Genomic DNA, 123175 nt, shown 5'->3' with positions numbered 1-123175 from the left:
CATTTACACAATTGCTGTATTTCTATCATTCAAAACAAGACTTTAAGTCAATTTCATAACCATATTATCCTCTGTATGTCCTTAGAATGTAAAAGCACAAGAAATAACCAAAGGGTTTTTCAGCTCAAAAATACAGGGCAGAAGAAGTCATCTAGATGGCACCTTACTGGTCCAATAACGTAACCAGCACAAACTTACTGACAATTCTTTCCTCAGAAAACCATTAACTCTTCTTAGTAAATCTACCTTTAAATAACGAGGTTTGCTATTGGCCCTGAGTGATACATACCTCTTTCTCTCTCCCTTTAGGATGTTATTTCTCTATTAACATTACATGGGACAGCAACATACGAACATGGAAGGGAGAAAAGAACCATGAAATAAGTTTTGGCCAACTATCATCTTTTCTGCTTCCTGGAAAGATCTTAAGATGTGATATAAGGTAACTTGTCAGCTCATGAATGGATCATGAGCCACAACTCATCTGTTCCAGCAGCATACACACCATTCTAATCATTCGAAGTGTGAAGGCATACAACTGACCATGTACTTAAGTTTAGAAAGCATCCGAAAAGGAGGAAGTAGCATCAAGGGGACTGATCATCTTTATTATGCAACAAAACAACAAACAGAAAATAAAATACTTTAATAGGAGAAAAAAATAGAAGGTACAATTCAAACATAATATATCATATTGAAACCATACACAATGCAACATGAACATGAAAACATTATTAAGCAGCAGTCTTCTAGTAAAGATTCCATGTTTCAAGTACAAGCATCACCCATCACAAATACACAGCTTTTTGTGCATGTCTGCATTTCAGTGAGAAAGATCATGACCAGCAGCAGCATACTTAAACAGATTGCTTCATTTTCATTAAACGCTTACCTAGTGAAAGTATTGGATGCAATCTCTTCATATGAAAAGTATAACATTTTAAGCAAGGCAGCACCTGCCAATACAGATTTTAATGTATGCAAATAGAGAGGATAAACATTTTGTAAGGTTTTTTATATTGCATTTATACACATTGGTTGCTTTAAAATGTGTATTCAAGTCTCTCAACACTTAGACATGACTAAAATGCTCAGCAACTATGCATCAAGTGACAACTAATTATTGCTATAGAAAAATTTGTTTCCCAGAGTTTTAAAATAGATGTCATTTCATTTGCAATTCTCAAGATATATTCAAGTAATGGAAGTAACTAGTTCCAGTGTCCATGAGGCATTCTGAATCTGTATTGGCTGTAGGCATTTATTGCCAGATCATATAAATATTTTATTGAATCTAAAAAAGTTAACTAAACTTACATGTAACTATTAAATTCCTTAAGAAATGTATGCAGTAATAAAATCACCACAGTATGTGTTTTAATTTTGAAAAGCTAAAACTTTAGCATCAGGCTACCTTGAAATCCCTTTCTGCCTAAGGGTGCTATTTCATAGTTGGCTTTATAGAGCAAAAGAGAGAGCAAAAATCCAAACAACCTTTTCAGTTGGATCAGTGAACCACTCCAAATCAGTATGTGGTCACACAAGCACTAGAGCTGAAAGATGAGTGAGAATACACAGACAAGAGTATGGGGGGCAAACAGGGAAGTTGGAGTACAAGATCAAGCATGGCCTCCTGTCAAAATACTGTATTAAGCCAGCAACAAAATGCAAGGCATGTTAAGTTGTATAAAAAGGATATAACCTTTAGACATCTCCGAAATAGCCAACTTTCTCTGTATTTTAGCAGGCTATGGCTTCAGTAATGTTTGACACTCTTAAAAAATATAAGGTAGAAATGTCAAGTTACAGTGTATAGTGTTTTAGTTCCAACACTCAACATACTAGCATGAAAATTCATTTCTGAAACCCATTACATTGCTGAATGAGGCATTTCAACCTTACCAGTTTTGGAATATGAAATATCCCAGAATTTAAAGAATAATCAAAGCTTCTATTTGGAGAGCAAATCGGAGCTAGGGCACGAGAAGCAGATTGTGCTTCGGCTGCAAAACTGATATTATTACACATAAATCACTAACTAGACTAGGAAAATTACAGGGGATGTTTTCCACCACATATACAATACCCATTACGAACAATAGTTTAACAATGGGTGATGGTGACACAGGATGAAGAGTCAGTCCTAAAAGGTATACATTCAGAACAGTCTCTATTTAAACCTCCAAAATGTAAGCTGTGCAGCTTTCTTTCCCCTTCTCCTCATTAGTAATGAATAAAAGACCTTAAAGTTCTTTTACAAATGGATTTTCCACTTAAATTCAAAATTGCTTTATTGCTCTGTTTTCTCTGATTTTAATGACGGACTTGCTGGGAACATGGAAATCTAGAACAGGAACTCTTAAAATGTGTTGGTAACTATTTTAGAGCAAGTTTTTCTTCTCAACTGGATGCAGGAGATGTCCAAGTTTTAAACAGTCTTACCAAAATAAACAAGTTCATTTCTGAGTGTTGGTAGGTCTGAAGCCAATTAGTTCTCTAGTTACACAGCCTTCCATGAAAGACAGGACAAACCAAAACTTGAATTCCAAATGCAACAACAAAAGTTCTTAAAAAGCTCCGACAAAATGAAAAACTAGCTGGTCAGTCATATACCAAAAAAGTATACCATTCACATGTCATCTTGAATTGCTCAGAAAGTATGTCCTTAGTAGTTGGGAGTACAGGGAAAACTCCTCACCCATTCATAAGCAAGCATCCTATTTCAGTTATGCTCCAAAAAGGGAAAAAAAATAGATGTAACTATTCCTAGGCAATGGCATCATACTTTCTCAATGAAAGGTGAAAAAAACTTGCTCTGCATTGTTGATCTATAGAAAACAAATATTTTTAAGTTGTTGTTATTTTCATTCACATAGTAATGGTAAAAAACAAATCACAGCATCAAATAAAACTTTGTCCTTGGGCAGGAGGAGAAAAACAATTATTCTCTCATAGATATCTTAGCAGAGGACAGCTGAACTTAAAGAAACTCAACAGTGCAACAGAGCATCTTTGCAAGTCTTTTTAAAGATACTTTCAAAGTTGGTTTTGCTGAATTTAAATATCTGACATTAATAAAAGAAACCATGTAATTAGCAGAGTAGTAAAAGTCAGAGAAAATCAAGACAACGGTTTGAGTTTCAGCAAAATCATTTATGAAAAGTGCTTATGAGCGCGGAAAAAAGTTAAACCTGCGAAGTGGTTACTGAATACCATTTTTATTAATATACACTTCAAATCACTAACAGAATTAATGTAATTTTTCTCTCAAATAATCAGCAAGATGAAGGGGTACTATACTTTAAAAGTTCACATGACAGGATTCTTGAACTGCATTTTGGTATTGGGCTTCTTCATCAAGCTGAAGATTCTAAACAAAATGAAAACATCATCAACATGGACAAATACTCAAGATGCACCATAGTCCTTAGTTTAATCATTCATTTTCCACATTTTTACATAGGAATTGGCACCTAGATGAAGACTTTCCATTTTTATGTGTACTAGACAATTGTTCATGTTGCACAGTATCTTTTATTTAACCAAGAGAGACATGAGACAGGAGAAGGATCAGATGAATGGGACAAGGCTCATTAAGCAGAAGGGTCCATCTTCTCTCCCTGGCTCAATTACATTACAGAATAGCCAGCTCAGAAAAGCTGACTGTGTCACACAAGTCTTGTAACAGGGCTTCCAACCAGCCATAACATCCTTCACTAATAAAACCAGAATGCGATCCCCAGACAATAGTAATCATAGATTGTTGAGAATGTACTGCTTAAAATGAGACAGCAAACACGCATCACAAAAGATGGGTGGTTAACCCTGCTACTTTTGAAGAGCTATCTTCCAAGTTGTTAATATGCCAGAGTATACGGCATGTTACACTTTTTTAGTGCAATTACACCGATTTAGTGCAATTTTTAGTACAATAATATACTTTTTTAGTGCAATTCTGGCAGCTTCCCCACATCAGAATTCCAATCACCAGTTTTACATCCTCAAACATGCAAGATGCACTCATGTTGAAGAACCCAATCCCCTGTATCAGTCTCCTAGCTCTTCAAGCCTTTGTCACAGATCACTCAACACAAGGAACAATATACATCATCTCTGACATCTTTAACCAGTGAGGCTGCCTATGCCTCAAATACTATGCTTGTCCCACACAAAGCTCAAGCAGTGTACCCCAAAGCCTGTCAAAACTCTGTAGAAACTACAATACAAACTCTCCAGCTCTCTGATCCCACATGCAGAACTAAGCTGGTTGGCTTCACTTATGCTTCACCCACTGACTACATCTGTGTATGTAGTCCTGCACGTACTCCAAGGTCATTTACTCAAAGTGAGCCTGAAAGAAGGCAACCAGAATGATGATGTAATGACGCATCTCTTTTTCCCATTGCAGACTCTCTTGCAACATACTGGAAGAGAGGCTGTAGCAGCAATATCAACTAGTCATGCTGCGCTTTGAGTCCTAAGAATTATGATTTAGCCATTTCTGCCTTAAAAGGTCAAAAATGTCAATAAAACAGAGTAGCATCTATTTTATTTCCCCCAGAAACAGCAGTAATAAACTGTTGTGAAGGAACAAATAGTTCAGATCGAGAACACCAAACTAAAGATTTAAGTCATCAGTTTGGAGCAGAGCTTAACAGTTGACAACGCCTATTCCCAGTAGCACTTCAAGCTGATGATGGAAAGTTTAAGAACAGATAGACCTACTTCTGAGTTCCGTACAGAGCAGAAACACAGCATGTCCAGAGCACAAACAAGTTTGGTACAATTTTTTTATTGGGCATTTTTATTTATAGAAAAAAGTTACCATTTATTCCCCTACACATCAAAGAAGAAAAAGCTTACCACAAATTCTCCGTAGTCAAACCGGTGTCTTAGATTTAGATGGCTAACAAGATTTCTAGTAACCTGGTTAGTATCTGCCCAAGGAAGAGATACACAAATAGGACAGATCTGAATTTGGAGGGGAAGGGGAAAGAGAGAGAATTAAAAAAGAGTTACTGGCAATACAGAATACATTAAAGACATGTTCTACAGGAATAACTAGTCTATTACTCATCCACTACCAAAATACAGTAGATATGTTCACATCAAATCATAGTTCTAAGTGTTCTTTTCCTCAGTTGTGTAACACTCAAAAATTACATTTCAACTTGCCTAATTTCTTGAGTGTTTCCCTTAGGAGTGGAGGATTATCATGTCTGTCTGGCACTCTTTTTGTCAATTTCTGTTGTTTAAAATTTAGAAAAGAAAGCAATTACTGCATCCTACTTATTTTTTGGAAGAATTTTCATACAACTGAGATGATCAAGTAAGCCGAAAGAAAAAAATAACACACCCTATGCAGATGAAAAGAATAGAAAACCAAACAGATTTTTCTCCTTCAGTCTGTTTGATCACCTTAGATTACTTTTCAAGCAACTGTAAGTTTCACATGAAACAATAGTTAGGTTACAAATGGGATTCTATATAAACAGATCTGAATTACTAAATGAAGAATAAGTGTCAGGCTCAAAAACTGACTTTGTTTCACATCAAGATAAATGGGACAGCTAAGTCAGAAATGCCTTCGAACCGACAAGAACCTGCACAAGAAACATTTTCACATGAAAGTCACTCCTCAAGTTAAATGCCCTGCATTAAGTATATTGTCTTTCTCAGTCCACAGTGATCTTCACAGATATAGAGTAGCTACTGCACATTTAAAATTGTTCACATAATTGTAATGAAAGTAGCTTAAGAAGCATACATAAGCAACTCTACTTACTACAGGAACTATCTGATAAAGATGTCTATTATTACAGTGATCCAGCAAGCGTTGTCTGGTAAAATTGGCTTCCTGACACAGGGGGCATTTGAAGGTTGGGTGTCCACTGTAAGCAGAAATACACAGTATTAAACAGAACAGAGAGGTTTGGAAACAGTGTTACAGAAAGCTTAATTCAACTGTTATCTTGTCATTATTTTCCCTTATTTTGGTAACAACAAAAAACCCCCACCCTCACTGACATAGTAGCGGATCTAATGGAGTTCCAGTGCTACTTCCAAATTGCAATTTTAAAGCACATTTATTATTTGTATGCCTAAATGCATTCTTCTGAGATTTGGACTTTAGAAAACTCTTCTGTTCCAATTGCAGCTGCACCCTGTTCTTACTTACTGGTAACATCTTTTAGTGCAAATCCTTCAGGAAAGTACTGAAAAAAACCCCGAATTCTAATGTATAGATGCAAATGTAGAAGAAATGACAGTGGGGTTTTTAATGCAACTTGTTGTAGGTGTTTGTGTGGTGTTTTGGTTTTTTTTAAAGTTAGTAGAAGCTTGCACTATGACTGCCTGGATCTATTTTAATAGTAACTATAGAAAAATAAGTAGCCTACCTTGTTTCTCCTTGAAGTATTTGATTATTAGCCATCTCGCCATTATCAGATATTGCATCATTCCTGCTACTTTAAATGAAGTCAAGGAAAAAAAAAAGAAAGAAAGAAATTTGAGATTATTTTATTCCACTTTCAAAAGTTTTAAAAGTTTAACAGTAACGGGGGGGGGGGGGGGGGGAGGAAATCCATTAAGTCCCATGAATTTCAAGGCAAAACATACAATGGCACATATTTTAACTCTCACAGCTTTTCCTTTGGATGCCTCAGTATTTAGTTACCATGGTGACCCTTGGTGGAATACTACACAACTTTATAGGAAAGTGGTATATAGTGCAACAAACATTTAGCCAACAAGAATGGTAATGGAGATTACAGCCAAGTAGCTCAAAAAGCATTATGAACTACGTGAATGTAAGACAGGTAGCACTTTCTAAGCTTTTTTACTTAGGACCATGTAAATAGGCATTTAACTGCCATGTGCTTACACAGATAATTTACAACTTTAAACTACAGCAAGATAAATTTTCTTACGCTGAGCACAAAATAAATTATTTCCTAAAGTGAGAGTGACAGACAGGAACATTTTAGAAAGTAAATTTAACCATATATGCACCTCTAGCTAAGCCAGATGAAACTGCTCAGACATGCCGATCATCCTAAGAACATGAATATTTACGGTCACAAATCTGGTCACAGCTCACTTTTTATACTTCTGTAATATTATAAACACAGGTATTCTACTGTGGCATAGTCAATAAACAGCGATATAACAACATCCAGACACTTCGGTGAAACTTTGCTGCAGCTGGTTCTGGTAACAGCTTAAAATTCCACTTTCAATATACTGATGGGTTGAAAACCAAACACAGAGAAGTTCAGACTGCTGAAAATAGATGTCAAAAGAATGTAAATAAAGGACAGGCTATATATAATAAAGCCCTATGAAACTAATATGTAAAAAAAGGTCTTCAAAAATAAGCAAAAATCCCCAACCAAACCAAATACATCAGTGAGAGGTATGAAAAAGAAAGTTCTTTAGCTTTACTGCCTGAAAACAAATGGTAAGTGTCATTTGTATTTTATGGTGTGTAACATACTGGAGTTTCTTATACGTTTTGTATGAGATCAGTTCAAAGAAATTCAATCAGAAAGCAAAAGCTTGCACAGCAATGTTTTGAAACAGGATACCCACTAAAACAGACTTAGGAAAGGGGAGGGGGGGGTATAAAAAGAGAAGGGAACTTCTCTGAGGCTAAATATTATGAAATATGTTACAAAGTAAACTGCTCAAATGCTGTCAAGGCAAGAAAAGCAAGCTACAAATACTATACACTTTTTAGGAGACTCCCTAGAAGACATTCCAAACCATTATGCAGAGAGGTTTTCTTCTGTATGCTAAAAGTAAAGAAAAAGACCTGGAAAAACTGTCATTTTTTTGAAGCACAAAAATATGGACAATGATTATTGCAAAAAGAAGGCATGCCCTGGAAAAAAAAAAAAAAAACCAAACAAAAAAAAAAACCAAACAACCCAAAACTTTCCTGGGGCGGGGAGAGGGAAGAAGAAGATGCATTGTTATACATAAAACACCCTGATTACCTGTTCCCTGTCGAATCCTGGGAAATCTGTAAGTTTGGAATAATAGAAGAAACACCATATTCATCCTGATACTTCTTACACGTTTTATAATGCTGTCTCATCCACGAAAATCTAACCTGTAAATGAAATGCCAAATTATTGAAATTATACTAAACAATCCAGGGATAGAAGGAAGAGATAATTCTGCCAACAGAAAGCAGTGCATGCAGGAATAATATAGGCATCATATGCAGCAGAAACCAGAACTTGTGTCTCCCCTTTCAGAATGAACACTTTCCTCCCCGACAGGAGATCTTCGATCGTTTTTCCATAGAGCCTCTGTCACTCTATGAGACTGGAGAACATTCCTGCTCCCCAAACCCCCAACATCCTGGCATCTGAGAGCTCTTTCAGGGGTGAAAGATGCAAGTAAACTCCATTTAACCAAAACAAAGTCACAGGAACTACACTTCCCATATCCAGGATCAATAACTGATGAGCTATGACAGAGACGGGCCATGAGGACGGGATAAGCACCACTGCTCCTTCAGTCTTCTCTGGCCTGCCATTACCTTGTGCAGAGCAAAATCTTTTTGCATTAGGTGTGTTCTGAGAATACATAACTTTTCTCTTTGGGGGTGGAGGCGGGGAAAAGGTGAATGAACACCAACTTAAGGCTGCCTATCCATCTTAAATGCAAGCTAAGACGATTGAGTTGCTCTAGATTTATCAGAAGACAGCTGTGCTGGACATGCCCTAAATCAGAATTTCAGGTCCAACAGCACTGTCAGAAAGTGCTCACAGGTTTAGAGGCTGAACAAGAACACATCTCACATGCCTGTGCTTAAATTCCATTAAAGTTCTTCTGGGGATCCATTTTGGTTCTTCCTTCCAGTTTACCAACTTGCTATTCTCTCTTTCTCTCAGCTTTTCATCCTAATGAATCACATGGAACAAAGCAAGCAGCTCAGCTTTCCACTAGCGCTAATCTTCACATTGGCAGAACTAAGTCCCAGGTGAAACGAAACAAACATGAAGACGACATGGATTTGATGCAATCTGATGTAAACAAAATGTGTGGCTGGAATCCTGCATTCATTTATATCAGAAGAGAGATTACTCTTGACTTCAGTGGGGGTCAAGATTTCACCCAATGTTCTGAAAATAACGACCCCTATACAAAGGGAATTAAGGGAACGTAAACAGACTGATGGGGTGTGTGGGGAAATTACCTATGATTGTATATACACTGAGAATTATCAACCCGTATTTTGGGGGTTTATATGAAATTTTACAGTAGCTCTAAGCACTTTCATTTCCATAGTGAAAGTTTCTGAGGTTTTCCATATATCTGCAACTTTCATTTTCAGTTGTCTAACTTTTCTTTTGCCAGTTTTATAGCTATATCCAGTTTTTGCATTGTTTTAGGGAAGAACTGGCACTTCACTTAAAAAGTCCTTATAGACAATACAAGATCCTCTTTCAGTTCACACATTAGGCATACCTAGCAGGCACGGCATGCCTAGTATATGCAGATGCCATACCAAGCTAAGTTCAAACTGCTATAGGCTCTTTAGCTCCAAGACAAGAATGACACACAGTAAAAGTGTGTGTGGTCAAAAATAAGAAAAATTTATCCAACTTCTTGTAAAGTTTTACTCTACCTGCTTCTCACAGCATCTACAGCCCCCAGAAGCTTTCTTCATACTGTTTTCAACATCTAGAGCCCTTTTGGGATATGTTCTTTCTTTTTTAGTCACGCTCCCCCGGCAGAGAGGACAATGCGTTCCACTTTCTCTGATAGCTGTCAAGAAGCACTTCCTGCAAAACCTAAATTAAAAAGTTACCACAAACATAGGTTAGCAAAGTGAAGCGAGTAAGATGCTTTGTCCTTGAAGAGAGCTGGGTGATTATTGGGAAAAAGAAGATATATATTGGAGTAATAGTCTACTGAATACAAATCTTTATAAATATAAGCAAAATGACATAATGGTGCTTACAAAGAAGTATACGGAAATTAAGGGAGCTTGGCAATGCACTTTAGGTAAAGATCTTACTATTTACTGACCAGCATTCCCGAGCTGTACACCGGATTGATCATTAATGAGATATTAAATGGTGCAGCAGGCACGTGACATTGGAAAATCTTATCAGGGTAATGCCTGTTTATTGTCCTTAAGCGGAGCCAAGAACACTGCAAAGCTTCATTTAGCACGCGTTTCCAAAGATCTTAGTTCATCAGCTTTTGCAGCTCGCTCTCTTTCTTCCCTCGTGCACCAGCCGCCAAAGCTATTTTGCTTTTCTGCAAAGTAGTACTTTGTAATTAAGCGTTCCTCCGAAAAAACGCAGAACGGATGAACTGCAAAGAGAGAACAGCTAGGCTATGGTCCTTGCTCGAAAACGAACAGGAAACTCTGAAGTTAAAAAACGCGGGTTAGGTTAGACGCGCAAGATGTCTTCACCGGCCGCCAAACTCCATCCGACAGCCGGGGGCTCGCTTCAAGCGGTGGCTTTTCCTAACTGACCGGTCCTCGCTCGCTACAAAAGAAAGAGGCGAGGGGAGGCTGGGGCAGCACTTCGCACGCAAGCAAGCCTTCACGCCGGCGCTCGGCGGCGGCTCCTCAGCCCCCGGGGCGGCGGGTGGTAGCGAGCTCCGCGGCTCCCGCTGCGCGGCCGGCTGCAGGCCGAGGGTCCGTGCGCTTTGCCGGGGGGGGGGGGTGGGGGGTGGTGGTGGTGTGTGTGTGTGTGGAGGAGTAGAAGGCAGAGAACCGGAGGAGGCGAGGGAAAGGCTTGTGAAGGGGGCGGCGGGGGGCTGGGGGGGGGGGGGGGGGGGGGCGCGGCGCGGCAGGGAGGAATACCCACACGTGCTGGCAGTTCGCGGTCCTCACGGGCGTCTTGAACACCTCCTGGCAGACGGGACAGTAAAAATCATCCTCGCTGAAGCACGCCGCCGCCGCCGCGGCTCCCTCGGCCATGGCAACACGTCAGGGCCTCTCCGTGAGGATCGCGGACGAGAAACAAGCCCCGCCCTGGCGAGCTGAGCTGAACTGAACTGAGCTGAGCCGAGCCGATCGGAGCTCCCCTCCGCTGCCGCGGGGGGCCGCCGGGCAGCCGCGGGACACGACGCGGGGCGGCGGGCGCCGGGGGTCCGGGAGAAGATGGCGGGCGGGCACCTGGCACCAGGTGGGCGGCCGGGCTGCGGCGGGGGAGCGGGCCCGGCCTGCGCGCCGCACGCCCCGCCCCGCCAGCCCCCCGCCCCCCTTCCTCCCCGGCCCGGGAAGCGCCCCCGCCCCGCGCTCTACCTGGCGGTGCTCGGGGCGGGAGCCGCCTCCCAGCGGCCCAGCCGCAGCTCCGGCCGGGCTCCCGGCGGCACCCACGCCCCACCGCCGCTCTCCCCGGGGGGCAGGGGCGGGACCGGGGCCCGGGTTTCCATGGCGATCGCCTCCCGGCCCGGCGGGGCCGCTATGACACGGCGGGGCCGGCCTCCGCTCCGCCCTGCCCAGGAGGACTTCCCCGCTCCGCCTACCGCTCTGCGCCCGCCCCACCGCCCTCCACGCCTGGGGCCCGCGGGTGCCGGCGCCGCGCACCTCCCCTTCCGCAGGCGCCGGGGGCCGCGGCGCCGCCGCCGCCGGGTGGGACCCAGGGCCCGGTGGCGGCGGGCGCTGGCCCGAGGTGGCGGCAGGCGGTCCCACCCCTCAGCGTGTGCCCGCTAGGGGGCGCCGCAGTGCCCGCCGGGGGCCGGCCCCAGGCCCAGGCCCGGCGTCGGGGGGAAGCGCTGGCAGCCGCCTTCTGCGCAAAAAGGGCAGTGGTGAAACCCTTTCTGCGCCGTTTTTCCCCTCTATTCATAGATCGGCTGAGGCTGGCGGTAATTTCACGCAGCCGTTTTAGTGGTATGAGTAATATTTGGGCCAGGATTTCTGCCTCCTGAACGATACTGACAAAATCTTAATTCAGCAGTACGACAACTGCGCGTTTCTTCCAGAACGAGGAATTATAAGAGTATCGTTGTAGAGAAATAGTAATGCCAACAAATTTCTCCGGGTAGAGAAGACTTCGGACCTGTCAAGCGCATCTAGCACTGACCTCTTTGAACATCACTCTCGGCAGGTAAACAACACACAAAATACTGGCTAGACTTTAAAAACAAATGGATTTACAGAGATTATATTTTTCCAGAATATATTAATCTGTGAAGATTATGTTAGTTCATAATAAAACCAAGATTCAGGCTAGGTGTGGTCTCTCACCCCATATGAAAGATGTGGGACGAGGGCTGAGGAGGAATGGGTCCTTCACCTTAATTTTCTCTGTCTCCTTGGGACTGCAGCTGTCAACACCATAGCTAGATGTTCAGAGGAGATCACTACTAGGTGGGGAGATCTCCGAGACCTGTGGTTCATCTGTGCCGTCAGCATTTCAAAACTATTTAGGCTTCAGTCGTCCATCAGAGCTGCCGCTCGTATCTGCCAGTGATCAGCAGCAAGAGGCAATGCCCACCCCACCATCTGGGCTCATGGTTTGGAGGGGAGAGGGAACTGCAGGAAACAAAGCTGAAGCTCAGGTCTCTTTTCAGGTGAGGGTAAGGGGAGAACCACCTTGTGATTCTGTGAAGGATGATGGCTCTGTTTACTTATTCGGGATCTATCGCAATTACTATTAGCTAAAAATGTTAGTAACTTCCTAAGCAAAAGCAGAGACAGCAGAGCAAAAGCCAATGACTGCCCTAAATACCTGTAGACCACACAGAGGCAAAATTTGAACGCCACTAAGTACCGGGAGATCTGAAACACTGAGGGGAAGCACATCCGAAGCGATGGGCCCAATGTAAGTGTTAAATCGCCAGGGCTGGGGCATTTAATGCCTATGCTTCAGGTCAGGAGAAAATCCAATGGAAAAGGCAGAACCCCCTGGGCAGGGATCTTCCAGGAGAGGAGAGGCCTGGGTTGTAAGGCATTGGTCTTGGAACTGTGGCTGTGCTAGCTCAGGAGGTTACTGCTCCCCTGTGCTCATCACTGCTGCTAGAGGCTGCTAAGGGTTAGCAGAGCTGTTCATGGGCTGGCAAAAAAACCCTACTATTTGAAGTGATTAACTGATTATCTTCTTCCCTGAAATGAAGTAGGAAGCCGGGCCGGTAGATCTGTGTAGGCACAATGGGTAGCGAGCGGCAGTTGGTGGCAGTAACCTCTTCAACAGTGCAAGTACAGCCAGAAGAGAAAGAACTACCCCTTAAATGGCGAATAGCCTGAAGAAGGGTTCTTGTGTGGTTTTGTGTCCATCAGGACTATATCACAGCTGTATAGCCAGCTTCAGGCGTGCCCTATTGATATCGTGACAGTACATTAAAACAATTACAGAAGCCTCACTCAGTTCAGATGCTACGCAGCCGCCTTGTGTTACTTGTTGGGAGAGAGGCAGTATGGCCTTCACCCTCAGCAGGCGAAAGGCTGGCAGAGATGAGCTTCCAAGTCTTTTCAGTCTTCCTGTATGACTTCAGCAAAGCATGTCCTTATGCCTCAATTTCTCAATCTGTAAAAGGGGAGTAGTTTTTAATCACCAAATGAGGCTGCTGTAAAGTTAAATTAATTACTGCAGGTAAAGAGGGTTACGTCCTTTGGAGACAGGTGTTAAACAAAAGCAAAGATTTATTACTAAAGGAACATGATAGGTCCATTTGAACTTTGTTCGGGGAGACCGCAGTATTTATCGATTAGTAGCTTTTGGCAGGGGGAGAAATTGTGCAGATGACCTTAGGGAAGTAAACTACAGGAAGGTGTGTGTGAAGGCATTCATGCTATTGCTAACATTATTGTAAATCTTGATCCTTTAATAAAGCTGTGACCTTGGAGTTGACAACCAGTACGCCACAGAGCAATATATAGCATGGCACCAGCCTTGTAAATCTTACGTAGTTTTTGCCATTGACATAGACAACATATAAAGAGAAATCAGGCAGCTGAAGTTTATGAAACACATTTATTTGAAGGAAAGCATTTTAAATCAGACTTTTTAGATGAAATGAAACCAATGGCCCTGCCAACTTTTTATTCCTCCTGATAAAATGTGTTTGTGAAATGAAGTCTCAACAGTGAAAACATGTAGAACTGCTCATAAAATTTTGCCATTTGCAGGGGGCAACTGCCACTGCTAGAATTTAGATCACCTTTGCGCAGCTATTGTACAACTACTTTTCGTACAACTATTATTTTGGTTGCTTTCTTGACAATGCTGCTGCTGCAAGAACAGCACATCTCTTTGCAATATGAAAAGCACAAGGTTTTGTTCTGTGGGAGCGATCAAAGATGGATGTGAGCAGAAGGGAAAAGAGAGAAAGCTGTGTAACTGCAGGGGGATCAGAAGCTGCGATGTACAAGGGGAAGGACATCTTTTGCTCTTACCAGGTGTATCTGTATCACTATCAACAAAGAACACTGGCAGTCACAGACAAAACTTAAGGACAACACTCCTACAGTGGTAGCTTATTTCATACAAATAAAGTTGTCTATACATTTTTCAGATGTGCAGGAAACCATAAATCCAATAACTTTTTCCCCATATTTTTGGCTACTTTGCTCTGGCAGACCAGATTATTTTAATTTTTTTTTTAGTTACTCAAATGTTCCTACAAATTCCACCCTTTGGAGCAACACTGCCCATCTTTCTGACTGAGGAGTTTTCATTTCCAAGGACAGTTCTCAAAGAGAAAGGAAAGCAACTTTCCCAGGCACATGAAACATTGAACGTTTCTCTTCCCCGAAAGGAGCCACTTTCTGATTCTAAGAAAAACTAGTGAAGACCTAAAGTCTATGGGGAGTTTCCTTGTTAACATGTTACCATGTCATTAAAGCTACTTTATTCATTGTACATGCTTCTATGGAAGAACATGAATTTTCATTTCTTACAGATCAACTGCATCTTTGAAAGGTACTATCTGATACTGTACATGTGAAAAACTGTACATACTTTTTTTAATTTACATAATAATAAGAATACAGGTTAGTTAAAAGACACTGTCAATCTCTTGAACAGGTTTCTATTTTTTTATTATAAACACCATATTCACTTGCTATCCTTTCAGGATGGCTTTCACTTAAAAATTTTGCTAATTTTGAGTCTCTTCCTGCACTGTAAATGGAAACTTGTGTGCAGTCCTTGACAGTAGGTAGTATGTCCGATACAGTTTTGAGGGGGGATTTGTTCCAATTTGTTTGGTCCTGTAGCATCTGAAGTGCTGTTGTCATCTACCTCCAGCATTGCATTGTCATCATCAATGTACACAAGACTGGCCTGCTCCTGGAAGGTAGCTGCAAACAAATAGGAGAGGCTGTTGTCAAAGCCAATGTATCTGTACACTGGACCAGCAGCGAGTTCAGGACCATTGTACTATAGGCAGAGAAACTGACAATACTTTCTTTTACCCTTGAAAAAATAAAAAATCCAACCAAACAACCACATTTTTTAATGAAACTGAAATTTAATTTAAAAAAAAAAATTTAAAACCAAAACAATGCTTAAGAAAAAAAAATTACATCCATGCAGGTTACTAACACTCCATTAATTGCAAAAGGCTAAATTTTAATGACCACATTCATCTACAGAACATGTTCTTCCACTCTTCTGCAGTAGTCTTTATGTGCTGTTTGGATGATTCACATGCACATATTCTAAGAATGACCTATCTAGAGCTCTTTCAGCAAGAACTGCAACAGTGTTTATGTCCTGAAAGAAAAAAAAAAAAAAGAGACAAGGATATTTTATTGAATATCAAGATAGTAATTAATGTGTTAATAGATTTAATTTTGACTGCTTGAGTTACCAGTTAACAAAGTGCTGGTTTCAGTGGGTTTAAATCCATGTTTAAAGTTTACTGCCTAACTTTCTATTCCTTAGTGGTAAACACTGCAACATAAAGCAAGAGAAATCATTGTGAAACTTGAAATAAATGAGAATGTCAAGTGGAGAAACAGATTAATTCAGTGATTATGCAAAATCAAACAATGTTAATGCTCTTTAATAAAAGAGTCCAATTTGGTGATGCATGTTATGTTATTGTGTATAGAAATAAATACTCAAGTCTTAACTATACTTTATGAAGCTACGTATGTGTGAGCTATCATTAAAGTGCTATCGTACATAAGTCTGTTTCCGCCATGTGTATGAATTATAGCTTCAAATTATTAAGATGGTTCTTCACCTCTGCCCTCCATTTAGACATCATTTTCTTTAGTGCTTTTTCACCATTTGAAAAAAATAATGTTTTATATCTTTCTTTGGGATTTTGTCTGGATGAGTACCAAACATAAATCTAGGAAAGCACTAACTAATATTCTTGAGAAATTCTAACAGCATGTTAATGCTTGTGCTGCATTTTTTATTTTACAGCCCACTCAGACAGCAAACAGCTGCAGCACCTTTCAGAAGTACAACTGTGTCATCTTAGGTTCTTATAGAATAAAAAAGGGTTGTTGAAACAACTTTCATTTAAAGTACATACGCTTTCATTTGAGGATCTCGAAGTCATTTATAAACATGAGTCAGATGCACCATACTTGTTAAGAAGTTAGTACCTTTCCCTTGTCCCACCATTAGGCAGCAACAAAACTGAGGACAGATCTCTAAGATGGCACCTCTGACTATGTTGTTTCTGTACGCATTGCCACACTTTGTGACTTCATGGTGCAGTTATCTGCTCAGTTCTTTTCATCACTTCTTGATTGTAAAAGGTGTGGAAGATACACATAAAGAAATCAAGTCATTACTAGTCTTCACAATTGAGTGTATGTCTGAGTTGAAAATGCCTTATAAAATTTCTGCTGAAATAGCTTGGCTCTCTCCCAGGTGTTAAACAAATAATTGAACACCACTATAAATAAATGGAAGGAAGTATTCAATTTTCATCTTGGAGGTCTTACAGAAGAAATATTATCAGAGTTTAAAAAAACAGAAACGTGAAATAACGGGATATGTTATGGCCAGCTGGCATTCCAAATGGATCCTCTTAGAAACTATGCTAAAGCACATGGAAAACAAGGAGGTGATTGGTAACAACCAACATAGCTGAACAAAGGGCAAATCATGCCTGACAAATTTGGTGGCCTTCTACGACAGGGTTACAGCATTGGTGGATAAGGGAAGAGCAACTGACGTCATCTACCTCAACTTGTGCAAATCATTCGACACTGTCCCACACAACCTCCTTGTCTCTAAATTAGAGAGACATGGATTTGACGGATGGACCACTCGGTGGATAAGGAATTGGCTGCATGGTCAAACTCAAAGAGTTGTGGTCAATGGCTCGATGTCTGAGTGGAGACCAGTAACAAGTGGTGTTCCTCAGAGGTCAGTATTGGGACTGGTGCTTTTTAACAGCTTTGCTGGCAACATGGACAGTGGGATCGAGTGCACCCTCAGCACATTTGCCACCAACACCAAGCTGTGTGGTGCAGTCAGCACACTGGAAGGAAGGGGCGCCATCCAGAGGGACCTCAACAGGCTTGAGAGGTGGGCCCCTAGTTCAACAAGGTGGGCCTCATGAAGTTCACCAAGGCAAAGTGCAAGGTCCTGCACATTGGTTGGGGCAAGCCCAAGCACAAATACAGGCTGGGCAGCGAGTAGATTGAGAGCAGACCTGCAGAGAAGGACTTGGGGGTGTTGACTGATGAGAAGCTCAACACGATCTGGCAACATGTGCTCACAGCCCAGAAAGCCAGCATATCCTGGGCTGCATCAGAAGCAGCATGACCAGCAGGTCGAGCAGGTGATTCTCACCCTCTACTCCACTCTCGTGAGACCCCACCTGCAGTACTGCGTTCAGCTCTGGGGCCCCCAACATAACAAGGAGATGGACCTGCTGGAGCAAGTCCAGAGGAGGGACACAAAGATGATCAGAGGGCTGGAGCACCTCTCCTATGAAGACAGGCTGAGAGAGCTGGGGTTGTTGAGCCTGGAGAAGAGAAGTCTCCGGGTAGACCTCATAGCAACCTTCCAGTACCTAAAGAAGGTAAAGGGCCTACAAGAAACCTGGAGAGGGACTTTTTACAAGGGCATGTAGTGGTAGGACAAGGGGTGATGGCTTTAAACTGAACGAGGGTAGATTTATGTAGGATGTAAGGTAGAAGTGCTTTACGGTGAGGGTGGTGAGGCACTGGAACAGGTTGCCCAGAGAGGTTGTGGCTGCCCCATCCCTGGAAGTGTTCCAGGCCAGGCTGGATGGGTCTGTGAGCAACCTGGTCTAGTGGAAGGTGTCCCTGCCCATGGCAGGCAGGTTGGAACTAGATGATCTTTAAGGTCCCTTCCAACTCAAACTATTCTATGATTATTTTAGCAAGACAAATACTGCTAGGCACAGAGCACTCTCAGATTAACTGTCAGTTATGCTAATCCCTGCTGTGTAATTCATGTCTGCAGACATCCCAAGGACTGTCAACCTATGTAGGTCTGATGGTTAAGATATTCTCTCCTACTAGCTACAAGAGAAGTCAGGCAAAAGCATTTGTTTTATCAAATAAAAAATGTGTTTATCATCCATACAATTCATGTATCCATTTTTTTTATCATTCAAAAAATAAACTAATAACAAATAATCAATTTGTTTATCATCCAAGCCACTGTTTGGATGATAAAGTGCTACAGGAAACACACAGGATTTCTCTGGTCATCAATAACAAATTAATTCATCTGTGTGCTTACAACAGAAGTGCCTAAACCACTTTATCAAAAGAAAAGCTGAATTACTTCCTGTGGGTTCTCTGTATAATATAAAAGTTGCAGTTGCTGCAACATTTATTTCTTCAAGCAATATCATGACAACACTGTGTGTATGCTAAAAAAGTGATTATCATGGAATACACCATGTGTGAATATACTATGCCTAGACTAAAAACAGCTTTATGACATGTTATGGTAGTGAACATTATGATACAACACACCAAAAAATCCTATGCCTTTCTTAGAACTAGAAGTCTGATGTGTTTATTCTAAGTCTGAAATAAAAAGGTGGAAACAGCTATGTCGAATCACTTTTTCAGGTGCTCCTGAAATCCTGAAACAGTTACTCCAAAGTTATTTCAGAATTAAAGGGAAGGGTCAGTGTGTCAGTAGCAAACAATGAAGTGCACCTCTCAGCATGTTCTCTCTCTTTGCTTTGTATTAACAATGTGGTGTCTACAGTTTATAAACCAGCTAAAGCAGTTATGAATCCAGCATGACTTAAAAGATCACATTTCATTTCCCTGCTTATACTTTTTACATTATTTGTAGGCAAATAGTTCTGAATATTGTTTTTTACATTAGGTTTCAAAGAAGTGTGCAACAGAGGCTGTACAATGCATATTACTCACAAGTCTCTCAGGATCAGCTTGTATATGCAACTCCGAATTGAGCAAAGGATTTAATAATTTTCTAAGTTTAAGGCTTAACTCTGCCCTAGAAGCTATACAATACAGCTATCAATTTGCTGAGTGAAAAAATAAGAGCTTATAGACTGATAGGTGTCATAAAAAATTATTGACAGTCATTTCAGTTGACCAAAGTAAATACAGAGTTTAATCTGAAAAATAAAAAATTGGCAAAATATTATATATTAAAGCATTAACTCAGATAAAAGTGAACATGGTATGCCCTCTGAGTGAATGCTTCCTTTAACTTACTCAGAGCTCTAGCTCCATGGTAACTTATTAATATGATCATGGTTAAAGTGATGAAAACTAACCTGCAATGCAAAAGGGAATGGAGCGGGTTTCCCCCATCGCACTCGCTGCGGGAAACAGCAGCGTTGGTTGATTTGTCTATAAGTCCTTCAGTCTGTAAGCTCTTGAAAACACCTCTTCTGCGAGATGCAAGAATCACAGTCTAAAATGCCTTGGCAAATAACAGTCAGGGAATAAGTTATGCTTGTCAAGATCTGAGTCTACACCCTATGGGCCTCAGTCCTACAAACAGGGTCACAGTAAGACCTCACAGCCTCCGTGGACTTTCAGAATGAAGCTTTATGTATTTTTTTGTGAAGTTATCTTAACTTAAAAAATAAAAATTAAAAACCCCACTATGACAGACTCCTACATAAGGCCACATATAAGCAGTTCTCAAATTATAACCTCAGAACCCAGATGAGAATACACAGCAAATGCTGCACATAAATCTGAGTTAGGGCAGTAGAGATAGCACATGTGGGATTTAAAAGCAGGCAAGTCACTGAACCTAATAATGCTCATTGGCTTGGCTGTAAGTAACTGTTTGTTGTATCCATCATAAGACTTCCTACACCATTTTCAGTGCTCCTGCCAGCAATGATAGGAGTGCTAATATTTTAAATATTATGTGCATACATGCTTGTCTGTGAGAGATGGTTAGAGGGAATGAATATAAGTATGTCTTTCCTCCACTGTCAAAACCAATTAAACAATTAATATATTTTCTCTTTGTCTATTCTATCAGTAATGCTTGCTAGAATTAATCAGTTTAACATGTGAATTCAGTAAAATATATACTTATGTACATTACCACTGCTCTCCTTTCTGATCTGTGGTAAGCGAAACAGTGGTCCATTAGCTCATCCTCATCTACTTCTCACTGGCAATAAGGACAGGAATATCTGGGAATAAGAGTTAGTATATTGTTAGTGAATGCAGCTATGACTGATACAGTTTTAGTACTACAAGCAATAAAAGAAGTATTTAGATTTCTTTGGCCAGATATCATTAGTAGCTTCTTTTGCCATAGCTAAAATGTGGCATGGGTGTATGACATGTACCTGGGTGTGATGTATGCTATGCTGGCTAAAGGTCAGCCTTGCTAACGGACACTGCAAGCACTGCACAGAACTGTGCCAGCATGTCAGGATATTGATCCAGAAAAGCACTCTTAACATAACTATGACCTTAGAGAAGAACAGATGAAAATACTGAACACTACAACTATAGACATTTGATAAAAGCATCACTTAATTGCTGTGATACACTTGGACCATGCGTGACCAAACTACCAATTCTCAGGAGCTCTCATTAAGTATCGACACTTCCTCACAGAGGATTCCTACTTAGTTTTCAGTACAGAGTATGGTCTTGTTGCATGGTGGAGACACTGTTTTCAGGTCAGTGTGATTTTCAGTTGTGTGTAGATAAATGTTCAAGTTTTTCTGAGCATCAGAAGAACAATAACTGATAAGGAGGTAAAGTCTTCTGAACAAGGAACCTGAGTAATATGTCATTTAGGAATTCAAATAGCAAAGAGTATAGGGACTTTAAATTACCTAAATAAAAAAGCATTTTAATAATGATATCAAAATAGCTCCTAATCATTAATGGACAAAACTAAAGGCCATTGGACTTCAAGACCTCAGTCATTCTAGAATTGGTACACACCTAATCAATTGCTCTAACAGGTCCTGCCCTGAAAGAGAATGAAAGGGACAAAGAATTTGAAATTTTGACATGTAACACACATTCTGTAAATATATATATTCTCTCTAAATACTGTAAGTATATAAATAAGAAAAGCTGTCAGTCTTCTTAATGCAAAACTATTTCTGAAGAACAAATTATTAGAAGAGAGGCAATTGCATTTAGATTATTATTAGTCTTACTCATTCGGTAAATAACCAACATTTTCAAGGAGTCTTATTTGAAAGTAAATATAATTCTCCCCCGAGAAAAATAGCAAAAACTGCTGACGTGTCAAAATACGGTTGCTTCTACAAAACAGGTCACATGGAGCTAAATTCTATCAAAATCATATTAACTGCAAGTAAAATACATTATTTTCTAGTCATACACAAAAAAATAATTAGCACCCATTTTAAGTACTATTTGAGTATTATGATTTTAAAAATATTAGTAAAGGATTCATGTTGAATTCTGTGAAACAGAAACAAGTTCCAATTAGGAAAAAAAAAAAAATCAGAGAATTCTTCTACCAGTTTGACTTTGCTATGTTGGGATAACAATTGCTATGTTGGGATAACAAACTCAAAAGTGTTTTTACAATGTCATCAACACTGAGGTTTACCTTGTTACAGCATCTCCAAGCTCCTGTACAGGTCCATATTTTTCTATATATTTTTCACAAGTTTTTAATGAGCCCTCATTTCACTCAGACATACCTAAGCAATGAGAAGCAGCAGCTTGTTATGTTTTATACCATGACACATTCACGCTAATAGACCACTCTGAATATTTTCTATTTCAAAGCCTTATTACAACATTGTGGCTATACCTAAGGAAGAATATGATTCTCCTTCAACTACTGGCTCAGTTCCTCAAGCATTTTGTTACTGCTGCAGTATTGCTTTAATACATTTTATAATAAAAAAATTCAGCTTAAGAAAGTAAAGTCAGTTTGAGTGAAATAATTATTGATTAGTGGTGATTTTATTTGTCCCTTACATTGGCCCTTAATATTTTGGAATGAAATTTGGGATGCAAAAGGGAAACATTTCTCTTTTGGTGAGGGGGACCCTCCCAGTTCATATCTTACTCTGTTTCTAATGGCAAAAATCTAGACTAACTCTGTTAAAAACAAAAATACTCCAACACGAGGGCCTGATTCTGATCTCAGTGAAGTCATCAGCAAAACTTTTTTATAGATTCATTAAGGATAAGAATTGAGTTTTATATTGCTGCTGCTACTGGCTGTCCTATTTCCTTTAACTCAGAACTTCTCAATTACAAACCTGGTGAAACACAGTCATGAAGTATTTTCTATGACGAGCAAGAATATGAAATTCTATGAAATCACCAAGTTGAGATATTAAAATATTATTTGCACAGAAACAGTGCAGAGATATTAGTATTACTTAAGGTTATTCTATATTCTTAACCTTTAAACACTGATGACTGGTTCTGGTGAATCTTGGTAAAGAAATTTAATATAACCCTGTCCCAGATGTCTGTGCCATGGCTCCACTACAAATGATCATCCTGAGTGCAGATGCAGTAGAATGAAACCTGCTCATGCCACAGTCACTTAATTGCAATTTCCACTCCCCCAGTGGAAACTGCAAATGCAATTAGGTTTATACTGACACAGTAATCCATGCATTGGCGTGACTGAGACACTGCAGGAGCACTTGCCAAGGGTAGTCTGCCAAATATCAGAAACAACATAGAAAGGTATCTTGATGCTATAATGCACTAAATGCACTCTCCTTTTCAACATACCTTAGTGGCCTCACTGATGGCTTTACACAAGAAATACACCCAACACTTTCTGCAGCCATAAGAAAGATTATAAACCCCTGCAAATATCCATAATCGGGTCACTTCTTGTGTTCTGCCACTGAACAGCAAAAAGCAGTACTTAAGCTCTACTAAGTATTGAGAAGCCTAGCTAAGACATACATAGCTCAGCACTTCTTAACATACCTGTTACAATTAGGTTCCTTCTGCAAAACCCAATTTAAAACAAATATTGAAATTAAATTCAGTATTTAGCTACTGTTAATATCAAGGTTTTGTGGTTCATGCATTTCATTGTTAGTTTTAAGCAGATCTTTCCCAAACAGAAAATCCACGGCAAAAAGGTAGAGAACCAAAAGCATTAATAACAAAAACTTTTTTGCTGCTTTTCTTATGTTCTCTGTAATTCTCTACAATCCTGAAATAGCAGTCTTTCTGAAGTTCACACATTTACTTGTTTGTTTACATTTTATGGCATTTTCACACTGCTGCTGCTAGACAAGAAAGATTTAAGGGTACTCTTTCGCAGTTAGCAAGACAGGAGAAATTATAAAAGCCAGATGTGAGTCTGTTCAGAGAAAAAATAACAGGGAGTCAGATCTAAGCTGTACAATCTCCTCCCACAAAACAACACAGGTATAAAAATATAAGGGGAGAGCAGGACTGAAGAGCATTATACAGAAAGAGGCGTAGAGTAAATATTGACAAACGTGGGAGAAAATACTTGGTTTTATACAAATTTTCAAGTAAACATATATTAATTCAGTCTTGGTTAACTGTTTTTCCTATTGATATATGCCCTGTCCTCCACCACAAAGTCCTGTTTACCTTTTGCTCTGTACCTTGTTTTGATGAAACATGATTAAGTGATTAACATGTTCCAGTTCAAACAGTAGCATTTAAAACTTTGTTTGCATGTAAGTAAGTGATGTTTCAAAGACTTTATTTAGATTTAAGGAAAAAAGCTCAGTTTAGGTAGCTTTACCAAAGAAGGGGGTGGGGTGTTTTAAAAAAATAAAATAAAATAAAAAAAAATCTTTGTCCTGTATTTTAACAGATGCAACTGTGGCCAGGATTTTTATCATTAGACAATCGTAGTATATATTTTTTAAAAAAAAGTGATTTGTCCTTTCTGCAGCCAAAGCCAACAGGAAGTCAAGAAGATTCAGCTCCCATAGGTTTAGGCTTGAGCTTAATATTTGCAATGGCACTATTTTAGAGCTCTTTTAGATATGGAACTTGATAAATCACAAAAATTTATTCTTCCATCATCATGCTGGTGGAGTTTCTCTGTTTAGACATGCCCTTAAAAAGGCATCATAATAGTGTTAGTTCTCGTGCATGGATACATCTCTGGAATTATTTAGTAGTTAGCGTTCAAGGCTGCAAACCTGCATTTCACATTCTGTGCAGTTTCAGTATGTGCTCTCCATCTTCTTGGCAATATCAGTGGCTGGAATTCCTTCAGAAGAAAGATAAGCACGGCAGTAAGGGCATGTCCACGCATTATTCTTTAAACTTGCAGAAATACAGGAATGACAGAATCTATACACAGAAAGAAACAAAACCAAATGTGATCATCCCCCCCAAACATGCTTCAAATAAGGCAGGGTACATAAAAAACAATCAAAATTTTGCACCACATCACATCTCTGGTGTAACATTGCAGGATATTTGTTGTTCTTAGGATATACTGTTAAGATTGTGGGTATTGTTCTGCAGCCCTACCTGTGTTAAGCAGAGCACTGAAAACAGACAAGCTGAGCTTCCTGGTAGCACTGAAACACATGTGAATGTGAGGACTCATTTCAGAGCAGAAGATTTGTAGTGCTGCTGCTGGACAATATCACAAATATGCATACTGATAGCTCACTGTAAGTCTTCCTGAGCCCATAAACAGAAGAATACTCCATGCTGCTCCTATGAGTGACAACCATCCCAGTTGTTAAAATGAGGGAATTTCTCCAATAGGTGATGACATCAGGAGTTGGAGAATTACACTGTGAAGGTTTTAGGCAGCAGTTGTGGGGGAAGCATTAGGCTGTTGTGTGGTAAATGGTGCTCTGATGTAGCCATCTCAGGGTCTGGATTAGGTAAAGGCATACGTACTTCTGGGAGTGTCTTAGCCGCTTCACTTCTCTGGTTTTAGTAATAAAAGCAGATTGGATTAGTGGTCACTGCAGCTGCTTTTGAAAGCTTTTTGTCAGTTATGGATATGATGGGTAAGCTTTGGTGAATCTTCCTGTAGTGATGCAAAATATTACTACCCTTCACTATCCGAGCAGCACTGCAAAGTCCCAGTGCTAATGGGACAGAAGAGGGCCTTTCTTTGCATCAGATTATTGCTCGTCATCATGTCAAGATAGGGGTCTGAAGGGTAGAGCGACAGCCTGGGGCTGCAAGGAAGGACAAAAGAAAGGATGCACACTGACTGACAGCCCCTCCGGCTTTGGAAGAGGTAGAAGCTGTTGTGCCAGACTGTAACCGGCAGCCAGCACATTGCTCAGCCTGGGTGAGCATACAGACAGCAAACACATAAGGATGAGGAGGTGGCAAGAGTCCTTGCTCCTCTACAATAAATTTGCATTTGTGGCCTTCCGCTAAGTCTCACAACCCTGCAGCAGAAGCATCAGGAGCAAACTTGTGTTTGCAATCCCAGCTGCCCGAATGCAAAATTTCACTTAAATAAACTGCTGACTTGGCACTCCAACAGCTAAAGATCAGGAATATCTCTTCTTTTGCTAGTTCTGCCTGGACTTAAATGCAGTAGCTTCTAGAAGAGAGGCACCTGAAACCAAAAATGACTGTGGTCAAACCAGCTAGTACTGGTGGTCATGCTGTGCCAATTTTGGATGTTGCCACTCGCACCCTCCTGTGCCGCCCCTCTGTTGATTACCCACCTTTCCTTCTGTCTCCTCTCCCAACCCTCCAGCCCAGCAGAAGGTATCACATGCTTATCTCTCAGATACTTCTCCTCAGTTTGGCATTTTAGTGCCAATCCACCCACTTTCCCAGCTGCTAAAATGCTAGCCTTTGCACCAGAGCTGCTAAGCCACGAGTCCACCTTGCCCCCACCAGCTCTGCTATGCAGATAGCAACTCCAGCAGAGGAGTGGAGTTGGAAGCTGAGGCAAAACCTTCTTAAGGCACTGTGAAACAACTTGCCAAGCCTCCCTTGCCAGTGCACACTCCAACAGCATTTCTAACACACCTTAACAGCCTGTGATCGACCTATAGGAGGACTTAAGATGTAAAGTCTTCTTTGGAAGCCTTCTTCATATATAGCTCCATGGAGCCATGTAAAATACAATCAAAACCTAAATCTGTCAGAAGGTGGTATTTTGCAGTTACTTCACAGAAGTATAAATGATTACACTAAGTGCAAAGAGAGTACAGCCAAGACCCAACATGCTCCTTGTCCAAGAATAAACTCCAAATTGTTACATATGGTTTGCCCTCGGGCAGGTTTAACTTAGATTATTCCTGTACTTTAGACAGGGTTGAAAGGGTTTCTTTGTTTCTCTGGCAAACAGAAGAGTCTCCTATAAAGAACCCCATACAAGGTTCACACATGCTGTCTGAGAGCTTCCCACTTTTAATGTCATAAAACATAAAATCAGATTGCCCTTTGCCAGTTTGTTTACCCTCCCCCTAAAACTCTCAGTGGCAGGGAAAAAAAAAAAAAAAGATAATATAAAGGATACAAGGATTGGTGAAATACAACTACACCCATGCATTGTATGCAAAGTCTTTTGCTATTAGTCAGTGATTCGTTCTATTGACTATAAAAACAATTTGCAAGACTTTCAGGTTCAACAACAAGCCCCCTCCCCTTAACTCAATTTATCACTCTGCTTTATTTGCTCAGTCCATACCTAAACAGGTAAACCAAACAAATACAACTTAAAAGAGTTCAGGTAGATAAAATAAATCCTAATCATCTTGGGATATTGACCTGACCTATAAACATTGCCAAAGCCCTACTTTTTTCCCCTTACATTTAGCGTCCAAACAACTGCCTCAAGTCTCTAATTAGAGGCTGCGTAACACCTCAAGTGAGGCAAAAGCCAATACATTAGTTCTTGGAGATACTGAGGGTGCTGTAAAACAGTTGCATTTTTAGACATACATACACGTATACAACTCAGCTCAGGAGCCCATCATTTTCTATGAACTGTGACTTGGAATAAACAATGAAAACAAGCCTTGCCAGGTGAATAGCAAAAAAGGCACAGTTGCTTAGCTGGATTTCTCTTGAGAAGGAACTCTGCAAAGTTGCCTACGGTTTCTGAGGCCAACAAGTGGTCCTGAAAACTAAGAAGGGGGTCAGAAACATGCTAGGAAGCCCTTTGTCCTCCCCCCGCCCCCCCCCTTTCTTTTTTTATTTTTCAAAAATTATTCCTAAACACTGGCTTCAGCCATACTTCCGACTGCTGTTATCACTAGAAAGATGCCACATCTGTAAAGGGAGTCACTGCAGACGGTTCTTGCATTTTACACCTGTATAGATCACCCTGACTCTATACTCTGATTATAGCTCATACTAAATTTGTGATGAAGACAACCACTTGGAATTTGAAACAGAAGCACATGCTCACTCTCAAACTGCCGCTGGCCCCGGGCACTTACACGCGTCCCCAGGCCGTCCTCCGGGGTGGTGCAGTACCTCCAGGCGGGCAGCGCACTCGAAGGAGGCCAAGGCCGGCTGCCGCCGCCCGGCCGCCCTGCGCTGAGCCCATGGTGCCGCCGTCCGGCAGGATGTCCTCGGCCCGGCACGGAGAGGGAACCCCGCAGCGCCTACGGCCCGCCTGAGCGCTGGGGCTGCGACCTGGGGGAGCGGCGGTGGGAGCCCCTTCTTCTCCACAGAGTTTTACTTCCCCGGGGAGTGGTGGGCAGGGAGGGGACTGAGGGCTTAAGTATCCAGGAGGTAGGCCTGACCTTGAGTTTTTCAAAGACTAAAGAGCTTTGAGTCAAAATCAGGTAATAACAGTGTGTTTGTTGTGACTCCCTGTGATGCATGCTTAGGAAATACCAATATTTTTAGTATTTTAGTATTTTTAATATTTTTAGGAGGCTGGCAGTGATGCTGTTTTAACTACCAAGGCGGGTAACTGTTGCGCACAGATGTAACGGACAAGGCACTTGAAGTAGCGGTAGGTTATCCTGAAGCAGGTAATTCAGTCAACGAACACTTTTTAAAATAAATTTTCATTAGCACTAGAGATAGCATTTTCTCAGATGTGGACCACAATGGCCCACATTCATTGTGCCAGTATGATGGACCGTCAACTACCACTGTCAAGGAAAATAGGGAAGGACATAACGGCTAAAAATTATAAGCAACAACAATAGATATTTGGGAGAAATTTCTTTTGTTCTCTCTATTTTGAGTCTCTGTTTCACCTGTTATCAGCCTCTTTCTTCTTCCCCCACTACTAGCTGCAATGGGGGTGTCTGTGGCAAATAACATGGGGCAACAAAAGGCACAAGGCATGTCCTTGTGTTGGCAGTGGACACAAACGTAGGTTAATTTTAGTGGATGTTAAGGTGCCCAAGGACTGTTGAGCTGTGGAAGCAAAGCTGTGGTTTTGTTTGACGGGTTCTCTCACATCGTGCATCCCCATGCACGGAGCTTCTCTGCCCGCAGTGGAAATGACTGCTGAGGCCAAGGGAGAATCCTGGAAGGAGCTGGACATGTACAAACATCACACAGTGGCCTTAATGCAGCTGTCAAAGCAACCTACCAAAGCAACTGTGGCGTTATTTTTGTCTGTCATGAATAAAAATAAAAGCAGATTCCTTCTAGGTGTTCCCAAGTATGTGAACACCCAAAGAACAGAGGTAGTATTCCCACTTATTTCTACAAGTACTGGAAACTTTACAATACAAGTAGTAATGCACGTAAGTGAATTGGGATCTGTCTGGGGTTTTCTCATTTGGCTAAAAGTTGTATCTGCTCTATTAGGTACAGTTGGAATAGCTTTCTCTATCTTTTGGGCAGTATATTTTTTATTATGACAGATTATTACTTTTTTCCTTTAATATTGAGGAAATCTGGATATAGAATCAGAAAAACTAATATCTGGGCATGTCTCAATATATGAATATATTTTTCAGTATCCAATGTATTTTCTGTAACTTAATATTTTTACAGAAGCAAAGTCAAGTATGACCCACTTCTGAGTAAGAAATGAAAAGGGAAATGCAGTAGGTTTGGCAACTCCAAGATGAAAGCATCAGCAAGTTCGGAATCTCTCAGTCTGCATCTGACCTGCAGTAAAACTAGTAATCTCCTTTCAAAGTGATTTTCTTGGAAATTTCCATGACAGATTTGGTTTTGGAGGAAGATATCACCATGTTCTAGGCCCAAACTGCAGTGATGATTATCTCATATAAACAGCTTTACAGTCATGTTACTGATGCCAAATCAAATAAGTAATGACAACATAAGGACAGCAATTTTTCCTGTTTACTATTTACTCATATGCTACCCCACTGATGAATAATGAAAGCAGATCTAAGAATTATATCTCATCTTAGGTAAAACCGACAAAAATTAGGACAGCACTATGCATTGTTACAGAAACTGCATGTTCCAGCATACGTGAAATCTTGTCAGTCAGAATCAAGTCAATGAATTTCTTCTGTCAGTTACTGGTTTTCTTTAGTATCAAATAAATCATGAGGAAAATAGTAATACCATGCCACTGGCTGAACTCTGATTTTGTCTATTGCTGCATTATGTTTGGTGTCACTTGGTTAAGATTTAGATTTCAGTTATACCCAAATTTAATTTCTTTGCCTATCATTGCATTAATAAAATAATGTGATAAAATGTCATTAGCCACCATAAGATAATTAAGCATAAATGTTACAAAAGAAAATCAATCAGGGACTAAAACTGTAGGTTTTTTGTCTGGTAAATCAGAGAGTCATTTAAAATCTGACTTAATGTAAGTATGAATAATGTATGGAAAACATTAAACCATGAAGGATAAAAGTAAAATGCTTTTTAAAAAAAGCATTAAAAAAAAACCCAAATAAGCCCTTAAGTCCCTATCAGTAACATGTAAAAATAAAAATGTCGTCATCATCATCATTGATGTATGGGGAATGGAAGTCTCACGCAGAAAGCAGTAAAACTGCATTAGAAATTTTAGGAATTTACTGACGATAATTTTCCAGTTCCGAGTAGGTGGCACACACAGAGACCAGACCATGGTGGGAAGGACTGGAAGGATCACAGGGCTGGAAGCTTGTGGTGGCATGAAGATCAGTGCTTACAACCAATTACATCAAATAAGGGCAGATAGAGTACAGACTCAGCCAAGATCTGTTACATGTTGTGGTGGGTTGACCCTGGTTGGATGCCAGGTGCCCACCAAAGCCGCTCTATCACTCCCCCTCCTCAGCTGGACGGGGGAGAGAAAATATAACAAAAGGCTCGTGGGTCAAGATAAGGGCGGTTTAATAAAATGATAGCAAAGGTTGCGCGCGAAAGCAAAGAAAAAACAAGTGATGTTACTCTACTTCCCGTCAGCAGGCAATGTCTGGCCACTTCCCGGGAAGCAGGGCTTCAGTACGCGTAGTGCTTGCTCCGGAAGACAAAAATGCCCCCCTTCCGTCTCCCTTCACTTAGCTTTTATATCTAAGCTGACGTCATATGGTGTGGAATATCTGTTTGGTTAGTTTAGGTCAGCTGTCCTGGTTATGTCCCCTCCCAAGATCTTGCCCTGCCCCAGCCTGCCATTGAGGGGGGGGGCAAAAATGTTGGAGAGCCAGCCTTGATGCTGTGCCAGCACTGCTCGGCAGTAGCCAAAACACTGGTGTGCTATCAACACCTTTCTAGCTACTGATGCAGAGCACAGCGCTATGAGGGCTGCTATGGGGAGTATTAACTCCATCTCAGCCAGACCCAATACACATGTGCACTTGTTTATGGCTGAGTAGGCATTTACAGATGTGTATGTATTTACTTAGATACACACATACAGATAAATTGTCTACACCTGCCTGATTAGTTTCCTAGAAAAAAAAAATTGTTAAGAAATAAGAAAATCTCAGAACGTATTAGAGAGGAAACTTAACAGTATTAATGAAAATCAGGGAGTGTATTAGAAGACTTCATTACATGGTAAGTGTTCCACAATATTTTAAATATTTAAATAAACAATTTTATTAAAACCCCTTTCTGGAAAAGGAAGGAAAGACAATAGTTAGAAGTAGATAGCAATCACAAATATGTCAATAGAAATTACCAAATGAAGCCAAAGAAAATTCAAGCCTAGTAAAACTAGGGACAATAGAAGAAAATCTAAAGTATAAACAAAAGAAGGTAAAACAGCAGCTAAGACTCAGTATGAGATTGGTAGGAGAGCACTAATGGTGCAGAGAAGCGTTCAACAGTTAGCTAGCTACAATATTTGGTAAGGAGCAAAAGGTTGTATTTATATCTGATCAGGGTATCGGAGAATTTGCCAGCCCATAATGACAATGTAAGTATCAAACCACATTAATTAGGAATAAATATTCTAAAAGGAAGGCAGAGAGAACCTTCACCCAATAATCCTAGAAGAGTTGGCTGAGGAGCGTTCTGCCTTGCTGTTAATTATTGTTAATAATTCTGAGCATACAGTGGAAGTCCTCCAGTGCTGGACTCAAGCGACATGGTTGACCTCATCAGTTATAAAATGTAAAAGATGAAGTTCAGTCAATAAAAGTATATTGATGCTCACTAACACGGTTTTAGAAATAGGACTTGGCAAGCAGAACTCATGTTGTACTCTGATGAACTTACAAATATAATTGGATTTTGTAACTGTGCTGATGTAATACACTTCTGTAGGGTATTTAACTTAGTCTTTCATGGCCTTCAAACTAAAACTAATTAACATTATATAATATGAATAAGATACACAGAAGATAAGAAATGCTGTATGACAAAGTAGCATCGAAACCATACATACCTGACCTTAGGTAATATTTTTATGAATAATCTGGAAACAAATATAAAACCACCAAGCAACTGTATTTGCAGATGCCAAGAGCACAGATGATGTGATAAATCATGATGGCAGCAGACATCGCACAGCGCAATGTGGATTCCAGCATAAATTGGGCCCATTCAAAGAAAGTGAATCCTAAAAAGTTGAGTGCAATCTCATATATTCAGGGGAAAAAAACATGTTCTATACTCTGGAAGAGTAACTAGTGGCTGAACACAAGCTAGCAGCAGGGTGGAGAAGCAGTGTGCGCTTCCCTAGGAGCACTGCTATCAATGAAGGCAGATGACTTCTGATGGGGATAATGACAGTAAAAGTTGAAAATGAGGATATTTATTGCAGCTAGCTGGTTTTATTAGCTCTGCTGACACCAGCAAGGGCTACCTAAGCCATGATATTTACAGAACACAGTCTGTTGAAGGGATACAAGCATAACCTTGAGAAAGAAGAGCTGGGAACAACAGTTTTTCCTTTTCAGCCCTTAATGTGGCTTCACTGCCCCTTCAATAAAGGCATTGCATACTTCAGATAACCCATGCCCACAGATAATCTGCACAAAATTGCATTAAGGAGATGGGGGTAATCAAAGGGGATGAGACACAGGGCAACAGCTCCTGAGCAGAGGCTCTGGGACACATTTCCCCTGGTGTAACCTGAGCGTGAATATAATCAATGCTGCTGCTGAACCACAGAGCATTTTCCCACCCACTCATAAGCCACGGTTTTACAACTGAAAATCCATGCTGAAGCACAACGGGTGTTTGTTGACTGCCCTGAAAAGAGCACACTGAGCTGCCTTTCCTCCTCGTTCCCTTGTCCTAATTAATGCTAAGATTGTAGAGGATTTCCTCGTATAAGTTTCCTGTCATTTATGCAAGTAAAAAAAGAGGCAAGTATTTCCCACTCCCAGAGGGGAGACACTAGAGCATGCACATATGTCAGGCAGCAGTGCTGTTGCCTTGAAATGTGAATTTCAATTTCAGTGAGCTTCCTTACATGATGACCCTTCATCTATTTACCTGATTTTAATGAAACTATTATATGAGAAAGTAATCTCTGACAATAATATTATTTGGTATAGCTTCCTAAAACCTTAATGTCTTAACCTTTGTTAGAGTGAGCCATGAAATTAACTAATTGGGTAAGGTCAATTGAAGTAGACACATGCTGCCTGGTGACAGCATGTGTTGCCAGGAAACTTTGAGGGACTATAGAGATCCCCCAGGGAAAACCCTTGTGAATTCAACTAAAAAGATAAGCCATATAAGCACAGATATCTTTAATGGTTAGCATTTTAAAGAGAAGTTTTAAAATCTTTTTGTTAATTTATGAAATTACTTAGCTTCCATGCTTCTTTGATGGAAAAGCAGCAATGAGAAAAAAACAGTGCCTGAAATTTATTTTTTGTTATCAACATATAGGGAAATAATCTATTTAAAGACAAATAATTCTAAAAAACTTCCTTGGTATTTTGATTTCCCTGTTCCTCATAATTGCCACCAGCTCCAATCCTATCTGTAGCTGTGGCTTCCAAACAGATTCACCGACTATCCCATAGCAGCCACAAGGACCTTCCCTCCTGTCTATCCTTCACTTACCCTCAGACTATTTGCTCTGTCCTCTTCAACTAAATGAAATTCAGGTCCAATGCTTTTTCCCTGCAGTATTGCGCTTCCAGGTCCAGCTTTGTAGACCAGTGTGTTTTTTTCAAATCCTAGAATCACAGAATGGTTTGAGTTGGAAGGGACCTTAAAGACCATCTAGTTCCAACCTGCCTGCCATGGGCAGGGACACCTTCCACTAGACCAGGTTGCTCACAGACCCATCCAGCCTGGCCTGGAACACTTCCAGGGATGGGGCAGCCACAACCTCTCTGGGCAACCTGTTCCAGTGCCTCACCACCCTCACTATAAAGAACTTCTTCCTTGCATTCTACATAAATCTACCCTCGTTCAGTTTAAAGCCATCACCCCTTGTCCTACCACTACATGCCCTTGTAAAAAGTCCCTCTCCAGGTTTCTTGTAGGCCCTTTACCTTCTTTAGGTACTGGAAGGTTGCTATGAGGTCTACCCGGAGACTTCTCTTCTCCAGGCTCAACAACCCCAGCTCTCTCAGCCTGTCTTCATAGGAGAGGTGCTCCAGCCCTCTGATCATCTTTGTGTCCCTCCTCTGGACTTGCTCCAGCGGGTCCATCTCCTTGTTATGTTGGGGGCCCCAGAGCTGAACGCAGTACTGCAGGTGGGGTCTCACGAGAGTGGAGTAGAGGGTGAGAATCACCTGCTCGACCTGCTGGTCATGCTGCTTCTGATGCAGCCCAGGATATGCTGGCTTTCTGGGCTGTGAGCACATGTTGCCAGATCGTGTTGAGCTTCTCATCAGTCAACACCCCCAAGTCCTTCTCTGCAGGTCTGCTCTCAATCTACTCGCTGCCCAGCCTGTATTTGTGCTTGGGCTTGCCCCAACCAATGTGCAGGACCTTGCACTTGGCCTTGGTGAACTTCATGAGGCCCACCTTGTTGAACTAGGGGCCCACCTCTCAAGCCTGTTGAGGTCCCTCTGGATGGCGTCCCTTCCTTCCAGTGTGCTGACTGCACCACACAGCTTGGTGTTGGTGGCAAATGTGCTGAGGGTGCACTCGATCCCACTGTCCATGTTGCCAGCAAAGCTGTTAAAAAGCGCCAGTCCCAATACTGACCTCTGAGGAACACCACTTGTTACTGGTCTCCACTCAGACATCGAGCCATTGACCACAACTCTTTGAGTTTGACCATGCAGCCAATTCCTTATCCACCGAGTGGTCCATCCGTCAAATCCATGTCTCTCTAATTTAGAGACAAGGAGGTTGTGTGGGACAGTGTCGAATGATTTGCACAAGTTGAGGTAGATGACGTCAGTTGCTCTTCCCTTATCCACCAATGCTGTAACCCTGTCATAGAAGGCCACCAAATATTTTCCCACAGTGTTTCTTTGCAGGCTAGTAACTCATGTCTTCTGGCTTAGCTTCCTAGATTTTTCTATTGCTTTTTCAGGTAGTATCGCCTAACTGGTAACACATGCTGCTTTCCTGATCAATTTGAAGTAGAAATTATTTGTAACGAGTAAATTGGATTTCTTTTTCTTTTTTTTTTTTTTCCATGCGAGAATGCATGCTTGTGTGAGTGTTCAATTTTCTGTGTACTTACACTGCATTTTCCTCTGAAAAAAATTCCCCTGGAAAGGGACTGGCAGCCCTGAGTTGGTGGCTAGCTGAGGGATCTAGACAGCTCACTCCACAAGGCTAGGCTTTTGCAAAGTGAACCAGAGCAAAAAGGAGTAGCATGAGCAGGTGGGACAGGGGAAGCAAACTATCACAAAGCCTTTAAATTATTTTAAAAGGGTGTAGCTGCACAGACCACTCTCAGATTAGAGGCACTACACCTCTTTGCCAGCCTCAGCTGAGAAGTATATGATGACTTTGATGAAGTATAGTATGCATAGATCTGACAGGTAATTTCTGTTCCTCAAGAAATTACCTCATTAATTTATTTAACCTTAAACTGGAACAAAAGCTGAAATTTTGAAATCTACCAACTGGCATTTTTTGGGGAGAAAAAACCTTTGTCTGAAGTAAGCTGGAATGTTTAATTTTAAAAAAAGCTTCTGTTTGACTTAGCAACATCATGCTTTTGCTGTGTAACCTATGCTGTAATGTAAAATACCTTTCTGAATTAAATCAAATTACTGAATGTAAAAATTTCATCACCTCCTGGGTGGTTTTGCAGATGGCTGAGGTCACTCACAGCCCAGGATTCCTTTGAAAGGGCTGGTCCCATCTCCTGCCCAGAGCCATGGTCCCTTTCTCCTGTTTCTGCAGCTTTGACCAAGTGGTAAGCTGGACTACTTCTTAAAAATAGGGTTAATTTTCAGATGGGTTAGTTCATTGCTGCAGGTGAATATGGGTCCACTTGAGAAAGACTTATGGAGGTGCAATGTGATAGCACAAAGTGGAGAGCAACTGGGGATGGTGGAAGTGCTTTTTTTTGCCAGTAATTGAGGCTTAAGTTGGCTTCAATTACTTGTGAAACAATTCTGTAAGTAGACATCCACATGATGGCTCCTAAGATAAATAGAAATGCCCAGGAGTTATTTTTATTGCTGATCCTATTCAGTGAGCACTAGGGTTGAAAGGATTATTAAACTGAGTAAAACTCACAGGTTTTACATGCTATTTGGACTGTTTCATCATTCCCTAAATTCTACAGACACACAGAATGAAAGGAACATGTAACTTGAAGAAATCTTTTCCAAGAGAATTTTTGATTGTGCCATTAGTAAAAAAAAAAACCTCTTGAGTAGTATTTCTTTTTTGCTTTTCTCCTGTTCTTCAGGGTGGGTTTTTTTTGCCAACCATGATAATGTACACCCACAGAGAGACTAAACAGGGTACTTCCTAAGAATACTGCAAATTCTGTTCATTAGAACCCAAATAACAAAATGCTGGTTTGGAAATATTAGTTCTCACACCTTTTTGCATTCAGTAAAGGCAGTTTTAAAAAAATCTTTCTACTCAATCAGACTGTGGTGTGATAGATGAATTGCATCTACTTGACTATTGCAACTGTTAAATTCTAGCAAGTTTGAGATGGCCTTTCTATGGCTGCTTAGTTGTTTCTAATGCATTGAAATACCTTTTGCAGTGTTGATTCCAAGACTGAATTTCTTGAAATGATGAGGAAAAGTTTATTTAGCCTTATTGCTCTGCTTGGTCTCCTAAATGTGGTAAAAGAAATCTGTTTGTGGAAATACAGAGAGGCGATTCTTATCATACAAAAGACAGGAAATCTCAGACTGATTTTATCCCCTGGAGTAATATCTGGTGAACAATGGAAAACTCTGATGTTATCATCCCAAGGCACTTTATTATTATTGTGTGACTTTGCACTTTATTTATGTAACTAAAAACCTGGGGAAAATATTCTTTGTGAACCAGAAAAATACTGGTTGCTAAATGAGAATCTACTGTTTAGCTCACTTTCATCCTTGTGTCTCCACGAGTAATTACTTAAATATGTTGAAAAGCAGAAGAGAAAATCGTTACGTACAACAATAATGTGCCACGATTCCCTTTTAAGAAAAAAAGATGAGAAAAATTTAGTATTAAGATGTCTTTGCAAGTCCCTCTGCATTAAGCACGTTGCCGTTTGACTCAAAATATTAAAATGTAACTGAATAGCAACAATTTGTAAATTCAGTGTCTCAGGTCTTTTAACAACACAGCTTGTGCAGGTAACTTGCAGCTTCTCTGAGGGCACGAGTAACAAAAATCCATATGCTAGAAATATTGCATCTGCTCTTAAACCACAATCAAACCCGACTGCTTTTAAAGTAACTCGAGGACATGACAGCTTCCCAATCCTGCCCTGCTGCTGTCTGTGCCAGCAGGCCGGGGCGGCGGGGGGCATCATGGCACGTGAGCCCCAGCATCGTGGTGCTGGTGGGGTGTGCTCGGCACATGCCTTGCAGTCGCTGGTAGGAAGGTTGGTTTTCATACATGGCACCGTATGGTCCAATTTACTGTAAATTTTTTGCAAACTAAACTGAAAAGGTAGCTTTGGATCAGGATCTATTTAGTGTTTTGGTATATAGTACGGTATAAAAAAGAGCGCTTTATGTTAGAGAGAAAATAGTGTTTATTTTCATGGCATAGCAAGAAAAAGCTTTTTTTTTTTTTTTCTTTAATTGAGAGGCTTTTCATGTGAATCCACCTCAGGGGAACAGATGTAGTATGTTCATGATTACATCATGAAAAGTTCTGAAATCACAAATCCACTTGACAATGCATTTTCACATCCCCAGCTGTCTCCCCATTTAAGTTCTCTAATTATTGTCCCAGTGATTTATTTTTTTTTCTTTTTTTTCTGTAGATTGCTTAAATTTAACATCACTCTGACAGCTAAGCTCAGTGAAATCAGAGCGGAACCTAAGGAACTGGTTTTAATTAACAGGTTTTAGTTCATACTTTCAGTTATTCGTCTACATTTCTGTGTACATATACTGTAACCAGAGCTTGCCTCACATCCACGTGATACGTACCTACTTGTTTTTGACCGCCTACAACTTGAAGCTGCGTGCTACCCATATACTAAGCCACATTATCTAGTATAGACATTGATATAGGGCCACATTATGTGTAGGGCTTTTGCATGTGACTAAGACTGCAAAAATAAAACTGGTTTGGGGACATTAGTTCAAATGCTGCCTACACACTAAGAATCAGTTTGTTAGTCAGTCCTTTTTTAATTTAGTGACTCAGTTTCATCAAGCGGGGGCAACATCCCCAGGAATTCCTCTGCAAAGAGTCCCCCAGAATCTGGAAGATTATCCAACTACAATTTAAAGGAGCGTACAGCAAGGATGACCGATTTAATCTGATTTAAGGTAGAAATCTCTTGAGATCATCAGGAAAAGAGAAGGAAGGTGTGAGAGAGAGGGTGTGTGAGAGAGAGGGAGCGAGCAAGCTTCACTTTTTCTTATGAGGAAAGTGAGAAGAATTATACCTGTCCCTAAATTTTGTGGTGAGTGGAGCCAAGGTGCTGAGTTTGGATCTGCTTGCTTTTCTTCCTTCCTTCTATTTCTGTCTCTCTCTTGTTATGTGCAGGCCTCATATTTATATGAAAAACTTACACTGATTCTTACTGAGTCTTTTTAGATTTACATCTGTTAATAAAAAGAGCCTCTTAAGCACTTTAGTGCAATACCGGCAAAGAATAAAAGATTGCTGTTAATCCTGGGCTGAGTCAGGGGAGTGGTAGATGGCTGCTCCTAGGGGGAACAAAAGAGAGGTTCTACAGAACTATTACCTTGGAATTCCCACTCAGAGCAGGATCATCAAGAGCTACCAGCTCTTCCTAGCTCTCTCTAGGTACCGGGAGTTGCTCACAGGAGGAGCTGTATTATCATCCCTGGAAGGAGAACTGCATGATCTGACCTCGCATTCCCATCCCATGCCCACCAAAGGCATTGGGATCCCCAAGCTGGCAGGGAGAGTGTCCCATTGATTCAAAAGAGCTGGGGATTGACCATCTACTACCATCCACTCCCCTTTATGACCCACATTGAGGCATGGGTGGGCAAACCTTACCATTTGAGCCTTGCAGCTTCAGATCTGACCCGCTTCAGCCAGTGAGTCAGAGGATTGCATGGGCCGTGTTCCAGCCGCCGTGGGCTTGGTACATACAGGCTTGGTACATGCTTGAGGCACCTGGCGCAGTTCTTACTGCCTTGCTGTGCAAAATCTTCCTTCAGAATTGTTTTTTTTGGTTGTCTTTTGGGAAAACGTGTGTTGATTCAGCACAGGATGAGCTCTTTCTTTTGTCCGTGTGTGTTGGTTTTTGTTCATCTTGTAAGCTGCAGAAGGGCATTTCAAGAGCTTTTCCTGATCTATGGAAGGCAGTGAAACTCAAGAGGGTTACTTGTGCATGGCAGACTGCAGGGGCCACAGCCTCAGACACCACAGCCTCACTCTGGCAGCAATTCATCTTCCACACCAGTGATGCTGGTCCAGCACAGCTAACACAATCACATTGTCCAGGAGGCTTGTGAAGGCCATAAGCAAATCCAAAAGCTGAGAAATTAGGGTTCTGGATTAATCTTGAGGAGTTACCACATGACAGCTATCTGGCTGTAAATCTTACACTGGTACCTAACTTGCAATGATTTGTTTGTGTATCAGTGTGGTTTATTAAAAAAACCTCAACCAACCCACTCCCCCCACTGATATGTAGCTTCTTGTGTGATTTTAGCTAAATCTTAAAATCTCATGTCAATTTATGCTGGAGTGAATTGCTGTGTAAAACACCACTTCTGTAACTCTGCAGAAGCTTGAACTGAGCAAAAAGCCATGTGCCCTTAAAGTTTCTAGGGAGCTGGGAGTCCACGATGTAAACTTTCAAGGATCTAGTTTAACCTGTAACTAACAGGGAAACAGGCACGTTCCATATTGGAATAACTGCAAATGATAGCATTGGATTCAACTTCAGATTGCAGCATTTACAATTCTGTATTCTTTTTTCTCTGTCTTAAACCTACACAATAATACAAATATTATTTTATTAACAAGTGAAAAAACCCTTTCAAATAAACTTCCTCAGCAGCAGCTCAGTACAGCAGAAAGCTCCCGCTCTCTGGCTCAGTGATTTGCATAAAGGAATCACAGAACTTCTAAGTTCAGGAAGCTTCCAGCCTGAGGGAGTGAAAAAGAACTCCTGGCAGCAGCAAGGGAGCAGCAGAGCGATAGAGGCTGAGCACTTGCAAGTCCAAATTTTACAGTCATGTTCTGTTTTTTATACAGTTGAAACAGTGGACATGTTTTTCTGTCTTGGTGATGTTTTTGTTCTGGTCTATTCAAGACACTTTATGACAGTTTGTTCTCCTCTTCTATTCCCTCCAGCTAGGCCTCCCCCGACCCACCCATAATACAAAAATCTCACTTCTGTTCACCTGCTTTTTCTTTTGAGCCATCCCTTCCTCTGTAAAAACCAGTATTTTCAGTTAAATAATTCAGACGGTTGAAGCATGGATCCATGACTTCGTATTATCCCTTTGTACTTCTGTCCGCTATGTGTCCTATCTACTTGTACACTGTCAGACTTTGAAAGCAAAACTTTGTGCACACATTGCTAGCCTTGGGAATGATACAAGTAATCAGCAAGGATATATTATATTCCTTCTAACGTGCCTTCTGCCTTGTAAATAAAGATAGTAGTATTTGAATCCTCTTTGACTACACCACTTTTAGCAAGAGATCTGGGATACACCCTGAGCTACTGCGTTCATTGAAGACGGGGTTGTTTATCCCTCCTTAGTAGGGCAGGCAAGTCAGAGGCTGCATCAAAGGTTCTCAGTCATGGGGAAACATTACCTTGTCTTAGGACAGCAAGGCCATGAGACGGCAGAGCTATAGGAAATCAGCATGACAGAACCGGTCCTTTGGACAGTGTCATACTGGGAGAGAAGGTAATGAGAGACGGAAATTCTAAGGACCAAATTCCTAATACTGGGTAAAAAGAATGCACATGTTTTCATACACAGAGAATAAATTTTGAGCACACAGATGCAGGTTTAGAATGCAGAGCTGCTCTAATTAAAAAACCCCAACGCATTTACAATAAAAATGAACGATTTCTCATTCTGTAATGGCTACGTGATTGCTAAGAGCCACACGAAATTTGAATCTCTGCCAGAAAGACATAATAATGATCAGACTTTTAAATTAATTCTAATGTCAAGTCATGCGTGAACCGGATTGGGATTTCTGATTCACTTCAATCTACCAGTTGTAATTCGTGTACTGTTCTGAAGAAAGCGCCCAAGAGGAGGTCGTACTTTAAAGTATCTGTGAAAACTTTATTTTGGAATAGCTCTGGGGAATTTCCAAACGTGGATAAGCCCTAAATATTTGCAGAATGTTGGCCTTCACCTTGTTCTAAAAATCTATCAAAGCCAAAATATTTTTTTTCTGCAATATTTAGTAGCTTTTGGATAACATTCCCAGGACACAGTCCTGAAAATTAGTGAGTTGTATGGCCTATTAGTTTTTTTCTTAGTGCCTACATTGAATTAATAACTAATTTTTCACTGACAGAGGAAATTGCTGACCCAATTGATGTAGATGAATGAGTTAACACTAATTTCCCAATTACTGAATTTGTTAGGAAAGACAATTAGATACTATTTTTCAAAGTTTTATTTGGTTTTCAATTAGGATGTATTAATCCTGTAATATCAACTATAAAAATACCCTCATTTTCCTTTTGCCTTTTTTTTAAGTGTTCTTATACATGAGGATTTACCGTGGACATTAGTTGCACATAAAGAAAACAGAAAAAATGAGGCTTGGCTTCTTATGCCTTTGTAAACCACGCATCTGAAAAATAACATGTGATCTCCCACGGAATCTAAGCGATAATAGCATCTCTGCCTCTGACATTTGCATTTAGGAAGGAATGATCTCATGTTTTAAGTCTTCCCTTGGAATAAGCTGTCTCCTGTACTTACCTGGCTCACTTCAGTAATTTGTAAAAGCTTCCTGCTTCTGACAGGCCCGTCAAATACTCAGACATTGCCTAATGATTTCCAAACCTTACTGTTGAAATCATGCTCTATTATGGAGCCTTGATTTCCAAAGACATAAGGGCTTTTTGGGGACGTTTACAAGCCGCGTCCTACAGAGCGTCCCTGACAGCATGCTGAACCCCAACCCTACACCAGTTCTCTGTATTTGTAAAGAACATACTCAAGATGACTCGCTCTTAATTGTCACTGGTCATCACAGCTGTCCCCCTCGCATGTCACTTCCTTACTCCGATTACAAATGCAAAAGCCGGGCTTTGTATAACGTCACGCTTTAATGGGCGAATCTCGGACACGAAGCTATTTTGCACGATTTTCATTTCGTGCGTACGACTGCGCAGTGACAGGTCCGCCAGGGAAACCCCAAACAACTCTTTACTTTTTAACCACTCCAGCTTTTTTTTCTTTTCTTTTTTTTTTTTTTTAAATAAAACCTCCAGCACTGTTTTTCTGCCGGTGTGTGTGTGTGCGTGTGTTAGTCCGCCCCGCCCCCCGCCCCGAACGACCGCCGCCCAGCGAGGCTCTGCAAAACCCCGCCTGATCCAACTTCCCGCCTCCTCCCGCACCTCCTTCAACAAGCAGTTGAAGCCTCCGCCGGACGAAGAGCCGGCCCCGGCGGCTGCGGGCGAAGCGAGCGGCCTGCCCGGCGGGCCCGGCGGGCGCGGAGCTCCCGAGCCGCGGCCCGGGCAGGCGGAGCGCAGCGCAGCGCAGCGCAGCGTAACGGCCGTGAGCGGGGCCGAGCCCCGCCCCCCGGCCTGCCGCCAACCAACTTCCTCCCCCTTCGCGGCCGCTTCCGCCCGTGGGCGCCCCGCCCCGCCCCGCCCCTTTCGGCCAATCACATGAGCGAGCGCGGGGGCCGCCGGGAGCGGGCGCTACCTGAGGGGCTCCGCTGAGGCGCAACATGGCGGCGCTGGCCGGTCGCTGAGCGGTCCGTTGGCCGCGGCGTCGGGGCTAGGCGGCCGGAGCGGGACCCGCGGGGAGGCGGAGGCGGCAGCAGCAGCAGCAGCAGCAGCAGCATCATCGGCGGGCGGGCGGACGGGGTGGGGAAGCCGGCGGGGCCGGGCGGAGAAGAGCGGAGGAAGGTGGCGGGGCCGGTTCGGGCCCCCGGGCGGCGGCGGCGATGGCCCAGTGCGTGCAGTCGGTGCAGGAGTTCATCCAGGACTCGTTCGTGCCCTTGGTGGCCGCGCTGTGCAGCGAGGAGGCGGAGAGGCTCACCCGCAAGAACAGCCTGAGCTTCGCCGAGCTGGTGAAGCCCTTCTGCCGCCTCACCTCGGAAGGTCGGTGCCGGGAGCGGGGCGGGCGGCTTGTTTACACGGGGCGGGGACGGCGGCGTCCCCCGTCCCCTTCCCGTCCGCCCGGCGGGCGAGGGGTCCCGCCCGGCCGGAGCGGCCGCCGCCGCGCCTCCTCTGCCCTGCTGCCCGGCGAGGCTGAGCCGAGCGGGGGCGGGAGGCGAGACCCCTTCCCCGGGGCCGCGGCCGCCGGGCCGGGCGTTCCCTGGAGCTGCGAGAGGCTCTGCGGAGGCACGCGTTTGCCGGGGTCGCCCCAGGTGGCTGCTCAGTCTAATTTCATTCGCTCTGTTCTTCTCTGTGGAACCCTGGAAGTTGGGCTTCTCCCGGAGACATCACAGAGCGAGCGGGCGGCTGAAGGGAGAGGTGCCTCTAGATCTAGCTCTTCCAAACGGATTTTTTCCTTTCTTCAAAACGACTTATCTGGCCAATACTTGTACCTGACTCTTGCTGTCGATCTTGGACTTCACGCTTGCGGTAGGGCTGTTATTAAAGTACCCAGTCGTTGCAAGTATGGTCAGTCTTTCAGAAACATTAATTCTAATTTCAGTTGCAAGTCTTTGCTTTTTCTCACCCGTGGTTTCATTGTATATGCTTTTTTTGTTGACGTTTCTGTGAGTAGAACCTGTGCAAAGAGAAGGTGGGAATTGAGCTGGTTATGTGGAATAGGTGAAATGAACACGTTAGGGTAGTGGGGAAACTTGAAATTGACCACTTAAGAGAAACAATAGGATTCTTCTACTGTAATGTTTTAGCTTACTATCTGGATTATTTTTTTTTTAATTTAACTGAGCTATGCTTTTCAAGCCACTGCTCATCAGAATAGCATGCAGGAGAGCAGTTGGAATAGAACTGCTCGTCAGGATAGCAATGCGGTGACATTTGTCAGATCTGGTTTCTGACAGACCCTTAGCTCAGACTTCAGTCTCCTCATGTCATGTGTTGAGGAAACAGTGCGAGAAGGTGTAGCTTGTACTGTCACTTGAGTTAGATTTCTGCATTGCTATTTAAAAAACGGCACCAATTTAAAAGCTAGTGCATGTTAAAAATCTGCCTTAATTCCGTGGCAAGTCTTAATAACTGTAACCAGAACTTGTTTATAGATGTTTTTCACTTTGTTTAGCGACATTCGTGAGCTATGTGAGAACACAGCAGAGATAAAAATAATAAATGCAGAAGCTCACGTCCTTGGAGTTCTGAAGTTACTTAAATATCTCTTTAGGTTTTTCGGTGAAAGGATTTCAAAATGCATCTAACAAACAAAACCAGGGAGACTATTCAAAATGAAGCATTCACTGTGAAGAATACTTAATTTTGTTATCACTTAGTTGTAACTATTATTGTTCCAACTATTGTAACAGTTAAGGAACTTGCAAACCTGAATTAACATCAGTGTTCTGGGTGTAAATACAGACCTTGGCAGTATGTCCGTGCTTATAAACCAAACTAGTCTTCATCCTCTTTTAATAAAGGAGTTAGTTATGGCTAAAGACTAGACTCCCTCCCTTAATGTAATGTAAGACTTTGAGCTTATTACTTGAGAGACTGACACTGGGTCGATTTCTGCACTTGTCTAAAAACTTGTGAAGGAAAGCTCCACTGTTTGATTTTCATAGTTTTGTATTGATATTTGATGTTTCTGTAACTGGTCTTCTGCAAGCTTTGTCACGTAATGTATAAATGAACGCCCTCATGAACTGCATCTAAATCCCTATGACAAGAGTTTTATTTTCCTAATTTTGCAGCTGTGGCCATTGCAATGAATCTTTGAGAAGGGGCATTCTTGCTGTTCTGTGTAGGCTGGCTAACTTTGACAGCCTGAACCATCCTGTTCAAAACCTGACCTGAGGTCAGATAACCAAGAAGCTGAAGCTTGGTACAGTGGGTTTTGTGACTGCACTACTCTCTGTGTATTCTGATTAAACAGGCCACAAGCCTGACTGCAGTTCTTTACTCCAAGTGTGACTTCCTCTTCTAGCTTCATGGAAGAAACATTACTGCATGCTGTATGTAACTTCTTATGGTGAAAGCCAGCATGCATGAGGGAAGGGAAAGCAGTACTAGGCATTTTCTTCAGGCAGAAGAGTAGTTCAGTGGAATAACACTTCCCATGAGTTTGTATAACGGTAAGCAATTTCTCTAGCTCCAAAACTTATGGAGCTCTATGGCAGGGAAACCTGCTTGTTGGAGTCTGTACAGACACTGTTGCATAGTGACACTGTTAACTGTACCCTGTGCACAAGGCCTGGAAACATAGGATAAGTTCTTAAATTGCTCTACCTTAATAGGTTTGACCAGACTTAGCAGTAAACCTTTTCCATGGTGCTTTTCATGTCCAATTAAGAGGACGAGAGGCATGATTAATGATCTGATCACGGTACTGCAGAATGTGTATATGTTTACATACCTCCACAACTGTGTGTTTTGCTGCATGAAATGTTGTCCTTTTTTTATTGATACTCCTGTCTACTTAGTGGCTATTTCATTGAATTTGTAATGTAAAAATGGGTTGATCAGTATTTAATCTCTTTAGAAGTAAGCTGTCCCTTGTACTTGTGCAAAACTTTGAAGTACGTGTGTTACCTCCTGAACTCTTCTGTAATTTGAAGAGCTCAGTCACTGATTTGCTACTGCATTTTTAGAGTCCTGTTACAATACAGATTTTTCTCTGAAGTTTAGGATTTACGTAGCTTAACAGCTCGCTGAAGGCTGCGTGTTCATCAGCTTTCTTGCTTAGAGAAGCAGTGTGGTTATGAAATGAATCTACCGATTTATGTGCCAAACAGTTTTGATACACAGAAGACAAAGCTGAGCTTTCTGCTGTGCATGTATCACTTGTCCTTCATGTGTCAACAGAGATGTGAAGCCCCAGACCACTGCTTGATTCTTCAAGTAGTGTTAAACCTCATGCTTCTTGTGGTTTTTCGGTCCAAGGAGACAAGATTATATCTAATTTCAGGTAGAACCCCACAAACGTGTATTTCTTAACTATGGTGTTTGTTGGTACCAATTGATGCCTAATTAGACACATGTATATATTGTATAGGTCAGTTTTCTTTAAAATAGCATCCTGCTTTTAAGAATTTTTAAAAATAACTTTCTGAATTAATACTGTCTTGGGAGGGAGACTTACAGTGTACACTTCAACTAGCAAGTGTAGGTTTTAAGAGTAACCAAGGCTATCTTAACCAAAGTGGTTTATGTCTTAAAAAAAAAAAAAAGGGGGGGTTGGGGTGGAAGCTTCCGATAACTGTATCTGATTCTAAGCCTTAAATATATGCTGAAAGCAAGAAGGTATAATGGGAACACTGCATTTATTTAATGAGCTTGGTTTGATGTTAGGAATTCCTTGTTCATGAGTACCTTAGTCAACATCTGAATATGCTCAACTTCTGATGAGAAAGATCTTGTGGTAGTAGTAGTAGTATATATTACAACTTCTGGCAAAATGCTTTCTGAAATGATCTTATGAACACTTTAAGGAAATGTATAACACTACAGATTTTTTTTTTATTGGGGATTAAGGCAAGAGTGTTGTGGGGCTCCAGGGGTGTCCTTTATGTCAGTCCTTAGTGTGGCACACATGCCAGAAATGTCATCTGCATCCTGTATGGAAATGTGTTTGCTCTTCATTATTATGGCTGTTGGTTATATTTTAGGAGAGACACCAAGTATGTGTTTTAGTGTTACAGCTGCACTGGTAAAGGCAAACTGGTTTCTTAGTTGTTAGTCCCTCCCTCTTCCCTTACATTTGATCTTTTCAGTAATCATGTGGCAGTAGGGTTGATAATTTACCTATATGATAAGATGGGGAAAAAAAACCCTCCCCCCTTCAGCTTTCTAGTAGAAATGCTGAACTGGCTGAGTTAAGCCAGCACAATTGCCCTCCTCTGTGTTGATACAGCCTTATGATGAGCTGGGTCAATCTGAAACTTGCAGCTGAAAAAAAACACCACAGATTTTTAGGTTGTTTTGAGCAGGATCAGTTCTCTAAACTGCTTCACTGTGTTTTTTCCATGTGCTCAGGTGTTGGCTGAAGGTTGGGAGTGAATGTGTGACTGAGGAGGGTAGAACTATGCCAGTCCAGACTTGAACTGCGATAGAAACCTTTAACAGCTAAGATGGACTGTAAACACATCTAGTGTGATCTGGCTTGGGTTAGTAGTTGCTACTTCCGAAAAGGCTTGTGGAAAAGGTATGGAGTGCTCTTCAGGCTGGAGGGGATTGAAGACTCAGTTTCAGAACTTCACGGTGTGAACTTTGTGGTTGGTTGCAAGATGAGGAGAACAAGAATTTTCACTTGTGCTGCCCTTTATATGCTATACAGTGATTTGTGAAAACAAAATGCAGAGGAGTCGAGGGCTGTACTGTGGGGCACGTGGTAGCACCAGGTGTCTTGGGTAGACAGACACACACTCAATGTGCCCTGACTGCACTTAGTCTGGCTTGTGTGGTGGTGCTTGTGATTTGAAATAGGGAAAACTATGTGAAAAATCAGAGCTGGCCCAAAATTTTAATGTCTGTTGAAAATGTCATGAATAATTTTTTTAAAAACCGATGGCTTAAGGGAGCAAGTTTCACAAAGATTCTACAGAAGGAGTTCTGCATTTACAAGTTGTGTGAAGCTCAAATTATTGCTTGTGGTAAAACGTAGCTTTAAGATACAAAAGAGATTTCAGCCCAATCAAATTTTAGTGAAAAGATCATAGACCTAGATCTTGCCTAGAAAGGCAGGCCAGTACACATAGGTGTAAAAAAAAAACCCCTTAGTTTTCCTGGGACTAATCACTTTTTTGCTTTTCAGGAGACAGACTTTTTTTGAAAAACAACAAAACCACCAAAACAAAACAAAAGCAGGAACTTGGGGAATAAAAGCAATCACCATTAAAGAAAAAAAGTGATATTTGTCAGCTAAACATAGAGCAAATAAGAGCATCCTGCATATAGCTGTCACAGTTACATGGAATTTCAACTTTAACTTTCAGTTAAATACCATTGTTCATTAATCATATTGCTGGACTTTGCCACGGTGTCCTTTAGGTTTGGTATTGACCCCTTTGCGTGGGCTTGGGACTCTTTCTTTGGTGGTATTTTCTGTCTGATGGCTTTCTTGGAGAAGTTGGTCTTAAAGGGGGGGGAGGGGGGATATTTTTTTGTATGTCATACAAAGCCAAAACAGCATAACTTACTGTGTGCTAATAACATAAGGCTGGTATCACCCTTTTAAAGGCTCATTTTAATAATGAATCTGTTTATTTTTTGGAATATTACTTTCATTGGCAACAGTCTGCATCACTTTTTCTAAATAAGCAACCTTTCCACACCACCAACTTACATGCTGTCATAAACACTAGGTCCAAGGATGCTTTCACTGCATTGTTGGGATTTTTTTTGAGGCTGCATGCAATAATCCACTATTTGTCAGGCAAAATTCTCATGCATAATTCTGAAATCAGTATTTAATACTCATAAGACTTTTTCTGGTTTTTAAAAGTGAATCAGGAATGCTGCTGTTATTAATGTTAACTTTTATTTTTAATTGATTAATTTTAACCAAAAGTTTGTCACTCAAGAAATAACTTCAATAACTCACTTTTAAGATAAATCAGTTGTATGATGCTGTTTAGAAAACAGGGGAGTTCTAAAACCATTTCTTAAAAAAACCCAAACAAACTTAAGATAATCACACTTTAGTATTAAAAATGAAAGCATATGTTCATTTTGCATGAACTAATACTATGCTATCCCTGTCAAGTTTCTTGAATGCTATTATGCTGTATTGGGGTTTTCTCGGAAACTGGTGACTCCTTGGAATGTGAGATGTTATGCGAAATCCATATGTGGTTACTATAGGCTTTCTGTGCAAGTTGAGTATGTTCCACAAGGAAGGGAGTGCAGCAGTGTAGGGCATGCATTTTGAGTACTTTGTTACTCTGTATATTCTCCTAAGCGAAGATCCTATGCTATGTTTTCATCAGTCTGCCTAGATGAACCTAATGTTGAACATGAAGTAATTTTTTGTTCTTGCCTTCCACTCCATTTTTGATACTGAAGTGTTATGAACTGAGAAAGTAATCTTTAAAGAAAAAAAAAAATCTGTTGGTGAAATACTAATTTATGGTAACTATTTTAACTGTTATACTCCTCAACAAAGACTTTTTTCTTCTTTTTTAGTTCACATGCGAGATCCTAATAATCAGCTTCACATAATTAAAAATTTGAAGATTGCTGTCAACAACATTATTACTCACCCACCCCAGCCTGGTGCCATTCGAAAACTTTTGAATGATGTTGTATCTGTCAGTCAGCCTGCTGAAGGACTAGTAGCTAATGTGATCACAGCTGGAGATTATGATCTCAACATTAGTGGTATGTAATGATATTGTATTTTTCATAACTTAAACTGGAATTTACTGTAAGGTTTCTAACCTTGATTTCAACTTCATCGCATGTATGAAAATTACTCTGAGAGTTGATCAGTTTTGAGTCATTGTTTTTACTGAAACTTCACATTTATCAAATAGTTTTGGTTTTATATAATGCTAAAAAGTGGCTAAACTTAGTAATTCTTAATTTAATATTTCCTAATGTTATGATTCTTCTGAACTTGTGTTAAATGATCACATTTTAATGTAGAAAATACTCATGCTTTGGTTGTGTTAATAGCTCATCAGATGAGAGGGGTTTTCTTGTTACAAAACTGATAAACTGATTTGTTATACTTGGCCGAATAAATATCAGAAAATATTTATAATGTTAGTACTAATGTGCAGCTTTATGTTGAAGTTAGTCTTCCTGACTTCTTCTGTTTTTACTTGATGCATAGAGTTTATAAAGTTGTCATAAAAGTTTAAGGAAAAAAGGTTTTGAGGAAAGGTTTGCGATTCCTTGTCCTTTTTTTTTTTTTGCCATGAAACTCAGTGCTTCATATTTTGCTGTCAAAATGGCTAGAATATTCTAAAAATGTTTTTTTTAGATCTCCAAGGGATAAGGCCTTCTGAATAATACTAAATGAGACCTGATGTGGAGAGCTGAGAAGATTAAACTCCTCCCAATTAAGACCCTAATCCATTAAAGCCTTTGAGTACATACTTAATTCAAAGCATGTATGCATTGCCCTGTTTAAACATGAGCGATTTATTGTACTTAAAGTTCAGCATGCAGTGAGGAATTTGGCTCTGCTATAGCAAAAGACTGACAAAACTCCATGAGGATTAGTAACTGATGTTGTCATAGTATGTTGATTTTTTTTTTTATGTTCATGATGAAAAACTTGAATAATTCTACATCTTTAATACCTAATTTACAAGCACATCCTCAACTTGATGTGAAATATTGATATTAAAGGAAAAGACTTGACCCTGGAAGTTCTAACTTTTAAGAGCTATTGGAAACTGCACCCTTTTTTAGTTTGTGGCCTTGTTTATCTGTGGAATTCGTGAATTGCCATTTTTTTGTGAAATTTTTTTTGGAGGGAAAGTCTGCTTCAATTCTAGAGACTGGAAGACCCTAAGAAAGCAGAATGATTTCAATGAAGAGACTTTTTCATAAGATTTCTAATGATCTCAATTTAGAATTGAGGTATTGGAAGAAGGGAAGAAAAATAGTGGCTATATCAAGCCATGCTTTGTAGTTGCAGAAGCAAGTAAATCTCCTTTTGTTTTCCTTATTTGCTGCTGGAGCCTCAGATGTACAAATTACCATACTTGACTATCTTCTGTCTCTCAGTGATTAGGTTCTTATTTCCATTCAGACTGGCTGTATGCTTATGTGACAGAGAGATGTGTAAGTTGTTTAAGATCATACAGAAGGACAAAATCATGTAACAACTTTGTAGTTTTGTGGTACTCCATTTTAGGGCTTTAGCACAAAACGCTGGCATTGTTCTTGATGATGAAACTTGGATCCCATTACATTGTAGGAGGATGTGAGGTAGTCCCTAGCTTGTCAGGTGGAGTTCCTTTTCTAATTGGAAAACTATGAGTATTTACTAAGAAACTTATTTTTTCCGACTTTGTTAGAGCGTTTTATTGAAAACCAATGGAAGCATTAATTCGTGGCAACAAAAAATAATCTTTTGGCATGGAAATGTGAAATACTCTAATCTGTTTTGTAATTAGCTCTTTCTTTTGGTGGATTAGTTTTCTAGGATAGCAATATTAAAACATATTTCCTTAATCTTTAATGATGATCAAGTGCAGTCCATGTTGAAGGAAGACACAAACATTGTTTAAGAAGCTCATGTATGAGTGTTTCTGGCAACTGGGATCATGATCATGCTCTTTTTAGAGAAGTTTTGGAACTGCTGTGGTGAATTGGTTGAATTGTTTGTAATCCTTCTTTGTTACACATGTTGTTTAATAGTCTCATACTTTCATAATCATCTTGTACTGAGAGACCTGGTTGATTGCTGGAAGGATGCTTATGTTCAGCCATGCCTGTTTCTCCCATGTCCTGGTACATGTGGAGAGTGAGGAAAAGTGATCCCACTAAAGACTTAAATTTTTTTTTCTCTCAAATAAGTTTTCAGCTGGATCACTTCCCTGGCTATGTTTGTTCAGGGCTGCATAATGCTAGTGCTGTCATGCAGCAATGCAGGAATATGATGGACATAAGGGAGAATGTTGGGGTAACCACTTTCAGCAATTAACATTTTCAGTTACTTTAACAGTAGTACTACAGGCTGGGAGATCTCAGAAATTAGTGTCTTACATTTATAGTATCTTCCAACTAGAAAAATAGAAATAATATCTAAATATAACTTAAATCTTTACTACTTTATAGATTTACATTTTTATTTAAGCCCAGAATTTGGGCCGAACCAGAAATGAATATTGAATTCTATTAAAGTACACTGTCAAATGTTGAGGATCCTGAAATGTTCATGATTAAGGTTAGCTGGAATCAAATGTCTTCAGTCCCTGATGGGACTGCATGGTATGGATTTTCTGCTTCATGCTACCAGAGCATAAAAGCCAATAGTGTGTTTGCACCTGACCCTTTTTAGTATAATAATACCATGTTTTTTCTATCAGATCGCTCAGTTAAAGCTAGTGTTCCTTGGTACAGTAATTGGAAAGAGACACTGATGGAACTGAACACATCCACGTTTTATTCAGGTATTTTTTGTGGTTGGTGCCAATTTGCCAAATTGCCCTTTATTCCTTTTCCATGTGCCCCATCCACCTTTCCTTATCATCTGCTACAACTGTTTAGCACTTTTCTTGGCGTAGATGTGTGTTCCTCCATTTTTTTCCCCCTAAATGAAAAACTGTTGGTGATGGTTGTTTAATTTTTCTTTTAGTCACTTTTCTACTCCTGTTAATCGAAATCACTTGGTCTTTCCATATAGTCCATAAACTCAGAGTGGTGGTGGGAAATGACCTGATGCTGTAAAAGCACTGTCTTGTTTGATCCTATGGAACTGTATACTGTCACTGTTCTGTATTTCAGATGTAAATACTTTCTGCTTCTCTATAGAAGTTCCTTCTCAGGGGATAGTAGCGCTTTTGAAATTGGAACTGAATTGCTGACTGTACTTAAAGCACATGTGCCTCTGCTATATTGATACTCTATCTGGAGTATGACTCAAAAAAAAAAACAACTTTCTAATACATTTTCACCTAGTTTATAAGACTTATTGCTACCAAAACGCATTGGTTATTGACTTCTCAACTTAGAGTGAAGCTCTGTGTTGTGGTCTGAGCCAGATCTTTATTATTTTCAGTTTTATATATTAACAGAGTTTATGCCTTTGGTTAGTAATAGCTATCCTTTCAGTAGTGTCTGTTCAGCTGCTGGTAAACGCCTTCCTTTCTGAATGTGCTAGAGTACCAGTTATCTGTGAAATTCATCTTGGTCAGTCAGGTAGCTGAAAAGTACAAGACTTCGTGAAGTAGACTTCTCATTCTTAAGCTGTTATGTATGAGCATTACTTATCTTTTCTTAACAATTTCTGAACACATTAACAAGTCTGCCTAAACTTCAGTTCTGCTTGTTTAGTATACTGGAAACATGTTACTGGAAAAATGCAAAACATACAGGTTTCTGTACCTAAATGACACAGTGTTGCTATGCACTGCTATAGTGTGTTATGAAATGTTATGTCTGTGAAAATTTTTTCAAATATTGCTTTTGTTTTGAATATGATGGATGTTTATTATTTTAAATATCTACTATAAATGATTACAGCCCTGTAAATGCTCGAGTGAATACTGTTAATATATGTTGTGGTTGTGTAGAGGAAATCCAGTTGCTTTTGTAGCCACTTCCAAGGTTCTTAATAGGCTGAATGAGAAAGCGGGAGGGGGGGAGGGAAACACCCCTCCTGTGTCAGATTTTAAAAACCTTTTTTTTGCTGTGGTTCAGCTGTGAAACAGAAATGGAAAACTGAAAATAGAGCTTGAAACTAATATGCAGTTGAAATTTCTGCCTTTAGTTTAATATTGTTTGGTTTGAACCCGAGTTACTATAAGGCTTTATAGTGTTATACTTGTGAAAAATATGCACAAGTCACTTTCTCATGGTTTGTTTTTAATAAGCTGTATTTTCCTCAATTTAAATAGTTTGCATATTTACATGTAGAACTTAATAAAGCCAAGAGCTTTTTATACCCTAGATGAATGCTCAGAGAGCAGTTGCTAGAAAGGCTATAATCAAAATTTAGAAGTTTACTTCCTATTGATCTTTATGTGAGTGAGATGTGCCGACTTCCAGGGTGAGTTCAGTTTTATAAAGTGTGACTACATGTGGCTTCTGTGTGGATGAAGCTGATGTAAGGTGGCCTGACAATGTAGGATTAAACAAAATGCATTAACTTAATGCACTAGAAGATAACTCCAACATAAGAATGAAACTCAATTTCTTAAAGTCAGCTAAGAAATCAAGGTGGTGGGTGGGGTTTTTTTGGGGGGGGAGAAGATGGGGGAGGTTTACAAAGTGTTAGAAATTCTTATGTTAGTTAAATCAAGGAATGTGTTTTCTTGGGGGCACATAAAGAAAATACATACCTTCAGGATTCCTTATAGTGCATGTTTTTCTGTACTAGTTATTGTTTTCTAGTTTGCAGGTGAGTTTACACTGGATTCCAGCTAGTTCCAGTGTGAAACCAGGTTACTGGGAATGGACTGATTTTGCTCTGGGGCCTTATTTCCACTCAAGGGAAGGAGTTGCAGAATTGAGATGGCATAAAACAGAAATAATACTTCATTGCTTGACTGATAGTTGGAGTGGAGAGAAACAGACAAGATTTTTAAGTTCACATGGTCTTTGGATGTCCCAGACATACTTGTTTTGTTACTCTTAGGAAAATGAAATCCCTATTGTAAAAGGGCATTTGAACATTGCAGGTTAACATTAAAAGGCATTAATGGCACAACTCAGAACTGAGCTTTTAGCTCTTTGGATCTCTGTTTTGCCAGCTGACAGCTGAACTGTTTATTTTAGCAGGGCAGAGGAAGGGGACTACTGTCAAGCCAAGTCATAACACTTGCAAAAGCTTTAGACAAGTTGGCAGGATAGGGTTCTGGTAATCCTTAGTTTCTCTACATACTCAAAAATTAATTTTGCATCTTGGTCAATTCTTATATTGCTAGCCAAGGCAAATTCAATGGCTGTTAGAAGAATTTTTGTTTTCTTTCCCATGTGTGTTTAAATGGGTGATAAGGAGTAGTTACCCTGACAAGGACTGAATACATGTGAGCCTACAATATTGAGGAAGTTCAGGATATTGAGGATATCTTATGCTTAAGATACTATTCAGTTTCACAGGATTTCATTCAAAGTGTTACTGTTTTTCCCACTTGTGTGTATTTTAGATGCTTTTTCCTTAGACTGTTCCTCCTTTCCCCTGCCATGCAAACCTTGTCAGAGTTAGCAAGCCTTGCTTTCAGGTGTAGTCTTTCATATTTCCTTTTCATAAATGAGTAAACACAAGTTTCACTGAATATTCTAATTTGTCCATCTTATTGTGTATTCCAGCTACTACTCCTTGGTTTGAGTCTTACAGAGAGTGCTTTCTTCAGTCCATGCCTGCATCAGATCATGAATTCTTAAACCACTATGTTGCTTGTATCCTTTGAGTGTTACAGACCTCTCTAGTGACTGCTGTTAGAGCTAGCTGCAGAAATGTAATGTAGGAGACTTTCAAATTTTGCAATAACTTTTTGCCATCTTTTTTCAATATGTCTAACTACACAGACTCATTTCATAAGGGGGTCAGAGTTTTATTTGTGGTTAGTGTGTTTTTTTTCTTTTTTTTAAAACCACACTTTTTTGTGTCAAACAACTCCTAAGTTAATACCTGTAAACTAGACTGCCTCATCCTAAACTGCTTTCTGCTGTAGCTCTTCAGGTATCTGCTGACTGTCCCTTATGTACAACAGAGGCTTGTGTGTTTGGGATGTACCTGCTGCTTTTTTAGCTTTTCCTAGCAGATGGAGGGGGGAGGTTGGGGGGCGTGTTTTGGAAAATTGGTGAACTTTGAGCTATTTTGGACAAAAAGAAGTCTGGAAAGATGCCTAAATGCTTTCACTTTTACCAAAACCTAGGCCTGATTTGCTTGTCTACAGGGAAAATAAAAATATGCACTGTTTCATGAGGTAGCTGCTGTTTAGCTTTACGATAATTATAATGCTGCAGGTTTCATAACACCTGCTCTGTTTCTAACTCTTTATTGTACTTTATAATTTCAGTATGGTGAAACAGTTATGTTAGTAGCCATTAGAGAGAACCACTTGTGCAGAATTAACTTGGTAAAATATTGATTCTGGCCTTTGACTTCTGAAATTTAGTAACATTTAAAGTAGAACTTGATTTCTGGCTTCTCTGAATTAATGTCTTCAATTTGGTGGATAGATGTAGCAGAGCAGGATATTCCTTAATGATTGTGTAGTTGCATTGAGGTAAAAATCTGAACACTTCTGCTTTTTAGTGAGAAGATGTTGCTGTGTATATGAATACTGGCTGTTACTGTTGCTCAGGTGATACTTTAAAGTCCCAACTCTCCTTGGAAGTTGAAGACTGAATTACACTGGGGGTGAATTGCAGTCATATGTTTTATATGTGAACAGTTGGTCTGTATCTAAAATCTTAAATGAACTATTAGCTATTAAGTATCAGCTTAAATTTGGATTCAGTGTCAGAACTGGAGCAAACTCCTGTTCATCTCATGTTACAGATGTTAATTAACTGACTGTTTAAATAGTGTTTTTTTTAATCGAGACTAAGACCAAATTCTGATTGCACATATTTTTGTGGTGGTGTGTTTTACAGGCTTAAACATTGTACTTACCTATCTTATTTCATACACTTCCTATTTTATGATCAGTGGTTGTTCCTGGGTTCTTTTGGTAAGTGTCCTTAACATGAATTCAGGTATGCTTGTAGTTTCTTCTAGTGAACCAGAGCCTGTGGAGCAATTTCTGAAGCTGTCTCAAGAACAACATCGAATTCAGCATAGTAGTGAATATTTATATCCCAAGTGGTTTATACCAAACACGCTTAAATACTATGTGTTACTGCACGACGTAAGCACAGGAGAAGAACAAAGGTGGGTCTTCTGCATTCAGTGAACTTAAAGATGAACTCTTTGACTGAAATGTTTGCATTTATAAATTATAGTGAGATTAGACATACAATAGGATCCATTAACTAGTATGCTGACTATTATCAAGGCAGATTTCCTTAAGTATTATTTTTAGATCTTCTTTTTGTGTTAATATAAAATGAAAGGATTAGTCCTAGCTTCTTGGGGTAGATGCTTTCTTTCCTGACTCGCTGAACTAATTCTCAAAGATTCTCAGTTTCACTCTTGCATAAAGGACTGCTTTAAAAATAGGAGAATTTTCCTTTTAATCCTTATGGATAATAGTCTAAAATAGTTTGTTGCTGTACACGCTTAGAATAGAATTGGTTTGATATCAAGACAATTTATTTTTTCAGAGCTGACTCCATTTATGAAGAGATGAAGCAGAGGTATGGAACTCAGGGTTGCTATTTGCTGAAAATAAATTCTCGGGTGTCTAATAGAGGAACGGATGAACAGATACCAGATCCTTGGAGTCAGTACCTTCAGAAAAACACTATCCAAAACCAGGTATTATAGTATTCTAAAAACAATATATAAGGTGCATATGAAAGCCCATTTTAGTTGTGTTAAATTTTGCCTTAGTATTATCTATGTGTTTTTACAGAATGGACTAATAGACACACTTCTGACATAGCCATGACTTTTTGTGAGGGTATAAGATGATTCTTCTTAAGAAACTGTCCTCTGTGCTACTTAAATTGACAGTAAGGAGCACTGAAATACTAGGCTGAAATAGACTGAAAGAGTAGAGTTGTGCTTTATGCACTGACAAGAGCAAGTAACCTCAGAAGTGTCCTATTCATAGTAACTTTCTACCTTCATTTTGATTAATTTTCTTCACTCTCAATGTTAGTGGGTTTTTGTATAGGTCTTCTGTATTTCACTAAACAGTGTGGGTGTGTTGTTCTGTGGGAGTACGTGTGGTTTTTCTGGTAACTTGCAGCCCAGTCTGGTCTGTCATCTGCTAAGATGGCAAATGATAGTGTGTGTTAGCTCTTGAGTTCAGTTTGCAATAAATGTCTGTATTTTTTTGGCTTCAGGACCAAAAATATTCCTTCTTGAGTTTGCTTTTGACTGACCTGCAGTTTTAACTGCATCTGATTAAAAGGGGTTTTTTGTGGAATCATAGTTCTTTACCAAATCTAGCTGGCACTGGAAAGTCAAAACCTCTCATGTTCTGTAAGCCAAGAGGACCAGTAAGTAATGTTCCACCATAAACTAATTAGATTTTTTCTTTTTTTCTGTCCCATGCCAACTGTCCAACATAGATGACTTTTTTGTATGAGCTTGTTCAAGAATTGCTTTAGGGAGCATATTTTCACTGCTGTAGGCATTGCTGTGTAAGTGTTGGAGCTGCTTGCGTTAGTTGACAGTAAAGCTATTTGAGCAAGCCAGAAGATACTTGCTTCATTTGGTGAATATAACTTTCATCTTTACAATAGGACAAGTTCTTAAAGCATCACAAACTACTTAAGAAATTAATATATATGAACAAACATGCTTTCTTAATAATTCAGTTAACTGTTAGTAAAGTTAACAACTACTGTTGACTGACTTGTGCATGTGCTCTAGTGTTCTTAAAATTCTGACCTTTTTTCCTTTTTTCTGGCAGGATGGCTGTGAAGATTGTCCTTATACTGTCATTTCAAACAAGAATACTGATCACTTGATATCAGATGGCTTAGACAGTGAAATTAAAGGTATTTTTATAGCTTCACAACATTGATGTAATAGCATTTATACAGCTGTCTCATGTCTTGGACAGTAATCACTTGAGTGGTCTGTTAGGGAATTCAAAGTACTAATTTTCTAAGTGCTCAAAGATAATGTAACCTGGTGTTCATGAAGCAAAATGCTGTGGTGCTGATCTACTGGATTGGTGGTAGTTGGTAGATGTATCCTTAATGAGATGGCTATTGATATAGAGGACTCATCTTTTGTAAGATTAAGCATATTGTCTGCAAACTCTGACAATTAATAAAAGGTAACATAGGATTAATGGTTAATTTTTATTATCCTAAAAATTCTGGTTAGTGTGCTGTAGCTTGGAAGCTGAGGGGTTTTTGTCATTGTTCTTGGCTTTAAATCTGGAAATGACTAGTGACTTACTTTGTAGATTGGCTGGAAGAACTTGCCTCCCAGTTGAGCTCATGGATAGCAGAAGACAGTAAATGAAATTGAGTGCAAATTAATGCATGGCCTTTTAAAATTTTTTTAAGCAGCTGTGTAGGATTCAGATGAGAAGCATCATCAGATAGGGAAGAAGTGGAGGTACCCCATGGTGTCTGGCCTGATTCAGCCCAGATCCTTCATACATGACTTGAAAGGCACAGGAATATCTAGTGTATATAGGAGAGCCTGCAGTTGCCTGAAAAAGTGGCTTTTGAGGTCCCTACAGCCCGGATGTAGTCTGCAAGCTGCTGTTTGAACTTTACGTACCCAGCTTTATACTTCATGAGTAATTAATCCATTACGGATTTGCTTTCACAGCTCAGCTTTGCTTGGTGCTACTTAGGGCCAGATAAAGCAAGCTGATTTTCTTATTAGAAAAAAGGGAATAATAAATAAGAGAACTATGTAAGTCTTGGAGTGAAATGGTGTCTTGGTCTAGTTCAGAAAGGTAGATGCGACAGTGGTCAGCAGCGCTTCTCAGTGAACTAAGAGGACTTCAGAGGAGTTTTTTTACATCATGATTGCTTGGAAGGACATGGAAAATTAGTTTTGTTTTTTTTTTAACCTTAAAACATAAACAGAAAAGAGTATATAGATCCAATGGAGCTGTTGTTGTAGTTGCTGCATTTCCACCTTTTGTGAATATTTGACTTTGATGTTAATGTTTTCATACTTTTCCTTCAATGTTGCTGATATTAGTCAGTGTACATGGGGTTTCTTTGCGCTGTAGTTGAGAACCAAAACCATACATATTTAGCCATGTTGTAAGTCCTGAGATTCCTTGAGCTTTCTGAAGAATTTCAGGAGTGATGTAACACTTGGGTAGGACTCTCCTGCTGTCTGCTCTGCATTGATCTGTAGTGCAGAATAACTTGTGAATAGCTTTGCTTAACAGAGTTCTGATTAAGGAAAACTTTAAAGTAGCTTAATAAAAATGACATTTAAAACCCAAAATGTTTAAGTAACTTTATACTTATTGGGGATTTTGTTTCAAATTTCATTAGATGGCCTGTCAAATAACTTTAAGACTCACCCCCTTCAACTGGATCATCCCAGCGGCAGTTTGGATAGCACTGATTACGTGAAGGCTACTGCATCATTGCAAGACTCAAAGAAATCAAATTCTGGAACGCCTCATGGTGCTTGTTTAACGCTCACAGATCACGATCGAATTAGACAGTTCATACAGGAATTCACATTTAGGGGACTTTTGCCACATATAGAGAAGACAATTCGGCAACTTAATGATCAGGTCAGTTTACTCTCAAAAACACTTTGTGCCGTAATAAGAAAAAACAGTTGGGGTATAAATCCAGTTATCCAAAAATCTGTTTTGAAATTATTACTTCCTTCTGCATCTTAATGATTTGATGATCTTATTGAAAACTGTAAGTAAATTTAAGAGAAATAGCTGAAGTTATCATTTTAACTCAATTTGTCTTTTAAAAAAACAAAAACCAATTTGTATCAACAGAGCATCAGTGCAAGGTGGCTTCTTGGTGAAAGCCTGTCTGAACTGTTATCAGCGATATCTGTCCTTGTTCCTAAGATCTTAATATTTTATGCTTCTGGACGATTCTGGCATGGGGAACAAAATGTACTTTTTGTGTTTCAACTTTAGAATGGTCTTAAACAGCTGGAGAGATGGATTGACTTACATTAATACAATCAAATTACTGTATTTAGCATTAGACTTGGACACAAATATCAGTCTGTTATCTGAACTCTGTATTTTGATTGAATTGTCTGTTCAGGTTATAGTTTTAAGTATGAGGGGTTTTGAGACTAAGAATCATGTCCTGTAAGGAGTACTCTCTCCCTGAATTGACTTGTGGAAGTTTGTATATGCTGACCATGTTTATGTTTGGAAAGTTTTATGAAGAAACAAAAAAAAGTGCATACATAAAGTGTAGCAAACAAGCTTACCATTAGGAATGTAGTACTACATTCCTAGTCACGGTAAGAAAAGCATGATGTTATGATTTTTAAAACTATCTTTAAAAAGAGATGTAGTTTGCCTTGGATCTTGAGAATGGTAATTCCCTGTGGAGGTTTCCTCGTTAGTGGAAATTATCTAAAAGAATAGAGTTGTGTAACCTTGCTTGCAGGTATGACTGGTACCCTTGACACTTGAAATCACTGTTCAAAATGTGGTAATGCTTTATGTGGGTGGTGATGGGGAGAATATTCTCTCTTGAAATATGTACTTAGTCTAGATTTTAGATTGGACTAATACCAGAAATTAAGACATTATGTTGGATTTCAAACAGATACATCAAATATTTCAGTTTTTAGGATTGAGATGTCTGCAGCTTACAGCAACAATAGTGAACCTCAGCTGTCTGAAATAGAATAAACAAATGAATTGCAACTTCTCAGTGTCTGTGATTCATTCTAAAGAAGTGTGCTTTTGGTTATTTTGTTGTTTTGATTTATTTCTGTTTTATGGGAAAAATAATCTAGGAAGCCTTAATGAAGCTTGGGTTTTTATATTGGTTTATATTAGTGTATCTTTTGCAATGTAGTGCTCTAATTCAGTGTCTTTTTGCAGTTAATATCCAGGAAAGGCTTGAGTCGATCACTGTTTTCTGCTACTAAAAAATGGTTTAGCGGCAGCAAGGTTCCAGAGAAAAGTATTAATGAACTGAAGAATACCTCTGGTTTGCTGTAAGTAATTTCAGTCTTACCTTTAGATCTAAACTGAAAATGTACATTTTTTTTTTGGGGGGGGGGGGGGGGGGGGGGAGGGAGGTGAAAGAAAGCCTGTGTTTATTTGATGGTGTTCTGCAAAGTGAACTACATGAGCAATATTGTAAAAGACTTTAATTGGAGAAATCGTGAAAAGTGCTATGCCTAAACATGTACAATAAAGGAGTAGCAGAACTTAAAGGAAAAAGGGTTAAAAGAAAGTGTTTACAGAGCCATCTTCCTGCTATACTTACAGTGAAGCTTTCTAAGTTACAAAGAATGTATATTTTTAAGAGTAATAGTAATAAAAAGTTTTGGTCTGCCATAGGGGATTTTTTAAATTAGTACAAGCCATTTCTTTTCTTATTTAAGCCAAACCGCATGTATAGGTGGGTTTTTTTATGTAACTATGTAGTTTACTGCAGTTAAGTATATTGCTTTTACAAGTGAGAGCTAAATTAAGGGGAATTTCATACCTTTTGCACCTGTATTTTACACTAAAACCAGCTTTTAAATTTTACCAGAATATTCATTCTGTATGCTTTGTAATTTTCCTCTATGAATGAGGATGTATAATCATGAAAAGCACTCTCTTCAACCGTCTTAGAAGTATAAATAGTTCTTGGACATTACCTAGCCAAAGTTAATGTCCCTGGACATTACATACCACTTTAAATTTGTGGGTTGTGTGTCTTTCGATTAATAATCAAAATGTTGTTAATTTTGGCTTTCTGCATTGAACTTGTAAGCATGGTTTGCTTCCTGCAAAGTTTGACTAACAAATGTTTGTGAAAATGTATTCTATCTTCACTGAGGTGATTTGTATATATTTGACTAACTGGAAGTTAAACTAATGCTTGCAGAGAAGAGGAATTTGCCCAGTGTTTTGGCATAAGGCATAGTTTTTTAGTGGGATTTTTCTTTCAAGAGAAATGGGGAGAAATAACTACAGCTAGGTGAACAAAGTCTTATTTTTTTCATTCTCATACAGCTCTGTTTAGCTCTGACAGTTAATCTTACTGAGCAGTTTGTGATAGCTGCATACTTTTTTCAGTATTTCTTGGCTAAGAGGAATGCTTGCTTTGAATGTTAGTGGAACAGTGAATCTTGTTAATCAGAAAGTAGGGTATGAAACCAAGTTACGTGCGGCAGAAAGGAAGCAGCTTCACTCTTCATAGCTATTTTTTGGGTAAGGCTGAAGCAATGCAGTTTTTATTCCTACTTTGTGAATAGAAATTAAGATGACAAGGGACAACATTATAGAGCATGTCTTGCTCTATTTATTAAAATTATGACTTTGAATTTAAATATTTGTATTTATAGGTATCCACCAGAAGCACCAGAGCTTCAAATCCGGAAAATGGCAGACTTGTGCTTTTTGGTGCAACACTATGAACTTGCATATAGCTGTTACCATACAGCAAAGAAAGACTTCTTAAATGATCAGGCAATGCTTTATGCAGCTGGAGCACTGGTTGGTACTTCACATAACATAAACATTTTGTGAACTTTCCTAATAATCTCTAATATTTGTCTGAAGGTAACAATGCGATCTCTTCCCTCCACCTCCAAATTTATAAGGGTCTTGCCAAATTTGCTGCATATCTTTAGCAAATCCTAAAGTGTTCTTGCATCTGTTGGCTGCTGTTTTATGAAGGGAATAAAGGTGTGAATAAAAATTGAAGAGTTAATTCCTAAAATGTGAAATATGGAAAGGACAATACCTAGAATGCAACCTCCAGCAAAATGGATCTTTAAACTTTTGGTCTGATAACTCAAACAGGTGTGAAATAATTTTATAGTATCTCTTTTAGACTTTAGCAAAATACTTATTTGACAGGAGGTCAAGACTATGTCACTATAAATATGGTATTGTACCACTTTTTTTTAGGACTCTTGAGGGATATAGTTTGAGTATGTCACTGCTGAATTTCACTTAAACACATATTCATTAATTTCTCTTGAGATTGAAGGTATATGTGACTAAAACAATTTTTAAGATAAATGGGAACACTGGGGAAAAACAAGTTTGTTTTAACAATTTTTAGAAGCTATGTTTTGTAGGCTTTAGTCTGGTTAACTTGCTAAAATTTGAAACTTTGTGGAGCTGTGGAAGAGTTCTTGTACACTGTCCCATCTTGATGTAAAACATTCATATAAATGTTTATTTTTGCAGTACAATTTTGCAGACAGTGGCTCTGCATTTGGATAACCTGAAAAGTTACCTTAATTTCTTAATGAACGGTTTGTGGAGCTCTTAATTATGAATTTTTGCAACCTACAAGTCTTAGCCTTTACTTATTGCAGAAAAACTTTGCTATCCTATCTTCACCCCATAAGGAAAGAAGTAAAATTTCAGAGTGTGTGTTTACTAGACTTTCCTTAGAAGCTGAGAATTTAAGCAAAACTTAGAAAACAGTCCTCATCTTAAAATAGATGTTAGTGCTGCTTTATTAGAAAGACTGTTCTTGCAATAGGAAACTATCTCTTGGACTTGTAAAGCAGTACTGAATCAATGTTTCTGTATATTGTCAGGGGTACCATCAACTGGAAACACTTCTGTGAGTGTGTATAATTCTCTTGCTGTTGTCTGGTTAATTACAAGCAGAGCCATAAATAGGCTATTGTATTAAACCTTTTATCAGTCACAGTGTGTTGGGTACGCTTTTATATGCTAGTAACCAATTAGATGAAGATCTTGAACTAGTAGCTGTTGAAACGTGTTTCTCAGCATTTTGAGCTTTATAATTTGTTGAAAATACTGCAGTGTCAGTAGTCGATTTCTCTTGTAGGAAATGGCAGCAGTATCAGCTTTTCTTCAGCCTGGAGCTCCTAGACCATACCCTGCTCATTATATGGAAACAGCAATTCAGACCTATCGAGATATCTGCAAGTATGTTGTTTACTTCAGTACTGATCCAATGAAAGTTGAAAGACCTAGTGGCTTAACTTTCTTCCCCTGCACAGTGTTAGTGGCAGCTGACTAAAAGATCACAGAATGATGGTAACTCTTTAGAGTAAGATACGTTAATTTATCTAGGATAACATGGAAGGGGATCTGTTCCATTCTTAACAGAGTGCTTATTAAACTTGTGTATTGGATTTACCTGGTAAGATTTTGGTAGTGGGGTGGCTGCAGGTTGTCTTCTGTGAGAAGACAGCAGGACCTGCCTGTGTTGGACAGAGCCAGTTTTCACCCAGCTCCAAAATGGATGTGCTGCTGCCCAAAGCTGAGTCTGTCAGCAATGCTGGTGGTGCCTCTCTGATAACATACTTAAAGGGTAAAAATCACTGAGCAGTAGCTGTGGGAGTGAGAAAATGAGAGAAACAGCCCTGCAGACACCAAGGTCAATGAGGGAGGAGGAGAGCGAGGAGGTGCTTCCCTGCAGCCTGTGGAGAAGACCATGGTGAAGCAGGTTGTCCCCCTGTAGCCCACGGAGGGCCACAGTGGAGCAGCCTGTGGAGGTCCCAGTGCCAGAGCAGGTGGATGTGCCCTGAGGGAAGCTGTAGCCTGTGGAAAGCCTATGCCAGAGCAGGTTCCTGGCAGGAGCTGTAAGCTGTGGGGAGCCCACACTGGGAACAGTCTGTTCCTGAAGGACTGTACCCCATGGAAGGCACCTATGCTGGAGCAATTCTTGATGAACTGTATCTGTGGGAGAGACTCCATGCCAGAGCAGGGGAAGAGCGTGAGGAGGAAGAGCAGCGGAGGCGAAATGTTATGAACTGACTGCAAATCCTTTTCCCTGTCCCCTTGCCCTGCTTGTGGGGAGGAGGATGTAGAAGAGTTGGGAATGAAGTTGAGCCTGGAAAGAAGCAGGAGTCAAGGGAAGGTGTTCTAATTTCGCTTTTATATATCACTAGCCTGTTCTGTTATTAATTGGCAATAAATTAATTTAATCTTCTCCAAACTAAGTCTGTTTTGCCCATGACTAATTGGTGAGTGATCTCCCTGTCTTTATCTCAGCATGTGAGCTTTTAGATCTAACTTTCTCCCATTGTCTTGCTGAGCAGGGGGTGGGATAGAGCAGCTTGGTGGGCACCTGATACCCACCAAGGTCAATCCAGCATAACTGTTTCTGGCTGTTGGACTACTTGTTTATCATTTAGGTGGATCATATTAGTTGGTATTTCTATAAATACAATACTGTCTTCAAAAATGCTTTCTAGCTTTGACTTTCAAGAAGCTGCTGTTACAGTAGGATAGGACACTTAATGTGTCAATCTGTATGTGGTTGTCTTGCAGGGGAATGAACTTAAATGTATTTTACTTTACAAAGGATAAGCAACAGAACACCAGTCTGATGTGATATGGAGAAAATGTCTCAGACTTGGGGTGAAAAGTTTTCCATGGTTTGTTTGAGAAATATTTATTAATTCACTTATGTTTTTGCTTTAGGAACATGGTTCTGGCCGAACGCTGTGTGCTGCTTAGTGCTGAAATCTTAAAAAGTCAAAGCAAATATTCAGAGGCGGCTGCTCTTCTGATTCGTTTAACCAGTGAGGTAAAACACTTAGTAGCTTTTCCCACTCTTGCCCTCCCCCCATTTGTTTACTTACCCAAGTGCTTCTAGGTTACATTCTAATTGTTGTCCTATGATATTTTCTAGACAAATCAGCCAGTATAAAGCATGAAGTGAAAAAAACTCTGTTCTAGTCAAGTGACTTGCTTGATTTCTTTAAATGTGCATTTGTTATCTTTGGCTTTATAACTAATTTTTGTTGACTACTGCTTAGCTCTTGTATGGCATAATTCCAGTTTAAAATCTCACGGGTTAAAAGTATTAGCATGGTTTGCCAGACCCATAATGGATACTATCCTGCATATGATCAGAAGTTCTCTAAGTAACTAAGGCATTACTGTAGCTCAGCTGTTATGAATCATTAGAGTCTTACTGTAAGTGAAACCTAGTCTGAACACTTCTGTAATATTAATTGGTGGAAATTAGGCATGGAATTAGCTTCTAACAGCCCAGAAAGTGTCTTGCTTGAAAAGTGAAACGAATGTAATACAGTAATAGTATAGCATTTTCTATGTAGCTTGGAGGAAAGTCTAACTGGCAGTTAGTTCTGGCTTTGTGGCTGGCTGCACCAAATATGATGCTTCTGAGACTTTTCCTGGGACAGATTAAGCATGGAACAAATTTGCTTAGTTCTGAAGTTTCGCTCTCAAGTGTCTTTGTAGCTTCATTCTTGCCCTTTCAACTTAAGCTTGCTACCAAAATTTGTGAGCAGTATAAATTAAAAAAGAAATTTAAATACTACTGGCTCTGCACAATCATTTTACGACTTAAAATTATATGTAATATGCTTGTGGTGCCTTTTGGCAGTTGCAAGGAAAATCTTCATAGGATACTGTATAGGTGTCTCAGTATATTTGTAGTCCAGATACATACTTGGACATCACTGATAGCATGGAGTTCAACTGTGGTAAAATCAAGTAGATTCTGTTCTGATTGGTTTAAGTAATATAATTGTGTCTTGGCATGAGAAGAACAGAGAGTAATAATAAGAAATTGTACGTTATTAACAAATCATTCTGGTTCTTGTGATACAAATTCACTAAGTTCCACTGCTCCCTCTATTTTCCCTTCATCCTGTTAAAGCTTTTGGTTTGTTTCTAGCCTTAATATTTGCAGGGGGAGGGAGGGGAAAAGGTAGCAGAGTACTTCAGAATTTATAGTAAGTGTTAGAAACTGTAGCCTGAGTAACTGAAAAAGCAGAAAATAAGTCTTCTGTCACTCATACTGAAACAGGTTGATATGTAAATCTCTCCACTGGAAAAAAATACCAGCGTGTTTGATATTGAACACTGTACATGTAAAAAAGTGAAAAATACTTGTAGTCTTATTTTCTTTTGTATGCACACATATACATACTGTGTTTGTATATTAAAAGCTTCAGCTTCACAGCACTGTTACAGCCTACTGTCCTTCTTAGCATTAAAACAAGGCCACTGTTATCTTTATGTTTGTATTCAACTTTGAGGCTAATTCTTCTTTTTACTTTTAAATAGGATTCAGATCTTCGCAGTGCACTTCTGTTGGAGCAGGCAGCCCATTGCTTTATAAACATGAAAAGTCCCATGGTTAGAAAGTTCGCATTTCATATGATATTGGCTGGCCATAGGTTTAGTAAAGCAGGCCAGGTAAGTATTACCTTTCTGCATGGAAAATATGTTTGATATTTGATACTCTGAAAAACATGTTAAATGTGTCATTAGTCTAGAAAAAGATGCTTGGCTTCTGACACTTTTGTGTTGGTCAGAAGTATTGATCTTCTGAACATGACTTCTGCATGGATCAGCTTAGTCTTTACTTCTGTATTTGAAGTAATGCTGAAGATGACTGACTTCTGGGTCTTGATTTTATGCACTGTGAAATAAAAGGCTTTTTATTTGGGTAAAGGAGTATTTTTATCTCAAAAGTGAGTTGCAGGAGTTAGGGGTTTGTTAAACTCTAAATTTGTTAGAGTAATAGCAAAACTTAGATCTCTGTTTTTCCTGGTCCCTTAACCAAATGCTTATTAGTGGAGGTGCAGGGTATGAACAGTTACTACAAGACAAACTAAAGCATCTCTTTATGGCTGCTTAGACTTAAGTAGCAATTAAACCAATACAAATCAGATTGGTTTTACTACCAGTCACATTCCTGTGCAGGTAGCTCTAACTGTGGTAAATAAAATTTGACACAACTTGTGTGCTTTATTTCTGCCTCAGTTGTGGGATAGACTCTCTAAATATAGATTGTGCTTGATTCTTGCTGACGTTAGCCATCTGAGTTCAGTTATGGGGCTGTCCTTGAATACAGTCAATATAAGTTTACTGCTAAGCTGCAAACCTGTGATACAAATTTATTTCTATTGCAAATCAATAATACAGGAGAACCCAGGCTTCAGAATTCTATTTGAAACAAAACCTTGTGGTCTTGGGAGGAGTTGTTCTCCTACCCCACCCAATCTTGTTTTTATCATCCTGGTAAGGACCAAGAAAGTATTGTTGTATTCTTGACTTTTGTTATTAAAATCACAGATGTGAAGAATAATAGGAGTATTTCCCCCTGCTCCTTGGTTTTCTTCATGCATTAGCTTCCCTGTCTGTTGTTATGACAATACACTACTGACAGGGAGCTATTGATCAGAGGTTTTTTATTTATTCTTTATTTCTCATTCCTTTCCCTGGAAAAGTGCATGCATTTTGTAAAGCTTTGACTTCTGTCTTCATGTAACAACTCTCTTGTCATCTGTGTCTAATTCTTACGTGGATTCTGGTTTCCAAGGAATGCTTTTTCAGTGTTACAGTAAATGTAGGTTGGGTTTTTTCCACATCCTTTGAGGCATTAAAATATTAAATGCTACTGAAGAGAAGTCAGCTTAGGCTGCTCAGCTGCATACTGTAATACTGTATTTTAAAGTCCCAGTAGTATCTGCTGATGTTAAGGACTATTGCTTGTACCCTGTCATCACCGTACGAATTTGAACATATCTTAGATTTTTCCCATTACTGCTGTAAATAAGGGAATGCTGTTCCATTTTTTTAGAAGCTGAGACTTGCCTGTACAGTGAATGCCTATGCAGATATTTAGTACCTAGACTTGGGATTGAATACCCAGGTCCTGATGTATCCACAGTAAAGGAACTGTGGAGCTGATTGGGAGCAGAGCATCTGTCTCCCAGTGGGTGATGTGATTGGTAATTTTGTCTTGTATGTACTGTAGGGCTGTTTTGTTGGTTTGCTTGGCACGGATTTTGTCCCAAGTGTGTCTACTGAACACCAATTGACTGGAAGTGTCACACTGAAAGTTCAGTTACAGAATTGAAATGAAATGTGTTGAATCTAGCCTATATCCTAAGGCTTGGCAGTAGAACTTTAGCAGTCAGTCCTAAAGCAACGCAGAACACTTTTAAAAGTAGTATTCTCTTGTTACTTTTTTAACTTACTGCCTGTTACACTAGTCTTTGAAAACATGAACTTAATCTGCAGGCTAGGCTCTGCACTGTAGGAACCAACACTTCTGTGCTTACATTAATGTTGACCAGATGCTATGAGGTATAGTTCTGCAGACATTCCACTTAACATAGTGGGGGTGGTGGTAGAAACTTCAGTAACTTTTCTGACTTACTGATCAATCTTCCTAATATTACAATTCCAACGAGTGGTTAATGGGACTATTTGAGAAGTTAACTTGGTTATTTTTTCTTGCAGAAAAAACATGCCTTACGCTGTTACTGTCAAGCCATGCAGGTTTACAAAGGGAAAGGCTGGTCTCTTGCAGAAGACCACATTAACTTCACTATTGGTCGCCAGTCCTTTACGCTTCGTCAGCTTGACAATGCTGTGTCTGCCTTCAGGCATATTTTGATCAATGATAGTAAACAACCTCCAGCTCAGCAAGGAGCTTTTTTAAGAGAATATCTTTATGTTTATAAGGTAAATGTATTTTCGTTTTCTTTATTCCTTGAATAATAAGTAATCTTATTACCAGTAATTTTCTATTAAGTCATTAAATGATTTTCTGTCATATCTGCTTTGTTCCAGGATTGGTTTTTTGTGTAGTTGATGCATTCATTTTCTACTTTAGGCTTCAAAAAAAACAAATATGCTGTATCTCATGTATGTATTAAGTGTACTTCCAGTGATGGATATTAGTGTGACTCTTTGTGTGTGTGTTTTATTATAGAAGATGAATGCTTCCTTTTGAGGGTCATGGCTGAATTGCAGCTTGTGATACCTCAGTTTCTTTTAGAGGAGGTGGACCTGTTTTGTTTTGATCAATTTATAGCGATTTTTGAGGCTTTTGTTAATAAACATTTAGTAAAGACTAGGTATTGCTGTCATCTTTTCTAGTACTATGAAGTACTCCCCATCCATGTTATAGTGAATTTTATTCTTTAATATGGGTTTTTATAGATCAAGTGACTCTGAGTTGGCTGTAAGTTAGTGAGTGATTCTGGGTTGTAGTATACCACTTACGTTCTGGGATGTTTAGTGCTGATATTGCCACACAACTTGCAGCTGTGTAGTTACTTGCTGTCTTTTAGTGCTTGTAAACAGAATTGCTGTGGTGTTTGCTAAGTTATGGTAGACCTTACCTGAGATTGCACAGCTCAGCTGTGGTGAGAGTCTTGTGTAATGGTGGTGGTGTAGTTAATGTGGTTTATCAAATTGTGAGTTAGAGAGTCAAGCTGTGCATCAAATAAAGCTTGTTAACAGCCATGCAGCCACAATAGTGATTAGAGTGCTGGATTAAAATCATCATTCTTTTTCCATAAAGATTTAATGAACTTTAAAAGTCTTAGTGAAGAAAAAATACTACTTCACACTGTCAAAGCAGAAGAAACTATCAAAACAGTTAATTGAAATTATTTTTTTCATCTTAAAAATACTACCTGTTCAAACATTGAGTGCTTAACTTGGCTTCCTTATCATTCAATCATTGGTAATGTACAGCATGGACATTCTGTATTTGCATAGTGGCATGACACTGTTTTCCTTCTTTGCTTCAGAACGTAACCCAGCTGTCACCTGATGGTCCCTTACCACAGCTTCCTTTACCATATATTAACAGCTCAGCAACCCGTGTTTTCTTTGGGCATGATCGAAGACCAGCAGAAGGTTAGACAATTTTATGTAAACAGATTGAAGTCCCTTATTTATGTAACCAAAATACATGCAAGAATTTGTCATTTAAAAAAACTCTTTCATTATGTACAACTAACGTGACAAGGTAACTTATTTAAGAAGACTTCAAAAGAAAAGCTTAAGTTTAGTATCTACTCACTTGATGTTTTCAGACTTCTTGTGTAAATATGAAAGCTGCATATGTGGATGTGCCGACTTCCACTATTTTTCACATTTTTCATAGCTGGAAAGATTAAATGCAAGTTTGTAATGAACTTAATGAAAGGGATAATTAATGCTTTAGCAAATGCTAGACACTAGTGCCAATGCTAGAAATTAGCTTTACAGTTAACTTTTCTTCGTGGATGAAATGTTTGTAACACTGTGATTTGTGAATGTAAAGTAAGCTGAGTGGACCAGGGCTGTACTGTGAAGCTGTAGGCTGTCATAAAGTAAAAATAATCTGTAAACTGAGTATACCATGTAGCATGCTAAAATCTTAAAATTCCACAATTTGCAAATAGAAGTATACTCAAATTATCCTCAGCATTGTCTTCCATGTATGTATTTCAAAATGTCTTGCAATTCACTGACTTAAATCAATTGTAACATAAAAATGACAGTGTCTGAGAACTTAAAATATTTTAACAACTTACCAAATTGCTAGGGCAGCCCTCCGTTGCAACTGTTGCATGCCACTGTTCTCATCTTCTAAGATTGTCTTACTCATACTAGGCGAAAAGCAGGCAGCTACGCATGTAAGTCTGGATCAGGAATATGACTCGGAATCATCACAACAGTGGAAGGAACTTGAGGAGCAGGTTGTTTCTGTGATAAATAAAGGAATAATACCTTCAAACTTTCAACCAACACAGTTCTGTTTAAATCGCTACTCAGATAACTCCAGATTTCCACTTGCTGTGATAGAAGGTAAAGTTAAGATTTATACATTTCAGAAATAAAGTGAGTTAGATAAACTTGTACAATTTTCCTGTGTTACCGTAGATTTAAACCAATGTTCTTGTGCAAGTTGTTTGCACAAGAATGCTTTGAGTTAATTGAACCTTCAGATTGTGATTGGGATAGCCTGTTGTCATTATTTTCTTGCATTTTTTTTAATAGAACCAGTAACTGTAGAAGTGTCCTTCCGAAACCCTCTGAAAGTTCCACTTCTTTTGACTGACCTTTCATTGCTGTGGAAGTTTCAACCTAAAGACTTCAATGCAAAGCATGATGGAGAAACAAAAGAGCTGGTAAGCAAAACATCATCCTTTTTCAACCCAAACCAAACAGTTACAGTTATGGAGTATATGTTAAGTCTTCAAACTTCTGTGGCATAAAAACAGCTGGTTTAAATGTAAATTTAAAAAAAGACAAAAAAAAAGCAGCTACAGAATTTCTTTATGCATAGTTTAAATTCTCCTAGATCCATAGGGCACAAAGCAGCGAAGCTAACAAATGTACTGTAGTGAGTATTCTACAACTTAATGCAAAGCAGAATACTTCCAACATTTCATTGTATGTGTAGTATGTCTATTTTGAGTAATGCTAGCCTTGACTAGCAGAAATGACTTGCAGTGTCAATAGTTACATTATCAAATACCTTTTTCTTACTTGAGCTTGGAATGTCACTACATCTTGAGTACGTAGTGAAATGTATGTTCTGAAAAACTGTGCTGATATGACATAGGAACATCTTTGTATCTCGATTAGAAGAATGAAAATTTATTGTATTAAAAATTAACGTTTTGAATACTTTAGATGAACTACTTAATACAGTTTAATTTAACACTTCAACTGATACTGCCAAAACTTCCCCCTGCGGGACTGTTCTCACATTCATATTTTTAAGGTTTTAACATGTTCTGATAGTGAATATTACAGTAAATTCCTTACTTTGGTTTCCTGGCCAAAAGCATTTGGAACATAGTGATCTCTAAAGGTGCTGTAAGTGTTTGCCAGAGTTATAAACATGGCTTCATATAAATAAGTCTCAAGGATTACCATACGCATTCCCTTCTGTTCTGGTCTGAACTGCTACTTTAATGATATGGTAAATACTTCTGTGAGTATCAGTGAAATTGATTGGGAGTGGTTCCAATTTATAGTGTTAAATCTTAAATTTCTCTCAAGTAAATGTTTACTGAGCTCTCTAGCTGCTTTAATTCAGAAAGCCTGAGAATCTGGGCATAGAGCACCTGCTGGTCCTAACTGTCTGCAGTTTGAAATTTCTATGTTTTTTTCTTGAACACTTTAGGAAAGGTGGGGGAAGTAATATTTATGGCACTTTTTCTGCCTAGGAATAATAGTATCTGAAAAGCTGTTTCTTCTTCTCAGGGAGCATGCAATGATGATATGATAGGAGCTGAAGCAATAGCAGAATTTTTAATTAATAGTGAGGAGACAAAAGTGGTAAGTATTATAGTTTGTTTTAAAAATGGTCTTTACAGTGTTGAACTTTAGGTTGAAGTTCAGACTTGTTATGATCTAAACTTAGTGCTAAACTTACAGAAGACATTAGTCGTATGAAGTGCTGGAACTTCTGAATCTTATCAATGTGTATAAATATCTGAAGGGAGGATGTGACAGGACAAGAGGCAGTGAGCACAAACTGAAACATAGGAGGCTCCATCTGGACATCAGGAAACAGTTGTGTGTGGTGTTTTGGTGTGGTGGTGGTGGTTTGTTTTTTTGTTTGTTTTTTTTGTTTAACTGGTATGGTGACTGAGTGCGGGCTGCCCAGAGAGATTTTGGAGTCTCCATCCTTGGAGACAGTAAAAGCCATTTGGATGTGGTCCTAGTCAGCTGGCTCTAGGTGGCCCTACTTGAGCAGGCAAGTTGGATACGTGACCTCCAGAGGTTCTTTCCAACTTCAACTGATCTGTGATTCTTCCTGTGTTAAAGTTCATTTCTGTTACAATTTAGGATTCTTTCCTAATGTAATGAGCATCTCTCAGCTGTGGACTGGCTTGATAAATTCTGTGTACATGAAATTAAATCAGTAAATGACTTGCTACTGCACACAATTACATCTGACACAACTATAAAGTAAACTTAGCTGTGAGTGTCTTTAGCAATTGGACATTTAAATGTAATAATACATTTTTTTCTAGTAGCAACAACAACAAAAATTTAACGTATTTCCACAGGCAAGACTAAAGCTCTTTCCCCATCAAACAGGGGAGCTACATATTCTGGGAGTCGTTTATAATCTTGGCACTGTTCAGGGTGCTGTCACGTTAGATGGGATAGATCCTTCTATTGGATTACAGACAGGTAAGTGTATTATTCCCCCAAGTTGTGTGTCTCTGACAGGGAGGAGACATGGCTTCTAGTGTTTAATGTTTGATTATCATGATGCAAGGCCTTCCCTCAGGTAAGGACGCAGAAATAAGGGAAACCACTGGAACAGGAAAAAAAAAGAATTGGCACCTGTAGGAAGGAATCCCATGATAAAGGAAGTAACCTCTGCCAAACCCATACTTTTCCTTTAAATATGTGGAAATTCTGAAGTCATTAAAAAAAAAATAATTAAATAATCCATTTATGCCATGTTGAATCTATAACAACTTTCACTGACTCTTTTGCCATTCATTTTTCTTCTGGGTCTCTTCTCTTTGTTAGTTTTCAACTTTTGTCTAAATGTTGCACTGAAGTTCTTTGCATAGATTCCCAAATTTAAATTTGGCTGGTATAATTTTTTTAGCATCTTGACTTTATTTTGGTTCGCTTTCCTTTATATTAACATATAAATGGCTTATTAATTGCTGTTTTGTTGAGTCATTCATCTGAAACTGTCTCTCATGGGGAAAACTTGGTTGTTGGAGGAAATGGGGATTAAAGCACATGTTTAAAAGAGTTCTAAAAGAAATAATGAAGCTTGTTTAGCTATCTACAAACTGGAAACCTTAGGAATAAAAAACATTTGGAGGGGGTGGCCTGTTTTTGAAGGAAAGAAGAATGTTTTGGGTGACTTTTCCAGCTTTGCAGAAATGGGGAGAGGAAATAAATACATCATCCTCATGCTCCATGCACCACCCTTCTCCCTGTAGTCAAACTGTTAAAGGGCAGAGTAAGTCCACAACAATGGGTAACGGGCTGTCTGAACTCACAATAGCAATGTGTAACGTTTGACAGTAAGGTTTGAATAGTTCTTTGTCAGTGATGTTGCTTGATCAATGAACACTGCATGTGTCCAATAACAGAAAAATCAAAGTGATTTTTGAGATTGGGTAGGGAGCTTTGGATCACTTCTCAGAAAAAAAGTTAGGAATTACTTTAAAAAAAAATCATACTTAAAAATCATTTCAGGAAAGTTTGTCTCCAATGGGTTATCTGTACGAGGACGACAAGATTTAGAAATACAAGGGCCTCGACTTAATAACACAAAAGAGGAAAAAACATCTATTAAATATGGACCTGATCGAAGATTAGATCCCATTATTACAGAAGAAATGCCTTTGTTGGAGGTATGTGGCTACTTTCTATTGGCAGTTTTGAGCAAATAGCTGAATCCAGAGCTTATAAATGTAGTTCTAACAATGAAGTTGTAGACTTTGTTAATGCCTAAATCTTTCCAGTTAATTTCTGATCTGTCATTGCCAAACTTCTGTGGGTTTTTTCAAGTGAAACTTGAAGGCTCCAAGTTGATATCCTTCTGCAATTATGTTATGAAATTATTATGAATTTTAGTTGGCAGCAGCTTTTGTAGCCAGTTTTCGAAGTGAAGGGGAACAGGCAAAGAAGCTTTTTTCTGTTTGCTTGCCATTCATCTAGAATAGTTCAAGTTGGTTAACTAAAACACAGTGATTTTCCTTACTAGGGTTATTAAAATGGTCTGACTAACTGGTTAATGACAACACTCTACAGAACAGAATATTTCAATTGAAAGGGACCTACAGTGATCATCTAGTCCAACTGCCTGACCAATTCAGGCTGGCCAAAAGTTAAAGCATGTTATTAAGGGTATTGTCCAAATGCCTCTTAAATGCTGATAGGCTTGGGGCATTAACCATCTCTTTAGGAAGCCTGTTGCAGTGTTTGGCCACTCTTTTGGTAAAGAAGTGTTTTCTAATGTCCAGTCTAAACCTCCCCTGGTGCAGCTTTAAACCATTCCCACCCATGTGTCCTGTCACTGGATACCAGGGAGAAGAGATCAGCACCTCCCTCTCCACCCCTCATCAGGAAGCCGTAGAGAGCAATATAGTTTTAAATATGTTGGTGGCTGTTTTCATGTGCATTTGTAACTTGGCTAAATGTTCAGGTATTTCTTTTCTCCTGTTCTGTCCCATACAGGTGTTCTTCATAAACTTTCCTACAGGGCTTCTTTGTGGAGAAATCAGAAAAGCATATGTAGAATTTGTGAACGTAAGCAAGTGTCCTCTTACCGCACTGAAGGTTGTGTCCAAGCATCCAGAATTTTTTACTTTTGGTGGAAATACTGCTGTTCTGACACCACTAAGTCCTTCAGCTTCTGAAAACTGTAGTGCTTACAAGACTGTTGTGACAGATCCTACCTCTGTGCGTACAGCACTGCTATCTTCAGCTTCTTCTGTAGACTTTGGGGTTGGCACGGGAGGTCAGCCTGAAGTAATACATGTCCCGCTTCCTGATGCTGTTCTTCTTCCTGGGGCTTCAGTGCAGCTCCCAATGTGGTTACGGGGACCGGATGAAGAAGGTGTTCACGAAATTAACTTTTTGTTTTACTATGAAAGTATTAAAAGACACTCAAAAATGTGGTAAGTTTTTATCTACCTTTTTCTGTCATACTTATCAGACACGTTATAAACATTGTAAACATCAGTGTAAATCTTACTGAATTTTTCTCAATTGCTTGATGTAGAAGTGTCCTGTTATCTGCTATTCTAAGCAATAATTTTTTCTACTATAAGATTTAACTTCCATATGAAACTATATAGCCTATAGTGCTTCCATCAAAGTGGCAATTATCAATTTAATGGAAGGAGGGTTAATGGTATCCTCTTAATACAAACTCTGTATTTAGTTTCTCTGTAAGCACATCTTCCTGAGGCATGGGGGGGAAAATTACTTCATTTGTTTCTGCATGTTATAGAATGAAGTCTTGTCTACTATGAAAAAAAGGTTTTGTTCTTAATTAAAATTGGGTTAGTAATTGTGTTATGGTGAAAGTTATTCTCTTTGGAGGGGTTAAATACCAGGTTTGACTTCCATGCTGTTTTATAGCTTGTTTTTGGACCATCTTGAGACAGTGGACAGTCAAGTTTGACACCACAAGCTAGCAAATAATGGTTTCTTTTACTTGAAAGGTAGCAAGTTGACTTTGTATGTCACTTATTCCCAAGTCCCACCTATGTCTGAGGCTAAGAAGGCTCAGGAGAACTTTTTTGAGAGACCTGTTCTGCAAAGATTCTGGGGTGAATAGGCCTTTGTTCACAAAGTGAAGAGATCAGCTTTCAGGAAGCCTTAGTGTACTACTCTAGCAAACAGCCCCAATCAGAAATGAAGAGAGTCTCTTTACCCACCTCTTTTACTGTTCTGCAAATACTGTTATTACATTGCTACCTTACAGCTGTTAGAGCTCATAGCTAGAGCTGAGAAAAAGTTGCAACAGACTTTATCTAGATTAAGTTTTTAGCCCACTAAGAGTACTGACCACAGATTTAATAAATGTTACTATTTAATTTTCTGGGAGACAAATTTATTATGGAGCTGGGTGTGCTGGATTTGTTTGTCTGGAGGATGTGTCTGTGCTCACCTTACGAAGCAGTGCAGACTAGGAGGAGTGGATCTGTAATCAGGGCTGGGGACCTGGTGTTGTGGTTTAACCCTAGCTGGCAACTAAGCACCACGCAGCTGCTCACTCACTCCCCCTGCAGTGGGATGGTGGAGAGAATTGGAAGGGTAAAAGTGAGAAAACCCACTTCTGAGTGGGTGGAGATAAGAACAGTTTAATAAGTAAAGCAAAAGCTGCACACGCAAGCAAAGCAAAACAGGGAATTTATCCACTACTTCCCATCTGCAGGCATCTCCAGGAGAGCAGGGCTCCATCCTGCATAATGGTGACTTGGGAAGACAAACGCCATCACTCTGAATGTCCCCTCCTTCCTCTTTCTTCTCCCAGCTTTATATGCTGAGCATGATGTCCTGTGGTCTGGAATACCCCTTTGGCCAGTTGGGGTTAGCTGTCCCAGCTGTGTCCCCTCCCAATTTCTTGTGCCCCCCCCCAGCTTCCTCGCTGGTGGGGTGGGGTGAGAAGCAGAGAAGTCCTTGATGCTGTGTCAGCACTGCTCAGCAGGGACGAAAGGATCCCAGAGTGATCACTGTTTTCAGAACAAATCCAAAATGTAGCCCCTTACCAGCTACTGTGAAGAACTGCTGCAGCCAAAACCAGCACACCTGCTCTCTGTACTGTACATATTCAGGATGATGGTGGGGAGCAGGGCTACTTCAGATGAGCTCTAGTCACATGGACTGAATGTCTGCTTGTGGCTTGAGCTTGTTTTCCTGGCTAGTTCTGAGAAAGAAACCAAGTTCATGTGCTGTGAGACTGCTCTGCAACGTAAACCAAAGGCAGAGTAACTTGAAGAAGGTCAAGAGAGCAGATCAGCAGTATGTTCTTGAAATCAAATTAAGCTGTGCAAATGCACCCTTTGTTTAGGTATTTTTGTAGCTTCTGAAATGCCAAAAATAACTTTTCATTTGGCTTTAAGCTAGTCTGTAGGTGTAGTGAATTTGTCCCCCTACAATGTAATTATTCTTTTTCTTCCCCTTTTTTTTAAAGAACAGAATTCATTTCTCGAGAGTTTGTAGTATTCAGAAACTGAGTGTTTCAGAGCTGGAAAGTGGATGTTTGGGGAATATATTTGTTCCCTACTGTATTGAAGTTTCCAGGGGAACTTTAGTGATGTGATCTTGTTTAACAGTACTTTGTAGACTGAGTGTAGCTTTTAAATTTTAAAAAATTATTTAATTTGTGCCAATTGAAAGCTATATAGACATCAGTATATCTGTCTGAAGATTAACTGCAAAACTGTTAAGTTTATTCTGTAGATTTTGACATTATGTGAAGTAGAGTTTATGAAACAGATGATTTTTCCTCCTAAAACAAGAATTGCATGAAGTTTCGGCATATTTAGTAGGTAATGCATGTAAAATTTTTACATGTCTATTGTTTCCAAGTGGAAGTTATGGTAACACAAAGCTTCTGTGTGGGGGAAAAAAACCTCATGTGTTTTGATGGTGTCCAAGAATGGAAGTCTCCTCATCTTTAGAAAAACAGGAAGATAACTTTTACAAAGGACTTGCTGGCCTGGAGGTTGAGTGTGTCTGGAGAAAGGCAGAGTAGTGACGGTTCTAGAAGTAAATGTTCAAGATTCTCAGTTCAGCGGAATTTGTTGAATGCGGTGGTATTCTGTCTAAATGCTTTTTAGTAAATGTTCATGCAGGAGATGTGACTAATTAGTGGGCCTTTTAGGGTTTATTTACTCAAACCCTCAAATTTCCAAAGCATTGGGTGGCATTAAATAGCTTAATGATATCCCTGTACCAATACATGCCTGTTTGCTTTCACTGGGCCAGTTACCTTACATCAGAAATATTTCTGATGTATTTTTTGTCATGGTAACATATGAACCTTTTTCTCCAGTATTTCAAACTGGCTAAGAGAATGCATGTTTGAACAGCACCTACCCATGCACCATGATTGTTAAGAATAATATAGTCTTGATAGGAAGCTAAAAAGAAAAGTGTCTCTCTCGTGGTTGAAAGGAGTAAATTATCAAATGGCCTTAATATTGATGACAAACATAAAAGCTAAACTTCTTGATGACAGGTTCTGGACAGCAGTCCTGGTTGTTCAGAATGTCTTTTTTTCTTTTTCCCCCCTCCTTCCTAGTCATAGAGTATTAAGGCACACTGCAGTTATTTGTACTAGCCGGTCTCTGCATATTCGAGCTACTGTCTGCAGAAGTAATGCACTTGAAGATGAAGAAGGCAGAGGGGACAATATGTTGGTGTTTGTGGATGTAGAAAATATCAATACTGTAAGTTCTTATTTTTTAATAATCTATTCTACAGCTTAGTAGATGTGTAGGTATCACCAGCAGAACCAAGACTTAAGTGACAGGCTTTTTTACAACTACTTTGTAAATGCTAAGTAAACCTTGTGTATTTAATCATTCCAGTTAATGTTGGAAAGAGCGTACTAACATTTAAGTTATATCTCAACTCTCTGGAAGTCTGCTATAAACTATCTCTATCCTAAGCAAATTCCAGTACTGTAGTGTAGAGTCTTTTTTCTTTTAGGAAGGTTTATTCCAAATTCATGAACGTGCTTGATGATCACAATTTTCAAGGTAATTCTGAATGAGACAACCTGTGCCCCCTCCAATGTTTCAGTGAAAATACGGGTAGAATTAGTGGTGATGTGAAGTCAAAATTTAATTTCTAAATTGAAGGAGGCTTCTATGTTTACATTTATTACCAAACTTTACAAGACATTTTTGTAAATATAATCCCAGTACAGATATGTCTGTTATGATCTGTTGACTTAGCAAAGCAGATACAAATATTTCAGTTTATCATACCATGCTAGTTTAAATTTACTAATTTTTTTGGTAAAGCTGATCCCATTTTTTTCAACTACAAAGCAAGGTAATCGAATCCTCTGTTTATAGAATTCCTAGACATTTAGCTGGTAGTGGGATCACTGAGCTGATTTGTCATTTTGTTTTAAAGGTGTGTATACTCTGTTTTTAATTTAGCTACTAAAGTGAATATTGTCCCCTCCTTCTATGAGGAGGAAGGGATATTTTATAAAGTACTTACCAAGTTAACAGATAACATTGTGTGACACTTAATTTTCCGCTACCACCTCATTCTTTCCAAGAAAGGAAACCAACCCCAAAAGCTGCTTTTCATTGTGTGTGTGTGTATATATATATAAAAAGAAGCTTGTATTTTTGGGATTTCTGACCTAGCAATGTTCCTAAAGTAATCTTGGAAACTAAGTGGTCTTGCGGACAGTATTCTGCATTGGAGTTAAAGGCCTAGGTTTTATAGTAGTCGCCTTAATTGAAAATACTAGCTTGCAGGTATTTTTCGGAGAGATCTTTGTTTCCGTTTCATGTGGCTTTGTTTACTGGAACTGGAAGTTGCTGTGAGTTGGCACTGTTGTTTTATGTTACAGTGGGTATTAAATCTTTCCTTGTTTCTTAGTACTGTATTACGGATGGTGTGAATAATGAGTTAAATTAGGATTCTAACAGTGCCACCTTACAATGAACACTTACTACGCGATGTAGAACATCACAATTGTGACTGGTCTTATTTGACATAACTTTTGTTTCTTCCTTAGAGTGAGACTGGCGTTAAAGAGTTTCATATAGTGCAAGTTTCAAGTAATAGCAAGCACTGGAAGCTTCAAAAATCTGTTAAAATCTCTGAAGACAAAGGTGTGTATCTTTATCACCAAAAGGATGGCAAGTCTAGCTTCTGCCTGACAAGAACAGTTAAAAGAATCTTACAAGGAGTTGAATTTGACTTTCAGAATAACTACTTTCTAAAAACTTCATATCCCTTTCAGACATACTACAGCCTCAAACGTACTACAGCCCTTCTTTTGTTAGTGTATCAACAAAAAATAGATTGACAGATAACTTTCAGACTTCATTAATTTTAAAAATCGCTTTAACATACAGCTAGATTATTTCTGTGATGTAGAGAAGTCCATGTCTGGGCTGGCTGATAACTTGCCTCACAAGAAATATGTTTGAGTTTTTTTATTTCTAGTTATTTATATCAGTGTTAAATTTAACTGATCAACAGAAATTTTGACAAATGCTCTATTCAATTACTAGAAATATACCAGAATTGCTAGTGCTGTATCCTGCCTTAGCTAATATAAGCTGCTAATTTTTGAAAAGGCTAACTATCCCAGGCAAAAAAAAAAGTGCTGTTACTGTATCTAACAAATGTTATTTTTACTTGTGTGCTGACATTTTATGTACTTAAAAATTAGTCTAGACATGTATTCCTCTTGTATTAATATTGAGGGTGAACCAGTCAGATAAACTGAATCTTTTGTCTTCTGTTCCTTCCTTCTTTCTCTGTATCTCCTTTATGTATTATGGCTCACTTCCTGCTCTAGATGCAGATGGAAGGGGTCAGCAGAAAATGCATCTTCTTTACTGCCATGCAGTTGCTCTGCTTGATTAGTTATGCTTCTTGAATATCATCAGTGTTTCTTATTTGTGAAGTTTAAAGGCTGACTTTTGGCTAATGAGGAGGGACTCTGACTGTGCTGAGGGGGGAGAAAAATCTTGTAACCTTTTTCTTTCAGATACTAAACTTGCTAGCAGGGAGCGAGCGAAGTTATGCTTTAAAGCAGTAAGGTGCAAAAACTCAGAAGGTAGGTTCTGTCCTGAACGTGGTTAACTTTTTGTTACTGTTTGGATGCTGTATGCTGAAGTTGTGACTTCTCATGATGCTGAAACAATGCCCTCTCTTTTTATCCCTTAGAAAATTACACATTTGCAGACATTGTCTTTGGAAATGAACAGGTAGGTGAATGCGTACAACTGCATATTTTGTCTTGTGCAAGGTATCCCTGTCATGTGCAAGTATCCCACTGAAAGCCTTTTTTTAAAATTTAAAAATGGGAACAGTGCTTTCATAGTTAGGAAGTTGAGTTTTGCATGCCAAAAACTATTGGTCTTCTAGGTCGGTTCTCTTAAAAAAGAGAAGGTAAGGTAGCATAGGCTAGTGGATGGTCAGGTATTTTAAGTTCCCAACTCGACAGCTGAAGTACTTTGGGAGCACATTTGTGATGCTAACTTCTTTGCCTAATGTTTTTCCTTTCTTTCCAACTCTTCAGAGCAGTTCTTCTGAATATTTCCCAGCCCTCTAGTTTTCCAGTAGAGATCTGTGGATGTCAGATTCCTGTTCTATTGTTTTTTTCTTAATTTTATTTTTACTAAGATAAGTTAAAAACTCTAATTACAGCTTTTTCTAAAAATAATCTGGAAACCTTTAGTTTCCAGGATTTCAAAACTACTAATGTAGGTTGCAGTCAGTTCAAGGATTCTGTTTCTTTGATTTTTCTTCAAAAAGTGTAACATTCTAGACTACTATGCTTTCAGTCTCTTTAAGTATACAGGTATCGTTTGGAGAAGAATCCTTATAGCAAATGACTTTGGTACAGCAAGTGCTTTCCCAAAACCTGAGGAAAGTATGCTCTTGCATCATATCAGAAATCTACATTTAGCATAGTGGATATAATTAGCTGGATGTCAGATTGCTTGTTTTATTCTGAGTGTACGTTTTCCATATATGTATCCAGCTCTTAAAAACCAGAGAAAACTTACTGCTATTCCATCTTATAGGCATATAAATTGAAGTTAGGACTAAAAATCTGAGGTAGATGGATCCCTGTTTGCATTTTTAAAGTTGGATGAGCTGCATGAACTTCAGCCTTCTTGTAAGAAAATATTCTCTAATGGGGGGATGGGGCTGTCCCTTCTAGACAGTTATTCCAAAAGCAGATTGTCTCCCTAGGTGTGAGTATTCTACTAATGCAACAATTAGTAGCTCTGCAACAGCATGTTCTGGAAAGGGTAACATTTTTGAAAGAGGGGTTAGCAAGATAAGTAAGAAACTAGGCTTCCTGTCTTCAAGTATCATTGCTGTCAGTCTTAAAACCACTGCTTCCTTATCAAGCTTTTGGTGTTGGAGAAGCTCAGCACAAATGGTGACAAACAGCACAGTATTTCTGGCTGTGCCATTTATACATGGGGAGTATGCTGTGCAAACTATTATCTCTGCTATTGCTAGCAAAATGTATGTTCTGAACTTTGATAAATAATTCTAGCTATCATGAGGGGAATATTAATAAGCAATAATGATTTGCATGTGAGTTTGAGTTAGTTGGACGCTTCGGCTGTCTTCACTACACTTAATTTATCACAGTAAGCTGTTTGGTAATAATCAAAGACCTTTTTTCCAAGTTTGGTATTTGTAGTTTGAGGCCAATCTATTGCTCTGTTTCCCTATGTTACCTTAGCTCGTTAGGTAGGGCTGATCTCTAACACGACAAGCATGGAAACCAGGATGTGTGGCATCCTGTAGGTTTGCAAAGGGAAGAAAAGGAAGATAATGGAACTGAAATCCTACAGTGGTGAGCTCTGTTAGACTAACTTGTTAGCTTGCATTCTGTTCTGAGAGCATTCTTTCTTTTTTTTCTTGCAGATAATAAGTTCAGCCAGTCCTTGTGCAGACTTTTTTTTTCAAAGCTTATCCTCTGAATTTAAAAGAACACATGTGCAATCTCATGCTCATGCATCTCAAAGGGCTGCAAAACAATCATTTGATGAGACAGTCAGATTGATACAACAGTGCAGTGAAGTTGATTTGAACATTGTTGTACTGTGGAAGGTATGTATGGTTGTAGCCTTTGTAGTAATTTGGCCATGAAATATAACTATTAGAAAATAATTTAAAATGGCATCCTGAACTTTAAAGCATACTCATACAAATTTATGGATGAATTTTTTTTTCTGAAAACTTGCAAATGAACTAAAACAGTGTCAAGAAGCAAAGACAGTCTTAATAGCTGTTACTGTAATAAGTATGCTTAAGTGGTTTTACATTACTGTTGTGGTTTAAGCCCAGCCAGCAACAAAGCACCACAAAGCTGCTTGTTCACTCCTTCACCTGCCTGGTGGGATGATGAGGAGAAAATACAAAGAAAAGCTTGTGGCTCAAGACAAGGACAGGGAGGGATCACTCACCACTTATGGTCACAGGCAAAAGACAGGCTCAACTTGGGGGGAAAAAACAAAAGCAATTTAACTTATTACCAATCAAAACCTTAGAACACCTTCCCCCCAACCTTCCTTCTTTCCTGGGCTTAATTCCACTCCTGGTTTTCCCCCCAGCAGTGCAGGGGGACAGGGGATGGGCGTTGTAGTCAGCTCATCACATGTCTCTGCTGTTCCTTCCTCCTCAGGGGGAGGACTCCTCACTCTTCCCCTGCTCCAGCATGGGTTCCCTCCCACAGGAGACGGTTCTCCACGAGCTTCTCCAATGTGGGCCCTTCCCATGGCCTGCAGCCCTTCACGAACTGCTCCAGTATGGGCCTTTCCCATGGGCTGCAGTTCTTCAGGCACAGACTGCTCCAGCACAGGCTTTCCCATGGTGTCACGGCCATCTTCAGGGGCATCCCCCTGCTCCGGTGTGGGGTCCTCCATGGGCTGCAGGTGGGCCTCTGCTCCCCTCCGTGGGCTGGGGGGACACAGCCTGCCGTCTCACCAGGGCTGCAGGGGCATCCCCTCCTCTGGGGCACCTCCTCCCCCGCCTTCCTCACTGACCTCGGTGTCTGCAGAGGGGTTCCTTTCGCATTCCAATCCCCTACTCTGCTGCAGGTTTCCCTTCTTAAATCTGTTATCCCAGAGGCACTACCACTGTCACTGATGGGCTTGGCCGTGGCCAGAGGTGGGTCCAACTTGGAGCCGGGGAAAGCTTCCAGCAGCTTCTCACAGGAGCCACCCCTGCAGCTCCTCCCCTGCAACCAAAACCCTGCCACACAAACCGAAAACAATTACTCTGGATACACACAGTTGTTATAAGTTGTCTTAAAAGAGAAAATTCTAAAGTCTTAAACCAAGAGATTTGTTAATGCTTGCTTTTATCAGAACTGTAAGAGTGACCCAGTCTGCTTTGAGGAAGAGGATCTTATTTACCAGAATGCGAATATTAAGTAGTGGAAATTGGCAGTCTAAACTTCAGCGGTTGTCTGTGCTTGCAAAATTAAAAACATACACATAAAATACATGTCAAGCTAGCCTTTAGGTTTTGAACAGTATAACATCTTCCGCTTAAGTCAGGAGGAAAGTCAGTAATTCTGTGTTATGAAGCTTATGATTGTTTCTCGTCTGCTAATGTCTTTCTATTATATTCTGTAGGCATATGTTGTGGAAGACAACAAGCAGCTTATTTTGGAGGGCCAGCATCATGTTGCCCTTAATACAGTTGGGAAGGAGGCTTTTTCCTTTCCTCAGAAGCAGGTAATCTAGTGTGAAGTTTTCGTTTACAATTGCTTCTTTCCCAAAATAGACTTGATGTGTTTACTTGTAAATAAGTGGAGTCACTTTGGGTGCTTCTGTAGAATCTAACATCAGATACGTGTTATTACTAAATGATTCAGACTTCAATTTTGATAAGTCATCTGTATTGAAATAGCTAGGCTCAGTTTAAAGATGAGAAAGGCAATATACAAGTATACTGCTATGCAGTTGTTGCTGTAAACTGTTCTGTGGTATTTCTGGGTAGAACTAGGAGCTTATTAATGGTATTAAGTCAAAGTTAATGAGTATTTCATAGCAAAGTTCATAGTAAAATGGTGGTGGTATTTTTGAGTGTTACAAAATCAATTTTACAATTTCTACTACTATGCACAACTTTGAAGTGACAACCTGTAGTGTAAAATGTTAGAACAGCAGAAATGCTGGAGCATTTAAAAAGACATTGAGAGCTCCATTGGAATTGATCAATTAATAGCATATTATTTCACCTTGAAGTTTATAGCCTGATTGTTCAAATAAAATAGCATCTGTAAGAAACTGGTGGATGTCTCCTGGTACATGAATCAGTAACAGCTATGGAAGCTATAGATAAGTTTCTGTAAAAACATCTATGCCATATGCAATTTGTGTGTGAAGACTAATGTGCAAAATAAAAAAGAAAAGTCTTGTACTTGTTTAGTTTTCTGCTGAGCAGTACATTGCTGTTCCTTCTTGCTTGGGTGCCATTCTCATTATGTTTTTACTGATGTTACAAACATCGTATATAGCTTTTAGTGAGCTCTTACTCAAAGTTACAGTAAATAGTACTATATGTTATTGTTTTCTTGACAAAATTACAGGTCAAATGTGTTTTCCTATAAATATCATGCTATAACGTAAGTAGTGAATTACTCTGAAGCTGTGCACTTGGCTTTGGTTCATAAGCCTTTAAGTATTTTTACATCATTAAGATGATTTTTCCATTTACTTCTTTGTGCTGTGAAACAGATGGGAATAGGTTGAAAGCGGCATGTAGTTTGAGCTGAACTGGGTGGTGTTCATTGGTGAAAAATAGGAAAATTTTAAGTTCCAATGTCTGAAGATGATTTTTTTCACTTAACACACACCACACATCACCCCCCCATCTCCCCTGCCCCAGAAGAAGCCTTTGCACATGTGGACTCAAGTTGTGCTGAGCCATACTAGGCTCTATTAGTCTAATGACAACTGCTCACTCTGGTATTATCTTTCCTTTCTTAAGGTGTATGTAGAACAGTAGGTCACACTGTAGATATCTAAAATTAGGAGAGAAAACACTATGGACTTCTACTTCTGATGTCACTGAAGTCTGATTCTAGCAAATGGGTGGGAAGAGAAGAGCTTGGAATGAATCACATCTGCATCCTAAAATAAACAAATGACTGAATAATGCTAGGGGTAGAAATTAACACTTGTTGATTGCACTGGAACTCTAGTTGTCTGCATCAGGTTCAGTAACAAACTAAAAAAACTGATTCTGCCACCAGCAACAAGGGGGATCCAGATGTACCCTCAATTTGTTTTGAGGAATACATGCTACTTTTAGCATTCTTTGTCTATAACCTGTTTCTCATCAACTATTATTATTATTACAGCTATGTTCAGATAGATGCTACATTGATTATTCTATTCACTTTCTTCGGCATAAGGAACATAATTCCGTTGAAGTATTCTGTACCTTGGTTGGAAGCAAAGATGTATCTGCATTGTAATGCATTTGAAATCTGGTATAAGAGTAATGGTGGTGGTTTTTAATAAATGTGTAAATTCTGTGTCCTCATGGTAACCAAAGTCCAGATTTAACCTGGATTTTAAGAGCGTGTAATCTCAGGGCTGCTAAGGATTGAGAAATTTCATGTGCTTACATACTACTATTTTTTTTAATTTGCACTTTATACTGTGAGGATTGTAAACCCCTCTGAGATGGGAGGTGAGGTATAACAAATTACGTGATTTGAGACTTTGCAGCAGTTTACTTCATTCATTCCACATTTAAGAATTAAGAGAATCCCCAAAATAGGATTAAATGAAGCTAGGTAGAGAAAATAATATACTTAATCTATTAAGGATTGCATATTGTCTTTGAATGATCTTTTTCTTGCATTAGACAAGCAGTGAAAAGTTGGGGGGGGGGGGGAGGGGAATCTCAAACCGAAACATTACTTCTAACTTAATATTTTCAGTATATAATTTTGAGATTTACAATGTAACATTCAAATAGTTTGTCTTGTAATCTGTATTTATGCTCTTAAGTCATAAACAGGGTTGGAAACTTTAGACTGTTCCTGAATGTCTTGTGCTGACAGTATAGAAGTTAGTTGTTTTCTGTGGTCTAGACAGCAGAGGGAGATGGAGATGCATGCTTTTTACCAATGCATGTTGGTTACCCTTTCTTAAATGGTAGAGGGCTGCTCAGATCTGAAAAAAAAAATTTATTTGCAGATTCTGAACAGGGTGTCACCTAGGATGCAGGAGTCCACTCCCTGCATTTCTTGTTGTGTTCTATTTGTTGCTCCTCTTCAGTAACTTTCTTCTTGACTTGAACTGCTTCTGCTTCATGCTGTTGCAGCCAGCAAAGAAATTTGTGTCTGTCTGGCTATACAGCCATCCCCAACCAAGAACAGTCTCACAATAGACATGGAGAAAACACAAAGATTATTTCTCTCTGCATCCCTTTTATTTTAATTTTTTAGCCCTCTAAGGAAAGTCTCAAATCTTATCTGAATTCATCAAATAACTACACTGAACAAATCAAGATAGCTTGCTTTATATTTTAGTTAAATTATGTACTGGTTGGCTTCTGCTGCTTTGTCAATTATAGTATATCTCAGACTAATTCTTTGCCAGCTTTTAAGGGTTTAGTTTGGATTTATAGAAGCTTCTAGAACTTCTCAGGGAAACAAAGCTGCAGTAAAGCACTGCAGTAGAAGAGCAGTAGATCTGTATTCATTGGCACCATTATGTTTCTGAAGTTCTTCCAGCAGTTGCTGGTAGATTGGTAGTTAGGTGCACTGATATAAAGTAACCTTTATCATATGTCTAAGCGAAGATGTTAGACTGCTGGCTGAGATGTAGGGACAGGTGGTTACTTCTGCTTGGTTCATTGTGGAACATGTAATGCATACAACAGGAATGTGGAACAGACAGCAGGATGTGATTATTCCTGTATTGCAGTGCCATAACTTGTCATAAAATTTGATAAAATCAAGATAAAACCTCTGGTTTCTATAAAGCACCAGTGGGGCTTGGGGGAGGCCTAAAATATTTTTCTGGGTAAAATTCCTGTGTGTACTAGCATAAAAAGAAAACAGTAAAATTCTATACAAATTTTACTTGGATGTTCAAATGCATGTGCTTCATTCCCGTGTCTGTTCAAAATAGAATTATGAATTGTAAACTTTTTTCATTCTAACCAAGACAATGATAACTATGATTTTGACACTTACTGTTTTTCTGTCATTGAATATAGGGGGTTTTGTTGTTGTTTACACTGCAGGGTTTTTTGTGTTTAGTTAAACAGCACTGCTTTTGAGCATAGGTTACTGGATGTAGACTTGTCAGGTGATGTGATGAACTACTTACATCTTTATGTTCTAGAAGCTTGGAATCATAACACATAGTATGCTTGAAGGAACACTTAAAGAATATTGACTCAGTTAAATGTTTCTTTGTTTCATACAGAAAGCTCTCCGAATAATCTGTTCTCACTTGTATTTTTGAAAAAAATGGCCTTTTGCTAGAGGTAGGGAAAAAATGCTAAATATAGTTTATTTCTTTGAATCAGAAACACAAAAGGAGCCACAAAGTTGATACGTTATAGTCACTAGTAACAATATGTGAAAAATAAATCACATAAGGTGTTAGTAAAGTGAATAGGTCTGAACAGATGTGTTGGCAGTAGGTGTTTGAATCCAAGTAGTAAAAGCCTCGCTAATAAAAATTAGCTGGGTATTTGTAACTAATGGCCATTATTTTTTTGACAACAATACTGCTATGGGTTCTGTTTCTCTTCTGAAACTTGCTTTCAGGAATCGGGTTGTTTTAACTGAAGGTCAGCTTATGACTGCATCCAAAATACAGCTATTCTGTCTCTTGTTCTTGACCTCTCTACCTTAACTTAGTAGAAGGACAAAAACTTCAAATTCTTTAAACATCCATTCACAGTCAGGGCTGTTGATCGATATTATTTCTTATTGCTGTCTCCCATATTTTTCTAATTTGGTGAATTCAATCCAAAAACTCCAAAGGAAAAGCACTGTGTGATATGGTGGGGTGGAAGTAGTAGTGTGGAGCTGGGGCATTTGCTAAGCTTCTAATTGGCAAAGACTGCACAGTGGAAGGTGAGAAGTAGTGTAGTAGAGGCTTGTTACTTGGGCTTGCTGGCGTGTTGGGTATAGGGCACCCATATGTCTGAAACACATTAGCATGTGAGCGTAAACTTAGTTTTGACTGAAGTCTGGATGAGATAAAGTGTCTATGAGTGTGTTTTACATCAGGTGTACCTTTTTTAAGATACAGTCTCCATTTACAGCCCTCTGTTTTCATTGTGAAGTGGTCTTGTAATGCACTAAGTGGATACCTTCCAGGCAGATTTAATCCAGATGTGCTCCAGGACTGCATTTGATGTGCTGCTGGACTGCTCAATCCATCTTGTGGATTAGACCAGTGCTAGCCCAAAGTAAAATCCATAAAATGTATACAGCATGGATGCAGGCTTTTTGGCAGTGTTTCACTTTGGAGATGATAATTTTTAGTAACCCTGCTTCGTAATCTAGATGCAGCTTGGGGAGGCAGCAACAGTTTGCTTGGAAGTAGGAATTTCTGAAAGGTAGGCGTCGGTAAGGTTTAAACAACTTTATCTTTCCTAACAGTGAATTACTGGAAGCGACATCTTGTGCTAGTTTAGAAATTTTTTTTTACAGAATACATGGGAAGTGATACTTGAATCAAACACAGATTGTTGGAATGGATTTAAGACTTTCTTTAAACCAGATTGGTGGAAGGAAAGCAAAGTTCTTAAGGGTAAACAAACAAGAGCTGAAGTGTATGTTCTCCACTCTGTTGTATCAATTAATGTACCACTTACTGTACCAATTTGGGAGGACTGGCTTATGTTATTGTTATAAACGAAATATTCCAAGTAGCTGCAAAGCTACATCTGTTGCTTTACCCATTGATGGACTGCAAAGCTGCTGATATTTATGTTTCAAAATGCATTATTACTGGTGTCTTAGTAAAATGCTATTCCTAGAGTTGTCATTTCTATAGTTAGGAGCTAGAATGAATATAGATGAGTCGCATGGTGAAGGAAACCAACTTAAAACTGAGGCTTTAAAATGGGAGTTCTCAGATCTAAGATGGGAAAGGGAGAAAGACACATCACCGAAGATCTCACTTTGTCTCACTCTTCTTCTGTTGCTTCCATGTATTCTGCTTTCACTTAAACTTAGAGTTCAAGAGTTTCCTGTCCAGGTTTTCTGTGCTGTGCATATTGGTCCCTCATACTTGACTAAGCATGTTAATAATCCTTTTGGCTATCTGTAACTTGTGATTTATCAGGCAAATATGCTGAATTTCCATACAACTTGCACATCAAATCGCAGTGGTTAACATTTTATGGTGTGTTTAAGAGCACATCGACCCAGTCATTGATAAGATTGTTTTAGAAATTGAAAACTTTAAGTTGTCTAATGTTACGTAGAAAAATCCTTTAAAATAACTGCGTGTGAAGATAGATACAATCACTTCCATCCATCTGATAGAAAGGAGGAACTTTTCAATTTGAAAATGCATTCTAAGAGATTAAAGAATGTATTATGGACAGACCTGTCTATCGCATCTATCAGATAATGCAAAAGATGCTTTGAATCGTGTAAATGTTGAATTTTCCAGCTTTTAGCTTAGGACGGTTTCAGGAGATACCTAAAACCGGTGTGAATGTCTAATATGCAGTTTCAGAAGTCTAAGTAGGGTTACCATGTAACTTTGTTTCAAAGTAGCAAGACATCAGACTCTAAAGGACTTGCTTTTTTGTATCTACTGAATAAGTGAATATGTTGAGATAATTCTACTTGGAACAGGAGGCTTGTGTCTAGTTTTAAGTATCTTTCTTTGAAGCTGGCCTTTGTAGATGGCTTGGGGCAGCAGAAAGCTTTCTAAAAATATAAACATCTTTCCTAGCACCAACTGCACACTTTGCAGGTCTTGGAAGGTAACTGCGGGAGCAGTGCGGTTCTGGTGCTACTGTCTGTTGTATGTTTCTAGTAAAAAACCAAAAAGCTTAATGTAGCTGTAAAATTTAAAACAATAGCAAAAAGCACACCACCACCATCCCCATTCCCCCCCCCACCCCCGCCCGCCCCATACAGTTCTTCCAAACTGTTCTTATGATGAAGTCTTTCAGTCAAGCTTATCTGTACCTCTACCAGTATGTATGGATGAGGCCTTCAAATTACACCTTAACCATTTTTTAAAGGGAGTACCTTTACCATTGTTGTGGCCTTCTTGTGTGCAGTACATGGTCCTTGCTGTCTATTGGAGCCTGTGGCACTTCTGGAGACTTTGTGAGGAGCTATCGTGGGTCAACAAGCAGACTTCAGGTGTCAGAACTTCTCTTTTTTGCCTTTATAAAGGCAATACTCCATTTGGGTTGGTATTCTAGCAGTTCAGCAAGGAAATACCACCTGTTTAATTCTTGTTTTGTTTTGCTTTGTTTCTAAGTGTAAACAACCAAAAGTCTTGAGGCTGTTATCTGCTTGGTGCATATTCTTGGAGGGAGTGTACAGGTGCCCAAGTTGGTATGGGTGTCTTTTTTTTGTAGCCTTGATCCAATTTCCCAAGCTACAGAGTAGGGCAGGAGTTTAATGCATCCTTAAACCTAGCATTTCTTATTAGCTATATCTAGGTAGCTCCCTGATCTGTATGTACATCTTCTTGGTTACTATTCAGAAGTGCTTAATTCTCTCCTGAAGCATTATGTGAGAGAATCACATACAAAAATGACATGTCTTAGCCTTTGTTCTAGGTACACAATTGCAAAAAACTGTAGACTTTGAGCAGCTGAACTTGGAGACACAGACATCTTTTCTGAATGTGGTACCCAGAGGTTGGCTGGAATTTTTAGCTCTGTGATGGTAAATGGTTGATCTTACTGCTTTCCAGCCCTTCAGTAGGGGTATAATACTAGAACTAAAGGTTTGAGATATTAATGGCACGCTGTGCTTTTACCAGTAAATGTTCCTGCTGCATTTCATTATGTTCTTGTCTGTAGAGATAAACCTTCGTATTTGTCTTTTGTAGGGTTTTAAAAAAATACTCGGGAATTCTGATTGGGAGGACTTGGAACAGGTAAATTGACGCTAGGGCAAACTACAGTGTGTAGGATATTGAGATGTGGTTGAAGAGGGCATTGAATAATTGGCTGGACTGTAATTTGAGGGGAAAGATTAATTTAAATGAAAACCTGTAATCTCATCTTTTGGAGGCCAGTGTGTTTCATGCTGTCAATTTTCATCAAGTTAGATACCCATAGGGTAGGGTGGAAATACCAAATTAATTCATCACTTAAAATATATTTGTTACTGTGAAATATCTTTTTTTTTCTTCTCAAATTATTTTAAATGCCCCCTTCCCCCCCCCCCCCCTTTTTTTTTTTTTCCAAGAAGAAAGAATTGTAAGCTTGAGAAAACATTTGATATCTTTCTGGTATTACCAGCACAGGCAAACAGTGACTGAGACATTCACACTCCCAGTGTTTGTTATTTTGAGTCAGGTTTTGTTGCCTATAGGATTTCTTTTCAACTTAGAAGGTACAATCCACCACCCTTAAACAAATAGCATTACTTTCTTATGCTGTACTGACTTATTGGTGGTTTTTAAAAAAATCTTCTTTCACTTGCTTTTAGTAGTCAGTCATACTTATTGCTGCAAATTCTTTTTCTTTTAAGGTGGACATTTTGCAGAATAGATTCATAAGGGAATAATGAAAGGCAGCCTCTTCCCAAATAAATCCTGTTTGCAAAACAGATTAGATGATGATGTTGGACAGAGTTACAGTAGTGCTGTAATGCTGGATCAAATGCAGCCTGATTGCCTCGTTTGGTGTTGCATCTTTCTGTACCATCTGACTTATTCTGCTTCAGAGATTGATTCTGCCCACAGGGTTAGGATGAATCCCAAGTAGTGTGTCAGTGCATGTCTTGGGCTTTCAGCTGGGGACAAAGGTAACTTTCATATCTGCAAGAGCTTGGCATACAATTTTTAAGATATGCTGCATTGTTAAATCCTTCTGTCATTGTTAGCGTGTTCCTATAAAATTCTGTTTGCTTTACTTTGGATCCGTTTTGGGAAACTTGGCTATTGGCTTTCCTGTTTTGAACTTCCCAGGGCAGGTGATGGACTTTTTTTTTTTAGGTGCAGCTGCTGAATAGGGAACTGTTTAAATGCTGTCCCTTTTTCTTAGAAACAAACCCAAACCAAACACTAACAAACCACTGCAACAATGGCATGCCTTTGTGATGCTTGCACAGGTAGTGTTTTCACAGGCAGCTGTGAAGTCTCTGTCTCAAAAGATGGTAATGGATAAATCGTATCAGTTCCTCCTCTAGGATACTTAAATAAAAACACATTGGAAAAAACTGTAACCTTCATGATGCTGTAGACTTAATTCCCTGGAGTTATAGTTTGTAAAGGAAATTTTAGCTTCTGTGACTGGATTTCTTGTGTTGTGTTGCACAGTACCTTATGTCAATATTTTAAATGTCACTCTGAATTTGTGTTTCAGGAATTACCAGAAATGGTTCTCTTAAAGTTTTTTCGACCAGAAAACACACCAGTACCTGCAAGACCAACACCAGAGCAGCTTTCTAATCTTATCAAGACAAGTCTTCATTATCCAGAGTCTTTCAATCATTCTTTTAATCAAAAAAGGTTCGTGCAATGTTTTCTTTAGAAACTCTTGAAATATTTTTAATTTGACATAAATAATGTTGAGAGATGCTATGTGGGTTATGATTGTCGTGATTTAACCCCAGCCAGCAACTAAGCACCACGCAGCCGCTCACTCACTCCCCCCCATCCAGTGAGATGGGGGAGAAAATCGGGGAAAAAAGAAGTAAAACTCGTGGTTTGAGATAAGAATGGTTTAATAGAACAGAAAAGAAGAAACTAGTAATGGTAATGATAACACTAATAAAATGACAACAGTAGTAATAAAAGGATTGGAATGTACAGATGATGCACAGTGCAATTGCTCACCACCCACCGACCAACACCCATCTAGTTCCTGAGAGGCAATTCCACCGCGCCCACTCCCCAGTTCCTAAACTAGATGGGATGTCCCATGGTATGGAATACACCATTGGCCACTTTGGGTCAGGTGCCCTGGCTGTGTCCTGTGCCAAGTTCTTGTGCCCCTCCAGCTTTCTTGCTGGCTGGGCATGAGAAGCTGAAAAATCCTTGACTTTAGTCTAAACACTACTGAGCGACAACTGAAAACATCAGTCTGTTATCAACATTCTTCTCATAGTGAACTCAAAACATAGCACTGTACCAGCTACTGGGAAGACAGTTAACTCTATCCCAGCTGAAACCAGGACAATGATTTAAACGGTTAAAGTGTGGTGTGCAAGGGTGAAATCTTGCACAATTCTTAAACTCACTGCTTCAGAATTATATAGGTAAAATGGAACTTTCATGTAGAGAAACAGGCTGTAATACCACAGTTGACAGTTTTAATGTTGACTAGTAGAGTTATTAAACTTACTGCAAGAAAAATAATTGCTCTGCTGGCTTCGTGTTTATTTCTGCTGTCAGAGTAAACAGTGTGACTACTTTGAGGAGGTAGACAGAAAGTAAGTGGTACTTCTTAAGTCAAAAGAACTACATATCTACAATATCTGACTTGCCAAGATTAGCTGCACATGGTTCTGATTTATGTTGGAAGGAAAGGTGCTAACAGTTTAGATCACTGGGGCTTGTCTCCTGCAAGAACATCAGAATTAACCTCTGTCAAAAACCAGACTGCTAGAGTGAATTAATTGGGGCCTGTGAAAGCCATGAGTCTTTCAAATTAAAATGATCTCAACAAAGCCCTCTGGATTTATTTCCAGGTATGAAGTGAATTGTACTTGAAACATAAAGCTACCTAGTTAGGTTTGTGGTGTTTTATCTGAGAACTCTACTGTGTTACACTTTTCTCTAGAATTTCAGTTAATATAAGTGGCCAAAAGAAAGGTATTTCTTTCTTAATGAAAATCTAATATTTAAATGTTTTATAAGGTGGCATGTTTTAATGACAGTTACAAAGCAATGCGTTATTCCAGTAACAAGTTCATATCTTATGCATTTTAGTTGCTAATTGTTCTGTTCTTGTTAGTCAAGTTTAGGATATTTAAACTGTTAAGCAATGGCAAGGAATTCCAGTGGCAGAAATCATTTGTTGTATACGTAGAGCTATTTCAACTGCAGTAGTTTGTGTACCTGCCTGTGGATATATTCATGCTGCAGCATTTCTTATAAAAACAATCATAGTAATTGTGAGCAAGCAGAATATCAACTAACTGTATTAGTTTTATTCAGGGTAAAGGCTTAAATTAACACCAAATGTGTATGTGTCTGTTCCATTTGGGCACTGTTCTGGCTAAAACTTTAGGCCAGATGCCAGCAATTCCTCTACAGGAGACAGTGCAGAAGAAAACTATCTAGACAAAATGGACTAAACAGCAGTTCAGAGAGTAGCATAGTGGATCATGTTATCCCATTCTGAAATGTCTCTTGTCATAACAGTAGATTTCCTGTAAACTAAGTATTATTAATTGGTTTACTAGTCTTTCTCAGTTGGATGAATGAAGGTGGTAACTTCATTTTGCTCAATTGAGCCAATGCTGTTTGCCTCAATAGCTTTTATTATAGGAAACTAGTCAATGTAAATGATTACATTGCTATGTACACTGACTGTTGCATAATAGACAACTACATGTTAATTTTATATTACTTGAAATTTATTTTAAGTATTGAAGAGTATAATTAAGGCTGTCCAGAATAAGACTTTTTTCCTTTACTGTGGAACTATTTCTTTTCGCAGCCTCTGTCTGGTACCTGTCACTCTCCTACTTTCCAATTGTTCCCAGGCTGTTGTAGATGTAATGATTGATTTGCGGCATAAAACAACAAGGTAATGTGTGAATATTAATAAAACTGTATTTTTTGAGACTGCTTCCTAGTTTTGGGGAGTGTTGTAATCTTTTAACTGTATTGAATATCTAGAATATGACTTTTTTCAACAGTGGCTTCTTTCATAGAATGGAAGATGATAAAGTAAAGGCTTCATACAGTCAAATGGGAGTCTTCAGTCAGTGCTCAGTTTTACTTTGCTTCTGACTATTGCTAAGACAGGACCTTGAATTGTGGCTCTTGAATAGTTAAACTCTGCAGATCTTTTCTAGGAAAGTGGAAATGCTTTTCAACTAGTGAAATATGAACTTCAGCAACCTTATTTTATTAAACATATGTTTGTGGGGTTTCATTTTTAAAATATCAAGTAATTTGTAGAAAACTTTTGAAGTTTAAAGAAGTACTTCCTTGTGCAATTTAGCTTAGTATAAGATGTCATTGAACCTTAGGTGTTTTTAAGACTTCACCTTGGTTTATCAGTTGATTCTTATGACTGGCTTTTTACTTAGAAGGGTAGTATTATGTATGAAAATATTAGCACTGAGAAAAAGTTTTGTTAATTGTTTCTAAAAGTTTTACTAAGGATTCTGTGGGAGAGAGATTCTGTACCATGATATACCATTGTTAATTTTTCCACATCTGTTAACTCATATTTTGGGTGACACCAGCTCACCCCTGCCCCCCCAATAGACATAATGCTACTTGGTCTGCTTACCACAAAATAGACTCTGTGGGATCCCTGACTGAATGGCAGGAGGGGGAAGGCAGATTATGAAGACATTGAGGTAGGCTTAGTCATGGGGAACACTTGCTTCTTGCCAACAGTCTGTCCAGGCAAGTAAGAAATTAAAAGGCTGGGGCTTAACACACAGGTTCAGAAATAGAGAACAGAAGACTTAAGTTTGTTTTATTTATTGATTGAGATTAGGAAGCTATTCACTGACCTGGTGTGTTTTCACAAGATGGTCATGCTTTGTAACAGTGTTGTAAGACATGTCTTTGAAAGGATAGTGTAGTCAAGTGCCTAGAAATGTCCTAAAAGCAAACAAAATGAAACACACCTCCCATCCCCAAACCAATATATTAATGTAACGTCTCTAAAGCAGTGTAAGTCCACATTGACTACTTCTGTGACATGCACTCTGATTTAACTTTCGTTCATGGGACAAGCCCACGAATGCCTTATGTAGGGATTCCAAAACCTGTGACAATTTGGATCTTGCTACTACATCTATTGTTAAGTGTTAGGTGTCTATTATATAAAAAGCTAGGAATATACTGAAATTCATTATACATAATGTATGATTAACGTTCTGTATGTAGTGTATGGTATATTGGGAACCAAAGAAATGTTTTAAACTTTTGTACTGATTCATCTGAGCCAAGGGGTAGAGCTGCTGTAAAGGAGTGTGTTACTGTGAGTCAAAGAACACTAAAAAGTGTTTGTCAGGAAGTAAGGACCCAGAGTTAAATTGAGCTAATGGGTGAACATAGGGATCCATGAATATACCCAAGGGTACCTTAGGTACTCGGTCTCAGTGTGTGCATGTTTGTGGGGATGGGTGTGTATGTGGATGTAGATGTAGTAGGAAAGAGGACATAGACATGACCTTTTTTTTTGAAGCTGCATTTAGCATCTTGATAAAATGTTAAGTGCAGTTCTGTCTATATCTATGATTGCAACTGTTATCCTTTCAAAGTCTAGCTTTGTCTTGCTAGAAGACAGTCTCTTAAAGGTAAGGGTGGTGATGTGGGAAACAAAGCAAGCATGATGCATTTGGGGAAGGCAGTGACTTAAGGGAAATGATCGCAGGCAGTAAAAAAGACTCAGTAACTTTAAGTCATCAAAGATGACTGATGGTGGGCACTATCACGTCCAAAGACTGCCAGAATAGTAACTTAAGTTTCCAATTCCTGGCTTTTTGGAAAGCATAAACAAGTATCTCTTTGTAAGGGGACAGTGATGGACACATAATGCATTCTGAAATCTTGGGGAAAACTTGCGGTTGAGGGAATCATGTAAACTGGTATGTATGCTTTGAATACAGAGAAATAACTTTGCCTTCTTTTTCAGCCCAGAAGCACTAGAAATCCATGGATCTTTTACCTGGCTTGGGCAAACACAGTACAAGCTTCAACTTAAAAGCCAGGAGGTCTATAGCTTGCAGCTGAAAGCTTGCTTCGTTCATACGGGTGTCTATAATCTCGGAACACCCAGAGTATTTGCCAAGCTAGCGGACCAAGTTACTTTGTTTGAAACGAGTCAGCAGAACTCCATGCCTGCACTGATTATTATCAATAATATCTGACTACTTCCTGAAAAATATCACACTAAAAGACAAAATAAATGGGATTCTTTTCTTATATTGCTGGTTGACATTTTGCTGCAGTTTTTGGAAATAGCACCTCAAACATCTAACTTGTTACTAAAGATTGTGTAGGAAAGAAAATAGTAAAATACTCAGATGACTTGTCAATTTGTTTCTCAATGCAACGCACGTTGGACTGAAAATACGTTTGTCCTTTTATAATGTATTTCTTCTCTGGTAATTAAGATATTCATAACACAAAATACTCTTTAACTCCAAATCTGAACATATTTGTATGTCCTATGCCCTGTCAAAAATGCAGCTTGACTGCTGTTACAACTTCCAGCATGGTGTGTTAATATTTGTGGCTGTATTAGGATATGGTTCAGGAAGAAACCCTCATTGGCTTTTTCCTGTCTGAAGCCATTAGTCATGATAAATCCCAACCTTACTGTGAAGTTCAATAAGGTGTCTCAAATCCATTTCTGTTTCTCAGTTCTTCAGTTTAAAATTTTGGTTTGAGTTTTCATGTTTATGGAAACTGGTGATGTTTCAAGGTTTACATACAAGTCCCACCTAAGGTGTTTCAGAAATAATTCCTTCAACCAGTTTGAGTATTTTCTCATTCATCTCAACACAGAATGCACTATTTCACAACCATGAGATTGTCATTTAAATTGTCACTTGCTTTATTATGTAACTATAACAATTGATCTGTTTTAAAAAAAAAAAGCTACTCAAGATTTTCAAGAAATGTATTATATTTATAACAAATGTACTGTAAATAGAATAAAACATACACCATATTCACTGTATGGACTCGTGGCCTTTTTTCCTTCCTTTTTATACAGCAGTAGCAATCGACAGGTGCTGATACTGTATATATATTCTGTACTGTCTTCATTCTGGCCCTCTTTCCTCAGGTGAAGTTCCTGTCCTTTTGCCACATAGTGTTGGTGTACATTGAAACTTATATTTGCCTTTTGAGTTCTTACCCAGTGTTCCCAGGTACAACCCTCAGAATTCACCTGCCTGGGACATCTCAGTTACTTGCTATTAGCTGGGGATTTTTTAATTTGAATAATAGCTGCTGAATGTAGGGAAGGCTGTGTGATGCAATCAAGTGCAGCAAAACCACCTAAGAGTTAGGAGTTATGGTTTATGATGGGTTAGCTGAGTTCAAGGGAAATTGAGCACCTGAAGAAACCTAAGACTTCTGACAGTCTGCTGTATCTTGTGGCTGAAGGTAATTCCTTCATAGGACATTGACTTAGGAAACAGTATATCTGCCTTTAGATGCCTATTTTTCTTTTTAGACAAGGTTTCCAATTTTACTTGTATGCAGTACAACTGTATGACTGTCTCCCAGTCCTAAAACTTCCTGAAAAGTCTTAGAACTGATTCACAGCACAAGACCTTTTGTAGTCATAACATGGCTGTGGATCATATTGATTTATGAAGAGAATACTTGAGTATTATCTAACAAATAAATATATTGCTTCTGGGGGTGAGGGCTTTTTTCTGCTATTGGGCAGATGGGAAGACTACTCTTTCTAAATGATTGTTGGCATTGTAGCCTTACACTAAGTCATCCGTCCTCTTTTCATCTTCGCACTCTTTTAGGGAAAGAGAAGTCATTATTGATGCCATTCAGCTATCCAGGTGTAGACCACAATTTTCTAAGTCACAGTTGGTGTATTTTTAAGACTTCTTCAAACACTCAAGTGGCACAAATCATGTTGTTCTGATAGAGGATGTTTCCACAAGAGTTTTGTGAGATACGGGTTGGAAGTTTAACTGCTTTTTTTTTTTCCAGCCTGCCAGAAGAAACTGGTAAGAAATAGTGTCTCCTGTGATTTGGAAATTGCACTCTTGTAAAGAGCAGGCTTGACTAACAGTACAAAACTACCAGGCTTTGCTGTCCTGGTGACTGGTATGTTACTTGTCAGTGATCCTAACTTTCAAATTAAGTAAACCAACATTTGCCATTTCCATTAGTGCTAATCTAGGTAAAAAAAGTGATAAGATACATTATGTAGCTTGGCTTGAAGGAAGTACTCTGAGACTGACCCTTCCTCATGTTTCTGAGAATGTTTATAGGGTTATGGTGAGCTAATGATGTGGAAAGAAGCTAAAAGAGCTAAAGTAGTGTTTTCTTTTGTTCAGCATGGGTAAAATCAGCAGCCTCTTCAATGATACAGTTTTGAGATGCTTCTCTATGTTTGTGTATCTAGACATGGATTTTTTGTACATATACCAAGTATTCCCAAAGAGTTCCTGACAAGGCAAAGCTCAGCAGGATAGGCTGTCAACCCTATTATTTATAATAAGCCAGACTTTAATTTTGCTGTAGACACAGTATCATGTAGTTAGAAAAATCCACCCCAAACAAATAAAACTTTTGCTTTCTCTTCACTATTAAGTGAAACCTCTCATTTATTTTCTTTCCTTAGGTGGTGATTACAAAAATACTGAAGTCTTTTAACTTGTCATATTCTAAGACAACTTACTGAAAAGCAGTATCTGTCACAGTAACGTCTAAAGCTTAGCATATGGCTACAGAAGAATGCTGTCATCCTGTGTCCAAGGAATGACTATTTTGTAACCATTAACATGCTTTATTTCCAAACTGGCACTGGTTCCTTCATGGTGCGTTGCTCATGATGCGCATTATGCTGTGTAAAAAGCAGGGGGCTGTTCAAAATGTAGTCATTGGCATGTCAGAACAGAAGTTTATTATGTGATTGCTTAGGTGAGGAGCTAGCATGGAGGTAGAGGTAAACCTGGCTCCTTAATGAATTCTGACATGGAAAAATGTGTGCCTATGTATGGACCCACAGAGATGATGAAAAACAGTTGTGTTGTATTGAAATGAAACTTGTCTTGGTATTGAGCACGTATTTCTGCAAAGGCTGAAACTGTTACTTACAGAGCAATACTCCTTCAGAAGAATCCTGTGAACCTGCTGCAAGGCACAAGAGCATCCTAATGCATCTGTCACAACAATGCTACAGCTCAGAGTAGATCAAAATATTGCATCTTACTTTGAGATAGCTAGAACAAGCCCTCAGAAATGACTAGATCCAGGGGATCTTTGTTGGTTTTAGTAATCTAATGGATTTTCATTTTTTTACTACTTCTGTAACATAAAACCGTTAGGGGGTTTTGGTGAAAAGCAAAATGCCCAGTTTCATTCTGGGCTAGAATACTTGATATATGTACAAAAAAAAAAATCAATGTCTAGATACACAAAAAATCCTGTTTAAACATTCTGTAATGGAATAAGGCCTTAACTAGCAATAAATGCATAAGTCACTAACAAACTTGCTCCTGAAAAGAGATGAATTCTGCCTTCAATTTCTGACTTAAGGGTGTGCACTGGTCCATCCTGTGCTATGGGAATTCAGGTGGTTCTAGGTTTCTTTGCCAAAAAATGGTGAACTGCTGCATTGGCAGATTACTGTTTTGTGCAATGCAAATCTGGAGTAATAAGGCTTTATAGTGTCTTCAGTACGCTGTGAACGTGATATAGAAAGCATGCAATATTTATGAAGACATAGTGTGTGAATGGAGAGAATACCAATCTGTGCAGCTGGTGACTTCTACACTTTACATCTCTTAAGTTTGAGAGTGAATTCTAATATTTGAATCCATTGTATAAATAACATTCATAATATGGCAGCTAAATTGTTTATTTACTTGCTCTTCTTCCACTTGCTCTAGTAATTCAGCTAGCTTGTTCTGTTTCTCTCCTCTATAAAAAAGCAAAAATAATCTTCCTTGGTTAGTTTTCATGTGCACATTGAAGTAGGATGACTAATACTCCATCTATTTCTAGTTTGCTTACAGAACTTGTATACATTTACTCGTACATGTGACTTGGGGCAGTATCTAGTGGTGTTCTGCTTGTATGAACTGTCACACTTCCCAAGTATTTATAATTAAAGCTGCTTAAGAATATTATAGAAGAATGCCACAGGGAGGTAATAAAGTGACTAGGTGGCTGAACGGTACAAAAATTCAGCTTAAGTTGCTTTGAGTTCTGCATGATGCTATCCGACAAGGGTGCTGAGAAAGCTGCCTGTCATGAGCAGTTTGGGGGAATGTAGAAAGTGCTCAGAGGGAATAGGCTGAGTATGTCTCATGAAAGAGCAGTAGGAAACTCAGCCACTGGGAAGGGAAGGAGGAAGAGAGGAGTGGAGTGGGACAGGGCTTTCCAGGTGAAAACCGGGGGCCTTCACTGTAACGAAAAATAAGGATGATGGCCAGATGGTGCCTGCAGGCAGAGTGATTACCAAGGGAATGACCTCAACTGCTGCTTTTTTGAACCAAGAGGACCAAAATCTGTCTTTTAAAAAGATGGTGGTTGTCATTCAGGCAAACTGAGTGAAGGTATGCGAGCTGGGCAGGAGGGTTGAAAAGGAAGGGGCAGGTTTAGAGAAACTGTGGGAAGAAGAGGGATGAGATCTCATAGTTTGGAACCAGACAAGAAGGAAGAAATGGAGCAGAGCAGCACAGGAGAACGCCCTGGCAGACAACAGGCAAAACCTATTTGCAAAAAAATGCTTAGAAGTCTGCCTGCATCTTGAAGCTCCATTTAAGTTGTTGTTCAGGCTCTTAAGCACAAATTCTGGAGTAATTATAGTTGGTGGTTACTAGAGGAGATGAAACCTTTAATTATTTTGTGGGCAAGCAAAGACTGCTTTTAATGACTAACTTGTAATTAGACTGGCCACTAGTATAGCAGAAGGAATGGCCAGAATCTCCTTTATAAGTTTCACAAAGAGGCTCCATTTTGTGCTTCAGTTACAATATTTACCTGAAGGGAGATTTCTTTGATAATTCTTACTGTTCTAGGAGATGACTATGATGTTATAGCAAGATCTTGTGCCTTTTCTGGTCTCGAGTATCAGTCCCCATCTACCTTCTCAAAAATAGTAGCAATCATACTAAATGCAGTATTCCCCTTGAATTGTGTACTTTATTCTAAAGATTTCTTAGGAGGACTGGTTATACTGATATAGCTGTAGAGTTTTCAGAACTTGTCACCTCATCCTGTAAACTAAACTCTTCTATGCATTGAAACAGAAAAAATAATCTTAGCTTTAAATTAAAGTTTAAATTATGACAGAAACTCATCTTTAACGTCTCTATCTTAAACTACATTATTTAAATCCTGCTTAAACATTCTGTGTAATGGAATAAGGCCTTAGCTAGCAATAAATACATAAAAGTCATATACTTTGCAAATTCACGGTATTCTAAAGTAGTTGTCTCAGACAACAATTAATACTGCTTTTGCTATAAGCTAACTTGTAGACAAAATGGCCATTTCCTTACTATTGTGGTTGGTTTTAATTTTAATTGACTATTACTGTCCTATTAGAAAAATGTCTACCAAATTACTTTAAATACATAAGAAGTCCATCCATACAATGGATTTAGAATTCTACATAATGCTGGGCTTTCACAATACAGTTATTAAGACAGGTAGTATTCTCTTGACACTTGGCAGGAGTGAAAAGCTATCCTCTCCGTAGGAGTTGGTTACAACTTCAAGTTTGGAGATAATTGGTCTTTGTCACACAGTCTGAATTGATACTCATTAGTAAGAGATCCTTAGAAGTCCACTTAATTTAAAAGCTGTTTCCTAAAATTAAATTTAAAAGCTGCCATGTTTCAGAAATCATGCACTTGTACTGGAAAGACTTTTAGACTATCTCTACACTGAAACAAGTAGGGCTAGCTACATAGGGTCAGTGAAAAATTTACTATGAAAGATGAGGAAAAAAATCTAAAATTATCTCTTTCAATTTCAAAATAATAAAACTTTAACTTTCTAATTAGAAAAAAGACATTGAGCTAGTTTCCTAGTTTCTCCATTGTATTTTCATAACAAAAAATTCTGAAATAAAAGGCAACTTCTCTAGTTGGATTTCCCAGAGACTTTGAAAAATTCCACTCAAAATAGTTTAACTTCTGCATCTGAATTTTTAGAGTGATAAATGAGATAGGGAGTATCTTGTAAAAATCAAAAGCAAAGTCAGAGAGACTGTCAGTGATGCCCCAAAAATGTAGGTAGTTCATGGGAAAAACACCATAGGCACATACTGAGAAGGTTACGGATAAATCACAGTAACTGTAAAATGTATCCACTACACTGGCTTTGAAGATATATAGACCATTATAGGGAGGGAAAGTGATCTTATTTTTGTCTCCATCAAGAACCTGATACTTGACTGAGGGCCACGTTAGTTCAGGTCCATTCCTACCCTTACAGCTCATGTAGTTTCTTCTGGTCCATGCAGTATTTGGATCTGGAGACCGTGTTCCTCCAGCAAAGTCCAGCTTTGAGGTTGAGAGATGCAGTTGGCATCATGCACAGTCAAAAGATAATCATAGTTATGCATTCTGTTTATTTCAAGTAGAACAATAGGGACATGCTCCTGAAATCTATTGTTTACCCATAACTTAAAAACTGGCACCAAAGGATTTTTATAATGTACTAGAAGAGGACATCCCAGATTCGTAAAGTTGTATTTGATCTGTAGATCATCCTGCTGTATATCTTTTCTGGCCAGAGAGCGTGTGTCTCATATGTTATGGCTGATTGCATAACTGAAATTATTTCTCAGTCCTGCTTCTTGAGTGAGGCCTTTGTCACATGCCGTTACATTTTTTTATAATTCTGATATGTTTTGTAGGTGGGCAGGACACTGCAACAAGTGCAGTCAGGGGAGCCACATCAATACAACTGACTGCGTTGTCAGGGATATCCACAGTGACAGTAGACATCTCTCCATCATGTACACTGTCACAGAAGTCTGTTTGCAAATTCAGGGAAATACTGCTGCTTCAGAACTATATGCAAGAGGTATTTGGTGTTCCCATCATATGTAAATCCCACTTCCATTACATATGTACTGAAAGCTGGCACATAGGCATTGTTCAGTGTCACCAAGGGAGTGGACCTTTCACCTGGCTTGGGCACAAATATGGCCTTCAAAGTTGGACTTTCATAACAGATCTTGTTCTAGAAGTCTCCCATGAGGATCTCCACAGTGCAGAACTGCTGAGTTCTCCAGACTGCTAACTGCAAGTTGGGCTTGCATTTATTGAAGTCGTACAGCTGGGTGAAATTGCTCATCACAGAGCTGAGTAAGGTCAGCTGCCCTCTGTCTTCACACAGCATCCCTGTATTTTTCAAATCTATGCTCTCATCCTTGGCAATGTGCACTATGCTAGTGACCCAGCTGGTGCTGCCGTAGAAAAGGTGTCTGTCCCGGGTCAAGACTGCAATCTGGGAGCTGCTAGCAGTCACAGGTAAGAAACTGCTGTCAGCGAAGGTAGTGCTTTGAAAAGTCTCCAAAGGCATGACAGTCACTGCTTCCATGATCAAGCCATTTTTGGCAGATACAAGCAAAGCATCTGTTGTCCAAAGGATGGTGAAACCCCTCAAGGCAAGAGTCTGCATACATCAAAGCTTAGCAAGGCCTTTGGGCAGCAGGTAGAAGGTGGCAGAGCTATGGCTGGACATAGGACTTTTTGGTACCATTATATCTGAAATAGGTCTGTGCTGCCTCCCCTGCCCCATCCTCTCCGCTTCTGTCGATCCACAGGCCAGTCACAGCAGAGGAAATGAGATTGTAGACCCCGAGCAGCACTCCTTGCTCTCTTGTACTAGTCTCAACGTGTGTAAAAGTGTAAGACCCGTCCTGTGACAGGAAGATGTGGCTGTCAGAGACCGAGCGCCTGGTGTCATAAGCAAAAAGGGTCCAGCTGAGCTCCTTGCACTGGGGGGTCTTCTCCCACATAGCAGCAGTGGGTGTTTGAGACTTTGGACATGAGGGCTGTGACTCCTGCTGATGGGACCCACCTGCTGAGGCTCTTGAAATACACATAGACCTGGCTGTTGACCGCTATTGAAACCCTGTCCTTGTGCACAAAGGTGATTGCACTGGTGGTGCTGAAAGCGTGGCTTCCTTGGCTTCAAGTTCTTCTGGGATGGCGAGCAGGAAGAGGCTGCTCTCAAAAGCATCCAGATTGATGAAAATGTCCTTCCCCAGGTACACAGCCACCTTTGGCTCCCCCCCCACCTGGGGGCCATGCCCCTCACAGAGGTGCTGTGGGACCTCATGTGGGTGCCTCTTGCCAACTTCGCCAAAACGCGTGGAGTACGCCAGCCGTGTGTGGCTGCAACCCAAGCCTCCCCTGTGGCCCCACAAGCAGAGCTACAGACACAGCTCGGGCGCCAGCGCCTGCCAGGGCCTAGGCACCGTGTCCCTGGCGGCTGAGGGCCAGTGGTGGCCGTTGGGGGGCAGGGGCTGCTCCAGTTGAGGCTGTATGGCCGTTAGCCCACTCCCCCTGTCCGAGAGGCTTTTCTGCTAACAGTTGTGGAGGGCAAAAGTGGAGGAAGCGATGGCGACCACCCTGGGTACTGCCGAGGGGCCGGCTGCAGAGCCTGTCTGGCCTGGGGTGGGGATGTGCCGAGGGGAGGGATTTTGCAAGGAAGAGGAGCCGCCTTCAAAGGGCTCTTCTTCGGCAGGTGGGTTTCTTCTCAGACCTTCTCGGCCATTGTCTGAGCACAGGGAAGGTCTTTCTGTTAAGCAGCTGCACTGTAACGGCTTCATTTCTGGGTGGTGGTTGGCAGGTTTTTTTAATGTGAAATTAAATCTGCATTAATGCGTGCTCTAAGCTTAGGTTTGAGCGCAGCCTTCGCCATCCCCTTGCAGGACAGCCACTAGCCGCTGGTGCTGGGGGTCTGCATTCTGTGTCTCGCGAGGTGACCCGGGCTGCGTCCCTCATATTTGCTGGTGCCTAGAGGACAGCAGCACTGTCCATCACCAGGCCATGCCTTTGAATCGCACCTAGTGATCAGGTAGCACAAGGGAACTCATGCAGGTTAGAGACCTGCATATCTAGATAGCGATTTTATCTGAGTCATTGAAGGGGGAGGGGAACGGGCCACAGCCACACTTTTTTTCTGGATCTTACGATGTTGCCAGTCCTCCTTCAACTACCTGAAGCTTAAGCCTTGTCTGAATCAATCACTAACTGTTGCCACTAATTGCAGAGAAGAGATTGCCAGTCCTTGGCAGGGTGGGGTGTTTCTCCCTCCAGCAGCACTAGGGCAGTGGTGCAGCAAGCAGAGGGGAAAGGGGTGGCATTGCCCACCCCCCCGGAATTGGGAGGTGGGAGATGAGACAGGAGCGTTGTATACCTCTCCAGTTATGCAATACTTTTCTCTCTGATACTGAGAAATATACTTAGTGGTTCTGTCACATTACTACTCCTCATGTCTTTTCTTACGCCAGTGGCAAGTTGGAAGATTGCTCGATTCTGCTATTGCCTACTGTATTCACTGAACATTTTATCGATAGCTTTGTGAGCTTTATCTACCTCGTCTTTAGTATTGAATTCCTGTCTCAGGTGCCGTGGGAAATACTTAGAAATAGCATTGCTGAATACAGGTGACTGCTCTCCTTTTGTATCCACGTTGAACGAGTTGAGCACTGCTGCCATCTAGTGCTTTCTGCTTCTAAATGTCTGTTCCGTCCCAGCAGTAAGTGGACGTCGCTTTTTGTTTTCTTCTCAGAGCCGGGTACTGGAGGTGCCAGGAGGTCCAAGCCAGCTACGGGCGAGACTGTGGGACCAAGGAGTCTCTCAGTCAACCTCTGTGTGTGAGACAACCGAGGAGTTGGCCACTGAAGGGACCAGGAGGTCCCACTGCTGCGGAGACCGTGGGGTCTGGAGGTCGACCGAGAGACCCATCCACGCGTGTCTGTCTCTCTACGCAAAGCAGCTAGAGATAAGCAGATCTAAGGGTCAGCTGTAGACTGAGCATCTAAGGCCAGTCACTGGAGGGATCCTCGGAGTGAGTGTGTGTCTATACGTGTGTTGGTGTGAGGAAGAGGGCTCCTGCGTACCCGCAACTGGAGTGGGGCTGCGGGCATTGGTGCTCACCTGCCTTAGATGCCTGCAGCTGGGAGGAGACCAAGGATCTGGGGCCAGCTACTGGGTAAACCAAGGGTCTAAAGGCACTTGCTGCAGTATCCATAGCGTCCTTCTGAGGGTGTGTGCGTAGCTGGGAGCGAGGGGGTCTGCATCAGCAAGTGGAGTGGAGCTGTGGCCCTCAGGGCCTGTAAATGTTCATGTGTCAGCAGCTGGGGAGACCTGGGATCCAGGGGCCAGCTCCCGGGCATCCTGAGCACGTGAGGCTAGCGGCTGCAGGGATCCACGCTGTATGTGTTTCCCACTAGCAGACCTTCATCCCGATAAGCCGTTTGTGTGACTGCTGCATCTTCTTTCTGTTTTGATCCGTGGGGCTGGCCGTGCGTAAGGTGTATTATATGCACGTATCCGTGTGTGTGCCTATTGGGAAAACGTGCTCACTCTCACTACTGGCTGAAGCCGAGAACGCGGAGCTGCAGCAGCCTTGCCTCTACCAGAACAGATTTCAACAACCCCTAACATCGTTTCAGTACCATTCAAAACTTCAGGTAAAAGAAGGGGGTGCGCGTAGGGGAAAGTAGGGGAAGCCCAGCTTTGTAATTAGAAACTTATCAATAGAAATGTTGGAGATCTATGTCTCTCCCACTGAGTCCTTACACAGAAAGCCAAGTAGGATTCTTTATTATCCTTCATGTCATAGATAAACATTATTGACTCTAAGGATTCAAGACTTGAAGCTAACAAAGGAAATGAGCACCAATTCACTTTCAGTTTTGACTATGACTAGGTTTTGCTGAGATACAAATTCTCTGGTGACCTGTGCTTTGAAACGTCAGCTTTTCCATAGTGAGGGTTTTGTGTCCTTGGTTAATATGCTTTTAAAACTTTTAGTCCTAGCTTTGTTTACGGAGTAGCTTGGGACTCCTCCTGGAATTAAATGTCTTCCCTCAGGACAGGGAAGTCCCTAAACTATGTCTATGAGTGCAATTTCTTGATGTTTGGGAGAAGTTCTTAGTATTAGGAAGTGATACTGTTTCATGAAACAAACTCAGCCTCACTTCGATTTCACTTTTGAGATAGCATTTTGCGAAGTTCAGCAGCAGAATGCACAAATTCAAAGTTAACTGTTCTTTGGCAGTTACTTACACTGTGTGCTGCTCCAGAAGGAACACACAAGTTGTCAGTATAGAAATAGAAGAATTTTCACTTTCAGTGTTCGGATTTGTTGACAGAGTTCCTGTTCAGTAGAAATAATACTCAATACCCATGGCCTGTGTGGGTCCCACTGCATAGGTTGTATTTTGAGCTGTTATCAAATAGATATTCTTTCCATGTGTAACAGAGCTGTTTATGTATAGCATGTTTGTTAAGATAAAAAGATAAATATAATTAATTATTTTGGGTTGTGAGAAACATTCTGTCAAAGTGCTAGAGTGAGTGAAAAATACCAGTGCCTTGGGGAGGAGGAGGATAGTGTATAAATAATATGATGAAAATGGAAAAAAAAAAATTTTTTTGGTTTTTTTTTCATTATTTAAACCTGAGATCACAATAGCTATATAATGTGAGGAAGCTCAGTAATATACCAAAGCTTTCTTACTGAAATAAAGCAAGCTTTTCCTCCACTGACTAAACCCCAAAATTAACACTTCTATTATTCTTCAGTTGTGAAGTCCAAGTACGGCTGCCTTACTGAAAGCAGTCACACTGCCAGTGAGACTGCTTGGAGGAGAATGGAATCACATGTGATATGATCATGGCTACGCTCAGATTAATGCAGACAGAATTCCTCTTCAACTTTGTTCCCAAAGATAATCACAAACCATAAAGCCAGACTTCCAACTTGACTCAAAACATTTAATTTTAAAGCTCATCTAATTCAGTATCTACTGTGATACAGAGCTGTCTATACTAAAGTGTCATCTAGCCCAGGTATCAAAAGTCAGGTCTCTGAATTGCAATGGATACAGTAGAGACTCCTGGATGCTTTTCACTTATTCTAGTCTTACTCCAGTGAGATAAGGGATTATGTCTGAGTATATTAAAATATAAAGATGTCTGCAGTAATGGAAATCCACTGAGGGAAGTTCAGCCTTTCCTCATATGCACATTGCTATTATTTCAGTCACATGAAATCTTAATGTTTGCTGTCTTTTCAAAATTACCCTTGAATAATTTCATGAACAAAATTAATTCTATAGAGTAAAACTAGACCGGAATGGAAGATAATAATTTTTTCAACACTTCTGTTTTTAAAACCATGAATGCCTGTTAAATGTATTCCAGGACTGAGTGATTTCCGGATCCCATTTAAATCAAGATTTATTTACTATTCATTTCTATCAGTTTACAGGAGTAAATCATTAATTTGTAAAATGTCACACGGCTAATGAGTTCTGCTAATTGCTTTAGTGGTAGCTGAAAAAGTAAAAAATTAACATGGTTTAAAAAATGTTGCTTATAGACTACAGCAGCGTATAAATCAATTCAGCTGATGCTTGCAAATGTTATTCTTTGGGGTTTTCCTCTTAAGTTAGAATAGATGTGGTGTTCTCCTGCCGGTAATAGTGGCATAGTGCCTTGTGTTGTTTCCTCCAGGACAATGAAAATTCTGCTCGGAAGAAAAAAAAAAAAAAAAAAAAAAAAAAAGAGACTATAACTGTAGATTTTTACTTACTGAAGGAAATAACTTAGTGATAGCCTTTAAACAGGTGCCTCATGATTCCTAGGTATTTAGAAGCCCTAGGATGAAGGAGATATTTCTGTATGTTAAGGAGGTTGCAGAGAAAGTAACAGTCACTTCTGACCAAGAAAATAAATGCTTCTTGAAATTCACAGGCAAAACATGTCTTTCTTCCTATCCTTGTGAAGGAACCATCAGGCGATATGCCCAGCTTTCCCCCCCCCCCCCCCCCTCTCCCTGCAGATGCTACTGTCAGGGGCATGCCAGAGGGAGAGACAAGAATGTGCTTGGGACATGGGCTCCACTTCTAGTTGCTGACACCCAGGGTGGTATTAATGACGTTTGCTGTTGCAGCTCAAGCCTGAGCTCTTGGACCCAGGTGATACTTTGAGACTCAGCTTTTTGTAATACGCACTGCTGGCTCTCACGATGCCAGGGAAACACTGGAAAACGTGACCTGAGTGTGCCGAAAGCTCTGCAGCCATAAGACAAGTTTAAAATGAAACAAAACAAAATCCGTCCCTCTTGCAAAGCCGTGGGCAGCTGAAGGTTGCTGCTGGAGAAAGGAAAGGGCAGTGGCAGCTCAGAGCACTTCTGGCTCTGCTTGGGAGGAACAGTGGGAGGCCTGTGAGGGAAGACTACCCCAGAAAGTTTTCCTGCTGTGACAGAACCGACTGAGCACATCAGTCGAGTGAAGGAGACGAGGCTCGGGAATCGCAGCTAATACCGTTTTTCTTCCTAACATCTGTCCTTAAGGATCGTAGTTTTTATTCTCCAGACCACAGAGGGGAGATGTCACTGCCTTAAAGGTTCATGTTCTGTTTCTGGCTGCTTTTCAGATCCACTCTCTTCATCTGTAGGTCAAAGAAGCCCTAAGCATTCTGGATGAATTTTATCCTCAGCTACACTAAAAACACTATTAAATTTAATTATTCTTTTATAGATGCAAATTAGAGGAGAATGTTTCTTGAACTTATTGAAATGCCATTTAGAAATATATGTATTTTTAGAGTAATAAGTAGAACTTTTTCAATAACACAGCCATAAAAGATTACAAGGAGATAGGGAATATTTTATTGTTACTTGTCACTGCATTTTTTTCCTACTAGGTAAGAGTTGGGTTTTGTTTTTCTCTGCAAGCCAGAGTTCAGAAAACATTAGTGGGTGCTGAACATAACCCTCAGAAAAGTTTTCTTCTGTCCAAGGCAATACTATAGTTTTGTTCAGTATGTTATGAAACTGGCTACCGGCTAGAATTTTTCTGAAGACTTGGTAGGTATTTTTAGGATTTTACAATATCCTTTCTGAGGGTGTGAAACTTGACATTGATGAAGATTGCCATGAAAATACATTAATTTTCTTAGCATTGAGAACTTCCCATTAAAAATGGGAAGTTTCAACCCCTTCCAGTGAAGGGCTTTGCACAGTGATATGCTTCTGTTACACAAGAGAAATGAGAATGTATGCATTAGGATGACAGTGGAAGGGCAGGTATGCAATGGAAATTTTCTTCACTGCACTGCCATCTTCCTCACTTTGGCTCCTAGGTTTGGTGGAAATCAGGGGCAGTTGTGAAAGAGCAGCTTCATGGCATGCACATATATATATATATTTTGTCTTGAACAGAAACTTTACAAGGAAAACTTGTTAAATTTAAGTGTATAGGTTTGAAACTAGCAGCCTTTCTGTGAGTTGATGCTTTGCCTGAGCTGTCAGTGCTCTGTATCTTAGTGTGGACAGGGAGGTGCCAGCCTTGTGGAAACCCTGCAGTGCCAAGCAGCTCTGCAAGAAGAGTCTGGGAACAAGAGCCCAAGCACCTGCTCGTTCATTGATCACATGAAACAATCCCGGAGCCAGCTGTAGGACCAACACAACAACTTTAGCATCCTCGGGAGCAGATGGGACAGCAGTCCGGAAACCTCTGCTTGCTCAAAGCGCTATGGTCCTGTGCTGCCTGGTGGTAAATGAAAAGGGGACTGTGCTCTCCATATTGTTAATCAGAGCAGTTTACCAAATACAATTGTCTCCTGCAAGTATATTTGGTCCTGCTCATTATGAATGCCCTGCATCAACCATCTTGGTAAAAATCCTATATGCTGCTGTAGATAGTTAAGTTTGTTAAATAGGTAATTATTCTCATCGGGGTGTTTAGTCAGGTATGGCTCCTTAAGAATGATAATACAATTCCAGCACGGGGTTACTTAGGCAGTAGCTGTATGATGGATGCATTGACCGATGCAGCGTTTCCAAGACACTGAAATGAGAAACAGATCCAACATTGACAGCACCGCAGTGGGCACTGGCTACTGGCTGAGGAGAAGAAAAAGTCAATATCTTCATTTCAGAATGCTGCTTTTATGCATGAGGAGTACAAAACCAACTGTTTGACACACTACTGTGGTTTGATACTGGATGCTACTGGTTAATAGAGTCTTTGTGTCTATGAAATGAATTGAAGTTTGCCATATTTCTTTAAGCAGCAAGGACAAAAATCCCCAAGTCCTTTTGAGTTCAAATTTTGTCAAAGTCAAGGGGAGATTTGTCTGAGTAAAAACAGAATAAAATCTTTAGGTTTTGGACTAATAAGCAGACATGATCATTCCCCTGCCTCCAGCAATTTTCTTTTTCTCTCCCTAATATCTTTGGGGTTTTTTTTTCTGCTTATAATTCTTCATTTTTGGTATAATTTTTAATTTTGTCATGGTTCCAATCCATGCTTTAAGTGGTAAAACATTACTAATAACACTTGTTTTAGTCAAGGTACAAGAAGGAGGCTGAGATTAAAAACAACTTCATTATAGTCAAGTATTTTTAATGTTTCATTAGCTTACACTGCTTTTCTTCATGTTGTATGGGGATGTAACTTTGTAATCAGACAAGGTTCTCTGAAAAAATCAGCCATAGTGTTTATAAGATTTTTGAGGAAAAGTGGTTTGTTGTTGCAACCAAGAATTTTCATAAGAAAATTCTTGACTGTGCAAGAGTATAACAAAGCACAAAAAAGAACATATTCTGAGCATAAATTATAAAATAGACAAATTGATCCCTTAATTGAACTGTAATTTTAATCCCCAATTGCCTTTTTCTAGAAGCATATTTTTACATTTTTTTAATTTAAATGTTATACTACTAAGAATGTACAGAAGTACAACTAATAACATATAATTCCTGAAGCAGAACTGGCTTTTGTCAATTCTTATTTCATATTTGATTATAATTGTTTATACTTGGTGTTAATTTTTGCAAAGGCATGGTACTGTGATATGTTTTAGATAAAACAATATATTTTTAGTTCAGAGTAATTTTTGTTTCTTGTATGACATTTATGGCATAGTGATTATAACCCTCTTCAAACAAGTTCTAAAATTCTCATTTTAGTGTGTTTGTCCTTGAGGTAAGGCAAGCCGTCACCAGACAAGTAAAAAGGGTGTGGTGGGAAACAAATAAATATTTAATCCCAACTAAATCTATTCTGCATTTTTTTTGAAACATTAGTGTCCTGATACTGGATCTAAGAGGAAGTGATAGGAAATGAGAAGTCTGAGCAGTGGTTGCGCTTGGGGTCCTAAGAAGAGAAAAGGGTGGAAAATGGTATCTGAAAAGTGCTATAGGTTTACTATTTGAAATCACCTATTCCCACTTTGTTATTGGAATGGAAGAAATAAAGATATAACCACCATTCCTCAACTTGAATGGGAACAGGAGATGAACATAAAAGCTTTGGGCTCCCTCTCCCTTGGATTCCTGTAGAAATATCAGGAAAGAACAGTGGTGGCTGATAGCTCTGGCGGCCATTTCTAGCAAAACTTGAGGAAAATGTGATAGTGCTTTTCAGAAGCTAAACTTGTATACATTTAACTTGTGTCCCATTACAGAAAGCCTCAGGATTTTAGTTGTTTTGGAGACTAAATCTCTATTATCCTTTACGCTGCTTTAGAGAATATGAAGCTGAAGATCAGATGGCTTTCAGCAATGGTTGATGGATAATCACACAACTCTTTTTAACATTGCTGCTCATGACGACTGTCTTCCATAAGGACAAAATGAAGCTAGCAAAACAAACCTAAAAGTTACTGAAGGAGAAGTATTTGTATTGTGGCCCGGACAAAAATCTGAGGCGGACAGAACTTCAAAAGGTAAAGGGGCAGATTGAGAACCAGGGGAGGTAGTGACTTTCTGGGTTCCTGGTATTCCATCTTTATTACAAGCAGAGGGCAAAGAAAGGTCTCCCTGATTTTTCTTTCTTTTTCTTCTTCTTCTTCTTCTTTTTTTTTTTTCTCCTTTGTAAACTACTAGCATTCCATCAAAGTATTACTTCAATTTAATCGTCAGTGGAAATCAATCTAAATTTCCTCAATGCTAATTGTTCGGGTCAAAAGTGACAATGACATTATATAGGTTCCTAGGAAACCCAGTTCTCTTTGAAGGTTCTATTTTTTTGGAGGGAGGGGTGTATTTCAGCTACATTTTATTACCTTGCCAGGAATTGGTATTCTGTTGAATCCTTCTGTGGAGATTTTAGACAGTTGCCAAGGTCCTGGAAGGACATAAAAGGAGAGGACACTGTATGCCAATCTGTATCAGAAGCAGATGAAAAGAAATTATCCTTTTAACAATAAGATGATGTTGGTTTTGCAGTATCCTTTAACTTTGGACCCAGAATATGCAGTAAATGAAACACTATGCAGCACGTGTGCTGACGGGATTCCTACCTAGTAGGAAGAGTGCGGTAATAGGCAAAGGTGTACATATGAAGAACAGACATGTATGAAGAATGCACCCTGAATCTCTAGGAAATTGCACAAGAATGCAAGCAAAAACTAATCTTGTATGAACAGAGTTGTCCATGGGAGCTAAAGGTGAGAAAAGGAAAAGTCAAGGTTTATTAGAAGAGAGAAATTATTTGAGAAATGAAATATTATCGCTAGAATTAATATCCTAAATGCTAGTGTACAGGCCAAATGCTGGGCTTTGATTTGTACTGTGGCTGCAGAATGAGACTCAAATAACAAAAAACAACCTACAAATGAAATATAAGATTAAGCTGAGATCTGATACCCGTGTGCAAATATGGGCATGGCATTCCCCACTAAAGACAGTATAGTCTGTGGGATATAAGATCCTAGTTACCATGCTATTGACAGCAACAGTTCTGACATTGGAGAAGTGCTTCCAAATGATGGGCTGTTGATGTTCAGATACTGGCTCAAAGTTATGGCATTCACTAACACAGGATAGATACATGGATTCAAATTGAAGGAACCCAAAAAGGCAGAGCACAGCCAGTATGACCAAGAAGTCATTATGGAGTGGCATGTGTATATATATATATATATACACACACACTTGGAAGTGATATGAAAGCTAGAAGCAAAAATGTCCGGTCTACAAGCAACAAGACAAAGGATATGTGAAGTAAGCAATTTGTGTTTTGGTACTACAGCTACCCTAAGAAGAAAAAAGCTACCCTGTATTGAGTGGGGATGTTAGAAGTTACAATTAAGATGAATGATGTGATTAGCCTAGCCAAGAGATGCACGCTGCAGGTGGCAGCTGTCAGCCACTCAACTGGTATTTTTTCAATTAACGTTTTTACAAGACTGACCAATTCATGTTCACCTGGAGTGTTGAGCCATTTGGAGAGCAATCCCCACAGTCATAATAAACAGCAATATTTGACTGGAAATGCCAGTTATGTACACTGAGAAATTTCTGAGTCCTGGAGCAAACCTGGGCTACTGACTATACATATTTAAAGAAACAAGAATTGTTGTTAGGAGCAGAAAAGGGATATCACCTGCTTGCTGGGGAGTAAGGCTGGGCACAAATAATCACAGGATAATAGATTTTTTTTTTTTTTTTGAAGGAAGAGAGTCATGAGATGTATCTAGTAAACCTAGAGGTCTTACTGAGAAGAGCGGTCAGGAAATGGACAAAAAGTGGTAGCCCCTGATTCAAACAACACTAGCGAACTGTATTGCACCGCATCATATGGTTCAGCACTTAAGAGGAAGCTGTGCAATGGTATTTCCTTCTGGGATCCAAAAAAGCAGTGGGAAGAGATTCAGCAATAAAGGCAGCTGGAATACTGATGTCAAAAGCAGACAGGCTCAGTTTGCCTTAGCAGTGTTGTACCATTCCTTTAAAGCCATTCAAGGACAGGGATGGTTTTGAAGGCCAAAACCACCCAGCACAGGAACAGCCCTATCTAAGGCTCTGCTTCCTATTAGACAGCCCCCCCCCCCGCCCCGCCTAAGGGAGGGATAGAGCAAGACCTGTTGGAGGAACACGGCTCTAAAATGACAGTTATGTTGCAGGAAAAGAACCTTGGATCAGAGGCCACTAGCCCTGCGTGAGCAGATCAAAGTCCCACTGCTGTTAGCTACACCAAAACATCTCAAATTCAACAGTACAAGCAGCAGTGGAGTCAAAATCCCACGATGAAGAAGGACTCTGATGTTAAACTTGGCTTCAATGAGCAACTTTAGTTTTGTTTTGGATTCAAGCTTCTTCATAGTTTTTTTCCAGGAATGTTCATTTGTGATAGCTGGTAATTATTAAACCAGTCTGATTAGGATAGTATTTACACTAAAGCTGACGAAACTTTTGCTCTCCAGGAAGATAAGCTCTATTTAGTCTGGCTGCCCACAGTTGAATTCAGTGGGAGTGGTAGGCTTAGATTCACAGATGCATTTAGGGCCATAATATTAATTTACTTATTCATTGATACTTAAGTTATTTGGATTTTTAAAATTACATTTTAACGATCAGAAATGGTGCATGATGAATCTTTTTTCTTAAATCATTCCTATTTTATATGTGTGAAGTTCTGTTTAGATTAAGATCCAATTTCAAGTAAGAGTGCGCACAATTGTTAAACAAATTGTTTTAACAAATTTTTAAAAGATGTTGGAGTCTTCATGAAAACTGAGCAAAGAGGTTACACCTTTCTGTGTATGTGACTGCAAGTTGGCCTTAGTTGTAGCTTTAGTTTAACTCACAGTAAATAATTTTCCTAATAAAGAATGTTTAGATTTATGGAGTCCTTTCACCTTCTTACCTAACATTTTTTGCATGAAAAAATTCATCATTGGTCTGTCTTATTCCTTACATTTTAACTACATTATAACAAAACAGATGTCTTTTATGACATTAGTGCTACCTTGCACAAATATTACAGTTCTAATTGGTAGATTTTTACAAGCGTGTTCAGCAACAAAACAGGGCAACTTTTGACGAAGTGCCCAATGAAATTTTATTGCAATATTTTATATTGACAAAATATTTAGCCTGATGAACCACTGCAGAAAATACTTTTGAGGTCATAATCCATTTTCTCATGAATACCCTTCTAGATTGTGCTGTTTAAAAGTTATTGCTGAATGTGTGGTCATGTTTCTAAACTATGTTGGTACATACTGATACAGAAGAACAGTTTTTAAAAATACGTTTTGTAGGCACACATATTCCATTTCTTCCAGTGCATATCTGGTGCTTTATCTTTTCAAGGGATTTTGGGTTTTTTTTTGTTTTGTTTTGTTGTTGGTTTTTTAAAATCTATCAGGCCCCTCTCTTCATCTTTAGATGCTTAAATGGTGCTTTGAAAATCTAGCTTCCTAAATTTATTTGTAGTAGCCCAAAATCTTCAGTTTCTCAACTATATGTTTCAGCAGCTTTTCAATTATTCCAATCAAGAAAAAAATGATGAGCACTGTTGAAAGATCCATGCCAAATGATTCACTGCAGAATTTGTTGTAATACACAACCCTCTTCTGTGATAAGAAGGGCATATTGTCTCACTGGGAGGGATACTTATTACTCAGAGTGGATGAGTAAGTACCTACAGGTCTTTTCATTCCACTTTGAACAATGTTGTGTTCCAGTCTTTAAACAATAATTTCTCTATATATGAATAAATAGTGAGCTTAAAATTAACACATTTTGAATGAATGCCTGTGATGATGATACCAGCCTTCGTTCTTGGTTCTTGTGGAGAACGTGTACGTGCATATGGAGGTATGTAACCCCTGATGTCCAAGGAACCAGTAGGTCTCATTTCACATTGTGTTCATGTGTGCAGGTCCAATAAAATCAGTAGTTGAAGAATGACATTAAGAGCCTGATAAATAAAGAGCACTAACTATTTAAATACTCAATACATGCTCTTGCTAGTACCACCATAAAATTGTATTTACTTCTGTAACCCCAGATGTGTCTCCCAAGACAATGCGGTACCTTAAGTTTGATGGCATAGAGATTTCAAAACCAGCAAGTTTATAAGAAAAAACCGATTCTCATACCAGGAAATGTGTATATTCAAGCTCTTATTTTATCCATTTAAGTTTGCTAAAAGAAGAATTAGAAAGCCATGGAACCTAATGTTCTGGATCAAGAGAATGCTTTAATTTTATCCACACAATAAAGCAAAACCCCCCCCCCACCCCCCCACCCCGAATTGCTTATATTTACTGACAGAGTAGTCCAGCAACTGTTGTTTTTATTCCAGAACTTTACTGACAGAATTTGGCAGTTAGTCTGGAAAAGTGCTTTTATTATACTCATTCTGCACAAGGAGTATGTATTTCTCTTTTTTTTTTTTTTTTTTGTTTGCTTGCATCTCGTCTACCTTTCACTGGGCACCTAAAAAAATTCAAAATATTTACCCAAGCAGTTGCTAAAATATTTAGCAATATATCTAGCATATATTCCTGAGGGAAAACTGCCAATCCCGACGTGATGTTGTTATCTTTCACATTATGTGTGTGGTTGGGGCACAGAAGGAAAGTCTAGAAATGATAATTCAGATCCCCAATTTTAGGATCACTGAGGTGCCTCAAAGGGAATAAATACAGTATCATTTTTGCTATATCTTGAGTAATGGATTATCATTTACTATAGTCTACTTAATTCATATCCAAAAATCATCACTTCTTTACTATAGTCTACTTAATTCGTATCCAAAAATCATCACTTCAGATGCCAAGTGTCTACTCATCTGCTGCATTTGGCAAAGGCAGATCCTCATCTGGTGAAAACTATGGTAAAATCATTCAGGTAAATGAAAGACTGTCCTAGTAATGTCCTCATGGAACATCAAGGCATGCAGGAAAGGTGGATGATGAGAATAAAGTGACAGTTACAGTAGTACATTTTAACAGTAGAAATAATGTGGATATATCCCATTCTTTTGGTTACTGTTTCGGGGGGGGGGGGGGTGTTGTTGGTTTTTTTTGTTTTAAGCTTGATTTTACATTTGAAAAATGTAAACGTGTCAAATGAGAGAGATCACACAGGACTCTAAACCATACACATCTTCCATGACATATACCATTTTATTCTTGAATATTGTGGAACACGTGGGTAGGAGACTTTGATCCTATTAGCACTGCATGAGTCAAGCGGAAGTCAGTAAGAAAACGAAACCTCAAGTTATGCCAATGGGAAAGTCAGTTATGTAAGTAATTATCTACAAACATAGGAAAAATTACCATTTATTTTACAAGAAACTAAGGTCATCCATGGCTAACTGGAAAACAGGGTTAGTCTGGCTCCTGCCAGATCTGCCTGCAGCATTTTTGGTCCCACACTACCTAAGAACCAGCAGTAAATATAATCTTGTTCTTCCATTTATCAAACATACTCAGGTCCTGTCCATCATGATATGATGTAGTTGTCCTTTGACACAGGCTACTCTGAGGGAGCTAGTATGGGTCCATGACCTCATTCTTTGGAGCACATCACAGTTTTTTTAAATAGCAATTGTTTGTTATCTGGTTAAAACTTACTAAGAAGTTATAGACTCCTTTATCTCCCAAAGGGCTTTAAAAAGCCAGAATCTAACTTTTTCTCTAGATTCCTGTCCCAGAAGTTCAGGGTTGTTGGCTACAGCAACATTACAGTAAAAAGACTTGTTCTCACAGTGGCTAATTTTAGATATTTTACTTTCAAGGAAATGACTTAAATGATATTCTGGTTATTTGTATGGCCCTCCAAGTTGCATTTCAAGAAGTAAAATTGTGCAAAGGTGACTAATAAATAGCAATGTTTGAACGCCATGTGCTTGATTTGAGTCTTGCATCTGTTTTATTCACATGAAATACCACTGACTTCAACTGAATTACTCCTGATAGAAACCGGAGTGCAGTAACCTCCTAACTCTGCATTGAATGAAGCCAATGGTAGATCTTTAAATGGGTACAGCATCAGTGTCTTTTTGCGAAACAGCATTTCTCTGTGCTTGAAAGTGCAAACCTGAGGTGTGTGCTGCCAAGGATCCGCTCCGAGAGCGCTCTTTGTGGCTCCTGGAGGAGTGTGAAGGGAGGAGGTGCCTGCCCCGTGTCAGATGCCTGCCCTCCGCTCTGGCTGTTATTCCATA

The 123175-nt window shown here is 39.5% G+C and overlaps 3 protein-coding genes across 7 annotated transcripts; 1 reads left to right on the top strand and 2 right to left on the bottom strand.

The window, feature by feature from the left end:
* Positions 1–3202: 3202 nt before the first annotated feature.
* RNF138 (ring finger protein 138) lies at positions 3203–11185 on the bottom strand. Of its 2 annotated transcripts, none has more exons than XM_049824446.1 (7): positions 10839–11185; positions 9641–9806; positions 7998–8113; positions 6399–6464; positions 5786–5891; positions 4864–4971; positions 3203–3370 (listed from the first exon to the last, which is right to left on the bottom strand). In XM_049824446.1, the coding sequence occupies exons 1-7, from the start codon at positions 10949–10951 to the stop codon at positions 3302–3304; spliced, it is 744 nt and encodes a 247-aa protein (XP_049680403.1). In that variant the 5' UTR covers positions 10952–11185; the 3' UTR covers positions 3203–3301. The 2 variants fall into 2 exon arrangements, with proteins under 2 accessions (XP_049680403.1, XP_049680393.1); XM_049824436.1 differs by having other exon boundaries at positions 6399–6467; positions 10839–11183.
* Positions 11186–43290: 32105 nt separating this feature from the next.
* TRAPPC8 (trafficking protein particle complex subunit 8) lies at positions 43291–100981 on the top strand. Of its 4 annotated transcripts, XM_049818843.1 has the most exons (31): positions 43291–43535; positions 49719–49913; positions 52580–52663; positions 55524–55613; positions 56919–57093; positions 57486–57639; positions 58745–58832; positions 60309–60556; positions 61856–61971; positions 63316–63466; positions 64785–64885; positions 66389–66494; positions 68006–68137; positions 70193–70417; positions 71494–71602; positions 72344–72538; positions 72731–72861; positions 73946–74020; positions 74758–74884; positions 75920–76077; positions 76904–77346; positions 80484–80631; positions 81945–82041; positions 82929–82997; positions 83108–83148; positions 84833–85018; positions 86548–86649; positions 93985–94032; positions 95468–95613; positions 97769–97858; positions 99932–100981. In XM_049818843.1, the coding sequence occupies exons 1-31, from the start codon at positions 43379–43381 to the stop codon at positions 100164–100166; spliced, it is 4422 nt and encodes a 1473-aa protein (XP_049674800.1). In that variant the 5' UTR covers positions 43291–43378; the 3' UTR covers positions 100167–100981. The 4 variants fall into 4 exon arrangements, with proteins under 4 accessions (XP_049674800.1, XP_049674819.1, XP_049674810.1 ...); XM_049818862.1 differs by lacking the exon at positions 52580–52663; XM_049818853.1 differs by lacking the exon at positions 93985–94032.
* A 1803-nt stretch (positions 100982–102784) lies between these two features.
* CATSPERD (cation channel sperm associated auxiliary subunit delta) lies at positions 102785–109688 on the bottom strand. The gene is given in 6 exon segments (XM_049828427.1): positions 102785–102841; positions 106278–106514; positions 106631–106840; positions 106842–106977; positions 108123–108262; positions 109566–109688. Coding segments are annotated over 6 exon segments (903 nt in total).
* Positions 109689–123175: the final 13487 nt, after the last annotated feature.

The sequence above is a fragment of the Accipiter gentilis genome, chromosome 2, assembly GCF_929443795.1.
Source record: "Accipiter gentilis chromosome 2, bAccGen1.1, whole genome shotgun sequence".
Lineage (NCBI taxonomy): Eukaryota > Metazoa > Chordata > Aves > Accipitriformes > Accipitridae > Astur > Astur gentilis.
This window is presented reverse-complemented; position numbering and strand designations above follow the sequence as displayed.

Coding starts and splice junctions, on each gene's coding strand:
- RNF138 (XM_049824436.1), bottom strand. CDS start 10,951: ATGGCCGAGGGAGCCGCGGCGGCGGCGGCGTGCTTCAGCGAGGATGAT. Junction 6,468..7,997: donor CAGGATTCGACAGGGAACAG/GTAATCAGGGTG, acceptor CTTCATTTAAAG/TAGCAGGAATGATGCAATAT. Junction 4,972..5,785: donor TTTATCAGATAGTTCCTGTA/GTAAGTAGAGTT, acceptor CTCCAAATTCAG/ATCTGTCCTATTTGTGTATC.
- TRAPPC8 (XM_049818843.1), top strand. CDS start 43,379: ATGGCCCAGTGCGTGCAGTCGGTGCAGGAGTTCATCCAGGACTCGTTC. Junction 80,632..81,944: donor ATGTAGAAAATATCAATACT/GTAAGTTCTTAT, acceptor TTTCTTCCTTAG/AGTGAGACTGGCGTTAAAGA. Junction 82,042..82,928: donor TAAAATCTCTGAAGACAAAG/GTGTGTATCTTT, acceptor TTTTTCTTTCAG/ATACTAAACTTGCTAGCAGG.